The sequence below is a fragment of the Vipera ursinii genome, assembly GCF_947247035.1.
Source record: "Vipera ursinii genome assembly, chromosome: 1".
Taxonomy (NCBI): Eukaryota; Metazoa; Chordata; class Lepidosauria; order Squamata; family Viperidae; genus Vipera; species Vipera ursinii.
The window spans coordinates 94,030,752-94,152,647 of NC_139512.1; the positions used below are offsets into that span (position 1 = coordinate 94,030,752).

General features: G+C 37.2%; 2 protein-coding genes across 2 annotated transcripts; one reads left to right on the plus strand and one right to left on the minus strand.

Annotated features, from left to right (window-relative positions):
* The first annotated feature begins 49,077 nt into the window (after nucleotides 1-49,077).
* On the plus strand, nucleotides 49,078-64,654 carry EIF3M (eukaryotic translation initiation factor 3 subunit M). Its single transcript, XM_083348372.1, has 11 exons — nucleotides 49,078-49,187; nucleotides 50,834-50,966; nucleotides 51,958-52,096; nucleotides 52,353-52,476; nucleotides 53,767-53,861; nucleotides 56,377-56,460; nucleotides 57,034-57,133; nucleotides 59,014-59,095; nucleotides 63,457-63,600; nucleotides 63,880-63,940; nucleotides 64,358-64,654. The coding sequence occupies exons 1-11, from the start codon at nucleotides 49,146-49,148 to the stop codon at nucleotides 64,476-64,478; spliced, it is 1,125 nt and encodes a 374-aa protein (XP_083204498.1). The 5' UTR covers nucleotides 49,078-49,145; the 3' UTR covers nucleotides 64,479-64,654.
* Nucleotides 64,655-65,212: 558 nt separating this feature from the next.
* Nucleotides 65,213-121,351, minus strand: CCDC73 (coiled-coil domain containing 73; the record flags this gene model as incomplete). The annotated part of the gene is made up of 14 exons (XM_083357652.1): nucleotides 65,213-65,458; nucleotides 69,286-69,416; nucleotides 70,742-71,653; nucleotides 73,071-73,245; nucleotides 81,809-81,919; nucleotides 83,543-83,647; nucleotides 84,606-84,665; nucleotides 85,046-85,171; nucleotides 88,732-88,875; nucleotides 92,203-92,241; nucleotides 98,078-98,152; nucleotides 110,750-110,821; nucleotides 111,616-111,687; nucleotides 121,220-121,351. The coding sequence occupies 14 exons, from the start codon at nucleotides 121,349-121,351 to the stop codon at nucleotides 65,213-65,215; spliced, it is 2,400 nt and encodes a 799-aa protein (XP_083213778.1).
* Between the last annotated feature and the right edge of the window lie 545 nt (nucleotides 121,352-121,896).

Sequence of the window (121,896 nt, forward strand, 5' to 3'; positions counted from 1 at the left end):
AATTGGAACAAAGCTTTCAGCATGGAATGTTACAATATACTCTCTATCGCTATCCCTTTTCCCTATCCTTTCTTTCCTTGTCCAAACAATAACCTGTGGATTTTCCATTAGGGTATTTCAGATGCAAGTGTCTAAAACCTGGAACAATTAAGTAACAAAATTTGCAAAGGAAAATCTCAGAAAAAAACTGAAGTAATAACCTGCTTTATTTGCATGGCCCCCGTCACATCTCTGCAGAGAAGATCTTTTATTATTAATTTTATTCCATCTTTTTTTTCATATACTACTCAAAATGGAACAAATTAATAGTCCTTCCTCCTATTCCCCCCCCCGAGTGCCACGTAGCAGAGTGAGCGCCTGTTACTCATCCCAGCTTCTGCCAACCTAGCAGTTCGAAAGCACGTAAAAATGCAAGTAGAAAAATAGGGACCACTACGGTGGAAGGTAACAGCGCTCCATGCGCCTTTGGCATCTAGTCATGCCAGCCACATGACCACAGAGATGTCCTCGGACAAGTGCTGGCTCTTTGGCTTTGAAACGGAGATGAGCACCGGCCCCTAGAATTGGAAACGACTAGCACGCATGTGCGGGGGAAACTTTACCTTTACTTTATATTAATTTTTACATCAAATTGGCTCTCCCACACTTCCACTTCTCCCCTGACTTTTACAAAGGGTAAGTATGTATTTTAGTTTTAAGATAACTGCCCACTTTGATGAATAAAGTAATTGTACCATCATCAAATTCGATTGCATTGGCATTTGGGTGTGTGTGTCATAAAGGTAAAGGTAAAGGTTCCCCCGCACATGCGTGCTAGTCGTTTCCGACTCTAGGGACCGGTGCTCATCTCCGTTTCAAAGCCAAAGAGCCAGCGCTTGTCCAAGGATGTCTCTGTGGTCATGTGGCCGGCATGACTGGACGCCAAAGGCTCACGGAACACTGTTACTTTCCCACAGTAGTGGTCCTTATTTTTCTACTTGCATTTTTACGTGCTTTCAAACTGCTAGGTTGGCAGAAGCTGGGACGAGTAACAGGCACTCACTCTGTTATGCGGCACTCAGGATTTGACCTGCCAAACTGTTGACCTTCTGATCGACAGGCTCAGCATCCTAACCCACTGAGCCACCGCGTACCTTAGGTGTGTGTCATATATAGGATTTATCCCGCATTATCTTCATAAAGGTTTTGTGAAATATGCTAGTTTGAGAGTGGTTTGCTCAAAGTACTGCTCAGTGGAATTAAGTTTTAAATAATTTGAACCCAGCAGCTAGATGGGAGCAGTAGGATCAAAGTGTTAGGAACTTTATTTGTTCAGGCTATTGTATTATTCAGTTATCAACATTTGCAGCAATGAATGTTTTGGTGTCACAAAGAGCGAAGTATCGAAGGACTAGCTTATCTAAAGATTGTGTCATTTTAAGACAATGCTGCTGCAAACTGAAAAGCTAGAAATAAAAATACAAAATATTGCAGATAATATAGATGGATAAGTCAGCATTATACCCATATCTCAACATCTAACTTATTTGGGCAGCTGCCATGTTCTTAACAGGGCCAATTGCTGTTTCTCTTCCTGAGCAAGGCTTGAACCAAGGCTGTTTCTGCTTCTCCCATGTCGTACAGGTCACACCCCACAGTCCCATCAAGGATGGAAATGGCTAGTTAGAGAAAACTTTGCTCAGGATTCCCTTAAGCCTGGTGCTAACTCTAGAAGTCAATTGCAACAGAGAACAAAATCCAGTTTCTCTGGAAAAAATTAAAGAGAATTGGAGAAGGTGGTGAAAACAGAAACCATACATGTAGCTGATAAGAGAATGGCTTCTTGCCAGCATATATGCAACAGGTAAAGAAGCTTTTGGGCTCAGATCAGCAAGCCAGACCATGCCCAAACTACCCCTCCCCCTTCCCATAGAAATACTTCATGTGTTAAAAATAATTCCCACAGCTGCTGTCAGGGCAGCTATTTAATTTTAAAACACCTGATATGCATATCCCATCTTATCAACATCTCTGGTTTAGACTCTCAGAATGCTGCCCTTTGTATGGCATAGACGTCAGTCCATAAATGAGTCTCCAGAATATAGGGATAAAGATGACGTTTGTACTTTGTGTTGTAATTTAAGCATGTAACTGTATTCAAAGAGGACAATTGTCCTAATGTGGATTGAAATCATGGTCCAGGGTCCATAATATAAACATGTAAGGCAATTAAATCCTAGTAGTGAACACAACAGACTAGTTGTACATCTGGCAATAGTGGCAATTCCACTGATCTTTGCAAGAGTAACACCAAATTCTAAGATGACAAACAAAAATTACAATCTTCTCTATTAAAAGCATAGGAAATGCACTGCAGAGGTGATGTTTACATTTTTTTAAAAAAAATGCATTTTGACATTTTTAAAATATTTGGCTGTTTCAAATTGATTCCAAGTGTAGCATCTATCTTTTAACAATCATGAGCTAGGACAGAAGATCTGCTACCAATTCCTCTTATCTTATATAGGAAAAGGCTTAATTCTTTAAGCCAAGAGTGTAAGATGGGGTCAGGAGGTCAACTTAATCTTACAAATAATCTTCGCAAACTGGAAGAAGATTCTCCAGGAAACTTATGTCCTGGTTTTAGGACAGTCATTTTAGTTAAAAGGCAGGATTAGAGTTATCAGGCAAGTGTTTTAAATTTTAAGAGATGGACTATTGATCATTATGGCCAGAATACTGGCTTGGATAAGCAGCACACAGGAAAGATTCCCAGTCCACCCTTTATGAAATAAAGTGACTGCACTTTTAGTTAAGAGCTTTTCTAGAGTACAAATTCCCTTTATCAATAAGATACGAATGATGGAAAAGGCATGTGCAATCTATAGAATGTACATAGTTTCATGAAATAATTGCTGTTTGCTCTGCAGTTTATAAGATTTGCTAAACTAGAGTAGAAAAGAAAAATCTGACATGATCTTTTAACTTAGGAACTGTATTTTATATACCCATATGCACATTAATACACTTTCAATAGAACACCACTAAAATTATTAAGTAAGAATGCATTAGCATTTATTAAATAAATGCTCAAAAGGCTAACGTCCATCAGCATAGATTCATTGAGTTATTTCTTCCGTGTCCATGCATGAACTCCAAGTTAGGGCATAAAAATTGTCACAAATTGTATTCTTTAATATATCTCACGCATCTAATAAAGTTGTCCTATCATGTCCCTTGATCCTGATTTGACTACTTTTTAAAGCGTTATTCTTGACATACCATCTAAAAGCCCAAAGCCCAAAAAGTTCTGTACTTCTCAAGTACACTTCACAATGCTAATTATGACGGCACAAAATTTCAGATTCAGGTTAAATTTCTAAACCATAGTTTGGAGCACAGCTGAACTGAATTGAATGATATAACATCTTTCCCGGAAATATTTTTCTGTAAAAAAAAAAAAAACCACCGAGATATGGGAGGCACATGCTTCATTCCTTTTCCTGTATATTCTCAACTTTCTGTAGATCAAGTCAAATGCATATTGCTCTAATATTAATATATTCTCTTTAATTTAAAATCTTTGGCCAACTCACATAGATAGCCACGAGACACTGTTTCCATAAACCTCCTTTCCAAGATTATTGGAGTACAAATTAGGTACTCATCAAGTTGTCTAAACACCCTTGTTGTACTTTACCATCATAGTTGTAGACATCATCATTATCATCATCACATCATCATCACATCATCATCATCATCATCTGAACAGCAGTTAAAGGAGGGGAGGGTCCTGATAAGAGAGTTGTTGAAGTTTAAAGAAAGAGTCCAAATGTTTTCTTCACTCTATTTTTTTCTTATAATGGAAAATACTTCAAATGGGGAAAATGGAATAGTTACCCACTGTTTTGTGATTAGTGTCTTTGCATCTATTCAGGAAATGCAACTTTTTGGCAGCCAGGGGTCACATTTTAAAATGGGGAGGAGAAAGCATGAGGTCCACTATGGATGATGTGATGTCAGAAAGCAGAAAGAACCGTGCTACCTATATGAATATAGTCACCATTTTCAGTTGTTTTAATGCAGGGAAGGTAGTTAGTATTATATTCACTGTAAGACCATATTATAGTTTTAGTGTATCAGAAAATTGTGCTCTTTGCCTCAGCAAATTAATAACACAATATACCAGGAGTGTCAAACTCAATTTCATTAAGGGCCGCACCAGCATTGCCATTGCCCTCAAGGGGCCGGGTGGGTATGGCTAGGGTGGGCGTGGCCTACTGGGTGGGCGTGGCTAGAGTGCGTATGGCCTACTGGGTGGGCATGGCCAGCTCTACATCGTTCGCATCAAGGGTGCCTATGGGGGGCTGGGCAGGAGTGGGGCAGATCTGAGAGTCTCTGGCAGAAGGAGGGTCTCTGGGCCAGGGCCAAGGCAGTGGGGGCCATTCCCTCACTGTTTCCAGGATGGCTTCGCGGGCCTCATGAAACCACTTTGCGAGCCGGATCCGGCCCCCGGGCCTTGTGTTTGACAATGCAATATACCATTCTTATTTTAGTATTTATGCTTCTAAATTTGAGAGGTAGATGGTAAGAATTTATATATAAAGTATATACTGTATTCTAAACACTAGATTTGGTGAGGAATTGTCCTAAAGGAATTGTGGTTAATTAAAAATTTGGGAAAAGTAAATATAAATTTAAATATTAAGGGAAAACTAAAACTGAGAAAAGCTTATAAGATTACTGACCGGCTAGATAGTAGATATAAAGAGAGAAAAAGAGGAAATATTAAATATGAAAATAAAAGAAATTTTGGTCATTAAACTTGAGATTTTTTATTTATTTTATTTTATTTTTATTCCATTTATATCCCGCCCTTCTCCGAAGACTCAGGGCGGCTTACAAGCTTAGCAGTAGCCTTCATTCTATCTATATGCCTGCTTATTAGGGCTTTCACACACACCCCAAGCGGCATTTTAGGAGACCTGAGAAAATATTACCTTATATTCTTAATTTGGTGATACAGATTGCGAGCACTTATATAAATAAGAGGTATACTTTAAACATTAGACTGTGCGGGAACTGTGATAGAAGCTGGGGTCATTTAAAACTTGGAAATGATAAAGATCAACATTAAATTTAAAATATCAATGGAAAATTAAAATTAAGAAAAACCTATTAGGTCATTGATTGTCTAAAACTTTGAATGTTAAATTAATTAAGATATACATAAATTGAATATTATTGGTGAATATTAGAAAGTTATTTTTTGCTTGATTGACAGAGTAAGAATTTTATTGGTTTGTGAAAGAGACACATACATACTAAGGGGGAAAGAGAGAGAATTAGTTACTGTTAAATTTTGAGATTGGTATGGATGATATTCAATTGTAATGGAATTATTGTACCCAGCCACCACGTTGCTTTTCCAATATGTGAGTGTAGTATGAGAAAATTAATTTAAAAAACTTACAAAAAAAAGAAAATTGTGATCTTTGATGGCTGTCCATCAACTTTCTATAGGAGGACTAGAGAAAGCTACAAGGATTGAACAACAGTTTGATGATACGAAACATACAGTGCTGATACAAAATGATGTGGAGTGAACACATTTTCAGCACAGTATTATTTCAAAACAAAATGCATAATTTTCATTACAAAACTAATTACTCCACATATTCATTGAATGTATATACAGTGAGATAAAGAAATAACATAAGGGACGCGGTGGCTCAGTGGGTTAGGACGCTGAGCTTGTTGATCAGAAGGTCGGCAGTTTGGCGGGTCGAATCCCGAGTGCCGTGTAACAGAGTGAGCGCCTGTTACTTGTCCCAGCTTCTGCCAACCTAGCAGTTCGAAAGCATGTAAAAATGCAAGTAGAAAAATAGGGACCACTACGGTGGGAAGGTAACAGTGTTCCATGCGCCTTTGGCGTCTAGTCATGCCGGCCACATGACCACAGAGATGTCCTCGGACAAGCGCTGGCTCTTCGGCTTTGAAACGGAGATGAGCACCGGCCCCTAGAGTTGGAAACGACTAGCACGCATGTGCGGGGGAAACTTTACCTTTACCTTTTAAAGAAATAACAAGAGTAAGATTCTTACTTAGAAAAGTAAACTTTTACTTTGCATTGTGCTAAAAAGTCAACACCTTTTTTTTCTTTTCCCTTGTACCTCACACCTTCTCTTCCCCTTTCCTTTTCCCTCCCTTAATCCCCTATTTCTATTTTATATTTTATATGTTAAATAAAAAAAGAAACTAAAAAAGTAAACTAAAGAAAAATGAAGATGTCTGCATTACTTAGACTGTCACAAACCTTTCCTAAATCATATTAAAGCAACATGTGTGGCTACTGGACCAAAACCAAATTTCCACTCAATTCATATCTATTGATCTTACGCTTTTCTCCCAATAAAATTATAGATATTTCTGACTGAGCATAAAATAATTGCATGTTATTAAAGAATTGGATGTTACTTCCCCACTAAGCCTTATTCTGATCTAGAAATAGTTTGGCACATGTATACTAGATGGCGAAGACAGAACTGAAATCCTATCGCTTGATTTTTATATCTGAAAGGTATCATATACAGGTAATCCTCAATTTACGACCACAATTGAGCTCAAACCCTCTTTCTGCTGCCAAATGAGACAGTTGTTAAGTGAACTTTTCCCATTTCACAACTTCTATTGTCATAGTTTTTAAACAAATCTGGTTTCACTGTGGTTGTTAAGTTAGTAACACAGTTGTTAAGTGAATCTGGTTTCCCCATTGACTTTGCCGGTCAGGAGATTATAACAAGGTGATCCCATGACCCTGGGACATTGCGACCATCATAAAAATATCCCAGATGCCAAGCGTCTGAATTTGGCCATGGGAAAGCTACAATGGTCACGTGAAAAAGGTCGTAAGTCAACTTTTTCCAGTGCCATTGTAATTTCAAATAGTCGCTTTAAGAGCTTGCTGGGCGTCAAGGATTACCTGTTGCAATTTAGCTGTCAGACATTAGAGTTGCTACCCTATCATTTTAAGAAACAAAACTTTTGAGAGTTTTTGAAAACTAGTTTTTCGTATAGCAGATAATTAACTAAGCTTTTGTAAAAATGCAAATATATGACCTTGTGATTAATACATGCAACACGGGAGCTCTGTAGGCAAATCGGAACTTTCTTCTAATTGAAAGCTTTAAATGTCTGAAATGAGTCTGCTACATCACAGCTATGTCATAGTGATGTTAGCTGTAACATAGCAGTGGCTTAGCCCAGGGGTAGGCAATCTTGGCTCTTTTATAACTTGTGGACTTCAACTCCCAGAATTCCTGAGCCAGCCATGCCTACCCCTGGCTTAGCCGTTAAAGACACTAAGTTGTCAGCTAGAAAGCTGACAGCCCAGTTCGAGACTTGAGTGCTGCGTGATGGGGTGAGCTCCCATTACTCGCCCCAGTTCCTAGAAATTTGAAAGGTACCATTTTGGTGGGAGGGTAATAGCATTCCATGCACCTTGGAATACAGTCATGTTGGCTACATGAACATTTAAGCATCTTTAGACAAAGCTGGCTCCCTTGACTAGATGAGCAGCACCCCCTAGAGTCGAACACAACTGAACAGGAGAAACCTTTACCTTTATGGAAGAGCTTCTTGATGCAGGTGAAGAAGGAGAGTGCAAAAGCTACCGGTTCTGCCGAAGTGTTGCGAACCGGCTGAATCCCACCCCTGGATTCAAGCCGTTCAAATGATTGCATACAACATATAAGAAATTCCAAAGCAGATAGAAAAGTAACTCTTCCCTCCCTACCACAGTTGCCCTGAACTTAGAATACCCTCTTTGTTTATGATTTATTTTTGCAAAGCAGTGAGGTTCTTTTTACTCTCTCTCTTTCTTGTTAACATGTTTTACTGCAACCATGCTGTTGATCACTGGGAGTCATAGCAACAAATGCTACAGTAGTAAAAAGGCATGCTGGGCTTAAAATATGATTAAACAGGTCATATATCTTCTTACCAAGGATACATTAGACAAAGATAGAGTAATTAAAATGGTCAAGAAGTACTTTATCAATATCATGTGAGATCTCTTTTCTTTCTTTCTCTCCCTCTCCCTGGAAGTCTACATACAATACTTTAGTTCGTAACCTTAACCTATTTATCAATATTTTATCTAGTTAATGTATTTATACAGTACAAATATGTATTGTTTCTCCATTATCCAGTTGATCTCAGGATTGGTTACAAATCCATGAAATAAGCAAGGTAAGTCAAATAAAGTAATGACTAAATTAATTTAAGTATACAATAATCATATAATAAGTGCTTAAAATACAAAAGGAACAGGAGAAGTTCTGGATGTTAAAACTCAAAAGCAAAAGTAGCAGTCAGCCTGTAGCACCTGTTCTCCATGGGAAAAAGAGCATTTAAGGCTGTGGTGCCACCACACAGAAGACCCCATACAATGTCTCTACATAATTCATCTCTTCCATTTGTGGGACATTAAAATAGCTTCACATTCTGCAAATCTGGAAGATATCCTAAATCTTTAAAAGCTCTGAATATTGTCCAGTCAGTGTAAACAATTTAGGTATGATGTCATGTGATCTCTGAAGAGTGTTCTGGATAACACCTTTTCTGGGGACTGCTGATGTCACCTGGATTACCTATCTAATTCTCTATCCTCTGAGCCAGCAACCTCAGTTGGATAATCTTGGGGATAAATTGGGATAATCTTGTTGGAGGTCAGCTCCAGTTTATTGGCCTTGATCCAACCCATGACAACAGTCAAATACAGACCCAAGTTTATAATAATAGATGAAGAGTTCCCTTTTGTTCTTTATGTTCTGTACAAGGCACTTTTAAAATCTACACATTTTCAAATATTTTTTCTCTTCTCTTTCCCCAAGTGAATACAAACATTTTAAAAAATACGAGCTTGACTATGAGGAATTGCCTCTTTGATGTTTGGAGAAATCCCAGTGTTAGAAAAGGAATCCTTTACACTTTTTCAAAATCATACGCTTCAACTTGGGTTTCCTGTTCCCCACCCCTCCCCCACTTTGACAAATCTTCCCAAAATTCTTTGATGGATAATCCCTTTTGCTGCAATGACATCTACTGGATGTCAAAAGTGATGAACAACAGATCCTCCTACTGCTTTGCTTAACCAGATCCATGAACAACTAAAAGCTCCAGAAGTAGTGTGTTCCTAAAGGCAGAACTCCAAGTGTATTAATGGAAGGTGGAGGGGGTATTGTAAGATTTGGAGGGGGAGTAGGCTACAAGCCAGAACTTTCTGGTTATTTAAATTCCAGTTATTTCTCTGAAGCAACTGCCTGTCTGTCACTTCTCTAATCTCAGGTAACAAATTTCCAACCTGACTGCAGAGAAACTAAGATTTTTTTAGACCGTACAATCAAAAGCACTATAACTAAGTCAATGTGCTTCTAGCTACTATTTTAGAATTATGTACATAATATAAACCAAAATTATTAAGTATACAAGAAATCTGCTAATCAAAACAATGAAATGCAGGAGAGATCTATTGAAAATATCACACTTAAATTGTGAAAAACCATACTTTAGTCCCATTGCTTTCTGCATGAAAAGAATCTAATCTATTGAAATTAATTTCATAAATACAAATGAGGGATATACAATGGGAGATATATATATGAGGGATATACGGTGATATATTTGCTATTCTTGCTAAATGAAATACAATGCTTCCCAAGTATTTGATACCTCAGTAGTATCCCATACATCCCCAAAAATGCTTCCCTTTCCTATGAACAAGTGAGATATTTCAGGATCAGAATTCATTCATTCATTCATTCATTTATGAAATTTCTACACCATCCATCTCACCCCTGTAAATCTAGAAATTTTAGCTTGCTTCAAATGAAAGCAATAGAGGCCTTTCAGTGGAAAGCACCTTTACAATATCTTCCTCATGTTCAGATACAGAAGCAAAGCATACATTCCTAGAGGTAGGTAGCATATCTTGGATTGGATTCCCAAAGATTTGGTGTGCTTCCCGTTCTTGCTAACTACAGGGAGGGGGGAAAAAGCACTTCTCTCCCCCCCCCACTCTCAATTTAGCATCCAGATTCCTGCCTCCCAGAGCAAATTACGCATTTTGTTAAAGTCATTAACTAGCTGGGTATATTTATTTTAAAAAAGAAAATACAAGTCCTTCAAATTGATTGTGGCACCAGAAGATGTGATGTTTAACCCTTCACTCTCTGCAATTTTTCTTGTCAAAATACCCTCTCACCTTATCTACAAATATGCTATGGGCCATATGATAGCAAGGAAGAAGAATGGTAGGAGAAATTAATCTGTCCTTTTTTATATATCATAATTCTGAGATGGACAGAGAAAGGGACAGCATCTGTTTTTTTTTAAAAGAGACCACAGATATCTTTACAATTAATATCACTAATGTAAGATAACTTACCAATCACATATAAATCTACAGGATACTAAATTGTTCCAAATGAAATTGCCTGTATAGGAAGCATTTATAGTGGTGAAAGAACATTAAGATGACCTACACCCACTTACTTTAAAATAAATTCAAGGATAAGATATAGACAGGACCGCATCAAATTCCCTGGATGTTGACAGACTATTTTATAGTGATTGACCCATTCCAAATAATCAGAAAAGGGCAAACTCATAAATGTATTTCATTTCACAAGCAACTGAGACCGAGAGTCGTAGGTTGTTGAAAGCTGAGCACAGGACAGATCAAGCACTAATGCATTTTAATCACCCTTTTCACCTCTTTATATAATAAGGCCTCAGGAATGACTGCACTATAGTTGTCTAACACTACAGATGCTGAAGTGATTTCCCTATACATCCTTGTCAGAGGAGCCTAATATACACCCTACATTTTCTTACAGAATTGCATCACTGCACATAGTCTGTTAAAGATGATTTGACTTGAACTGTTTCAAGGAGGATGAAACATATTCAATATGAAGGTGTAATTTAAGTGTGTCTAAGGGCACATACTAGGGAAAATAAATATGCCATTATCTTTATATGGAATTGGGTTGTTAAATCTGGGATATCCAATTGCTGATTTTTGGAAATTAAATTTTAAGATACCAAAAGGTGTGGGGCAACAATGCTGATCCTTAACCCTATGTCCTGGAATTATAGCCGAAATTCTCTGTCTTGGTGGCCTGCAAACTGCCCTTCCATTGGCAGTAAGGAAGGGTAGAATTCAGCTAAGAGTAGCAAACGTTTGCAAGTCAAAATCTGAGGTGCTTCAAAAAAGCTGCCAAAAAAGCCAACACAGTGCTAGGCTGCATTAACAGAGGGATAGAATCAAGATCAAGTGAAGTACTAATACCATTTTACAATGCTTTGGTAAGGCCACACCTGGAATACTGCATCCAGTTTTGGTCACCACGATGTAAAAAAGATGTCGAGACTCTAGAAAGGGTACAGAGAAGAGCAACAAAGATGATTAGGGGGCTGGAGGCTAAAACATATAGGGAACGGTTGCTGGAATTGGGTATGTGTAGTTTAACGAAGAGAAGGGTGAGGGGTGACATGATAGAAGTGTTCCAATATCTCAGGGGCTACCACAAAGAAGAGGAAGCCAAGCTATTCTCCAAAGCACCTGAAAGCAGGACAAGAAGCAACGGATGGAAACTAGTCAAGGAGAGAAGCAACCTAGAACTAAGGAGAAACTTCCTGACAGTTAGAACAACTAACCAGTGGAACAACCTGCCTCCAGAAGTGGTGAATGCTCCAACACTGGAAGTTTTTAAGAAGAGACTGGACAGCCATCTGTCTGAAATGGTATAGGGTTTCCTGCCTGAGCAGGGGGTTGGACTAGATGACCTCCAAGGTCCCTTCCAACTTATTATTATTATTATTATTATTATTATTATTATTATTATTATTATTATTATTATTATTATTATTATGGCAGCATTTTTGCCTTAATGGATTGCTTCCATCCTGCTGATTCAGTGGGAATATGTCATTCTGTCATGTTTATATGTTTGATTTGTTTATTTGTACCATGAATAACACAGCCCATTTCTTTTTGGCGTGTATTCTCTTACAAGAAGGCAAAATTATGTAACAGATTTTATATTTTCTGAAAACGACTCATCTTTTTAGGTGGAAAAACTGACTGTATATTTGGCATATTATGCAGAAATAGAAATGTTTGTAAAATCACTAACATTCATTCTAAACAATTATTTCAGCCCACCATCAATGACAATAAATACATTGATGTTAAAGTTACATTAAAAGGGCATTAAATTATACATTAGACCAAGTTAAGAAATGGATTATTTATATGCAGCATATAAATTATATTGATAAAAGGTATTCATTCATTCATTCATTCAATTTCTATAGCTGCCCATCTCAGTCAATCACTCTGGGCAGCTTACAATTTTAAAAAATATACTAAAAAAACTAAAAACATCCATATTAAATATACATAGGAGAAGATACTTGGTCAGTTAGCAATATAGCCAGGAAACAAGGTCCTTAACATGTTCAGCACCCTGGACATGGGAACAAAGCCAGGTTTTAGGGCCTTATGAAAGACTAACAGTGTTGGGGCCATTTTAATCTCCAAATGGAGGATGGTCCATAGAGCAGGGGCCACTGCAGAAAAAGCTTGTCTTCTGGTTCCCGCCAGCCAATACTCTTTGGCTGTTTTTGCTTTATTTATTGTTGGATTTGTTATAGCTGCCTTACTCCAAAAGACTCTGGGTATTATACCAGCTTTTACGTTTAATCATTTCATAGCCATCAGTCTTCCCCATGTCGGAGTGCCTGATTGCCTGGATAACAACAGTTATTAAGAGAAGCCTATAATGGAGCAAACAGTTTCCCCAAAGCAATGTTTGTGTGCCAGATATTACTGCAAGCACAATGAAGGCCTTGTTAAGAACTAGTAGTTAGGAGACAGTGCTTACACTTTCCTATGCTCATTTAGTATGTATTGGTTTTAACCTTCTAGTTTTGCCATTCAAGAGTTATATTATTTTTCCCCTCCTTAAGAGATAGGAAAAACAAGCCCCTCTCTTAAAATAGAGGAAAGGAATGGATATGTTACAAATGGAGACAGCATTTGGATATAAATAAAGCTGAACTTCCCAAAAATCTATCTTTAGATAGATCTTATTATATAACTAAGATTAATTTTATGCCTTGTTCCCACAAAAAACAGTTGACATGAAAAATAAGCATCTATCTGGATTAAACTGGACCGTAGTTTATACTGTGATTGGAATATATATGATATAATGTTTCTGCAAAAAGGTTTCTACATGTGGAAAGATAGGCCCTCACCTTCTGTTTGCTCTGCAGAGTATTTTTTTTTCCTAGAGGAGTATTCAATGGCAGGATTCTTCTCACTTCTGAAGTGATACAATCCAGATATCAGTAATAACTCTTTGTGAAAACTAGGAATTAAGATGTTGCTAAAGATTTAGTACACATTTGATGTTGTCATGTCCTACACATGTAAAATGGACACCCATTGATGTCTTTGCAAAAGGGCAGTAGTGATTCCCAGAGAAAGATTTACATTTAGATGTCCATCATCATGGTTGCTTGATACATAGGAGGTGGGTTGGCATGATCTGTAAACTCCTCATAAGTTCTAGTTCCGCTTAGCCATAAAAGCTGGCTGGGTGACCTTGGGTCAATCACTCTGTCTCAGCCCAACTCACCTCCCACCTTCCCCTATTGTGGGGAAAATAGGAGGAATTTGTGTTGCATATGTTCACCACCTTGAATTATTTGTAAAAATAATAAAGGCAGAATACAAATAATAAAAAGTCCTTTCAGGAAGATATTCAAAAGGATCCTCCTACTATGACCCTTTATTAAGAAAGTAGCATGTTAACAATAGTTTATTTTAAAATAGCCAATCTATATGGATTGTTAAGATAGAACTTTGCATATAAATAAGACCTATTTAATTTGCACTTCTCTCTACCTTTTGCCACAGCTAATTATACTTCTGTTGTAAGGCAGAACAGCACTAGACATCAGAACTAGAGATGCCCATGACAAAGAGTGTTAGGGAGCTGCAAATTATATAGGCTTTCTTTGTAACTTTCTCATCTAATATGGCAGAGGCAAAATTTGCAGAATAGAATTTAAAAAATCAAGGAGAAAACCCTAATGGGACAGTCCTCAACAATCACAGTCATGGGAACTGGACAAGCTGGGAGATGACTTAATAACAGAGTATGCTCAGTTGCCCACAAATGCTTTCACAAATGCTGCCTGTTTATAGGGAAGAATTATGCCTGGAAATTCTAGACTGTATTTGCAAACTTCCCACACTTTCAAACAGAAACTTCCCCTCGGCCTTTGGCATCCTTGTTGTTCCCTTATCAGGAGGTAATGACACACTATAATTAGCTTGGACTCGTGTCTAACCTGGAAGAAAAAGAAAACCTATTGCAAGAAATATGCATCACCTTCCACAACATGGGTATGTTCAACTGTTGGTAAATATCACTTAGGTCATGGTATCTGCTCTTCCTCTCTGCTAAAAAGCCACTATTGGAATTCTAATTATACACTGTAGCTTGCTAGTGCCAGGAATTGAAAGCTTGACAAAATGTACGTTTTAAATTCACCGTTTTTGTTACTTATAGATTACCTGAACTGAATGCTTGCTCCTCCCGCAGAGGCTTCCTCCTTGGTTCCTTAAGCAGACCTGAAACTCAGAGGTGGGCAGCTTGGCATGCAGCTTTCTGTGCCATCAACTTGTTGCCATAACTAATAGAGCAGCTTCCAGTACTACTGATCTCCCGTTGTGCAGAAACTATGTCTTTATGGCTGATACCTGGCAGGGACCTTACTTGGACAAAGTAACAGGTAGATGTTGTTGTTAGCTGCGAAGTCGTGTCTGACCCATCGCGACCCTATGGACAACGTTCCTCCAGGCCTTCCTGACCTCTACCATCTTCTGGAGTCCATGTAAGCTCACGCCTACTGCTTCAGTGACTCCATCCAGCCACCTCATTCTCTGTCGTCCCCTTCTTCTCAGGTAGATGGACAGCTGGGATTGAACCTTCTACCTATCTCTATTTTATTTGGCCAATTGTGAGGCTTGGTATACATAGCACACTTCTTGCTTTGCAATTTTTTTTGGGGGGGAGGGGGGTGTTGTTTGTATCCCGCTTTTATTATTTTCACAAATAACCCAAGGTGGCAAATATATTCAACGCACTTTCTTCCTCCTATTTTCCCCACAACAAGAATCCTGTGAGATGAGTTGGGCTGAGAGAGAATGATTGGCCCAAAGTCACCCAGCCGGCTTTCAGGGCTAAGATGGGACTTGAACACACGAACTCCTCCTTTCTAGCCTGGTACCTTAACCAGAAAACATTTCTTGAACGTGTCACCTAAATGACATATATAAAGTACACAGCAGTACCAGTACAAGGAGACTGAACTTCTAAAGAAGAGAAAAAGAAAACAGAGATGCATTTGTATGGACTGGTATCATTCAGTACAAAAATCAGATTCTGGATAGAAGAAGTAGAAGCGGGGAGCACAGATAGAAAAACTGAGTATATGGCTCTTATATGTTTGTAATGCCTTCCTGAATTACTGTTCTAGAATGTGAAAAGTGACATAGAAACCGGCCATCTTGATTCTGTCATCTATCCTCTCTTCAGGCAAATTTGTAAAAGTAATAAAGGAAAACATACCCATAACAACCTGAACATCCGGAATAATATTGGCAAATGTTTCCAGATCTTTAAAAATCATCTGATGGTAACATGATTTGTAATTTTATTTTTCTAACACTGCTTTGAAACCTCACATTAAATCTTCATTCTCAGGCTCAACTACTTAAGGACAAGTCCTATGAGTTTGCATAAGCTCACAAGAAAAATGAATAATCCTGACACAATTATGCTCATCTTTTCACAGAGCTAGACACAATTGAACAAGCAGAAATTCTAAAACTAAATTGCTCAGTTAATAATAATAATAATAATAATAATAATAATAATAATAATAATAATAATAATAATAATAATAATAATAATAACCTTTATTGTCAAAGTACAACATGTGTACATTGAGATTAGCTGAGCCTCCCCCCGTGCTCTCTCCCCCCAACACACAGTGACAACAAACCCTCCATCCCACCACACTATGTGAACCAACTACACCACACACCGGCCTCCCAAGTCAATTCTGCATAAGATTACGTCCCATTTAAAAGCCTAACAGCCCACGGATAAAAGCTATTTTTCAGCCTGTTGGTACAGCTGGCTATATTCCTATATCTCCTACCGGATGGTAGGAGAGTAAAGAGATACCGTCCAGGGTGTGAGTCATCCCTGAGAATCTTCCTCACTCTTCCAAGGCAACGAGCCCTGGTGATGTCATCCAGTGGTGTCAGGGAACAGCCCACAATGTCTTGTGCTGTGCTCACTACCCTCTGTAATACTTTCCTGTCCGCGGCTGTCAGACCAGCATACCAAACCACAATACCATACGAGAGGACGCTCTCTATAGTAGACCGGTAAAAGAGGGTCATTAGCTGTTCTTCTACCCTGTTCTTCCGCAAGACCCTAAGAAAGTGAAGCCTCTGTTGGGCCTTTCTAGCCACCTGAGTTGTGTTAACTTTCCAGGTCAGATCTTCGCAGAGGTAGACTCCCAGAAATTTAAAGGAGGAAACTCTCTCTACACAGTCCTCCCCGATGTAAAGTGGGGCAGGTTCCTCCTTTTTTCTCCAGAAGTCTAACACCATCTCTTTCATCTTGCCGATGTTTAGGTGCAAGTTGTTGTTACTACACCATATGGATAGTTTTTGTACCTCCGCCCTATATGCTGTCTCATCTCCACCTGTAATAAGACCCACCACAGTTGTATCATCTGCGAACTTGATTATTGCAGTGGATGGGTCAGATGATACACAATCATAAGTGTATAAAGAGTACAGGTAGGGGCTAAGCACACAGCCCTGTGGCGTGCCGGTGCAAAGCTTCAGGGGGGTGGACAAAGCAGACCCGACCCTCACTGTTTGTAACCGATCCCTAAGAAAGTCTTGAATCCAATCACAGATGGCGGGGGAGAATTTCAAGTCAGTCAGCTTCATGGATGTATTGATCATAAAATAGAAAGAGCAAGTATATTTAAATCCCTATCATTTCCCAAGCGCTTCCCAAGCATTTCCCAAGAGGTTCCAGTTATTATAGTAGAAATCAAAATAACACAACCCATATTAAAAAAAGGAATGGTGAAAGAAGAGGAAAACAAAGATGATTTCTTCGTATGCCTAGCAGAAACATAAGTTCTCCTGAATAGTAATGAAGATGAAAGATATACCATCAGCATTAACCAAATTTATAGGTTCTCCATCACTTTGTGTCATCATTCCTGACTTTACAGAAATAGGAATCATGATGGTAATATAGCAATAGCACTTAGACTTATATACCACTTCATTGTGCTTTACAATCAACTCTTAAGTGTTTTATAGAGTTAGCCTATTGCCCCCCAAAATCTGGGTCTTCATTGTGCTGACCTCGGAAGGATGGAAGGCTGAGTTAACCTTGAACCGATCAGAATCAAACTGCTGGCATTTGGTAGAATTAGCCTGTTATATTGCATTCTAACCATTGTGCCACCACAGGTCTCTAATAAATAAGATACATAGATAAGAGTACTCAAAATCACTTGATATGTCACATCGTTTGGATGGTTTTCATGAAAGTTCTTTTTCACTGGGATTAACATTTATTTCAAGCTTCCAAGGTCCATCTAAAGATTCTGGTATTTCAATTTCTTCTAATGGATGTTGGCAATCATAAAGAACGCAAAAATTTAAGATATGCCCTGTTGGATCTGACCACAGGTCCATCGAGCAGAATAACAGAATTGGAAGGGACCTTGGAAGTCTTCTAGTCGGGAAAAGGGCGGTATATAAATCGAAACAAATAAATAAATAAATAACCCTCTGCTCACTATACCATTTTAGACAATGGTTGTCCAATTTCTTCTTAAAAACTTCAGTATTAGAGGACCCATAAGCTCTGGACGCAAGTCTTTCCACTGATTAATTGTTCTATTGGGAAATTTCTCCTTAGTTCTAGGTTGCTTCTCTCCTTGATTAGTTTCCATCCATTGCTTCTTGTCCTGCCTTCAGGTCTTTTGGAGAACAGCTTGACTCCCTCTTCTTTGTGGCAGTTCCTTAGATATTGAAACATTATTATCATGTCACCCCTAGTCCTTCTTTTCATTAAAATAGACATTCCCAATTCCTGCAATGTTTCTTCATATGTTATATATAGCCCAGCAGTCTGTTCTCACAGTAGCCAACCAACTGCACAGGAAAGCCACTAGCCTCCCAGCAGATGGACATCAGAGAGGGCCACGTCTGTTTTATTCTGCTTGCATTTTGTAATATTTTAATGCAGAGTCCTATACAAGGAGCTGCCCTTGAAGCCCACCCAGAAGCTGAAACTGCTCTAGAATTCAGTGGTATTACATAGTATTGGGTGACCCTAGGTTCACCCACACTACACCCCTGTTGCATGAGCTGCACTGGCTCTCAATTTTCATCTGGGTGCAATTAACAGTGCTGATTATCACCATTAAAGCCCCTTTAGCCACAGGCTACTTTATTTGCAGGACTAAACTATCCTGAGATTATCTGCCTGTCCCACCTGATCATTTAGGATACTGTAGGGGAGGAGTGTGGTGGCTCACATGATTAGGATGCTGGGTTGGCAAACAGCAAGCCTGCATTTAAGACCTGATGCTGCTGCATGATGGGGTGAGCGGCTGTCATTCACTCTGTCTCCTGCCAACCTAGCAGTTTGTCAGCTTGTAATTGCAAGAACATAGATAGATACCACTTTGGTGGGCAGATTAACAGCGACATGAAAGGAACCCCCAAGCAGGCATCTCCTGTGCAACAGTGATGTCACCAGCTAATCCTTTCAATCCAGTAGCTTCAGACATGAGATAGGATAGGCACAGTCCAGATCCCTTCCTTGAAATATTGCCATCTAGTAGAATTTGGGAAGTATGTTCTTTCTGTGGCTGCCTCTCCCCCTGGAGGTCCAACAAGCCCCAGCCTTTTAGCCTTCCGTAAGGCCATGGAGACCTCCTTCTTTACTCAGGTGCAGGTAGTCCTTGACTTACAATCACAACTGAGCCAAAAATTTATGTTGCTAAGTGAGACATTTCTTAAGTGAATTTTGCTCCATTTTACGATTTTTTGGGCCACAGTTGTTAAATGAATCACTGCAGGTGTTAAGTTAGTAACATGGTTGTTAAGTGTATCTGGCTTCCCCATTGACTTTGCTTATCAGAAGGTCACAAATGGTGATTACATGACCCTGGGACACTGCAACCGTCATAAATATGAATTAGTTGCCAAGCGTTCAACTTTTCATCACATGACCCCGAGGAAGCCGCAACAGTCATAAGTGTGAAAAATGGTCATACATTACTTTTTTTCAAACAGTCACTAAATTAACTGTTGTAAGTCAAGGACTACCTATAATTGGGTTGTGTGATGGGAACCTGGGGGTGGCTTTTGAGGCATTCTAAGCAGTTGACTGAGGTGTCAGATTTTGAGTTTTTGATTGGCAGTATATACAGTCTTAGAGGGACGCGGTGGCTCAGGACGCTGAGCTTGTTGATCAGAATTTTGGCAGTTTGGCGGGTCGAATCCCGAGTGCCGCATAACAGAGTGAGCGCCTGTTACTTGTCCCAGCTTCTGCCAACCTAGCAGTTCGAAAACATGTAAAAATGCAAGTAGAAAAATAGGGACCACTGCAGTGGGAAGGTAACAGCGTTCCGTGCGCCTTTGGTGTCTAGTCATGCCGGCCACATGACCACGGAGACGTCCTCAGACAAACGCTGGCTCTTCGGCTTTGAAACGGAGATGAGCACCGGCCCCTAGAGTTGGAAACGACTAGCACGCATGTGCGGGGGAACCTTTACCTTTACCTTTACCTTATATACAGTCTTATGACTTTACAGTTTTACTGTTTTATTGTTGATATGAGCCAACCAGCCAAGTTAGGTAGCTTTTAAATACATACGGTGTAAGGTATTTTACAAAGGTATGAGCCGTAGAGGCACAGTGGTGAGAATGCAGTATTGCAGACTAATTCTGTCAACTACCAGCAGTTCGATTCTTACTGGCTCAAAGTTGACTAAGTCTTCCAACTTTTCAAGGTTGGTAAAATGAGGACTCAGATTGTTGGGGAAAATAAGCTGACTTTATAAACTGCTTAGAGAGGGCTATAAAGCACTGTGAAGTATATAAATCTAAGTGCTATCACTATTTTCAAAAGACTGACTATTTTTGGTGGGGGTTCTTAAAGCATTAAATGCAGTTCCTCTCCAAGCAATAGCAATGGAATGATGTTAATTACTACATGACCCTAAATCACAATTTGCCTATGATATCTACCAGAATGAGAAAAATAAATAGAATTGGGGGGAGGGAGAGATTAACACAATTATATCCAATAAAAGTATATTGCACATGGGAACACAAATACTTCATTATAATACCACCATGTCTTAAAACTACCTAATGGCCTTAAAATAATATAAAGTAACACCAACTTTGTATAACACATAATTAATCTGTGAACCTACAACTTTAGCAGAATGCGGGATGGATTAGAACTGCTATGTGAACATTATGAACACTTATGTCTTTACTCCAAAAGGTACATTATTTAGAAGGAACATAAATCCCCAGATGACATGGTCTAGTAAACCAATCATAAAACAGCAAGATTGGAATAGACAAAATATTCTAAGAGTAATCACCTTTAGATCTGTCTCTGACTTGGATGGTATTAGCCACTAGAGACAGCAGATATGAGACTAAAAATAGTTGGATTTGGTTTGACAATTCCTTTTAAGTATCAGATTGAGGATTATGTGTTAAAAAAAAACCTCTGATACTGAGTTTCCCTAGGTATCTTTTAATGTTACAAAATAATCTTCTGCTGGTAATGTGAACAAGTTTTCAGATTTTTAAAATGTTTATTATGCTTATTTGATTGCCTGTCATCTACCGATCTAAGTCACTGTGGCTGTGATATACTAAGAGTTTGATTTTTTGCTAAATTCTTGAAATTCACAGGCACAGACCAGACCATTAGAGAGGCTTAACTCTGCATGGAATAATCAGAACAGGGGAATACCGTATTTTACAAAGATTTAAACTATTTAAAGTTGGCAGACTAGATTCAAATTAAAATGTGAAACTTCTCAGATATATAATACTAGCAATATTTAATTCAAGACAATGCAATAAAGCTGTAACTTTTATTTACCCTTTTGTCCATACTGCCAAGCAAATCTTTATGTTTGGTAAGACAGTCAGTTTGTAATGCATAGTGCCCATTTGAAAATTGTTTATGTCTCTTTCCTGGATGTAAAGCTTCCCAGGGGCTTTGCTGGTGTCACTGAATATATTTCATAGCATGGTCATGGACAGCAAGCTTTTTAAATTACTATCCTAATCTTTGTAGCTACATAAAAGCCCAAGGAATTATTACTGGTTTAAAGCAGGAACTAGTGCAGAATTCATCTAATGCTAAGTCTATATGCTGAATTCTAATATATTGCATTTATTTGGTTCTCAGTGAGTATCACTGTTGATGCTTGACTGCTTGAAAAATCTTTTTTTTAAAGATTTTTTTTTAATTTTAATTCCATTTATATCCCGCCCTTCTCCGAAGACTCAGGGCGGCTTACAAGCTTAGCAGTAGCCTTCATTCTATTTATATGCCTGCTTATTAGGGCTTTCACACACACACCCCCAAGCGGCATTATTACAAAGTCAGCTTAATTGCCCCCAACAATCTGGGTCCTCATTTTACCTACCTCGGAAGGATGGAAGGCTGAGTCAACCTTGAGCCTGGTGGGATGCGAACCTGCACTAATTGCAGGTAGCTGTGTTACTTAAGGAGGCATTAGCCCACTGCTCCACCAAGGCTCAAGATAATATAAGTAAAAAAATAGAAATGTATAATCAACAATTCCAAGGAGGCTGATTGCATTTTCTTGAACATATGGAGGATCATAGAATGAGCTAAAGAAGATACAGTTTTATTCACAGTTCAAAGAAAAATACAGATTTTCCAGTTCTTTGGAAATCTCTACTAATATAAATTTGTCAGTTTTCAAATAATTGTTCTTCTCACATAAGGAACTCATATAAAACTTGCAGCAAACCAAGGTAGAAATCACAACTATAAAAAAATTTTTGAGGAATCTGAACAGATCCACAAAACCAACTCAAGACAGTAAGCACTGAAAAAGCCAAATAAACTCAGACAATTATTGGATTTACTAGAAACAGCAGAACTCAAAAAGAAGATAAAATGTTATAAAAATCATTTTAAGTATGTAAATAAACCAGGATTATTTTTTATCTTTCTGGTTTACTTGCATAGCAAATCAGAACAGAGAGGCAGAATGATGATAACAGAAGCAGAGAAATTGTTATACAAGCTTGGAAATAATAGAAGAATATGCAGATCTCAATAAATAATTATGTTCTAAATTTAAAATTGACATTTCTTTAATTTGTGAGTCATGAATGCATAAAAACAGACATTAAAGATTCAGAAATTAAATAATTCACTCAAGAACACAAATACTAAACAAACCAATAACAATTCAAGAGATAACTGTAAATAATTGTTATAAATGATTATTTGCATCCTGTTTTGATAAACAGTGCTTGACTGAAGCAATATGGATAATGAGTAAACACCGAATACCAAATAAATACTTAGACAGATGTCTTATTTTATAATAAAAATAATTCACTGACATCAGTTGCTGCAATTTGAAGAAGCCTGTGAACATTTGTCGTTATTTGCAATAGAACCACTGGGAATGTTTATTGGTACATTACATTTAAAAGAAAATTGTCTTTTGCTCACAGGTTTTTTATACCATGTACTGCTTCACAGAAGATCATAGAAATTCTCTTTAAACTAGTATTTTGCAACAGAGAACTGGGAACTTTTTTACAATTACTTTTAAAAATGTAATTCCTAGCAAGCAATCTTTTAATCCTTTGATCCTAAACTCTTCTGACTCAAAACCTAATTTCATAGCCTTATTTTCCTTCCTAATTGCATTATTTTTATAGATCTTGAGACATATATTTTTATGCTACTGATTCTGAGGGTTGAGTATACTACTAATATTTTTGTTTTAAACAATATTAAAATAGTAGGTCACAATAATTACATTGGGTAATATATAGCTATTGTTGGAAGAAAAATATGACTAAGCTTTTCTGGTACATATTGCCTAATTGGATTCATGCTTAATAAAGTAATAGTTGCAGAAATATCTGATCTATATCCTAAAAAACATTTCTTTGTGACTCTCACTTATGGATGTTTGCACCTTTATCCATCATTTTAATAGAATGTATTATCATTTCCAGGGCAGACCATTATAATACTACGACAGGTAGCATCTAACAAAGAAGCCCTTCTACTAATAAGATCGTTTTTTTAAAAAAAAAAGAACAGGAGAGAGATACATTGTTCTACCATCTCCACACCACTCCAATTTTTTTCCAGAGAAATGGGGAATCTTCCAGTGCACTTCTGAATGGGAAGGAGCAGGAGAGAGAGAGGCAAATTAATTGCCTGAACATACATCCAAATCACACAATATTGGATTTTGCCCCAGAGTTTTTCTATGTTGATACATGGCCAAGAGTAGAACACTTTTTAATTCAAAAGAAAAGAGAACAAAATAGCTGCATTAAAGATTTTCATGCTGTCTTATTAAGAGGATCTGGAACAGTTTTATGTTTGATATATGTTGAAGAAAGTTGCATCCAGAGCTCACATAGTATATCTCCAGGCAGAAACCAAATTTATATCAGGAGTATGGCATCTAGAGACTAAGAAAAGATGGTGGGTGGATTACACAGAGTATAAATGAGTATCACTGCCTCTGGACTCAATATAAAAGAGTTGCTGACATTCTTCTTAAAAAGAGCTGGCTGCATATCTTGCTAGCTGCCTCCATATGCTTTTCTGGGAGAGGAAATATTGGAATAATCCATGTAGTTGGATTTTATTTTATTTACACAGAGGAAATGTGAATATTCTATGAATAAGGAATGGCAATATTTAAAACTGTATGTATAAAGATAAGGAATGGCAATATTTAAAACTGTATGTATAAAGATAAAAAAAAGTTTTAATAGCAAACATTTATAAGGTATATATATAAGATCCACACATATATGGATCTTTGGTCATTCGGGTTTTTTCCCACGTAGAATTGAAGGTGTAAGAGCAACGTTTCAACTGAATCCCATCCATCATCCTCAGGCTGGTGGCTTCAGCTTCCTTCTTCTGGGAGAAGATTGTGTATATATATATATACACAATCACAAACTCTCTCTCTCTCTCTCTCTCTCTCTCTCACACACACACACACACACACTCACTCCAGTATTTCCACAGATGAGCGTGCAAAATTCTGGATTCTGTATAGATAAGATTGCCTACTTTACCTACAGGGAGAGAAAGAGAAAGTGAAGCTTCTAACTATCTTTTTTCAGCCCAAAGAGACAGGACTGTATTAAACCCCATAAGAATTCCTCAGAATTAAAGAAAAATCGTATGCCATTTACAGATGTAATTTTCTTTGTTGTAACAGATTCTAGGAGTGAAATTTGTTTTGATAAGAAGACCGTATAGTATATATGTAGAATCAATGACAGAAAAATAAAAGACCAGACAAGATTAAAAAGTGTTATTTTTGCTTCTACAGTATATTAGTCTGTTAGAGCAGGGGGAAAAAAGCCATGTTTAGTATAACTGGCAGTTACTTTGGAAAAATGGAAGATCTTGCTCAGATGGCGGCGCCTGGAATGGCTGCGGCTGCATTGGCTCTTGAAGGCGAATAGTTTTGGGAGGGATAGTAAGGACTATAGGCCACATGATCAGGAAGATTTTCATGTGTTTGAGCAACATGGTGGAACTAAGGTAACATACAGTATGACATATGACCGACAATCTTTGCTGGCCTGGCGAGTTTCTAGTTGTTTTGGAACTGTTGGTGAGACCGTTAAAAGTCGTTGGCGCTGTTTGAATTTGTTCTACCAGCAGCAAGATCTGACTGCTGGCCTAGTGATGGATTCTATTGCAAATCAGGGCTGTTTCCAGAGGAGGCAGAGGAGGAGAGGACTTGGAGCTTATGGAGCGAAGGAACTGGATGAGGCTGCCGGCAGGCCCAGAGGAAGAGAGAGAGGCTTTGGGAGGAGTTGGTGGCGGCGGCAGCGTGCTCCAGGGGCGAAAAGAAGCAAGGCCTCTTTAAGGAAAAGAAGAGTCAGGATCAGAAAAAGGAAAGAAGGCGAGGTTGTCAGAATACAAGCGAATTTGAGGGCTAATCCACATGGAGGCCCATTTCCATCTGTCCTGATTGCCATCGTTCACTCCCTAGAGCAGACATGTCAAACACAAGGCCCGGGGGCCAGATCCGGCCCGTGAAGTGGTTTCATGCGGCCCGTGCTGTGGTTCCATGCTGTCCCACTCCTGCCCAGGCCCCCATAGGCACCCTTGATGCGAACGATGTAGAGCTGGCCACGCCTACCCAGTAAGCCATACGCACTCTAGCCACGCCCACCCAGTAGGCCACGCCCACCCAGCCCCCTGAGGGCAACTGCAATGCTGATGCGGCCCTCAATGAAATTGAGTTTGACACCCCTGCCCTAGAGACTAAAATGAACAATGTGAAATTTGAGTGGGCCACGAACAAGGAGTATACTGTATATCGGAGGTGGTGACCCTTTGAGAGCTGTATGCAACGAAATTTCATTTTGATGTATGCCGATTGGTGTACATTCAAAGTGACAATAAAGTTATCATCATCATCTGCAAAATTGGAATTTAAAGCTAAGTGGACCCTCATAGAACAAAAATAGCGGTAGTTAACATAGCAGATATAGGGAAATGATGAACTTATCTTGATCCCTCCATGAAAAGGGTACCCTATGCTGACTGATCTTCAGTACAGGCTGTAAGAGTGAAATATGCCCACAAGATAATCACATCCTTACAGAAATTGAAAACGTATGTGAAAGTGCTGGTGGTCTTGAAAAGACAAAGCAAAAAATAACTCCAAACCATTTCTTGATTCAGTGCCATCATTCATGTCTTTCATTTGAAAAATCAAGAATTAGAAGAACAAAGATTAATGCTTTTTTTAATAAAAGGACATTTTATGAAATAGCGAAATGCAGCATATTTCTACCTGATAAATGCAAAGACCTGCAAACTTTGAACCTAACTTTGTCTTTATTTCTCTTGACCTTGTTAAACAATGATTTATTTTTGGTTAAGGCCTGGAGTTTGCAAGAGGTAAAAAATGTAGAGATTTTTTAAAATTCTAATAAAAAACAGTAAACCAGAGTAGTTGATATTATAAATGTTAGGAAGCATTTATTGTTTTCTGTGGTCATCCTAGAGGCAATATTTGATCTGTAATTTGTTCTTTTTTAAAATAATAAACACAGCATATTAGAATCCACTTACAATCTTTGTAAGAAATACATTCTTATGCTAAATGACTTTAGTTGGAAAAATTTAAAGCTTATATTTTAGGCAGCATTGCACTCAAAATATTTTTTATAACAGGAAGATCAAGTCATAGTTTAGCACTTTACAAAGCTATTGGGCCATTGATATTTTTATTGTACTAATTTATTTCTGTAAACACATAAAAATAGCTCCAGTTTCTCAGAAAAACAAAAACTCCACTACAGTGCATCCAAATGGTATTGATTGTAAGGGCTCTTTAAAAAAGAAATCAGTTCAAAACTTTGTTTTACTCTTCATGCACATTTCTCTTAATAGTCACGGGTTTTTCCTAAGAGTAACACTTTTATAAGAATCTAATGCTTTTTTGTACAAGTAAAAATACACACTTTAATGTGTGAACACATTTTTGTGCATAATTTTTAATCAGAGGGCAATAATGAACTATGAAAATCATTAGCTAATTCCATTTCAGATTATGTAATGATTCAGGAAGTGTGAATCAGTGAAGTTCACTTTAAAATATGATTTTTCCCCCCTTCTCTTTAGATAAGAATGTTGCTTGGGCCACAGTTTTTTCAACAGTACATGACAAAATTTTTTTCCTTCTCCAATATATTTATTTCAGCAGTACTTTTTTTCTTTGTCTCCACCGCAAATTCACTCCAGAACATTTTTTCTAAATATTTTTTGTAGTGAGGGAGGGTCACTGCAAAGAGGGGGAGAGAAATGCATCCCTGGAGATGCATTCTATTGCAGAAGGTGCTATTGGATACCATCCAAGGTTTTATGTATTTTAACTGAAAGTTTTGCTGAAAGGTTATATATAACTGCTTTATACATGAATTGCTGAAATAAATAATACATTTCCTCTCTGTGGAAGCCAGTGTGTTAAAGACGATAGCACCTTCTGCATAAGATTAATGGCCAATAAGTATTATTACTGATCAGTGCAAAACTAATAACAATAATTTAGATCTCCAGGGATGCATTTCTCTCCCCCTCTTTGCAGTGACCCTCCCTCACTACAAAAAATTTAGATGATGCATTAAGAATGACTACATGGTCATAAGCGATCATGATCACTGATTTGCTTAATTTTTATAGCACTCTTCCTCCCAGAGTTGCCCAGTTTACAAGTTAGCAATAAAAAACAATCTTAAATACAGCTATCATAATAAAACAATCAATGCCTAAAATATTAAATGTAAAAATTGAAATGAAGTTCTTTTTTAAGAACAAATAGTAGGGTGGTCTAAATTGTAGTTATTTTACAAATACCTGGATACTGCTTTTTGGAAAAAGACAAAGCAAAATACTCCAAAATATAAGTATTCCATAATATTATACCAACCAGATTGCAAATAGTATAAAACTATTGATTATAATGGTTGCAGTAAAATCTTTGCAAACTGAAAGTCCTGACCAAAATGCCCGGATAATTGCTGGATGAGAGAGGAGGGGAATTCATCTCTTAGAGTTCCACCTACCACACTTTTCCATGATACAATACACTAGGAATTAAGGATGGGAAAACCATAGATATACCCATACATGTTCCATCACGCTAACCAGATATTCTATCCCAATCACATTTGGTTGGCTGGGACACTATAGTAATATTGTAAGTTGCCATAGTCTATCTGCAAATAGACAAGGACATGAATGACTATGTACAATGATGCAGGAATAACTGTGATTAGTACACTGTACCTCTTCCAGAAATTTTGTATTCTGATCACCTATGTAAACTTTCAGGTTTACATTGGTAGAGTGTAAAAAATCTCTAATTAAAATGGTTCAAGCCAGGTCCCTCAATGTATTTGGAGAGTTTCTCATTCTGTCTGCTGACAGTATTTTTGAAACCTTCTGTGGAACACAGAAACAGCCCAAGTAGTTGATACCACTGTTTTTAAGCCTTCCTGCAGAGGTAGATTAACTCCTGGCCACTATGGAGTTCAGAATGTTGATGCAGAAGAGTTGCCACCTGTAATGCAAAAGGAGTGAGCGTGCAGTGAGACTCATCTGAAATCCTCTTGCAGCAATAGAGGCAGCAGCAACTGTTTCCTCCACTTCCATTGTATTCGTATAGAAGAGATTGACATTGGGGTGGGGAGACTTTTTTATATGCCTTTACCAAGATATTAGAGGGAAGATGGGGAAGACAGAACATTTCACAAGGATGTAATCTTGATAAATGCTTGTCCTGTTTCTTTGGATTCTTCTCAGCTTGTAGATATCAAGAACATGGACAGGTTTTGTGGAGAGATGAAACTTAGCACCTGTTTCCTTGACCCTCCTGGCTTATTAAGGAAGTGATCAAAGTCTTCCTGTGTGCGAACTGTACCCTCTGTTATGAGAAGGAAGTTATACAATCTCTGTTGAAGAGCACCTTCCCCTCAAACTTTCCATAGTTGGAAAAAGTAACCGAAAAAGGTTTGCAGCTTGAGATGAATCTTAATAATACTGATTATATAAAGGTAAAGGTTCCCCCGCACATGTGTGCTAGTCGTTTCCGACTCTAGGGGCCGGTGCTCATCTTCGTTTCAAAGCCGAAGAGCCAGCGCTTGTCCGAGGACGTCTCCGTGGTCATGTGGCCGGCATGACTAGACGCCAAAGGCACACGGAACGCTGTTACCTTCCCACCGCAGTGGTCCCTATTTTTCTACTTGCATTTTTACGTGCTTTCGAACTGCTAGGTTGGCAGAAGCTGGGACGAGTAACAGGCGCTCACTCTGTTACGCGGCACTCGGGATTCGACCTTTTGGCTGAGATATGAAACTGAGACAGCTTTAATCCCCAGCTTTATAAAGTTTTTTTTAAATCACCACCATCAACTTAAATTCTGTTTCGTAAGGCACAAGAAAGTGGATGGGGATGTCTGTGTTCAGCTTTGATAGTTCCCTTTAACTTCTAAGCAGCTTTCAATACTGTCAGTTATGGAATTTTTATAGACATTGGGATACATTGGTAAAGGCACCAGTTTGTAGTCCTTTCTGTGAAACCATAAACAAAAGATGGCGTAACATTATTATTGCTCAATACTTGGCCATTGACCTATCATGTCCCATTTTGCCCTGCAGCTCTAGGTGAAACTGTTGATGGATTTTGGAGTAAGATATCACTCCAGGGAAGCAATCAATAAACTTGATTCAGAAATGGACATGATGAGTGGGGTCGCAATGGGTCGAACACGACTTCGCAACTAACAACAACAACAACAACAAAGTATATGGGCAAATGCTCACAATTGTGATTGTGCCTTATGATAATCCATAGGTCTTGCAACAGCATTCCAGTAAAGTCCTCAATTCTAATTATTTACTTTATGCATTGTACAATATTTCACATATTTTTCTCAATATTATCAAGCACACTAGTGTTTTTTTTTTACTATCATCATCTAGTCATACCAATATAAGTTTCTGCATCTTGGAAATTAATTCAAGAAAGCAGTCAGTTTTCATACCACCCATGGATCTGAATGGTTGTTTTTGCAATATCTAGTGCTGTGTCTCTTGTCTCTTCCCATTGCTCTTTAGGTCCGTGTGTGTGTGTGTGTGTGTGTGTGTGTGTGTGTGTGTGTGTGCCAAATCTGTTTCTGATATTGTTCCTATTATTCTGATAATTTTGGCTGGCACACTTCTCTTAAATTTCTTAAATCTAACCCTAGGTTTGATAGGAATAATTCATTTACTGTTCTATAATTTGCATTTGGAAGTGTTTTCACTATCTGGATTGCACTTTTATGCTCTTATTATGTAGCCAATTTGATTCTGATGTTATTCAGGTACAGAGTTTGCATTTATGTTGCTTGAAGCAGGTGTTGGGAATGAACAATTTGTTTCTTCACAAAATTCAATTTTAATTATTTATTTATATTTTTATATATTTATTAACTTTTGCCTTATTGAATTTTAAATGGCTCTTTCTTATGCAGTCGATTTCTCTTCTTTTCCTTTTCTCTGATAAATGTCAAGTGTTTTTTTTTATATACTTCCCTCCAATCAATCTAGACAAGAAGCAGTTGATCCAAAAAAATAAGTATCTTGTAGGGCTTCCAATGACTATTTTTTTAAATGAGAAAACTATGTATAGGCAATCTAACGTCCCAACACCCTGCTCTATTGTCTCTCTTGTAAAGATGGGGCAATATGCATTCATTAATTGTTTTGGTTAAAATTTTTGTGGTTAAAATTTTTATCAGTCTTACATTTTTCTTGTTTCATGCTTCTCACAGCTGATGTTCCAGCCCAGCCACCATGTCAATATAATAATTTCTTGGGAGGGAATAAGAAAAACTAGCTGAATTTAAAGCCAGATGAAGCAGAGTTGGTACTGGTTAATAGGAAACAGCCCAAGGACTGAGGCTCTGCCTGTTAGAGCAAGGTCACACTTCTCCTTAAAGAGTAAGCCTGCAGATCCTCATGTACCATCCGATTCAGAGGGGGTGGCAGGAAATGTTTTCATACAATCAAGGCTAGTATACCAGGTACAATGGTTACAGAGTCAGATCTGGAAATGGTCAACTTGGTTTACATAGCCTCTTTACTGTTGCAACACTATAGAAATATCACCCACTTTATAGGACTATTGTGCTTAATCTGTGTGAAGTGTGTTGAACATTCAGTAATACTGTTACGACTTTCCAATGCACTGAAATTTGTCTTTCACAAAACCACCGAGTGCCCCATCTATTTATACCACTTTTTTACATTGTTACACATTATTTTTACATACGCATTGTATCTTATGTATCTTATGATTCATGATGATTGTATTATCATTATGATCATGATTTATCACTTGTTGCTTCTAGTACACTGAGAGATTCTGCACCTGAGACAAATTCCTGGGTGTCCAATCACACTTGGCCAATAAAGAATTCTATTCTATTCTATTCTATTCTATTCTATTCTATTCTATTCTATTCTATTCTATTCTATTCTATTCTATTCTATTCTATTCTATTCTATTCTATTCTATTCTAATTCTATTCTATTCTATTGTTCTGTCCTATCCTATCTTATCCTATCCTATCCTATCCTATCCTATCCTATCCTATCCTATCCTATCCTATCCTATCCTATCCTATCTTATCCTATCCTATCCTATCCTAAATTTTAGGTTCATTTCTTCTTTTGAATATCATGATCTGTAATTTCTGTTCAGAGGTTTGCAGCCAGGAAAAAAAAGTATATTTGAAGCAGCCTCTGGGTGTCCGCCACATTTTCCTGAAATAAATGGCAACCTCTGACAGCATCCAACAGCTAACTTTTAAGTATCGAGGGCTGCATGGCTTTCAAGTTGCTCATAGTTCAACCGCACTTCTCTTCTCCTCTTCCCCTCCCTCTGTTCTTGGCTGCAATCTTCATGTGTCGTCTTCTACCCTGCTGATTTGGCTCAGCCCTTCCCATTTCCTAACTGGCCTTCATCCCACTTCCCTCCCACTTTTTTCCTGTAATACCCCATCTAGCAATCAATTTCATTTCTCCTTCTCATAACAAACTTTTGTCCTTACAGCCTTACTATCTCTTTCTCCTCCAACTTTCCCTTGATGTTTAATTTAGTACCTTTTCAAAATGGTTAAAAAGAACAATCCCCACCTGTATTGTAATTTTAGTGAAAGCACCCACGAGTATGTGGATAAAGCCCTGTCTCTTGTTTGGCCTATCGTTCTTGGTTTAAAAAGAGTTTAGAGAGCTCTTGTCTTCTTTACTTATTGTGTGGTGGCCAGGCACATTTCTGGCACTTCATGGCTAATAAATAAGATTAGTTTACGCAGACAGCTTGAATGAGATCCAAGTGCTGCGCTGCACAAATAGAAATTTCTTCCAAATAGAAGTTAGTTAAATAAAGCTGTGTAAATCTCTTCTCCATCCTATTTTTTTCTTTCTCTTCTTGGCAGAAACCAACAGCTTTGGTTTTGGCATAGCAAAATATAGGAGTTAAAGTTCTGATATAGAAAACTGTTTATAAAGTAAGGCATTTGGTGTTAAAATATCTTATCTCCCAGTGCATAGGTGTTTCTCTTAGAACCCACACTATTTCTTTTTTGTTATGATTAGCAAAATATTTGGAAATATTAGACTCTATATGGCCTACTTTTTACTTTATGTATTCTTAATAATTAGACTTTTTTCTAATTATTATCTAAAAATCCTAATCCTAACTAATACAATTCAGAAAATAAAATATATTAATATATTAAGTTACTTTTAGTTATAACACATTGTATTAATATATTAACTTATTAAATGCAATTAATAATATAGTTTAATTTAATTCAACCTTAGGATGGATGACAATCCACAAATATATTCAGTAAAATAATAAAATATAATGACCTAAACAGTTTTTTGAAAGGACAAGACATCAATAGCAATAAAATGTATTTCCTAAGCTTATCAAACCTAACAGGGATTATTTTTTATTTTTTATTTATTTTAATTCCATTTATATCCCGCCCTTCTCCGAAGACTCAGGGCGGCTTACAAGCTTACAAGATTATCAAAAACCTTGAAAATTATTCAGTAACGGTGCAGTTTCTTATAAATTGTGTTATATGCTATTCAAAAACATGGCAGACAGCAACCTTTGTACCACATGCCCTAGTTGCAGCTTCTGAATCACCTTCAATTCATATAAAGCAGTGGTTCTCAACCTTGGCAACTTTAAGACTTGTGGACTTCATCCCAGAATTCTGGGAGTTGAAGTCCACACATCTTAATATCACCAAGGTTGGAGACCCCTGATCTAAAGCATCTGCAAGAATCTTCTCAAGAGGTCACCAAGGCATGGACTATTGAAGTCAACAACAAAGCTACATATCTATTCCTTGTGGCTTGGCAGGTCAGATGGGGGGGGGGACAGGGAACTGGGCTGTGCAAGCTGTGACCAGCGCCCACATATATGCGCACACATCTGACTTACACATGCACACAATTGTGCAAGTGTGCCAGCCCATCGCTCACTGAGCCCAGTTCTGAATAGCCACAGCCCAGTAGTGGGCCGTGGCCCAAGGGATGGGGACTTGAACCCACCCAGATTCAACGTCTTATTCAATTCCTATATTCATGAACCACCAATCCACATCTCCATTTTCTTAGTGTTCAGTTCATGAGAGAATCCAAACACCACTTCAACAATACTGTATTTGTACCATCTCACCTGACTCTGATGACAGTAAGATATAGAACTGAGCCTCACGATACCCAATCCCAAACCTTAGATAAATTTTTCTTCAAGGCTACATATTCATAAGCAAACAAAAATTACAGAATAAACCTTTATGGGTCCCTCAACCTATCAGCAATGGGGTCAAACAGAAATTCCCTAGTGCCACCACCTGAAGCTAATAACCCTGCAGATAAAAGTGGATCCACAAGAACAGTGCCCGATAGTCTGGTCATGATCACTCAATGGGATATCACAGTTGATGGTGTGAAGAGCCACAAAGAGATACTAAAATAATCAGAAAAATCAATTCATTTAATATTAGGATATTTCTAGCACCCAGGTCTCAAGTATTTAAAATGTCCGTGGAATACAGACAAATTACCCTGCATATTTACACATTATAAAATGTACATTTATATGCATAAGGTAGGTTTTCATTCCACTACTGATCCTGAAATCATGTCCATGGACCAACCCTAATTATTCACTATGATGTCTGCAAAGAGATATTGTTTACTTACATTTAGAGTCCTACAGAATGGCCTGAATCAATAACTGTGAATGAAATATTAAGTGAAGAACCAACAGTGTTTCTGTAGAACTAGGAATAGATGTGCATATTATATTTTTAAATTTTTATTTGCTCTATAGGACTAAGTCATAGATCCTTGATTTTTCTAGAAAAGTTATAGAATTGGATGTTAAGTCTCACTCTTCCTACTTCAGTGTGTTCATGACAATATTTTTCTTCTAGAATCAGTTTTGATCTGTAATAATATTTTGAAAACTCTTATTTATGGAGACTTTGGGTAGAGAACTCTTCTTTTGTAGCAGACTAGCACCATCTTATGGTATGTCTAGAACATTTTTCTTTTTAATTTTCTAAAACTAATTTGCAAATTCCTGTATTAATATTTGGGCAACTTTGTACCATAATTATTTCCTTTCACATTGAAAGCCTGTAATTTAAATAAGTGGAATTTTAAAATACCTTTTTTATATTTATTCAGTAACAAAGTTTGGTTTTGTTCATCCTGAGTGATATACATTTCTGCCTGGGGAGATGATAGAGGAATGGCTAAATTCTCAAGTCACTGCACCTTTATGCTATATCACAAAGAAGTGGCATAATAGAAATTATCTCAACTTCTGAATTTTGATGAGGTTTAATTGCCAAAAAGGTAGCCCAGTATATTTTTAATTTTTTTTAATTTTAATTCCATTTATATCCCGCCCTTCTCTGAAAACTCAGGGCGGCTTACAAGCTTAGCAGTAGCCTTCATTCTATGTATATGCTTGCAGGCTCTTATGAGACATGTTTCTTTCATACAACAGTTAGAGGCTAGATGACAAGATGTGCCCTCCAGAGGATAGAAAGTGGTAGCAACAAATACTAGGCTGCTATCTCAAACTAGAAGATAGCAGAAAAGCATGAAAACTGAGGAATTTCTGGGAAAGGATCCTTGGGAAATCTATTATGCAGGCTTAGCAGCTTCCTATTATTAAATATTTATATACCATTCAGTAACCTTTTTTTCTAGAATGGCTCACAGCAAAATTAAAGAATAAGAATATTAAATATACCATGCCCAAAATTAAAACAATGCACCAACATAATTTGGTGCATTTAGGCGCAATATATTTTTCCTGAAAATTTTCCATCTTAAAGATGGTACAAATTTTATTTGCTTTATTATTGTTCTGTTTTACTATGACCATAGGTTGTAGCCCCATCTCAGACACAAAGCTACGGTAGCTGGTTGATTTGGGGTCAGTCGCTCACTCTCAGCCCTAGGGAGAAGGAGGCACTGTTAAACCACTTCCAAAAAATCTTGCCAAGAAAACTCAGCATGTGTCAAAAACTGACTCGAAGGCACATAAGCAAATAAATTCCAATCAATAAACTATACAGTCACCATTCTTGCTTGCAAAACTATAGATGAAAAATTTGTAAAGGGTTGAATTCATCCTCATTGGACTTAACAACACATTTGTCACTAAACTAAAATGGCCTGATAAGCATCAACATTAACGTAACACATTTTTAATATGTTTCACATATATATTGGATTAGATACAGAAAGAAAAGCCTTTCTGGAGATCTTCCAAACCTCCAGAAGATGTTAGGGAGGAAAGAAAACAATAGATAGCTTCCTTTTACTTCTACCTGCAGGGGCATGGGTAGAATTCATCTCATCTAATTAGTTATCTAGGTCCAGTCCAGGGGTAGGCAACCTGGGCTCTTTTATGACTCATGGACTTCAACTCCCAGAATTCCTGAGCCAGCTTGCCTATCCCTGGTCTAGTCCTAGTAACTCCCTCTTCCTTTTTTTCCCCCTTCTGTTCAATCATGTCTGATTCTCAGAGGCTGCCCAGCAAATCCCTGCAGTTTTCTTGACGAGGTTTTTAATTAACTAATTTCTATAGCCATCCATCTCAAGCAAGTGATTTTGGGTTGCAAATTAGGTTTTTTTAGAAGTGGTTTGCCATTGCCTTCTTCCTAAGGCTGACAGAAACTGACTGGCCCAAGATCACCTAGTTGGCTATGTACCTAAGGCAGGACTAGAACTCACAGTCCTCTGGTTCCTTAATCACTGTATCAAACTGGGTCTCATTAACTTCCCTAAAGCTGAGTAAATATTTCTCTGTTAAATAAAAATATGAGTTGAGGTTCATTTGATTGGCCCCAAGCGGCATTATTACAAAGTCAGCTTATTGCCCCCAACAATCTGGGTCTTCATTTTACCTACCTCGGAAGGATGGAAGGCTGAGTTAACCTTGAGCCTTGTGGGATGCGAACCTGCACTAATTGCAGGCAGCTGGTGTTACTTAAGGAGGCATTATCCCACTGCTCCACCAAGGCCCTTTAATAATGATCATAAATGATATTTTCAGTGTTATAAGGCATACTTTTAGGGATTGTTTGGACTTTTCCATTCTTATCTATGTGCATCTTTTAGAAACAAATTGATTTAATCACATATCTCTAGAAAGCAGTTCTTTATACTTTTTGTTCCAATTATTATGAATTTCCAAGTCAATTGGATTTCCTAAATCTTTAGTACATATTCATAGAAAATTCTACATATTCTGCATTAAGTACTGCATGCACATATTTTACTGGGAATGCAAGCTATGAAAATTTCCTATTGTTTGTCTTCACAATAAATAGTAATTTATTCAATTATTTATTTAATACAAAATTGTTCCCAGTGTAATGTAGTATAATCATCACTTGTGTTAGTATATATCACAGGTCGGCTCTTTCAGCCGTCTCCTGCAGCTCCCAGTCCTCTGCCATGTGCAGTCCCAAAAAAAAAAGTGGGACTAAAAAAGTTCAACCAATCAATTCAAATATGCAGGGTAAGTGCATATCTCGCCTTGGCTCCACTCTTCAGTTAAACCCTGTTCTGCGCATGCGCGCATGTACGTGCATGCACACACATTTTTTTGTGGCTCCCAGTTTTTCCTTTTGTGAGGGAACCGCTTCCGAGTGGCTCTTTCACTGTTTCAGGTTGCTGACCCCTGGTATATATCAAAGAAGATGCTATTTCCTATGTGGAAGTTTTGATCATATGTACAGATCATATCACATACATATGTGTGTAGTTATGTAATACATATACCCACTCATTGTCCATACATAACAGGAGCCAGTGAGGGTAGAGGCAGTGATGGGATTCCGCTTCTAGAAGTCCATTCTGGGCCTGGGCAACAAAAACATAGCTACCAGTTCTGCCGAACTGGTGTGAACTGGCTGAATCCCACCACTGGGTAGAGGTCATACTGCTTGGCTAGATTCTATTTCTCTTTGAGGCTAGGAGTCAACTGGGTGGTTTTAGGCCCATTGCTTTCTCTCACTCATAAACTGGGATGTCAAGAGGCATCTATTTACCAGCCCACATTTGACCAGCATGGTAGATTATAATCCATGACCTTCAGTGTAGAAACCTTTATCCTGCAGTGGATTGTTTTGGGTTGACATCCATAATACATACACACACAGAGAGAGAATATGTGGCTCATAAGAAGAGAGTAGCAATATCTTTTTTACATATACTTTCATGTGATCATAGTTGAAAATATTAAGCTGCCTACAGTTACATGTTTTTTGTAAGCCATTCCATTATTCTTGGTCATAATCTTCAATGGCTTGAAAAGCAATTGCTTTGCAAAACACACAGGAAGTCTGATTTTAATTTGCTGTCTACATCTACATTCTCATATTCTTTTTATAGATTATTTGAAGTTATCGCTAAAATCTTCCTTCACTCAAACATAAGTGAAAGTTTTATCTTCCTTTGTATATCGCAAAAATAATTTATTACTAAGGAAACAAAACCTTTTGTCTCGGAATATATTTCTTTAAGACAGCCGTGGAATTTCAGAGCAAGCAAAAAACTGCCAGGATCTGGGCAGCAATCAACTGTTTTTAATAGGAACTTTTTAGACTTTTAATAAGTTCTCCTGACATAATTTATGAGGAGAGGTTTTGAAGTGAAGAGGCATTGCTTGGCAAGTGTCCTTCCTCTAATCTCAGGAAATTTAAATAAAAGAGAGCTCATTTCCTCCAATTTGAGATTTCTGCCACACAGGAAAAAAGTTAAGAAAAACACCTGCTACATAAAGCTACAAAACAGTATATTCATAGTCTCAGCAAAATATATTTGAGGGGGGAAAAACTAGAGGACACAAAGCTCCTGGGACAACCAATCATGTTAATGTCCTTATTATTACTAATATTTAACAGTAGACATTTACCTGTACAGTACAGTAATTTAATGCAGAAAGAAGATTATGGTCTGGTGTGCCAGTTTGCTTATATTTTCATGAAAATGTTCATTTTAGAATGTCATGACATATTAGAAACAAAAAAGATACCTAACGATGACCTAAGTATTTTACTTTCTATTAAATTGCTGAGACCACGTTTAGGGGTATCCATCTCTCAAATTGATAACTATAGAATGTACGCCTTCTAGCAGCTCACAAGAAGCAATGTGCCCACCTAGTTGACTTTGACTGAAGCAGGGTTGATCTGGATAGCAGTTAGATAAGAAATATCAGGGCCATAGGAGTCCTTGTTTTCCTGCAGACGGTTCATTACCCAAACTAGGTAACAGGATTAATGCTAGTAAGGAGTGGGTGTTTGCTCTCAGTTTATATTATAGTGGCTTGCCCTGTCACTATTGGTGGGAAGTGGTGTTGGAAGTTCTTTGGTTGGGCTGTTTAGTGTCAGTTTGTCTGGCAATTCCTTGATTGGGGTATTTACTTCTTGAATCTATGCTTATCTGGGCATAGTTGTCTTCCGGGTGAGATTCAAGGTACTGGTAATGGTGTTTAAGGCCCTACATGGCATGGGTCCAGAGTACCTTAGGGAGCACCTGCTGCCGGCATCAACTTCCCTCCGCCCTGTGCGCTCCCACAGAGAGGGCCTCCTCAGGGTGCCACCGGTCAGAGAATGTCGATTGGTGGCCCCCAGGGGGAGGTCCTTCTCTGTGGGCGCCCCGGAGCTATGGAATCGGTTGCCGGTTGAGCTCCGGATGGCGCCCGACCTTCGCTCCTTCCGTCGCAATCTAAAAACATACTTGTTCGAAGAAGCCGGCCTGGCCTGATGGGGGATTGGTGGGTTTTTATGGTCATTTTTAATATATGTATTTACTGTTTTTATTTTATTTTATTTTATTTTATTTTATTTTATTTTAATTCCATTTCTATCCCGCCCTTCTCCGAAGACTCAGGGCGGCTTACAAGCTTAGCAGTAACCTTCATTCTATGTATATGCCTGCTTATTAGGGCTTTCATACACCCCCAAGCGGCATTATTACAAAGTCAGCTTAATTGCCCCCAACAATCTGGGTCCTCATTTTATCTACCTCAGAAGGATGGAAGGCTGAGTCAACCTTGAGCCTGGTGGGATGCGAACCTGCACTAATTGCAGGCAGCTGGTGTTACTTAAGGAGGCATTAGCCCACTGCTCCACCAAGGCTCTTATGTTTAATTTTCTTTTAACTTTTGTATTTTTGTATTTTTTATATATCTGCCCTGTTCACCGCCCTGAGTCCTTCGGGAGAAGGGCGGTATATAAATAAAATTATTATTATTATTATTATTATTATTATTATTATTATTATTATTATTATTATTATTATTATTATTATTATTATTATTTATTATTATTATTATTATTATTATTATTATTGATTGCTGATTAACTCCAAGATTAACATTAGACCAACAATCAAGAAGTAAACAATACCCCAATCAAGGAACTGCCAAACAAACTAACAGTAAACAACCCAGCTAAAGAACCTCCAAGACCACTTCCACCAACACTGACAAGACAAAATATTAGAACATAACTGAGAACTGCAACTGAAAGCAAACCCTACTCCTTACTAGCAGTGATGATGTTACTTAGCTGGGGTATGAAAGGTCTGCAAGAAAACAAGCAAGCAAAGAGAGCACCAAGGACCCTTCATTACAAATATTCTCCCTTATTGATGCCATGGTTCTAGGTTCGAATGGAAAGGTCTCAGAAGTGAAAAAGCACCTCCATATTGTTAAGAAAAATAAATGGACATGCCCAGGAAATCAGCATGAGTAAAGCTTAATTTGAAGACAACTTGACTTCTGTAATGCAAACTGAGTTTCCCAGACAAGGTGCTATGATTAAGAACAGCCACATCTTGGAAAGAGATGCTTCCCATTGGTTCTTCTCACTCGGATCACACTGAACTTGAATTGTTGGAAGTTTGCAGGAACTTTCAGGGTCTCAATGGCTAGTAACTCTCATGCACCATACAATAGGTACCAATTTTGTGAAAGATAAAGCCTTCTGTCCAAACTCGGCTGAATCAAGGCTCTAATGTTCAATACCACCACCAGGTGACATTAACTCAGTCTACAGTCGCTAAGTAGTTTCACTGCTGATTTTCCTGTCTCAATAAGTGCTTCGCTTATAAAATCACTCCAAACGGTATATGATCTATATTCATTTGGAAGGGAAATCTTAAAATACTGGTTCTCTTTCCCTGCCCCCTTTGTTCATTTAGCTGATGTATGACAGCATGAAGCTTTAGGATACCAGCTAAAAGCATGCAGATATATTGTTAAAATCCCTCAAATAGTAATCAGCTGTTTGTGTCTCTGTGGGCAAAAGCTCTGCAACACACAAATCTTGCAGGTATATTCCTGTGGTTTCTAACACTCTGGCTATCCACCTCATGCGCTGTTGACCTTTTCTAAAGAAAGAAGAAATAGGGGTGACATGATAGCAGTATTCCAGTATTTGAGGGGCTGCCACAAAGAAGAGGGTGTCAAGCTATTCTCCAAAGCACCAGAGGCCAAGACAAGAAACAATGGTTGGAAACTAATCAAGGAGAGAAGCAAATCTGGGATTAAGGAGAAACTTCCTAACAGTGAGGACAATTAACCAGTAGAACAGCTTGCCTTCAGAAATTGTGGGCACTCCATCACTGGAGGTTTTTAAGAAGAGAATAGACCAGGGGTAGGCAACCACGGCTCTTTTATGACTCATGGACTTCAACTCCCAGAATTCCTGAGTCAGCTATGCTGACTCAGGAATTCTGGGAGTTGAAGTCCATGAGTCATAAAAGAGCCGAGGTTGCCTACCCCTGGACTAGACAATCACTTGTCTGAAATGGTATAGGCTTTCCTGCTCGAGTAGGGGGCTGGACTAGAAGATCTCCAAGGTCCCTTCCAGCTCTATTCTATTCTATTCCTCTACCTGTTGTCCACCTTGCCCAACATTATCTTTTCCAGTCCCTATGCGGTGTTCTGATTGAAAATTTTTGTTTCCTGATGCTTGTTTCCAGTGTGCGTTCAGGCTTGATTTTCCCTCGTATAAAAACAGCACGTGATGCCCTCCCCCTGAAAGAGAGAAGGGAAAGAGGGAAAGACAGCTTTGGTCTGCTTAAAATGTGGGGGAGAGGGATAACATGGGCAGGGGAGAAATGTGTGCTGAGTGCTTAAAAATAATCCTCCCCTGCAATCTAGAGCTTGTATAATTATAAAATGCTTCATTTTGGAACCTGAATGCCTTGAAGAAGGAAAAAAAAAGACAGTCTTTACCCCTTCTGAATCAATTTCACCTGCCCCTCCCTGCCACCATCATCGAAAAGACTGTTTCCACTAGACTTTGATTCCATATCGAAGCCTAGATGAAGAATCTAGTTTAGTTTAGAGGAGAACATCTAACATGGACATTGTTAAGCTTCAGAGACTGCAGAGGAGAGAATTCCAAAGGAAAATGGTTCTTTGGGGATAAATTTGGACCCCAGATGTTGCTAGCCAGACAAAACAAATTATATCTGAATGAGTTCCTTGCACAATGACCAAGGCAATTTATTTTTAATATGTTTGTTGTAGAAATGTTTTGAAGAGGGAAAAATAGGATTAGGGTTATTTTTTTATTTTGCCCACCACAAATGTTCAAAATTTAAAACTCAGTTGTACCTCAGTGCAAGAACAATACCCACAGTGACCAAAGATTGAATTTTAAAGGAGTAAAATTAGAGCTTAGTAAAATAGCATTTTAAGTCATAAATGAAGATTCTTTTGAATGTTCATAAAATTAAAATAAAATGCAATCTGCTGGCCTAATGACATAAAAAATATAATTGTTTTGATTTTCATTACATCTCGATTTATTGTTTTAAATTTCAGTAGAACATATCTTTTAATGATACTGAATAATGAGGCTTACAAACATAAAATACATAATAAAATTAATAATATAGTGTCGAAAGAAAAGTCTTCATCATGGTTCAGTCCAAGCTGGGAGAATAAACATGGCGACCACTTTAGGAAGAAGGTTGCAGTTTATTGAAGAGGAGAGCCAGACAGAACGATGGCTCTGGTAGAAAAGAGAAAAAGGGAATGGGTTTTTATACCCTCTTGAGCCTTTTGTTTGGAGTTGTTTCCTGTTCCTGTTTGAGGCTATTTCCTGTGTCCTGTATTCTGACCTGAGTCTGGCTGTGCCCTTTGGCATCTGTGGGTTAATCCTATTATGTCCTGTCTTAGAGTTTGGATGGGGTATGTAGATTTTAGGTGTCTTTGTCTTCTTAATCTTCTAGCTGGGGGCCTCCATCTGCATTTCTATAGAATTGGTTTCTGCTTGGGGGAGGGAGACCTGGGGCTATTAAGAAAAACTGGGCATGCTTTCTGCCTCTTTAAAATCCTTTAGGGAAATATATTTTTCTGCCCTTTTAGTATTTTCTTCTTTGGGGGGCTGACTTCCCACAATAGGAAACCAGGCTCATTGCATATGGCTATTATCCATTTTCTTGTCAAAACATGTTTATCTACTGTGAAGCTCAGTCTGTGTATGACAGCATTCTGTCTTTAAACTTAACCAAAAGAAGAATGAAAGAAGCCTGACCAGGCAGAGATTGGACAATGAATATGTTAGCATTATCTCCAGTATAATAGTTAGAGACTGGATTCAAGGCCCTTTAGGTGCACTATTCCTTCCCCAGTTTATATTCTCCAATTTTCAGGGGAGGGCTGTTTTCAGCAGCCGCATTCCATCATAAAAGACTTCCTGATTCATTCAACCTTGTTAGCATCAGTAGAGTCTGACAACTTATCAAGTTATTGCATTCCACTGTAGGACTGCTTGGCTGCTTGGGAAAAGTTATTGTAAGGTCATGAACTCCACATATTGCTCTTTTTACATAAGGTTTTTCTCCATTCTGAAACTTAAAACCCATTCACCCTATTGATGTTAAATAAATGATAAATAACACTATTTGAATAAAATAGGCAAGTGCTTCTTTAACAAGGAAATATTTTGCATAGAACAGAGGCAGTAGAATCCCTACACAAACAAGCAGAAGTCTGTTCATACAACAAAGCATTTCTGGCGCCCCTCCTCTCTCCTTACCAAGGTTCTACTCATTCCCCAAATATGTGTCTTAAGGGTTAAAGGTGTTTTTAGAATGGTGTATGATAAGGTCAGCAGAGTTAATGTGGCAGGAATGAAGAAAAGAATTGGTAAGAGCTGTTCAGTGTAAGAATGTGCTTCTCCTGATGAAAATGTCTCTAAAACCAAGCAAATTATACTGCTGAAATAGAAGGCACTAAGGATAAAAGTGCATTTTTAGGCATGTGGGGCCTACATAAAAGGGTTTATTGACGCTTCTTTGAAAGAATATGATTTCTTCCTGGGGTTCTTCTGAAGCTAGGTAAATTTATTCTTAGGATTACCTTGTTAACAAAAGTTTTAAATTAAGTAAATGCATGGATCTTCATAAAATAATTTACAAAATGATCTGACAGTCATTCTTTAGCATACATATACTTTTCTCCATAATGTCCTCATTGAACTGCTATGCAATACTTAAACAAACCAATTTGTTCTCCATATTATGTTTTTGGTTACATTCTGAACCAAAGGAACTCATGGAAAGAAATTTTCTTATGATTTGAAAACTCCATTAGTTTCATTTTTTTACCCTGCTTGTAGCTTTGATCCCCTTAGTCTGTCCAGTCTTGAGCAGAATCTCAAAGCAAATAACCCTATTGTGCATTGTAAATCTTGCAATGATCTACAAATCCAAGCACCAAATTTCTTCTATTACTACTTGATTTCCCACCATAACATTTTCTTATGTGTGCTTTCCACATTGGTACACCTGTTTCCAAAGTATAAGCTTATTTTCTTCTTAATCCATCTTGGTGATCAAGAAAAATGTGTCTCACTTTTGCTAAATCTATGAAAGACTTCAAAATTCTGCTCAGATTAAATTTAAAAAAATACATAGTTGACACGTAAATAACAGGTGATCCGCTTCCATGAGGAAGAGATGATGGAAACATTATTGACCTGCTGTTTATCCTCTTGTCTGTGAAGATTCTCAGTCATCCAACTCATGGTTGTCCAAAGGTGCTTTTTTTTAAAAGGCAACTGGACTTTTGTTTTTTCAAGGAAAAAAACAAAGTCCAGTTGCCTTTTTGTGAAAAGCACCTTTTGGATGCTTATCCTCTTCATAACATCTCAATTTTTTTACACGGCTCTGGAAGAACAATGATTGTATTTTTTTTCTTTGTCTTTCTCTGATATACAACCCATTTATAGTCAAAGCTGGTCACTATCACCATGTTTGCACACCTTCAGGATTTACTACTGTCATTGTAGAGTCCCCTGTTTAAAGGAAGGGTAAGAAAGGGGGAGACTACTAAGGACCATTTCTTTGAAACCCAGTATGGAACTTGTTCTCTCTACCTAAGGCCAAAGTAAGCAAAGCATACAGCACAATGAAGGACAAGAGGGAACATCATGTTCGTAAAAATAATAAAAGCTAGAGTAACAGACATGACTGGGTTCCACTGAAATCAGTGCATGATACAAACATACTATAAATAAAGCAAATAACAACTCCTGAAAGGAAATTAACTGGAGCATATATTTCTCTTGCTTGATAACAGTAATTATGTTCTGAGAGTGCTGCCAGCTGCAAATATGTAAGCATTAGGTGGCAAGAATATCTAGTGCTTGGTGTTTATTTATTTTTAGGTTTTGATGTTAGAATCACTGGCCTGTAGTAACTTAAATATAAATTAAGAATTCATGACGACAGATTAATCCATAAAAGCTGCTATTTTGTGACATGAATTAGGACCAAACAAAGTCATTGAAGTGAATTTTTGTTGTGATATAATTCTGTGAAACAATTTATTTGACTCATAGCATGGGCTCTAAAATCCAAATGCAGGTATGGTGATTTATATTAATGTAATACCCTGATGCTTCTCTTTTCCACTATAGTCCAAGGAGCATGAAAGAAATGATTATGAAATGAATCAATGCTGATTGCCCAGTGCCTTTAGGTTTCCTAATTCTATTTTAATGCCTTGTAGGAAGGTTTATGTATATGCTTTGTTGTTTTTTTTAAGTAAGTTGCCACTTTGCAAGCCAATGGTTTTATAGATCAGGCAAGGAATATTCCAAGAAACTATAGCCAGATATATAGTCAGGTACAACTATTTAGCCAACTTGTAGATTTATTCCTATCACATTATAATGGTATTGCCCTCTCTAATAATTTCTACGTTTCTTTTGAATTCCCTCATCATCACCCTTTTCCAGAAGCATAAATATGTGGCTGTTTCTCAACATTATTCTCAGATGTGCCAAATCATTCTGAGACTTTTTTGTTTTTTTTTTGTTTCATAAAAGAAAGATGCAATATGAGAGGGTAATTTCCACATCTTTGTCTTCATCTTTGCTGTTACTAAAACAGCATAAATTTTCCCCACTTAATCATTTAAAACCTTTTTTCAGCCACCCTTATGTGGCTTGGTGGCTCACAAACAACAATAAAAGCATAAAAATGAACACAAATTTTTATGGTAAATTCATGTTTTATAAGTACAGTTATTGCACTACAACTATTGGGTAATAATTGACATTATTTAAGACTGCTTAAAATTTTAAATTATTAATAATTCAATACATATGCAATATCACCTCCATTTTCTTCCAAAACACAGTAAACAGAATGGAAATTATAACAAAATATGGGGAAATTAAGGAAAAACAGCAGACGGGTTTTGCACTAGATTCCTTCATATCCACTATGCAGAAGTTTAACCCTTTTACCCTTTCTCTGCCTGCTACTTACATGAAATGTCCATCCTCCACATAACCTTGTCCTCCAGAATCATTTATCTCAACTGCTATTCCTTTTTATGTTCTATAACAAGCAGTGTGCTGCAGCTGCCAAAAAAGCCAACACAGTGCTAGGCTGCATTAACAGAGGGATAGAATCAAGATCACATGAAGTACTAATACCCCTTTACAATGCCTTGGTAAGGCCACACCTGGAATACTGCATCCAGTTTTGGTCACCACGATGTAAAAAAGATGTTGAGACTCTAGAAAGGGTACAGAGAAGGGCAACAAAGGTGATTGGGGGACTGGAGGCTGAAACATAAAGGGAACGGTTGCTGGAATTGGGTCTGTCTAGTCTAAGGAAGAGAAGGACTAGGGGTGACATGATAGCAGTGTTCCAATATCCCATGAATTGCCACAAAGAAGAAGGAGGCAAGCTATTCTCCAAAGTGCCCGAAGGCAGGACAAGAAGCAACAGATGGAAACTGTTATGTATGCAGGCACCTGCACCCACTACATTACAGAAACTAATCAAGGAGAGAAGCAACCTAGAACTAAGGAGAAACTTCCTGACAGTTATAACAATTAACCAGTGGAACTACCTGTCTCCAGAAGCTGTGTATGCTCCAACACTGGAAGTTTTTAAGAAGAGACTGGCCAGCCATTTGTCTGATATGGTATAGAGTTTCCTGCCTGAGCAGGGGGTTGGATGACCTCCAAGGTCCCTTCCAACTTTACTATTATGATTATGAATTCTGTGCTTTAAAAAGGAAACAAAACTTCCCCTATTTACTCAAATTGTGTCATAGTGGGTTTTTAAAAAAATAAAAATAAAAATCCTAAGTACAAAAGATAGGGAGAAACCTTTTTATACAGTTCAAATATTGGATTTAGCATTATACCTTAATCAGAAAAGTCTTGTGGTTTACATATATATGAGATGTCCTTTTTAAAGACAATTTAATAGCTATATTTTAATTCATATTTAATTTTCTGTTACAGCAGTCATTGTTACTATTTTGTATCACTCCTTAAACATTAATAAATACATTTTGTTTATTATGACTGCTCTAAACAACTGGTAGAAAAAACCCAGTGTTATTACTTTATGCCTTAATTTGTCAAGAAAATTAAACATTAGAGCCTTCTCTGATATTCCCTAGTATGAGGACTCTTGCCTTACATCTTTATTTTCATTGGCCCTAACACTGGAAGAAAGAAGCAGGAAAGTTTCTTATTTTTCTTCCTTTTTCTTCCTTCTATTATATTACATGAAAAAGAATGAGTTTCAGGGCTGGAGCTCATACTTCAAAACAAGACCCAGATTTACACCTCACATTTTTCTATCTTTATTGTATTTAAATAGATCTTGCTTCCAGATAAGCACCCGTAAATAGGCAGAGAAAGCGTTAGCAAAAATGCTTGTGAAACTTTTTCTAAAATAGTATAGGGCAAAGCATCTTAATTTATGTCAAAGCATATGAACACGTCATCCCAAGGCTTTATAGTGCGATAACCTTCCATCTTTTAAAACTGTAACAACCTATAGATCCATCATCCAAATTTTGACTTTTTTTTTCCTCCAGCAATGGCTTGTTTTCAAACCGATTTAAAAACGGAGGCAAAAATACTTGTTATCACCATTAGCCGAATTGCCTAAAACACATGAAAAACATGGCGATGTTCTTCGATCAACGTATTTAGGCAGAAAGCACAAAAATTGCTTTCTGTACTGCGAGAGTATAAAGGCTTGCTTTAGCTAATGAAAAATCTGATGGGAAATTTTCGCTTATTCATTCACGAACCTGAGAACAGGGCTTGCGGTTTTTGAACCTGTGTAACATCTTTCATCCGCAGAGAAAAGAAAAAAAAAATGGGCGAGTGCAACTCTCCGAGCCACAATGCTTTTTAATGTTTTAAACCAAGGCTTTGTTTCCCATCTCATCATAAAAAGCCCACTGCGTTCAAAAGCGTTTTTATTAGGGGCAAATAATTAATAATAATAATAATAATAATAATAATAATAATAATAATAATAATAATAATAATAAATAATAATAATAATAATAATAATAATAATAATAATAAATAATTTAATTTAATTTATTGAATTTATATACCGCCCTTTCCTGAAGGACTCAGGGCGGTTTACAGGGTATAATTTTTAAAACATTAATACAAAAATTAAGACCAATTTAAAAAAGATTAAACTAAGTCCCTGCAACATGTAAAACCCCAGTTAAAACCCCAATTAAAACTAATAATAATAATATATAATATATATTATATATAATATAATAATATAATATAATATATTATATATTTATTTATTTTATTTTATTTTAATTCCATTTATATCCCGCCCTTCTCCGAAGACTCAGGGCGGCTTACAAGCTTAGCAGTAGCCTTCATTCTATGTATATGCCTGCTTGTTATTAATATATAATATAATAATATTATTAATAATAATAATAATCAGTCCCTGCCACTCTGAGACGGTGAAGGCGCGCGTCCCGCTTCCTTTACCGAAACGCCGGAGAAACCGAGAGAACGGCTCGGGCGCACCCCGTGACCAGAACGGCACCCTTCGGGCGAGCGAAACTACCGAAAAGAGACTGAAAGCGTCGGAGAAGGCCGGCTGAAGGCGGAACCTCGCTGAGGAACGCCGATTGGAGGACAGCTATGTCCCGGAAACGGAAATGACATCCTAGAACGGCGCGGCCTTTTCCGCTCGGAGCGTGCGATAGAGGCGAAGGCGTTGGGCTGTCGTGGCCATGAGCGTGCCGGCTTTTATCGATATCACGGAGGAAGATCAGGTCGGGATCCAGGCAGTTGCTTTCTGTCCTGATGTGGCCGGGTGCCTTGCGTTTTTCATATTCCCCCCCTCCCCTCCCCTCGTTGCCCCAGACCTTAGGAATGAATGTCTATGGCAGGGATAGGCAACCTTGGCTCTTTTATGACTCGTGGACTTCAACTCCCAGAATTCCTGAGCCGGCATGGCTGGCTCAGGAATTCTTGGGAGTTGAAGTCCACGAGTCATAAAAGAGCCAAGGTTGCCTACCCCTGGTCTATGGAGACTCTCGGTCATCCAGGTCAGAGTTTGTCCCAAAGGTGCTTTTTTTTCCCAACAGGCAACTGGACTTGCTTTGTTTTTCCTTGAAGGCGTTTCGCTTCTCATCCAAGAAGCTTCTTCAATTCTGACAGAATGGGGAGAATGGAAGGATTTCTATTCCTTGCAGCGATCTGGTCGTTAGCACTCTGATGGTGATGACATGGACGTTTCCCCCCTATTCCTTGGCAGTCATAATGGAAGTGATTTTTTTCCCCTTGGGAAAAAAAAACACCTTTGGAACTTATAGGAACGAACGTAAGACAGGACCGCAGCTCCGGCTTGTGTGACAGGCAGGCAGGGATATTTTGCTGATAAATTTGCAACAGGACGGGTCTACCTGCCGACCTACCCCGCTGGAGGATAACCGGTTAAGACAGGGGTAGGCAACCTCGGCTCTTTGATGACTCATGGACTTCAACTCCCAGAATTCCTGAGTCAGCTATGCTGACTCAGGAATTCTGGGAGTTGAAGTCCATGAGTCATCAAAGAGCCGAGGTTGCCTACCCCTGGGTTAAGAGATCCTTTTCTCCTGGGTCTTCTTGTCCCTCCCCTTCTTGCTTCGCACCCAGCTGCCTTGTAAAATGAAATCAATTACTCTTGCAGCTATTATATCCTAAATAATAGTCATATACTATTTCATATGCCCAATGTAATGTGATACAGCTTTTAAAAAGCTAAATATCAAACAACTCAGCTGTGTAGTTTAAAATAGACAAATGGAAAATTCCCATGAAACCATTGTGTGTTTATATAGGTATATAGATTTGTGCATGGTGCCAACAGCATTACTTTTTTTATATATGAAACCATGACCAACTGATCAGTTTGTTGTCCAGCCATGTTAACTTTAATTGATCATTTTGATAGACTATTTCAATTCTTAATAGTATGAACTTAATCCCATTTATATCCCATTTATATCCCGCCCTTCTCCGAAGACTCAGGGCGGCTTACAATCTAAAGCACAAATCAATGTGCTTAGCAATAGCCTTCATTCTATGTATATGCCTGCTTATTAGGGCTTTCGCGCCCCCCCCAGCGGCATTTTTTACAAAGTCAGCTTATTGCCCCCAACAATCTGGGTCCTCATTTTACCTACCTCTGAAGGATGGAAGGCTGAGTCAACCTTAAGCCTGGTGGGACTCGAACCTGCACTAATTGCAGGCAGCTGGTGTTACTTAAGGGGGCATTAGCCCACTGCTCCACCAAGGCTCTTAAGTTCTACTTACACTATTCTATGTATTATAACAAAATTATATTTTATATTAATCAAGTGATGATTAAAATTGTTAAGTTTTCTAAAGCTGCTGAGCATGCTCAGTTTTCACAGGCAATGTTCTTCTTTAAAAGGCTGCAGAACTTAGAGCTTATCTAAAATCCAAGGGAGCGGAGATCTCTGAAGAGAATTCAGAAGGTGGACTTCATATTGATTTAGCTCAGATTATTGAAGCATGTGATGTGTGCCTAAAAGAAGATGACAAAGGTTTGTACAATACAGATGCTTTGGTAAATGTTTCAGAAATGAAAGAAATAGAAATGATGTAAAGACCAGGAACGCTAGAAATTAATTGTATTTTCCATATAGTTTTTACCCTAGTTCAGACATAAATGAACTTAACTCATTGGTGGATAACTTACAGTGGGAATTGAATAGAAGCTGAACCACATTGATATATTTTCGCATATCATGAGTAAGGGTTATCCTTTACACGAGGGGGGAGAGGTGCATGGAGATTGAGAACTGCATTACATTTACAGGCAGAATTACGTTTGGGAGAGACTTTCTGGACTATTTGGAAGTTTAAGGGGTTGGTGTTGTTATAGTTCAGTTACAGTTCTGATACTGGAAGAGCACTTCTTGAATAATGGTGCTGACAAACTTGTTCTTTTCTCTAATCAATATCAGAAGTTAACAATTCATAAACTAATGTGACTAGCCTATACTGGCCAAGCCACCTAAATTATATATGAGGCTGTCAGATTTAGGTGAGGCTATTAAGTTTAAAAGGGACACGGTGGCTCAGTGGGTTAGGACGCTGAGCTTGTCGATCAGAAGATCAGCAGTTTGGCGGGTCGAATCCCGAGTGCTGCATAGCAGAGTGAGCACCTGTTACACGTCCCAGCTTCTGCCAACCTAGCAGTTCGAAAGCACGTAAAAATGCAAGTAGAAAAATAGGGACCACTACGGTGGGAAGGTAACAGCGTTCCGTGCGCCTTTGGCGTCTAGTCATGCCAGCCACATGACCACGGAGACGTCCTCGGACAAACGCTGGCTCTTTGGCTTTGAAACGGAGATGAGCACCGGCCCCTAGAGTTGGAAACGACTAGCACGCATGTGCAGGGGAACCTTTACCTTTACCTTATTAAGTGTATTTGCCTATTCTAGTGACAAAGATGAATCAATACTCCCAAGCTACATATCTGCAGGACAAGGAGTCTTTTTTAATTAATGTAAACTTTTGTTTTCCATATAGATGTCGAAAGTGTGATGAACAGTGTAGTATCTTTACTTCTTATTCTGGAACCTGATAAACAAGAGGCTTTGATTGAAAGTTTGTGTGAGAAACTAGTCAAATTTCGGGAAGGTGAACGGCCCTCACTCAGGCTTCAGCTGTAAGTGTCTTGTTTTGGAGAGAATAGTATGTCTTTCATTATATACAGAACAATTATCTCTGTAAAAGAAATCTCTTAAGTCTTCTAAGACTACAAAGCTTTTTCATATTTCTGCATATGAGTAGCAAAATGGGAATAATATATAAGGGTCAAGAAAAAAATCTTGAGTATCACAGAATTCAGTGTAATGGTATAAAATGCTTGCTTTTAGTACACTTACAAATTTGGTGAACATGGATTCTCCATTATTGTTTAGATTGAGTAACCTCTTCCATGGGATGGATAAAAATACCCCTGCAAGGTATACAGTCTACTGCAGCCTTCTTAAAGTAGCTTCCACCTGTGGTGCTATACAGTACATTCCAACTGAACTGGAACAGGTAAGCAATTAGACAGGAGGTGAGGGCATATTAACAAATACAAAATTACCAATTAAAATAGAGTTCCTAAAATTATTCTTTAAAAAGCATTAATTTGGATCCGGAGATGATTCTTCTCAGGAACAGGATCGTATGCTGGGAGAACTGTTTAGGCAGCCCATCTTCCTGAAGATGGAGCTAAATAACATTTTTATTAACTTCACCATCTTCCAGTGTTCCACTGATGCTTTTAAAACACATTCCAGAGGATTAATGGAGTCTGAAACACTGTGGCAGTTGGAGACTAGAATAGGGTTGCTATATTTTTTACCGTTGGGTCATATGCCTTTCATGGGTAGAAATAAATCCAATCTACTTCTTTGGTACTATTTTGGATCCAGACATTTCTCAACTGGAGTTTGGTTTTCTACTTTCAAATAAATTATGTGTTGTAATATTACTATTTCTAGAAGAGTAAGTATAAAATTCTACAGGTCCTCTCTTAATGGCCATGTGTTCAGCAACTGTTCGAAGGTATGGCTGCACTGAACAAAGGGTACTTAGTCCTCTTAGTTGTGACTATCATAGCATCCTCATGATCATGCGATCGCTGTTTGGGCAATTGGCTTGCAGCATGCCATAGTCACATGATCATTTGTGACTCTCACTGCCAAACAAAATCAATGGAGAAGCTGGGTCAGAGGTTGCAAATGGCAATCACATCCCCATGGGATGTTGCAACCATGCAGGATTCCTCTAACAGTGGCAACTGGGTCTGCTTGAACCTCTATCATAAGTCATATATCATCACACCTTATTACTGTCGCTTAATGATGGATTTCCTGTCCCCAGTTATCATTGGTAAGCAAGGACTACATAGAAACCAGCTAACATGTGGTATCCCAGACTGACATTTTTATACCTTATTTTAGAAATGTTTTCATTTGAAAAACCAGGCTATCGAAGGGTCCCCAACCTATGGTCCCCCCCATTTGTCCTAGCGCCTGCGGCCCCATTTGACCATACGAGCACAAACGTGAATGCCAGCGCAGGGCAGGTGTCTGCAGCCTGTTTGCACATGCGCTGCTAGCCTGGGCAGTTTGTGTGGCCTGTTTGCGCATGTGCAAACGGGGCTGCTAGTCCTGCGCCAGTGCGTGTGGCTTTATGTGTGCACGCGCGTACACACACCAGTTTTGAAGCTGCTCTCCTTTCTTCTGGTCCTTGAGCCTGGAAAGGTTGGAGACCTCTGGGCTATTGGATAATGTTGCTCAACAGTCAAAACGTACTTTTTATCTTAAATATTTTATACAGGTTCGAAAATGGATTTCAGATTGGAATCTTAACACGGAGAAAAAACATACCCTTCTTAGATTGCTTTATGATGTTTTAGTGGACTGCAAGAAGAGGTAAGAAAAACTGCATCTATCAATTTTTAAAATATGTGTTGAATCAACAGTTAAATATATGTAGAAAAAGCCTCTTAAACAATTTATTTATTTTATTTTATTTATTTATTTTAATTCCATTTATATCCCGCCCTTCTCCGAAGACTCAGGGCGGCTTACAATTTACCTTTGTCATGAGTAATTCAGTTCCTGTTGAATTCATTGAGTCTATAATTCATATGTTTTATTGCATTTGGGATATCTTGGGACTTCTTCCATTTTGAACTAAACTCTTTTTTTAAAAATTCCATTTATATCCCGCCCTTCTCAGGGCGGCTTACAAGCTTAGCAGTAGCCTTCATTCTATGTATATGCCTGCTTATTAGGGCTTTCACACACACCCCAAGTGGCATTATTACAAAGTCAGCTTAATTGCCCCCAACAGTCTGGGTCCTCATTTTACCTACCTCGGAAGGATGGAAGGCTGAGTCAACCTTGAGCCTGGTGGGATGCCAACCTGCACTAATTGCAGGCAGCTGGTGTTACTTAAGGAGGCATTAGCCCACTGCTCCACCAAGGCTCTTCTGGGAAGTGCTAAATCCCTCCCAGAATGGCATGGTGTAGGAAAATATTCAGCAGGACACAGAGAGGAAATGGAATGTCTGGGTCATTGTTCTGGTAAAGGAGTTTTTTGCCTAGTCGTAGGATTGACTCCAAACTACTTCAACTTTATTTAAAGAGATTGAGCCAATCTGAATATTCAGGAAATGTGGTTGTTAAAAACAGATGGGTAGGATTGAGGGGCAGATAACAGAATAGTTGAAAGTAATTTTATTACTAACGATGAATTTAAAAGTTAAATTGCAAGCTATTAGGCTTTCAGGATTAGAATGAATGGTAATTTCCACATACCATCTATGGGTTAGAGAAGAAGAAAATTTCCTCATTTTGGCCTTGGTCTATTTTTTATTTTTCTAAAGAAAAAGTCTCTTCTCCTTCAGCAAGAGAAGGCAGAGAAATCCCTTGATGGATTTGATTTTTGACTTTCTTGTTAGATGATTGATACGTTAAATATTCTTTGATTCCCCATTCCTAAAGTGATACTGGAGTTATTTGTGCTAAATTGATGGAAACGCAGTAGTCATCGTGTTATACCTAGTGATCATCCTTTTCTGTTGATGTTTTTTTTTGTATTTACACGATAGTAATGCTAATGGTTTTCTTTTTCTCACTGTGAAAATAAATTTACAATAAATTTAGACAACATAAGTTCCGTTCATGTTCTTTTGCAAAAAAAACTAATGAGCCTTTTCTTCAAAGCAAATTTGATGGTAATAGTGATTGATTGTTACAAGATCTGAAATTAGATTCTTGAGAATATAGTAAGTCTCTAGAGATATTAAAATATCAAACTAAAACAGCAATTCAACATGGTGGAAGCAGATTTCCCTTCTATAACATACTCTAGGGGCACACAGGGAAATTCATTCTGGATTTTCGGATGTTTTCCCTTGTCGAGTTTAGTGGATGCATCGAAGGATGGAAGGATGGATAATAAATTTTGACCTTGAATGATTATTTTAACATTTCTACCTTGGATCTCCCTCTGCCGCCACCCACCCACCCACCCCCAAAAAACCCAGAACAAGGTAATTTAGGAACATGGTTGTTGGCCTTGCAGTCTCAGCCAATCAAATATAAATTAAAGTTCAATCGAATTATATTGGTAAATTTGTGAAGGTTTAGCATTAAACCTTTGGCCCAAGTGATCACTCAAAGTACATTTTAACATATGAGAAGTTTGACTGTGTAGAATTCTTCCAAAGGTTGCAGTATCACACTGCACTGCCGGTCTTATGAACAACCTCTTGACATTTTGAGGAACGGCACCTGGCACTGCATTGCCCCTGAAGTCGTATGGACCTGATAATGTTGTGGTATTATAAAGGCTTAAAGGCCTAGACATTTCAGTAGACCATGGGGGGGTAGTTTCTTATAATACTCTATAAATATTCTGTATTATTTTTCTGACTCATTGCATGATTTTCTCTGATGTGAATGTTTAGTTATTTGATTGTCACATATTATTACTTTCCCTCCCTTTTCTTAGATTGATGTTTTAACTTTAGTTAAGGAACACTGTACACAGTTTCAGGCTGTTCACCTTGAGTTTTATCTTTTCTGCCCTTCCAAAAAGGAATCGAAAAGATTTTAGACAAACCTTAGCATTTACTTTGCTTCTTATTGATTATATACAGGTGTGGTTTAGCATTTTCTATCCACGAGGGCTTCCTATAAACAGCCAATTTTCCTTCCATCAGCTTAAGATTACTATATAATTACTGTATAAAATTAACTATGAAAATACATTTTAAGAAGAAAATTGAGACCAAAAAACTACACCGTGCTTTTTTATCCTTATGTTCCACATGAAAGTTGTAACTTTCCATGCACTTTACATTAGAATAATAACTTCATAATTTTATATATAACTTTATGAAATGGTTTTCAAAAGAAGTGTTATTTTTTTCGGCAGTGACACTGCAGCAAAAATCATGGTAGAATTGCTGGGAAGTTACACAGAAGATAATGCATCTCAGGCTAGAGTTGATGCTCACAGGTAATGTAAATATGGGGTTTTTTTTCATGGAGGATTTTGTTGAGTATTGTCAGTATCCATGGCAAAAAAAGGCAGCAAGTAACTTTACTTCCTCTGTTTCTTTGTAAAGCTGAATTTAATATATGGCAAAAAGAGATGCACCTAAAACATTTTATGAATTTTAATAATGTAGATTTCAACCATTTAGAAAGTAGGCAATAGGAAATATTTTTTTACAAGGATATGTTATATAATCTTCCAAAACATGGAAGAGGATTTCAGTTGGAGTACACATCTGTCATAGAGGTGAATTCATTTCTTGACTAATGCTGTTGAGTTTCTTGCAAAAGAAAGCTAAAATAAAACTCAAGATCTGTCTATTCAGATGCTTTGTACGGAGAAAAGATTATTTTCTTCAGAGAAAAATATTTTTTCAGAGAAAGCGTTATTTTTCTTCACTGTTCCCTATTTTTTTTTCTTTCAAGTTGTATTGTTAGAAAGATTTTAATTGTGAATTATTACAGAAATAATAGTAAGATAAAGTAATCCAATGGTAGAATAAAATTGCATATGTCCATTTTGCTTTTTGCTTAGGTGCATTGTCCGTGCACTAAAGGATCCAAATACCTTTCTTTTTGATCATCTTCTTGCTTTAAAGCCAGTCAAATTTTTGGAAGGAGAACTTATCCATGATGTAAGTATTATTAAAAAATATAAAACTGGTATAATACAACATGAGATATTCTAGCTAAGTTATTTCAGTGATTTATGTCCACTTGTTATGAATTCTGTCAGTTTTTGATGTTTGTATTAAACTACATCCCAGTGTACTGTAAACAAGCAAGAATGTTATGAATGCTTCTTATTGTTTTCAACTTCTCAAACATTTCAGATATTATGGTTAATGTAAATAATGCTTAGCTTCAAATAGTCCAATTTTAAGATACTGAAGAAAGTAACTTGCTTAAATTGATTGTAGATAAGTATAACCAACGTTGTTTAAACAAGGGAAACTCCACTTAATGAAAGAGAAAACTGAACCCAGGAAGGAAAGGGGATGTAATAATCTAACCACGGTTTATTTCTGCTCATGCATGTGATGCTAAATCTCAGCAGGAAAATCTGAGCCCTATATACTTGTATTTTTATTTTATATTTTTTTTATTTATGGGACTTATATGGCTACCTATCTTACACAATAACGCTCGTGACTCAAAGCAATCCATAAAATGTAGTTAAAAATAAAGATACCCTTCCCTTCAGGTGCCAGACTAAACAGTCTCACAGCTCAACCCCTTATCCTAGCCCAGGGGTAGGCAACCACGGCTCTTTTATGACTCATGGACTTCAACTCCCAGAATTCCTGAGTCAGCTATGAGTCAGAATTCCAGGAATTCTGGAAGTTGAAGTCCATGAGTCATAAAAGAGCCGAGGTTGCCTACCCCTGTCCTAGCCCAATACTCAGGGGGGGGGGGGGGAATGAGCCAGATGGTCATAACCCTCCAGAAGATTAAAAGGATAGAGATCCTTCTGATTCCCAGTGGGAGGCTCTTTCAAAGGACTGGAGTGACCACAGGGAAGACTTATGGTTTTTAGTGTACTTAATTAAATAATCAATTCCACCCCCCACCCCACCCAAAAAAAAATCCCAGCAAAAAACTGCCTCTTTGGTCACCTCAGTACATAACCACCATGATGCCTATAACGATGTTAAAAGTATTGCTTTTGTTTGTGTGTGTTTGTATGTGAATAGGTGTTGGGGGAATGGACAATTTTGATGGTCTCAGGAAGCAACCTCTGTTTTTTTTTAACCTCTCAACCTTTCAGACCTTGTATCTAGGATTATACAGTTTTTGAACTTGGAAGTTCATATAAGTGAATCAATTTTAATTACAACTGCATAGTTGTATGCAGTTTTTGTTACTGTGGTCCATTAAATCAAATGTGACTTCATGAATAAGTTCTTGATGTTATTTTTAACATTTTTGGGAGTGTTTTTGCAATACTACTTAGGGTTGTGAGAAAGTACCTGAGCTAAAATTACTCAGCTAGCTTTTATGCCTAAGGCAGGAAGTCTCCTGGCTTCTAATTGAGCACCTTTAATTATGCCACCCAATATATGAGGCTATCTTGCATCAACTCAGAGAGTGGATCATTTTGCCTGCTATCATTAATGCTAAACAGTAAGAGATTGACACTGCCACGTTGAACACATGCTGGCATTTTCTGCATAAAGCACAGGATTGCTTTACAATGCACCAAATCATTGCACTAACCCCTGATTTAGTAATGTCCTTCAGTCATAGTGGCCATGTAAAATTAGTGAATTAGGTGTTGAGAAAATCAAAGTGTGCTAATGTTTGTGTCCAAAGAATATTGTTTGGAGCTATTGGATTAAATAAACTTTAGTTGGGTTCATTAAGGCAATTTTTGTGCCTTTCTGAAGCCCCCAAAAGATCCAGGGAGCCACACATTATCCATACTTCTGAACGAAATGTTTGTGAAATGCCTCTTAAATTAAATTTGGTTTTATTTTCAAATGTACTAGACTTATTGAGAATTTCTTTTTTGTAGCTTTTGACCATTTTTGTAAGTGCCAAGTTAGCATCCTATGTCCGTTTTTATCAAAACAACAAGGACTTCATTGACTCTCTTGGTAAGAATTTTGTTATCATCCTCCTTTTACTTGCTTCTTAAATCTGTTGTTATTATGAAGTTAACCTATCCCAACTTATTCAGGAAAGAGCGTTAAGAATGGGATACTTCCCTTTATTCTGCAGTAGGCTGCAATAACTTCTGTTTGCAGAGGAATTGTTTCACCTCTGTTTTCATCAGTAAGACCTATGACCAAGCTATCTCCCTGTAACCGTGTATATTACAGCTAAATAGCAAGATAAGACTTGCATCACTGAATATACTACTTTTAGCTTCCTCAAAGGTGAGATTTACCTTTATTTCTTATTTTTCAATTGCAGAATGTCCAAAAGTGTATCAAAATGAAAATCTGGCGTAACGATTGCTTACTTGGTATTCTCCTTGTATATCAAATGTTAGAATTGGGATTTCAATTTTTGTATATCTATGCCACATATTGCAATAATAAACTATACTAAAAACCCCTAAAATATTAGTTGGGATCATTCAAGGTAAACAGGCATATAAGGAAATGAACCTGCCTTTATATAGACTATAGATAATTTGAAAACTTTGGAAAGGAATTCAAATTACATGTCCTAGATCAAAGGTTCCCAAATTCATGGCCTTCAAATATATTTAGTGTACAGTTACAGCACTTTAAAATCCAGGCATTGTTCTTCAGAAGTGATCAGGTTTAGGACAGTTATTATTCACAGTGGTTGGAATTGGTTCCCCCCTCCCAAATGTTCATTGTTACTAAGAATTTCTTTTAACATAGTCTTGGAGTTTAGTGCTGGTTACAGGCCGTCCTACCCTGTCTTTTGTGTGCAAACATTGTTTAAGAAACCATTAAGGTAGTAAAGTACAGTAAAATTAAATACTTGTAAGTGTTCTTATGCAAGCTTAAGCTTTTTCGAATGTATTAAAACCTATCAAACCACATTCTATCACAGTTAATATGTTTCATAGGATGAAGCTTTGTGATGGAATGTTAATGTCAGCACCCTCTTTATTTATACACCATGGAAAGAAAAGGAGTAGTAATTAACACTTTGACACTCCCCCATTGGTGTGTAATTGACTGTTTCAAAGGAGCACTGGTTCATAAGTAATTGCATGCATGAAAATTACTTTTTCTGTATTGCAGCATTTTAGGACAAGGGTCAGCGACAAAGCAAAAATTGTTCAGTGATGCATTCTTTTATATTACTGCATTACAATTTAGGGATACTAGTATTGAATAAATATTTTCATAAAATCAGGGTTTAATAGGGTTTTAGTCTCTAGAATACAATTTGTTTCCAGTGGATGAAAAAATGTAGTTCTAAAGCAGTTAATGAATACAACAGAATTTTTTAAATAATTGTGTACTATATCCACTTGAAGCCATTTGGTTAGATCCACACATTTGCCCTTCAATAGTGTTGTTGACTTGGAGGAGACAAAGTAGAATAGTGACTTTTGCAAACCTATCCTGGCTATGGTCCATTTTTCTCCAAAAGTTTGCGATCTGCAGAAGCACTAAAGATGGCAGTGAGGGCTCAGGTAGAGAAGAGGTTGGCCAAATGTAATATCATTTCCTTCCTATATTAAAAGAAGCCTCTGCTAAATCTGTTCAGTAGACCAAGCTGAGATAAGTATATTAAGCTTATATAATAAGCTTAGCTTATTTATTTATACACTAAACTGAACCAGTTACCTTCATACATTAGTAACAAATAGACTGCATATGCTCTTTTGAAATATTTAGATACAGGGAATTGGACAGAATGCATCTGATACCTCTTTTCTTGTCAATTCATTTGTTATTAATTCACCTGGTATGTGAAGAATTCCATAAAGGATTAAGATACTTTTAATATTTCTAAGCTTAAAATTATTTTTTCTCCTCTTTTACTTGCTCCTCTCCCCTTGTTTCAAAATTATTAACAAGCCACATGAAGCTATAAAATCTGTTCAGGAAAGGCTCCCACAGGTGGCACCTGTTTGTTACAATGCATTGCCTTATTAATGTTGACAGGTTAGGCCAACAGTTGTATTATCTTGTGTCAACTGTGAATCACCCTAACATGTTCACATTTGAATCTCATCATACAGACAAGAGGCAACCTTTTTACTTTTAAAGGGGTAATTAATGCTTCATTTGCATTTGTTAATTAGAGTTTATGCACAACTAATTGATTTTTGGTGCTTGTAGATTTCTATTAAGCCCAGTTAACTGTAGTTTCTGAATCACCCTGTTTGGTTGAGTTATGATGATCACATTTTTGTTGAATCTGTGCCAGATAAATAGTCTGCATCATAATTATTGCTAATTAATGCAGCATTGGGTCTGGTAGCAATGTGCTTACTGCTCTTATATTAATATAACAATGTTATTAATTCAGATATAAATATTTGTTGTGCATTTGGATTTGCTTTGGCAATTTCTAAAATATAATTGTATGTATTGTTACAATAGTTTTATTCAGTTGCAAATTGATAGGGGGAAAATGACATATAAAAGTTATATCCAACTATAACTTTCAAATAGTGGAATGGCTTTCCTGTACAATTCTGTATACGAGACAAATTGGTTTCATATTTGGGAGGCCTGGAAAGGAAGATCTAGTACACAAGCAGGTCTTCTTTGATGCTGGATGAGGCATAGAAATGTACTTACTGTATACTGGATATTTCATGTATTAATTCATAAATCAAATATAAGTTCTCTCAATGCTTAGTAATACACACACACACACACACACACACACACGCGTGTGTGTGTATAATCAGCAAAACACTTTCCTCTCTCATGTAACACTAGCATAAGAAAACAGTGACATTAACTCTCCTTTTTATAACTCATACCACATTTTAACTGTGTAGATTTCTTTCTTTCTTTGGCATGCCCGTTGCAAAGCAATTTTCTAGCTTCTTTACCGTATGTATTGCAGTAGCATGGTCACTGCTTTTTTAAATATCTCCCATCTCTGATCCAATTTCATTTTCTACCCTAATGCAATTTCTTTGCAATACTTTGTAAGTACTAGTTTTTCATCTCTGTACACTGCCCTGAGTCCTCCGGGAGAAGGGCGGTAAAATAAACAAACAAACAAACAAACAAACAAATAAATAAATAAATAAAAATATCGGCACTCCCATTTTTGTTTTGCTTTCTTCCTTATTTTCCCTATTCAAATCTTTTCTCATTTCATTTTTTTGTAAGATTGTTATCTTTCAGTAATTTAATTAGATCTAATCAATGAGTAATATTTTCATAGCATAAAAATAACCCTGGTAAGGGATATTTATGTAGCAGTTCTCAAGGCTACTTTAGACAAGAAAAAACAATAGGCGATCCTATTTTTCCAAACGTTCCTTGAGAGTTTTCTTTGCATGCCCTATATTTTGAGGGTGAAGAGGAACTAAAGAGCCTCTTGTTGTGGGTGAAGAAGGAGAGTGCAAAAGTTGCCTTAAAACTTAACATTAAGAAAACCAAGATCATGGTATCCGGCCCTCTCAATTCCTGGCAAATAGATGGGGAAGAAATGGAGGTAGTGACAGATTTTATTTTCCTGGGCTCCAAGAACACCGTAGATGGGGACTGTAGCCACGAAATTAAAAGACGCTTGCTCCTTGGGAGGAAAGCCATGGCAAATCTAGACAGCACACTAAAAAGCAGAGACATCACCCTGTCAACAAAAGTGCGTATAGTCAAGGCTATGGTCTTCCCAGTTGCAATGTATGGCTGTGAAAGTTGGACCATAAGAAAGCCTGAGTGCCAAAGAATTGAGGCCTTTGAAATATGGCGCTGGAGAAGACTCCTACGAGTCCCTTGGACTGCAAGGTGATCAAACCGGTCAGTCCTAGAGATCAACCCTGACTGCTCTTTAGAAGGCCAGATCCTGAAGTTGAAACTCAAATACTTTGGCCACCTAATGAGAAGGAAGGACTCACTGGAGAAGAGCCTAATGCTGGGAAAGATTGAGGGCAATAGAAGAAGGGGACGACAGAGAATGAGGTGGCTGGATGGAGTCACTGAAGCAGTAGGTATGAGCTTAAATGGACTCCAGAAGATGGTAGAGGACAGGAAAGCCTGGAAGAACATTGTCCATGGGGTCGCGATGGGTCGGACATGAGGGCCTACCAGTGGCAGGGTTGTATAAGCATTAAATTGGGACTCAAATTGGCAGAGGTGCTCACTGCATTAGAATTGCAAGAGCATTATAACAGTGTTAAAATAGTGCTTAGATTTTGTATGCATTGGTATGTTGGTACTGTGGTATTTCATGAATCTCTGCAATTTATGAAAAGAATAAAAACTGATTTTTTCCCTAAAGAAAATCATTTGTCAGAGTCTGCACGGAAGTTATTACATCTCAATATTCTCTAACGTAGGTCTGTTGCATGAACAGAACATGGCAAAAATGAGATTGCTTACCTTCATGGGAATGGCAGTAGAAAATAAGGAAATTTCATTTGACACCATGCAGCAGGAACTTCAGATAGGAGCTGATGATGTGGAAGCATTTGTTATTGATGGTAAGGTAATTTGTTAAAAGTAGTATAATTCACTTCTGTTGAACATTTATCAGTTGTATGAGCATGCCGAATATAGTTATGTATTTTATGGCAGAATGTATAGAAATAAAAAATATGCACATTGTATTTATTTTAAATAAATTATTGTATAAAATACTTCCTTGTAATAATCCTTCCTGGATTGAAATAAACACACATTGAAAGAATACAGAGTACTACAAGGATATTTTTATAATTTTAAAAGGAATTCATTATATCTCATTCTGTTTTGTTTTATAGCTGTGAAAACAAAGATGGTGCATTGCAAACTTGATCAAACCCAGAGAAAAGTAATGGTCACGTAAGTCCTTAGTCTTTTTCTGAACCCATATAATGCGATCCTGAGTATAGCACTTATACATATCTGCTTAATATTTTAACTAGAAGTAATATAATTCTTATCAGTTTCCTGTAGTTAAATAGTTGCTATTTATCATAATTTTATTAAAGTTCAGACTGAATGTGATTAGCTTATTTAATGAAAGAGTCCTATTTTCCAGCACATTTCATTTAATGGCCAAACAGTGGCAAGAATACTAATGAGTACTGTATGATGTTTTTTAACTGAAGGCTGCAGAATCCTAGAGTAGCTGATGCTCGCTAAGCAGAGTGAAAAGGTGTTTTTTTAAATCTAGATTTCTATCTTGTATTTTCTAAGTAGGTATGTATGAAAAGTGTAATATTTTTGTTATTTTATTATTTGTTTACATTTCTTTAGTCACAGCACACATCGGACCTTTGGAAAACAGCAGTGGCAGCAGTTATATGACACCCTGAACTTCTGGAAACAAAATTTAAATCAAGTGAAAAACAGTCTTCTTAGTTTGTCAGATACTTGATTCTTCATTGATTTATCTCATTGAAAATGGATGACAATAAACCATTTGGCTTAATTCTGTGGATTTCTTTATTGACGTACTAAACAACATTTGGATTTTAATGCATTACATTGTCTTGCAAATTTGTTTAAATGTAGCAGCAGAAGTAATAAAATCCATTTTTATAATCTTAATAATACTTACTGTGATGTATAATGGGAGACAAAAAAGTAGCAGGTTGACTTAATAAATAAATAAATCCGCTGGTGCTGTTATCTAGTCTGGTAATGAAACATTCCAGAACTAAATGAAAACAAGCTCAGAGAGCAAACCACTGCCAAAATCTAAAACCCGAGCTACAAGTATTTTCTATTATTTCAATAACTAATTTTTTTAAAATGATAATGTTCTGTAGCATCTAGAGGTTATTTCTAAGTTTGGAAAACTCCAAAGATACTGTATTAGGATTCTGAACTATGAACATAGAGATTAGCTTGAGAACTAATTTACATTTAGTGCACTCATTTTGATTGCACTCATTTCCCCCTAATGATTAGCAGTGAAAAAGAAAACTTTTAAAAGAAACAATGTACACATTTCTTCCAACAGTCAATCCCCACTTGGGGAATAGAGAAAAATTAAGAATTTTTGTGATTATCAGAGCAGTTCAACTTTTCTCATTTCACAAGAGGTTATTTTTAGCACTGAATGTAACAAAAGCATGAGAACAACCAAATACATGCATTTAGGAACAATTACATTTCCATTTTTCCTGATATAGCTGTTTTTTCCACATATTCATACTTTCTCTTTCTGGACTGGCAGAGCTTTTCTAAATACAATAAGTTTTCAGTTTTACTGATTTGGGTGTTCATGAATACATTTTGTGAATTCCCATCTTCAGTGCTATGTAAGCTCCCTTTTACAGTAGCTGTATTGACTTCAGAGAGCAGAAGTTGTATTGACTTCATTTGCGGCTGTGATAGAATCTCTGTTGTGGCCTAAAATGTAAGTATACAATATTAGAAATCCTTTTCTATGCCTGATTGCTCTACAGTGTATCTAAAGGACAGCCGTAAGTATTTTTATATATTAGGAAAAAATAAGCTAGAATTCTTGATACTTATTTGGGTGCATTATACTGTAATATAACTATACCTCAGACACGCCCCTGATGCAGTTTATAAAAGGTAATTAAACTGATTCTTCTATGTTTTGGTGATGTTTTTTCTGCATTACTAATATCATTATACTTATCCAAGTCACCTGTGTTGATTGCTGGTAACATCATAGAATCCATTTCAGATTTCATATGGTTATTGTTGGACCAGATTTTCAAACACTACCCTAGGTAAAGGTAAAGGTTCCCCCGCACATGCGTGCTAGTCGTTTCTGACTCTAGGGGCCGGTGCTTATCTCCGTTTCAAAGCTGAAGAGCCAGCGCTTGTCCAAGGACGTCTCCATGGTCATGTGGCCGGCATGACTAGACACCAAAGGCTGTTACCTTCCCACCGTAGTGGTCCCTATTTTCCTACTTGCATTTTTACGTACTTTCGAACTGCTAGGTTGGCAGAAGCTGGGACGAGTAACAGGCGCTCACTGTGACGCAGCACTCGGGATTCAACCCACCAAACTGCCAATTTTCTGATTGACAAGCTCAGCGTCCTAACCCACTGAGCCACCATGTCCCTTATAACACTACCCTATTTATAGTAATTTAAGATTATTGTGTCTGTCTTTATTCATATCAGAAACAGCTTCAAATTATAAACATAACATTCAACACTGAGCAAATAAGAAATGAATAAAATAGCACATACAGCACATGTAAGAATATGAAGGATTAAAACTAAAGGATATTTGTCCAGTACCAGCAACAGCATTTTCTCTCACCAGCATGAGGACTTTCTCTACCCACTAAGTTGTGTCATTGTGTCTGACATTGGACATTCTTACATAACTTTTCTTTGGGGTGTAGAATATAAAATGGATAAGCTGAAAAAGATGATACAGGTCATCTGGTGAAACCCTCCTGCTTAATACTGGAAACCACTGAATCATCTCCAAATGATAGCTACCCAAACCTTATTTAAAGCGTGGAGAAACCCCCAATGTTCCTGGCAGATTGTTTTACTGCTTAAAAGTTCTTGCCATCAAGAAAGTTCTACCAAATCTTGTAACTTCAGTATGAACATTTTCTTATTTCCCACAGAAAGAGTCATTGCTACCATCTGCAAAGGAAACCCTTTCAAATATCTGTAGATCGTGATCATGTCTCCCTGCAGTCTTTTCTCTAAACACGCCCAGCTCTTAACACAGGACTAGATTTCCAGACTCTAGATCATCCTGGTAGCTTTCCTCAGAACTTCCTTCAGCTTCTTCATGTCCCTTTCTAAAATGCAGTGCACAATGCTGGCCATCATGGTACTATTACTTTTATGATCCTTATGCAGTTTATTTCCTAATGTAGGCCAGGATGATACAAGTTTTGTATAGATCTTCACTGCTTATTCCTGTTCAGCTGATGATCCACTAGTACTCCTTGATTCTTCTCATACACTACCACCATGCTAGGTCTTCCCAATCCTCAATTATGGAAGAAGCAGGAACATACAAAGTTGAAGATTCTAGGAAATTCAGGAACCAATCTTGGGTGCGGCTGCAATACACAAGCCTGTTGAATTCACTTCGAATTGTAATTTTGTGGCGATATTTTTGCTCCTCTAACTCGCCTTAAAGGGTTGGTTAGAGTTTTGTGACTTTCTGCTACTATAATGGGAGGTGGGGGCGCCTTTGCATCCTACAGTAATGTAATAGCAATTAAAAGAGACTCAGGCTATACAAAAATGTAAGGAGGTCTGCATGAAAATTGCAGTTATATAACTGCATTGTGTTTTTTATATATAGTATTCTTCGAATACAAATGAGATTGAATTCATTTGCATGTTACAGTTTTCTTGCTGTGATTTTCTTTGGAGTTCTGATATACAGTATTCAAAATTACTTTTGGTTAAATGCAAGTATATAATTTTATATCTTTTTTTAAATCCCATTTATATCCTGCCCTTCTCCGAAGACTCAGGGCGGCTTACAATCTAAAGCACAATGTGCTTAGCAATAGCCTTCATTCTATGTATATATACCTGCTTATTAGGGCTTTCAGGGCCCCCAAGCGGCATTTTTACAAAGTCAGCTTATTGCCCCCAACAATCTGGGTCCTTTTTGATTTCCTGTTTTTGATTTATTTCAAGGGAGATAATTAACATAAATAGCAGTATGAAAAATGTTTTTAATTCAAACTCTCAAATGCTCAAAGCATTGTTTTGAGTTCAAACAAGTTCAAACTTTACCGTAAGTTTTCTGATGCTGTTTAATGTATTCTGAAACTTGAACCAGGACCAGGAGAATAACATGCCTCTGAGAGGGTAGAGCAATCTGATTTTAGTTTAAAATATTATGAAATTTGAAATAGTTGGTTAAGACATCAAAGTAAAAAGCAGAACAATATGAGTTCTGCTCCCACCTTTGCCATGAAAGTCAGCTGGATGACTTTGGGCCAGTCACATGTAAGTCCAACTCACCTCACAGGGTTGTTTGTGGGGGAAAAATAAGAGAAGGAAGGAGTATTGGATATGTTTGTTGCCTTGAGTTATTTGTAAAAATAAAGGGCCGTGTACAAACAAACTATAAATAGGAAACCCTCTTTAGTTGCTGCTAATTTACACAAATATTTATTTATTTTTATTACATGTATATCCCGCCCTTCTCCGAAGACTCAGGGCAGCTTACAAGCTTAGCAGTAGCCTTCATTCTATGTATATGTATATACCCTAGTAAGTTTTTTTTAATGTCAAATTCTTATGACTCCCTTAGTCTAAAACCCAGTCCATAGACCAGCATAATGTTGTTAGGTATTCCAGTTTGTGCCTATATCCTTAGCCACTATAAGCGGCTGCAAGCCTGCTTTCTCTCCTCTGGTCATTCAACTTGCCCTTCTTGGTCATTCTGGACCCATACAATGCCTGAGCTTTGCTTTCCACAGTGCTTCTTGGGTCTTAAGCATTGATTCCATGTAATCTGAAGCTGCATTCTCTTGAAAAAATTTAGACCTGTTTGTTAAATATGAGTTTAGTTTCTGTTCCGGCTATCTAGAAGTTTGATTTGAACCAGGTTCTGTTAGATATTTGAACTTAATATTATTATCAGGAAGTATATTGCACATTTTTGGCAAACAAGGTTTTTACGTGACCATCCTTTTTATTATATTATTTTACACAAGAATAGCATAGCTAATATCTGGGCAATGATCTTGGCACTATATTGATCTATGCCCCTTTCTTGTAAGAGGACTGCCCTTTCTGTTCCAACTCTAAAGAAAGCTGTTGCTTAAACAGAAGCCTGCATAACATACTCAGCATTACCTTCAGATTTAGCAATCAGACAATGAAAGTAGAAGAAAAAAAGAAAATAAAGTCAAAGTGTTGTAAGTTGTATTATATCTAATTCAGACTTACAAATTGCTTGTATCTGTAGTAATAATCAGAAAAATAAACAGAGATACTGTATTCGTATTTTTTTTACTTGAAAAATTTTTATGTAGACCTTGTCTTCAAATAAGCTGTCATCAATTTGATTTATATGCTGTGACTCTCCCCCCCCCCCCCGTTTTCTATCAACTTTAATTGTGAAAAATGTTGCCACATTTGCCCTCTTGATATTATTGTGGAGATCAAGTCAAGTCTTAAAGCATCAAGATGCATACAATTCTATACATAGCTCTGAAGTTAGCTCACCAAGGTCTGCTCTGCAATATTTTTAATTGACTTACGTGTTCTGTGGGGAAAAAAGGATCATAAAAACTGTTTGCTATTGCATTCCATTCTGCACTGGGATTTCTCTTGGGGATTGGATTAATAGTTCCGGTATTCAAAGAATCAGCAATTCTACTGCAAGCGGAAACTGATCAAGAAACAGGAAATAATAACAATTATGTTATTTTCATATAATTTTACTGTGCCAAAATTTTAAATTTACTGTATCTTTTTATTAAACTAAGAATAATACCTTTTGGCATTATAAGATATAAAAAAAGAAAACTAGTATCGAAACTTAGTTGTATACATCTTTTGCTCTCCTTGCTTAAAGAATTTAATATAAACTACATACGTGTTACTTGATTATCTATAGCAAAAAAAATCTATAATTTGTCAAGCAATACTATCCATGTTTATTCTGTTCCTCCCACATTCCAAATGTTTCTGGAGAAGGTAAGGGGAAATCCATTTAATAAATATCCAAAGAAAAACTCTGTTGGATATTATACCAAGACTTTATCAGTAAGTAGTAGCTTTAAAAAGAATTCAGACATTAACAGGCAGGTAGATACCACATTCAGACATTACTGAACTATACATTACTTCATAATTTTCTCCAGAAAACTTCCATCCATTTCTCTAGTTCTGTCTATTTAGCCAAGTATTATTTAGAGGTAATAAAGTAATACATAGAAAGAAGCGGGTGACAGCAAAAGAGGTGAATAAACCAAGTAGTAGAAGCCACAGAAATGTCTAGAAAGAATAGAATAATTCACAAAGAGAAAAAGCAAATTAGACCAATGGTCCCCAATCTTTTGGGCACCAGGGCCCAGTACCCTGGAGAGAGGTTTTGCGGTGGACTTGGAGTGGGCATGGTTTCGTATGCTGCCTGTGGGTGGGGCTTTGCTTGTTTGTGGGGACTGGTTTCTGACATGCCGTGGACCGGTGCCAGTCCACAGACTGAGGGTTTGGGACCCTGAACTAGGCAACAAAATTTTCCATCAAAGGATCTGCTGGATGCCATGAAAATAATGGTACCTTACAAGATCATCAGAGCTCATTCTCTTCTCTGAACCTAGAACATTACTAATTCTACAACATAGTCAAGTTAATCCATCTAATGTCCTTCATAGTGCTTTTACTAGCATACGGTCACACTCACTGAGTAAAAGACCATCAGTCTGGGCCTACCAATACCTTATCCAATTTTTCCAGGAAATCCTTTGCATCACAAAAGCCTTACATTAGACCACTGTCAAAAGTTCATAATCCCTTCCCCATTGTTCAGATAGGCAGTGTGTTCAACCTTTATGCACTCTGTTTGTTCTGCCTGCTTCTTTGTTTTGCAGCAAACCCCTCCCTTCTCTCCAAATTCTGGCACACATTGTTATGAATGGGTGTCAATGTATGACAGTTATTATTGTGGCTATATAATTTTAAATAACTATCAGCATTTAAATATTTTCTTACCTGGTGTTTCTTGTCTTACATCACTATGAATGTTTATAATCTTATCAATTTTTCTTGAGCTCTGAGCAGTTTTCATTTCTTGGGAGAGAGGCCTTTCCTTCAAAGAGACAGGCATTATTTGAATTTCCTCTTGACGTTTTCTTGATAAATTTAAGTATTCCGTTTTTTCTTCCACAACTGGAAGGTTAAAGGATAGCCTTCTGTTTCTGTTTATTAAATTTTCTGTTGTCTTCATGAGCAAAGAACACGATTGTTTTGTGCTTTCTTCCACTGTTATTTTCCTCATCATTGTATTCAATGATTGTTCTCTTTCTTTTTCTTCATTAAAAAATTCAGTAAATTGCTCACTGTTGTCTTTGGACATATGGAAGTTTATCTGTTTATCATCTTTGGCAACTTCACTAATTTTCACGTCTCCAGTTTCAGATTCATATATATCTTGAGAGTCCAGGAGCAAAACCTTTGTATTCACTTCTTTCAATTCGGAACTATAGTTATCAAAGTGTTTGTTAGGCATTTCATGTACACCTGTAGCTGAATTTTCAGTACTTAAAGCTCTTCCCAGAAGTTTATTATTAATGTTTTCATTAATATGAATATTTATACCTATATTCTTACTGGCAGATACATTATGTTTTGGTGATGTTTTTTCTGCATTACTAATAATATCATTGTACTTATCCAAGTCACCTGCGTTGATCGCTGGTAACATTATAGAATCCATTTCAGATTTCATATGGTTATTTGCAGTTTTCTCACAAGTCATTTTAATTTGTTCTTTAGGCTCTTCACTAATTCCTTTATTTGCTGAGTAATCTTCCTCATGGATTGTATTGTTAATATTTTCAGTCCTCTCAGAAATGTCTTCATTTGCAACACCAGCACCCAGATGATCAATAGAATGTCCCAATTCTATAGTGGGATTAAAACAATCTAAGTTCAACACTTTAAAAAAAAGTCTTAGGTTCTTCTACTAGCAACATCATAGAATAAAAATTGTCCCAAGAGAATTATTTCTGCCTTTGCCTGCTTTTTATCAAGTAGGGTTGGGGGGGGGGGTTTCTCCTAGAACTGCCCTTTCTTCACAATTAGCACTCCATGATTATAGGTCAGTTCTGGTGTAATTAAATTGAACATATAAAGGGCTTTGCTTAAAACCATTTCCCTTTGGCTTTTCTTTTAAGTGATTACCCTCATTCATACAATTAACAACTCATTTTAAATCTGTTAAAATCTAGAATATATTATCAACAGTAAATTACTCAAAAATAAACTGCTTTTAAATATGTTTCACATAACACGGACACATGCAAAATGCTTTCCTAAAAAATAGTAGCAACTCCTAGTAGCAGAAACTGCAAAAGAGTATAAAATATTTTACAATTTATTAATGTATTTCTATTTCTATATATTTTGGTCATGCTTGGCTCCCGATGTACTAAGGTTTTCTATCATCCAGAGAGAAAACTCACCCTGGAAAGCCATAATGTTTAAGATAGAATATAAAAGCAGGAATAATGTCACTCTATCTCTGTATCCTTTGCTTTTTCCAGAGGCAAGCAGTTTGAAGCATGGATATTCTCAGGAGCTTGTTTTTTTCATCAGAACGACAAAAACAGCATTGTACTGCAAGCTTTACCCATATTGTATGTGCATGTGAAATGATTCCGAGCTGTAATGTGTCTTTACTCTCCCCCAAAGAAACCCCCTCTCCTTCAGTTGTTATTTTGCAGGACCATACTTCTGTGTCATGGTATCTGGGCCAATTTGTTGGTGATCACCTATAAAGGCCTATAAGGCTTGGGACTTTATTACTTCAATACATTCCAAGGATGGCCATCCTTGCAAAAGATAGTTGCCCCATAAGCTGACCAATGCTTTCTCTATATTACAAATTAAGTAATTGAAAAATTACCTTTCAGCTATCACTCTACTTCCTCGTTATTGTTTTTTTTATCAGTTAAAAACAACATACAAGAAGATGGGAAAGTATTCTACTACCTTTACTACAGATAAGTGGAAGGCAGAGTCAAAGTGCTGTGGGCCAAGACAAGGCAAGTATTCTTAGCAACAAAAATCGGCCTGTTTTATACCTAGCTTCAATATATTACTCACAGCTTTTCCACCTCTATGTCAACTGAGCTGGATGTTAATCAGATGCAGAAACACATAAACCTATGAGAACAAGTGACATTGTTCAGATGTGGAGGGGTGGTTCAATGTTGGTGTTTCTGTTGGCATTGCAGAAAGGAGGAGTAACTTTCTTCACATCTTTTTACCATATTGACTGATGATCGACAACGTATGTTTTAATTATGAATATTTATACCTTCAAAATATTCTGAATCCTTTTCCCCTGTGTTTATACCAGTGTCTATCTCCAGGTTATTGTTTCCTCCATTTTCTTTTTGTTCATGTTCATTAAAGTATTCCATTGTAGTCTGTGTACACTTATCATCTTTTTGGTCTTTAAGGATTTGATTTTCATTAGGCATGTTTTTTACCTGGAGCAAAAAAAAATAGTTTTATTTTTGAAGATATCAAATTGAGAGACATACGATTTCCTTTGTAATAATTTTTAGCATTGAATTTACAAATGGAACAAAATAGTTCTAGAGTTCAAAAAAAATCCTATTCCAAATACCCCAAAGATGCTTTTTCCAAAAGGTAACTGGTCTTTCTTGTTTTTTGTTTGAAAACATTTCACTTCTTATCCAAGAAGTTTCTTAAGTTCTAACTGATTGGAGGGGAATAGAAGGATTTATGTTCTTTGCAGTTATCTAGTCGTTAGCATTCTGAGAGTCAGTTGTTAGCTCTCTGAGTGTCATTGAGGCCACTTGGGAGTTTGTCTGTATTCTCAGGGTTACCTGAATCAGAGAGTACACAGGGATGGAACCCTCCTGGAGTTGCTGAAAGGACTGCATTGTAAACAGGAGACAGGTGATGTCATAACACTTCCTCTCTGTTGGACTGTTCAGTTTTAACATAGATGGCAACTTTGACACCTGTTTCAAACCAATGGTCCTGTCTGTCCAGATTGTGAATTTTGCTGTCTTCCTAAAAGAATGGCCCTTTTCTTTCAGATGCAGATGGACAGCATGGCCTGGATAACTGAGAATCTCCACAGACATTCTATTCCAAATAGGAATGGTATTACTCCTTTACACCCAGGCATACATTCCAACATATATACTAATAAACATGATGCAAGGGAAACAAATAGCAAGCAGTCAGGTATGCATTTAGATATACATTACCTGACCCTGCATAAATAGCAGAAAGCCCACTAAAATGTTTTCCCTCGGTTTATTTGAAATCTTTTAAGTGTGCTTTCCATGTTCAGTTAAAAATTAAATTAGGCATATTACAGATTTTTATTACATAGAAGATAGTGAACTGAAAAATCTAATTCCCTTAATTTGACATGAAGCAGGAGGAAAGTAATGGATTAATAATAATAATTATGGGGAGAAGAGATATTTTTTTAGTCACTTTAAGGGAAGAAGCCAAATAGAATTTGCACTTTTTGTTCCTCAACATTGTAAAAATCATAGAAAGATCTTTATAACTCTGTAAGATTTTAAGTATTAAGTTTTACACTGTTAATTTTTATTGATTTCATAACAAATATTGTGAAAGACATAAGACACAGTTAAAATACAGTTGGAAATCATAAAATATATGGAAATCAGTGATGGAAATTTTTGGATCTTACAGAAATACATAAAAACCGCCCTGAGTCCTCAGGGAAAGGGCGGTATATAAATGCAACTAAATAAAAATAAATAAATAAAATACAGGTAGTCCTCGACTTACAACAGTTCATTTAGTAATCGTTCAAAGCTACAACTGCACTGGGGAAAAGTGACTTATGACCATTTTTTAGACTTATGACCACTGTAGCATCCCCATGGTCGCATGACTTACATTCGGTTGCTTGACAACACAATAATGACGGTTGCAGAGGCCCAGAGTCATGCCTTCTCATAAGCAAATTCAATGGGGAAACCAGATTCAGTTATTAATTTAACTGCAGTGATTCGCTTAACAATTGTGGCAAGAAAAGTCATAAAACTCACTTAACCACATAAATTTTGGGCTCAGTTGTGCTTGTAAGCTGAGGACTACCTGTATAGTATCTTAAAAATAAAGGTTTCCCCTGTCCAGTCATTTCTGCCTCTGAGAAGCAGTGCTCATCTATATTTCTTAGCCGAGAGAGCCAGACTTGTCAGAAGACTTTTCTGTGGTCATGTGGCCACCATGACTATACACTGAGGCACACAGAATGCTGTTACCTTCCCACCGAAGTGATACCTATTTGTTGTTGTTAGCTGCAAAGTCGTATCCGACCCATCGCGACCCTATGGACAACATTCCTCCAGGCCTTCCTGTCCTCTACCATCTTCTGGAGTTCATTTAAGCTCACGCCTACTGCTTCAGTGACTCCATCCAGCCACCTCATTCTCTGTCGTCCCCTTCTTCTATTGCCCTCGATCTTTCCCAGCATTAGGTTCTTCACAGTGAGTCCTTCCTTCTCATTAGGTGGCCAAAGTATTTGAGTTTTAGCTTCAGGATCTGGCCTTCTAAAGAACAGTCAGGGTTGATCTCCTCTAGGACTGACCGGTTTGATCGACTTACAGTCCAAGGGACTCGCAGGAGTCTTCTCCAGCACCATAGCTGAAAGGCCTCAATTCTTTGGCGCTCAGCCTTTCTTATGGTCCAACTTTCACTGCCATACATTGCAACTGGGGAGACCATAGCCTTGACTATACACACTTTTGTTGACAGGGTGCTTTTTAGTGTGCTGTCTAGATTTGCCATTGCTTTCCTCCCGAGGAGCAAGCGTCTTTTAATTTCTTGGCTACAGTTCCCATCTGCAGTGATCTTGGAGCCCAGGAAAATAAAATCTGTCACTACCTCCATTTCTTCCCCATCTATTTGCCAGGATACCTATTTATCTACTTGCATTTGCGTGCTTTCGAACTGCTAGGTGGGCAGGAACTGTGGAGCTCACCCTGTTGCACGGCCCTCTGGTCTTGCACCGGGTTGTTAGCTTTCCAGCTGACAAGCTCTACATCTTTAGCCGCTGAGCCACCGTGCCCACCCCGCCCCACATAGTGTCCCACTGTAGCAAAAATAATATTCCTTTGCACTTTGGAGGGCTTCAATGGAACATTTAAATGAATTATAATATAATTTGTAAATTTTGATTGTTTTCAAATAAAAATAAACTTCAGTTATATTGAAACCAAGAGCGTTCTAAATTCATGGCACATATGGTACTACTAGCCATATTATAGGATGTCATAGCAATCTGCACAATATTTTTAATATTTTTGTATCCGAGGAAAATTTTTCAGAAAACAATTGTGAAATTATCATTAGGATTGTGCCTGGTAAAAAATATAATTCAGCACAAGCACTGCACCTCTCTGCTGTTAATTAAAGCAACCCCTCTTCACCAGCCTGGAAAAAAAGTTTCTGCTTTAACATTTGTATTATCTTTAATGAGTTGACTCCTTAAAACAGCTAAACCTTTTCTAGCATTCTACAAAAGTCTGGAAAAACACCATCTGCTTAAGGAACAAGACCAAAGCACTTCTTCCAAAAAATTTCTAAACCTTGCACAACCCAACTAATCACACAGGAAATGTTACTGGGTGATTACTATAGATGAATTTATTAAGTAACTGTGGGGAATGTATTAAGTAGTGTTGTAGAATATAGACTATTGTTTACTATACTTTGCTACTCTTATTGATACGTCTTCTTTTGTTCACGAAATAGTCAAAATAACTTTATTGGCAGTTACTGTGTTTATCTTTATGTCTAGCATATTAAAAACTTACTTTTTCAAATTTAGTGATAACTAGAATTATCCCCTTCATGGATTACTGCCTTGTCGTGGCGAAGGGGCTTGCGTAATTCAATGAAGCTATGAGCTATGCCGTGCAGGGCCACCCAAGACGGACAGGTCATAGCTGAGAGTTCTGACAAAACGTGATCCACTGGAGAAGGAAATGGCAACCCACTCCAGTATCTTTGCCATGAAAACCCTATGGACAGTACCAAAAGGCAAAACGATATGATGCTGGAAGATGAGCCCCTCAGGTCGGAAGGCGTCCAATATGCTACTGGGGAAGAGCAGAGGGCTAGTACTAGTAGCGCCAGAAAGAATGAAGCGACTGGGCCAAAGCCGAAAGGACGCTCAGCTGTGGATGTGTCTGGTGGTGAAAGGAAAGTCCAATGCTGTAAAGATTTTTTCTCCATAGGAACCTGGAATGTAAGATCCATGAATCAAGGAAAGCTGGACGTGGTCAAACAAGAGATGTCAAGACTGAACATCGACATCTTAGGTATTAGCGAACTAAAATGGACAGGAATGGGTGAATTTAATTCAGATGACCATCAGGTATACTACTGCGGGCAAGAATCCCTCAGAAGAAATGGAGTAGCCTTCATAGTCAATAAAAGAGTAGGAAAATCAATACTGGGATACAATCCTCAAAATGACAGAATGATCTCAGTTCGAATCCAAGGGAAACCATTCAATATCACAGTAGTCCAAGTCTATGCCCCAACCACCAGTGCTGAAGAGGATGAAATTGACCGGTTCTATGAAGCCCTACAGCACCTTATAGAAGTAACACCAAAAAATGATGTCCTTATCATCATGGGGGATTGGAATGCTAAAGTAGGAAGCCAAAAGATAACTGGAATAACAGGCAAGTTTGGCCTTGGAGTACAAAATGAAGCAGGGCACAGGCTGATAGAATTTTGTCAAGTGAATACAATGGTCATAGCAAACACTCTTTTCCAACAACCCAAGAGACGGCTCTACACATGGACATCACCAGACGGTCAACACAGAAATCAGATTGACTATATGCTCTGCAGCCAAAGATGGAGAAGCTCTATACAGTCGGTAAAAACAAGACCAGGAGCTGACTGTGGCTCAGACCATGAGCTTCTCCTTGCAAAGTTTAGGCTTAAACTGAAGAAAGTAGGGAAAAGCACTAGGCCACTCAGGTATGAATTAAATCATATCCCTGTTGAATATACAGTAGAGGTGACAAATAGATTTAAGGAATTAGATCTGATAGACAGAGTGCCTGAAGAACTATGGACAGAGGTTCGCGACATTGTACAACAGGTAGCAACCAAAACCATCCCAAAGAAAAAGAAATGCAAGAAAGCAAAATGGCTGTCTAAGGAAGCTTTGCAAATAGCTGAGGAAAGGAAGAAAGCGAAAGGCAAGGGAGAAAAACATAGATATGCCCAATTGAATGCAGAATTCCAGAGAATATCTAGAAGAGATAAGAATGCCTTCTTAAATGAACAGTGCAAAGAAATAGAAGAAAACAATAGAATAGGGAGGACCAGAGATCTTTTCAAGAAAATTGAAGAGATGAAGGGAACATTCCATGCAAAAATGGGCATGATAAAGGACCAAAATGGCAGGGACCTAACAGAGGCAGAAGAGATTAAGAAGAGGTGGCAAAATTACACAGAAGAACTATACAAGAATGAGCTTAACGTCCCTGATAATCACAATGAGGTGGTCACTGACCTCGAGCCAGACATCCTAGAATGTGAAGTGAAGTGGGCCTTAGAAAAGCTGAGCAACAACAAAGCTAGTGGAGGTGACAGTATTCCAGCTGAGCTATTCAAAATCTTAAAAGACAGTGCAGTAAAAGTGCTACACTCAATTTGCCAGCAAATTTGGAAAACTCAACAGTGGCCACAGGATTGGAAAAGATCAGTTTACATTCCAATTCCAAAGAAAGGCAGTGCCAAAGAATGTTCAAACTATCGCACCATTGCACTCATTTCTCATGCTAGTAAAGTCATGCTTAAAATCCTACAAGCTAGACTTCAGCAGTATGTGGATCGAGAACTACCAGAAGTACAGGCAGGATTTCGAAGAGGCAGAGGAACTAGAGATCAAATTGCCAACATACGCTGGATCATGGAGAAAGCTAGGGAGTTCCAGAAAAACATCTACTTCTGCTTCATTGACTATGCTAAAGCCTTTGATTGTGTGGATCATAACAAACTGTGGCAAGTTCTTAAAGAGATGGGAGTACCAGACCATCTTATTTGTCTCTTGAGAAACCTATATGCGGGTCAAGAAGCAACAGTGAGAACTGGACACGGAACCACTGATTGGTTCAAAATTGGGAAAGGAGTCCGGCAAGGCTGTATACTGTCGCCCTGCCTATTTAACTTATAAGCAGAGCACATCATGAGAAAGGCAGGGCTAGATGAATCAAAAGTTGGAATTAAGATTGCTGGAAGAAATATCAACAACCTAAGATATGCAGATGATACCACTCTAATGGCAGAAAGTGAAGAAGAACTAAAGAGCCTCTTGTTGCGGGTGAAGAAGGAGAGTGCAAAAGTTGGGTTGAAACTTAACATTAAGAAAACCAAGATCATGGCATCTGGCCCTCTCAATTCCTGGCAAATAGATGGGGAAGAAATGGAGGTAGTGACAGATTTTGTTTTCCTGGGCTCCAAGATCACTGCAGATGGGGACTGTAGCCAAGAAATTAAAAGACGCTTGCTCCTGGGAAGGAAAGCCATGGCAAATCTAGACAGCACACTAAAAAGCAGAGACATCACCCTGTCGACAAAAGTGCGTATAGTCAAGGCTATGGTCTTCCCAGTTGCAATGTATGGCAGTGAAAGTTGGACCATAAGAAAGGCTGAGCGCCAAAGAATTGAGGCCTTTGAACTGTGGTGCTGGAGAAGACTCCTGCGAGTCCCTTGGACTGCAAGGCGATCAAACCGGTCAGTCCTAGAGGAGATCAATCCTGACTGCTCTTTAGAAGGCCAGATCTTGAAGCTAAAACTCAAATACTTTGGCCACCTAATGAGAAAGAAGGATTCACTGGAGAAGAGCCTAATGCTGGGAAAGATCGAGGGCAATAGAAGAAGGGGACGACAGAGAATGAGGTGGCTGGATGGAGTCACTGAAGCAGTAGGCGTGAGCTTAAATGGACTCCAGAAGATGGTGGAAGACAGGAAGGCCTGGAGGAACGTTGTCCATAGGGTCGCGATGAGTCGGACACGACTTCGCAGCTAACAACAAAGAATTATTTGCTTTGTAAGAGTATACAAAATAATGTTACCTAGAACAGATTTACACAATCTGAAGAGAAACCAGATTTATTTTATTTTATAGTTGTCAATATATTATTGCACCCATTACTCTCTGTCAATCCTGATTGTAATTGCTGTCTTTTATTTCCCTTTTTATTATTTTCTGTTGCCTAGTCATTGACTGAATAAATAAATTTTAAAAAATTCTCAAAGTATTATTTGGAAGTTTTTAGTGTACCAACTGGATGGATCTTTTAAAGGGAAATATTTTTTATCCTATTCTCTTATCGAGAAGCTGACTGACTTGAAATTCTCCCCCGCTATCTGCGATTGGATTCAAGATTTTCTTAGGGATCGGGTACAAACAGTGAGGGTCGGGTCTGCTTTGTCCACCCCCCTGAAGCTTTGCACCGGCACGCCACAGGGCTGTGTGCTTAGCCCCTACCTGTACTCTTTATACACTTATGATTGTGTATCATCTGACCCATCCACTGAGATAATCAAGTTTGCAGATGATACAACTGTGGTGGGTCTTATTACAGGTGGGGATGAGACAGCATATAGGGCGGAGGTACAAAAACTATCCATATGGCGTAGTAACAACAATTTGCACCTAAACATCGGCAAGACGAAAGAGATGGTGTTAGACTTCCGGAGAAAAAAGGAGGAACCTGCCCCACTTTACATCGGGGAAGACTGTGTAGAGAGAGTTTCCTCCTTTAAATTTCTGGGAGTCTACCTCTGTGAAGATCTGACCTGGAAAGTTAACACAACCCAGGTGGCTAGAAAGGCCCAACAGAGGCTTCACTTTCTTAGGGTCTTGTGGAAGAACAGGGTAGAACAACAGCTAATGACCCTCTTTTACCGGTCTACTATAGAGAGCGTCCTCTCGTATGGTATTGTGGTTTGGTATGCTGATCTGACAGCCGCGGATAGGAAAGTATTACAGAGGGTAGTGAGCACAGCACAAGACATTGTGGGCTGTTCCCTGACACCACTGGATGACATCGCCAGGGCTCGCTGCCTTGGAAGAGTGAGGAAGATTCTCAGGGATGACTCACACCCTGGACGGTATCTCTTTACTCTCCTACCATCCGGTAAGAGATATAGGAATATAGCCAGCCGTACCAACAGGCTGAAAAATAGTTTTTATCTGTGGGCTGTTAGGCTTTTAAATGGGACATAATCTTATGCAGAATTGACTTGGGAGGCCGGTGTGTGGTGTAGTTGGTTCACATAGTGTGGTGGGATGGAGGGTTTGTTGTCACTGTGTGTTGGGGGGAGAGAGCACGGGGGGAGGCTCAGCTAATCTCAATGTACACATGTGTTGTGATTCAGGGCCAGCCTGTGGGTCCGGCAGCCGGCTCGGATGTCTCGGATGACTCAGACGAGGGGGAGGAGGAGGGTGTGGAAGACGAACTGGCTGATGATGGCTTGGAGGCTTCGCAGAGCCCCCAGCCAGGGCCCTCTTCTCAGCTGCGCGAGCCCGATAGTGCGGAGGATGATGACCCACAGCTGGCCCTGTTCAAGGACGCCCGACGCAGGAGGCAGTCAAGCAGGAACAAGCAGAGAAAGGCTGTGGGACTCCTCGGAAGGAGGCACAGGGAGGCCACGCCCTGAACTCTAAATAAAAGGAGTGTTTGGGGAAGGGCTGGTTGCTGAAAGCAACTGTTCCGTTTGAGGATCAAAGTTCCGGTTTCTTGTTTCATGTTCTGTTGTTTTGCTTGTGAATTAAACTTGGCAGACGCTTTCCAGCCTCAGACGCTCTCCAGTTTGTACAGGGGTTTGCCTTTCTGCAAGGCCGGTAGCAGGCTGGTTCAGAACAACATGTTGTACTTTGACAATAAAGGTTTATTTATTATTATTTTTGTCATCTTCTCCTAGGCTCCTGAGGTTTTTGGAACATTTTGGTTAGTACTTAGTAACTCTGTTAATACAGTAGTATTTGATTAATAAACCAACCTCATTTTTCCAAGTTGCTTGTACTGTCTTATATTCATTCAGAAGACTAGCTAACTTTTGTTCATTTTCCTTTGCATTCTCCCTTTGCATCTCATTATCTCTTTCAAGGATCTGCAATAAAATTAATTATCCAAAAAGTAATCAATACCACTTTAATGAATTTTGATATGTTTTATGTTGCTTAGACCTTTTCTTATAACATGCAGAAAGTACCATACAGATCAGTGATAATGTGCTATCACAACAATAATTTTCATAAATAGGAAAAAGCATATAGTTTAGCTAACCCAAAATAGGTTATAAAAATAGCTATAAAGGGGTATAAGAATATTTGTCATTATTCAGTTTCACTGCATAAGTTTTAATGCACTGAGAAATATAAAATACAGACCTAAGAAATATGAAATGTAGCACATTCCCAACCATGGTTTATGAATATAAACACCATAATAAAAGCAGAATATACTTTTATTAATATTTTATTAAACAAATCAAATCTGAATTTCTTTTATTAATGTTGTATATTACTTAGATTTAAAATGTAATTATTTTAAGGATTGTGAAAAACAACACAACAGCTATTTACTGAGTTATTTTTGTTTTGTTTATTCTCATTTGATTTTCCATTTAGTCCAATGAAGTAGGAAAAATATCTAAAAATAATCATATTTATTTGTTCAATTACTTAACATAATATAGCAACAAAAATGTATTCTGAAGTAGAAGAATTTTCAGTTGGTGTTCTTTTAAACTCATAACTTTGCATGATCATTGAATGAGGGGTCAGTAAGAGAGGACTACGTGAAAAGGTTTTTTTTCGCAATTCACTATTTATATCCTATTAGAAATATATAATATTATTAATTTTATCTATCAAGCATATTGAAGAAACATATCAGAATATTTATAAATGTGAACTGTAAATGTCTACTATACATAGTGAGAGTTTTATTGGGGGGATGAGAAAATATCTCATAAACTACATAAGCACTGACACGAACTAAGTAAATGTTCCATGTGAAACATATTTTTAAGCTTGAATTTCAGGAAGGGTTATTTCAATGAATGCTTCCGGAATGTGGCATAAAGTCAAAATATAATTTACGTTACAGGTAGTCCCTGACTTATGACCACAACTGAGTCCCAAATTTATGTTGCTAAATGAAACATTTTTAAAGTGAATTTTGCCCCATTTTATGACCTTTCCCTGCCACAGTTAAGTGAATCACTGCAGTCGTTAAGCTAGCAACACGGTTGTTAAGTGAATGTGGCTTCCCCACTGACTTTGCTTGTCAGAAGGTTGCGAAAGGTGATCACATGACCCTGGGATACTGCATCAGTTGCATCAGTTGCATCTGAATTTTGATCACACATCCATGGGGATGCTACAACTGCCATAAGTGGGGAAAATGGTCATAAGTTATTTTTTTCAATGGCATTGTAACTTTGAACAGTCACTTGTAAGCTGAGGACTACTTGTACTAGAGGAAATGTACTTGGGGAAATCTTAGAACAGTTTTGGAGGATACATGGTAGACTTCAGATGGATAAAAAATTGACTCCCTCCTATTTCTGTTGACAAAAGCCATTCCATCAAGGGACAAACTCATTGTAGACTATCTGATGTAACTTTTGCAAAGCATCCTATAATCCTCATTTTAGAATATTTCATTTTAATTGTTTAGAATGAATTGTGGGTCGTTGGTATACATTCATATAGAGTCAACATTTTACCTGATACTCTTCTCTTAGTTTATTCAACTCCACCTCAGTTCTGTTATTTCTTTCAGTCTGTCTGCAGAGGAGTTGTTGCATATGTTGTAGAGAAGCCATAATCTCCTTGTTTAATAAAAAGAAAAGAAAAGGTGTAATACTTCAGATTATAGGATTACTCTGTAAAGTTGCCTATGATGGAATCATTAAATGCATTTGTGAGGATATATATATATATATATATATATATACACACACACACACACACACACACACACATACACGTATGTATGTGTGTGTGTGTGTATAATGTTGACATCTTAAATTTTAATATATATTTTTAAGACATGCATCCATTCTATTTGTGCCAATTGTTAAATAGGAGTTTATAATCTCATAAGAGATTATGAACATGTTTATGAACATGTTTCATAAGAACATGTTGCTTACCTGTAACAGGTTCTTCAAGTGGCTAGCTGTACATTCACCTGTATTGATATTGTGCCTGCATAAAGCTATTGCCTGGGAGCCCTGCATGGCTTCCACTATCCTCATTTTTCTAAAATTCTAAAATTAGTGTGCAATTAATACAGAAAGAGTGGACTATATGAATATATATTAATGACCCATAATCATAGATAGGCATTCTTCTTCATCGTAGTCTCTGTGCATCACACATATAGATAATTAGCAAATTTATTTAAAAGATTAAGGAAGTGGTTGTATTATGTCAACACAGAGAAAAAAATCATTCAAAAGATGCACTGTCTGGGCTTGAATACATATGATATAATAGCTGGGAAAATGTGTGACCAAAACTGTGTGGATGCAGAAAAACAGTGTGTGACCCCAATTAAGACAGATCAGAGGAATAGCATACAACAGTGATTTAATTCATTTGTACCCAAAAATATCACACACACACATTTATCTATATTTAGACAAAAACACATGCAGACTAGTCTTTAGCCCCTTCGTGTTCTGCTGTAAAGAGAGGAAATAATTCAATCCCTGTGACAATTAATTCCACAATATGGGCCTCATAATTGGGAAAGCAGAATTGATAACTTATGTGAAACATAACCTGTTTCTCTTCTTTAAGTCTTGCAATTTCTTCAGTGATTTTTCCATTTAAATCTACTTCCTATAAATAAAACAAGCACATTGAAATCAATTCCACTGGTCCCTCTAGTTGATTTTGTTACACCATAAGCACAGATCCTTATATTGAAAAGAGGAGTCAAATGGTGGCCAAACAATAGAAAACAATATAAGGGGAACTTAATGCCATTATTATACCATAATGTTTACTACTCAATAATATACTTATTTTAATATACAAGAAATGTAACAAGAACTTAAAATGTCACACTGTGTAGGACGTACAAAGCAAAATTATTTAACATTCAGTGAGCAAGTCATAAATACATTACTTAAAGCTGCCTAAAATATAAAATTTAAAGTCGCTTTTAAAAATAAGCATATCCTCTTTTTTCTAAATTAATAAGAAATATTGGAAAATACCAATGAATTTTTTTGCTGTAGTATTTGTAGCTCTAGCTCCTTTGCTTTCAGACTGAGATCTTCTTCCACTTTATACTGATAGGTAACCTTGGATTTTATCACATCTGATGTAACTTTCTTTAGTTCCTTAATAAATAAATATTAATTAGAAATTCATGTATTCAAACTGGATGAAAAGTTAGACTTAAATTAGTGCTTTTCTAAAATGACCAGCAGCAAGTTGGATCAACCCTCTTACAACAGCGATGGATGCACTATTGGAAAACTTGAAAGACCAGGTTCGGGAAAGATCATCATGGAGAAAATCTATTGTAGTGATCTACTGCCTGGGATCATGAAAATTTGATAGCTACTTGATCAGTCAAACAGAAAGTCCAAGCACATTATTGGCATTAATAGAAGTTTGGAGAACTAGTTTGATCTACAGCAGGGGTAGACAACCTTGGCTCTTTTATGACTCGTGGACTTCAACTCCCAGAATTCCCATGCTAGCCATGGCAGGAAGCAGCTAGGTGACTTTAAATGACTTTCAGTCATTCTCTCTCGACAGTGGCCCACTATTTTTGAAAAAGCTTGCCAAGAAAACTGAAGGGATTCATCCAGAAGTCAAAACTAACTCAAAGCCAATAATAAAAATAAAAGTAAATTGGGAAGGACTAGATAGGTGTATAAAAATGCCAAATCCAGTCTAAGCATCTGGCTGATTCTGCAATAAACTATCGTCATCATTATCATCATCATCATCGAAACAATGACATCATTTCAGGAGTGATATCTATGATTAAATATATTCCTTCTACATTCAACCATATGCTGTCTACATTATTCTTTTTCGATTGAACACTACTAGAAATACTGCTGGGAAATGCTAAACAGTTTCCTCTATACTGTACAGTATTGCTGTATTGCTAAAAGATCTGCCAGAACTTCCTGATCTAAATGGAGCAAATCAAAGAAGAAAAACGATCAACAATCTAATGATTTAGTTCACGCTGAGATTTCTAACAATGAAAAAATGGATATAATTTATATTAGTAATCCATATAAATTATTGTTGAACTCATAAGGATTAAAGATGCAATGCCTAGTCCAATTTACCTGAAATACTTCAAAAGATTTTATTTTTAAAATGCAAAAATGCATTAAAACATGGTATTCTTTGCACTTCCTTTTACCTTATTCCTTTCCTTTTCTACCTAGGTTATTCACAGCAGCTAATGCAGCAAATAAAGAGTACATGCTTTGAGCTTATTAAATTACAAAGTATAGATCTCAGAGTCATAAATATTCCATCTTTCCATACCTCTTCCCTTTTCTTTTTGTATGGGGTAGCCTGTTTAATATCTCTCTCTCCTTGAGCGTTCTGACGTTTACTTAGACAAATAGCAAAGGTTATGAATGCTATTTGTAGATAACATCAGGAATTCTTCATAATGGCATAGCACTGAACCAAGTATTCATATGGTGGTAGTTTTATCTAGGAGGAACTAAGTTTGGACTGTTTAACTTTTCTTCATAAAAATGGAATTCCCCTTATCACAGTCCAAAAGTTTAACTGTTCTGGACAAAATCATAAAACGGTGGAAAAATAGAAATAAATATTCCAGTTGCTGAACTTTATGGATATCCGGTTATATAAATACAGCTACTTTTTAAGGAAAATTTATTTCAGTCATAGTCTGACAGAAGGTGATGTTACAAAGAAAAACTATTTCTAAGCCATGGTTCTCTTCAAATGCTGATGCTGAAGTGCGCACAATGGAGCCAGAATTTTATTTTATTTTTTTAAATGCTACTGCGCTTGCTGAACAAGCATTGCCAAAATGCTGGACTTGCTGACATGATATTTCCTTTTTCTGTTTAGAAGACATGTATAAAGGTTTTGTGGTGGCTTATCCTCCTTTGCTCTAAAGGATAGTGCAGGGGTAGGCAACCTCGGCTCTTTTATGACTCATGGACTTCAACTCCCAGAATTCCTGAGCCAGCATAGCTATGCTGACTCAGGAATTCTGGGAGTTGAAGTCCATGAGTCATAAAAGAGCCGAGGTTGCCTACCGCTGGGATAGTGCTTTACATGGCATCTTTTACTCCCAGAAGGTGATAGGCCTCTCTCCATTAACTAAGAAGCAGGAAGAAAGAGTGAATGCTAAATCAAATATCTTTGGAGAAGAAATTCTTTGCCAAAAAAACCTGCAGGGACTTGAACGGAAGGTACAGATACAGGTACAGGTATATGCGAGGGTGAAGGTTCGTTCTCTGAGCTTATGAGTTGGTTTCCAAACCTTTCGTTACCAGGCTAGATAACATCTTCAGTGGAGTTTAGGGAATGTCAGTGTCAGTGTTCTTCTGTTTATAAGGGCTTCAGGTATGGGTGTGTCAAGTGAGCCCAGAAGACCCTCACTCAACACACCCACACCTGAAGCCCTTATAAACAGAAGAACACTGACAATGACATCCCCTAAACTCCACTGAAGATGTTGCCTAGCCTAGTAACAAAATGTTCAGAAACCAACCCACAAGCTTGGAGAACAAGAGATATATAACTGGTTCTATGTCTTTCTGTAACACAGGCCATGTACAGCAGCATTGGTAGCAGGAGGTCACATCCACCAACTTTTGACCTTTCTGTTGTGGTTCACTGGCTGCACTACAAAAAGCAATGGCAAGAGCCAAGACAAACATTAAATCTGACTACATCTAGGTTGTATTTGATTGTAATGAAGATTAAGTAGAATTAATATGTTCCCTACAAATATATTTCGCCATTCCCCTCTTTAAATTTTTTTTAAAAAAATAATTGATAAATTTAAGTGTTTCATCCAAGGTTTTCTGTAGCTGCATGAAGTTCTGAGGCTAAAGTATATATACCACTGTTACAAAATGAAAGTGTTATTTTTTATAAATTTAAATAAAATTTATAAATTTTTATAAATTTAAATGTTACCAAGACTCATCATGGCCTACAACATAATAAAATATATTCCATTATATAGCAAATATTGAAGGTACAGTAATCAGCAAAAAACAATAATTATAAAAACACAATGTCTCATCAAATCCTATACTCCAGTAAGAGTATTCAGGTGATAGAACACAGTATTCTACTCTAAGCCTTAAGACCAAAAAAAAAAGTAGTACTGGTAGCTATTTCATCCTAGACGCAAAGCAAAAGATTATTTATAGCATCAGATACAGAAAAACAGTAGGCACTGTCTTCCTAGAGATTACTGTTTATAAAAATTGAGCTGGCAGACAAATCTAGATAACCTGCAATAAATTATTGGAGCTGATTATTTTAACAGGGTTCCCAATTGTTCAGATTATATGTCAACCTGTGTTTGGATGCCTTAAACTCACCTGGGATAAAACAAACTGCATTCATACCTACCTTTTTTAGATTATTTATCTCCGACTCTTGTGTTGTATTAATTGCTGACAAATTCTTATTGAATTGAACTGCTTCCACAACTTATATAAGGGGTTGGGTAGGAAATAAAAAAAATAACATTAAAATATCATCTTCATTGTGTTATTTCACATATTCTACAAAGTGAGCTCATTCTAGAAAATGTGTTTGCGAACTTTTTTTCTGACAAAGTTAAAGTTGCTTTTGAAAAGTTAGAAGCAGTCTCCTTTATTACGATTACTAAGCTGTGTTTTATTAAATTGTGTCCAGAATGTATTACATATTTACCATTTTTCTCTAATTTCCCATGAGCACCTTTTATTATTTCAAATTGATTCATTATAACTGCATGGCATTTTTCAAATTCATTCAGTCTTTTCTGGTAATCTTCCTTTGATGAATTGTACAATTGCATCTTGTGCTCCTGCAAAAACAAGGAAAATTCTTTGAACTATTATATGATGCAATGTCCATAAAACAATAATTCTAAATCCAGTTACTCTAATGTTAGCCTCATTTAAAAGTAAGCTTTCTTTCAAATAAACAAGATTTTATCTGTAATAATCCAGAGTCATTGGTAGTCAGGCTTTATATAAATTAATAATAAAAAATAATACTAAATAGTGACCAAATTAGTAGACCAGAGAAACACTGCGACATAGTATACCTGGATTTCAGTAAGGCATTCAACAAAATAGACCACAATCTACTGCTTGGTGAGCTAGAAAAAGGTGGAATAGACAACATCACCACCAAATGGATTTGTAGCTGGCTGACAAACTGTACCCAACGAGTAGTCCTCAGTGGTACTACATCCGCTTGGAGAGGAGTAAGCAATGGGGTACCACAAGACTCCGTCTTAGGCCCAGTAGTCTTCAATATCTTCATCAATGACTTAGATGAGAGAATAGAAGGGGAACTCATCAAATTTGCAGATGACACTAAACTGGCAGGAATAGCCAACACCCCAGAAGACAAGCTCAGGACCCAAAAAATTAGGATTTATTTCATCAGTTCTTTCTTTTCTCAATTCAGTTCTCGTTCTCTTCTAATTCCAACCTGAGCATTCCAGGATTTTACCTGACTTCCTTTCTCTTTCTATAATGGAGGAAAAGCATACTATACTGCAGGGGTCCCCAATCCCCAGTCCATGGACCAGTATTGGGCCACAGAATGCCAGCAACCAGCCTGCACAAACAAGCAAAGCCCCTTCTGTGGGATGCAGGCAGCACACAAAACCACACACTCTCCGGTCTACGGAAAAACCTTTCTCCGTGGAACCGGTCCCTGATTGGGGACCTCTGGTTGGGGACCTCTGCTATACAGGCTCTTCGTTGTTGATAGCCTTAGGTAACTTAGGTAACTTAGGCCTTTCTCTCACCATATCATTTTTAAAATACATTATTTCTGCTATACAAAGCTAACCACTTTCCAACACTCTGTATTCTGTATTCCAATCACCAGCTAATAGTACTAAAGGTACATTTAACGTATTATGTCATTTGCCATGAAATTCTTCATTGTCTGATATTAGAATCGTACATTCTTGACTTATCATCATGAAAGGATTTGCTGATTACATATAGACTAGATTATATATTTTGCTTCCTAAGAATAATTCACAGGTCACATGTTATTTTTGAAATTAGGTTGTATTAGTATAGTAAGGTTAATTATTCAATAAAGTTATGGTCAAAACAACCTTAAAAACATTTCCTTGCATATATTGTTCTATTATTTTCCTGCTTCTCAGCTACTCCTGCTTATCTTTTGTTCTTGTGCTTAAAATAGCAGTTCCTGCCCTAGTCACAACAAAATGAGGAATAGGCATGGCTGGAATGTTGCATCCACTTGCATGTACTCTACAAGTGAAAAAATAATTCAACTTAAATTTGTATAATTGTTGTATTTAGCTCACTTTGGATTTTTAAATGCATTACCCTGTGAAACAAACTTGATGCTTATTAAATATGAAAGCTGTAGTATTAAATTTATATTTATTGTCTCATTTACATATAAATTTACATTTAATTAAATTTACATGTAAGTATTAATTTAGTAGACCACTCCTGCAGCAAGATCAATTGCAATCTGTTTTACTAAGAAGTTTTCTGCTTGTTTTTACTTCTGATTGAAATTGGATGAAATGTTTATGATAGCCATTTATGAAATATTTCCTACCATAGTTGAGAAGAATAAATTCAGTTTTTTTTCATGGACATTAATAATTTATTGGAATTTCAACAAAAATGGACTAATTTCTCTATACTTTAATAGGCAATTGTAATGAAAAAATTATATATAATATAGTTATAAAAACTGGGAGGGGGGGAATCCAGAAATACAACATTTAATATAAAATTTCTCGTGTTTATAGCAAGTCTTCACACATGAAATGTGTTTTTTGCTCTTTATACCAGGAAAGCAAAAAACAGACTTGATCAGTAAGGGAGTTATTAGCATACTCCAAAGGCCATCTTTATGCTTTACTATACATCTGATTGTATCAGAACGGTGTCCTGCCAACAGGTTTGTTTTCTATAGGTATTTAAATAGCATAGTGAAAATTCTCTTCATCATTAAAGTATGATTTCAAACCATTACTAGCCAAAGCACTTGTATGATTCTAAATGTATTTTGTAAATATCAGATTTTATCCTCTTTACTCATATATTATTACATCTTTATTCACATATCAAGAAATTATCAAATAACTTCCAAATCCACTTTATATCTGATACATTAAAAGTAAAAATAAAATAAAGCATCATTTGTAAAATTAAGAATTAAAATGTATAACAGCCACATCTTTGTGTGTGGATAATAGAACACAACTTAAATAAAGAATCTAACTTAAAAGTGAATTAGGACAAACACATTTTACATTGCCTTTGATCTTTAACTTGTAGCCTTATCTCTCAGGTCAAAGGACATATTATTCAATTTCACCATATTTTGTGTAAAATCACTGTAGCGTTGAAGATGACTTTCTGTACAAATGTCATGGTACTTAAGGCTAAACTGGACTCTAGTTTTGTGCTTCTTAATTAAAATAACAGTTTATAATGGTCTGACAATATTATCTTTGTTCTTTCCAGTTGAGCAGCAGCAGAATTTTCACAGCTTTTAGTCAACCAAGCTTAGCAGGGTTTCAAAAGCTCTCTTTAAATTCAAACATGATTCAGAGTGGACTGGCACTCCAAGACTCTTATTTTCCTGCATAATAGTGGAAGAAGAGAAAGCACTATAGTATTTTATATTCCTTTTTTAAAAATCAAAATTCAAATAAAATGCAAGTCTCGTATGCATATTTTAATCATAAATACTATCTTACAAATAGAAAATAAGATTCAGGAAGACGTGCCACTTTAATTCATGTAGCTTTTGCTAATAAAAATAAATTATTTTATAAAGAAAGATGGCAAAGGAGAATGCACAAATGAGAATTTCACAAGAACAAAAATAATCAAATAATTTTAGAAATATTAGCATTCAATAAAAAACTACTTGAGTTGTCTACCAACCAATGTCAGTGATGTATCTATAATCTAAATGTTGCCAGAGTTCTTAATTAGAATTACTTCACATAAAATACAAAATGTTTGGCATACAGTTCAGCTTTCATGACCAGAGGAAGAGTTATGCTTGCAAAATAATGCCTATTCATGAGCATAATGATCTCACATAAATAGAATTTCTATTTATTAAACAAGAGATTAATATTCCATTTTTTCCTTAGAGCAATACTTACCATATCATTAACCTTCTTTTGCAACATGTATTTTGAAATCTGTTATAATAAAAACAGTTTTTTTCAATATTTTAGTATAATTATGTTAATGCATTTAATATCAGTTAACAATTATTTGTCATTATATTATTTTAAGGAAATGATTACAAATTTAATATTTTAAGGGTTTTTAAAGGCTATTATGTATAACCAAGTCTTCTCTTTTGTGAGTAAAAAAATTATCAATGACAAAACAAGTCCATCATAAATGCAGAACACATGACAGAATTTTCAGAAGTTTAAAAAGTCAACATAGTGAGATGGGCAGCAAACAAATGTGATAAATAAATAATTTTTCTCACCTTTCATATTTTATGCATATCGATGAACTAAAAACAATAATTTATACAATGTTTTGAAAAATATCAAACATGAAAATTGCATTCAAGAATCTTATGGTTTTCCATGCATTAACTTTCTTGATTGGAATAAACATCTACTTTGGACGTTTTCAGTTGTATAACACTAAAATACTAGGTTAATTTATGGCACTGCAGATACTGCTGCATTCAAATTTCTGTCAGTCCCAGTCAGCATGGCAACCACACAGATTATAATATTTGTTCTCTAACTATATCTGGGTATTCAGAAAAGTTTTTACCAATCCCTTGCCAAGTCTTCTGAGCAAATTCAGCAGCCATAAGGTAAGAGAACAATACCTGGCTACACAACAGTGAATAATGATTAATAATGAGTAGACAATTTTTGATTTGTAGAATTTGCAAAACAAATCTCTCCAGGACAAGGATTACAACTAGTTCTTGTTAACTTAAAGTATCTATAAACAATCTAAAACAAGAAGAAAGCAGGAGTGTGCCAGTTACAAACTTGGAATCATAGGAAAATAAATGGATAGGATAAGATAGAATGGGATGGGATGGGATGGGATGGGATGGGATGGGATGGGATGGGATAGGATAGGATAGGATAGGATAGGATAGGATAGGATAGGATAGGATAGGATAGAAGATGGACATATGGATGACCAACTTTTTCCATTTTTGCATTAAAAAAGGGCACACCGTTAGTGCTATCAAGCGTAAATTGTGATATGCAGCTGCTATATAAGCAGAAATTTTACAAACCAATACCTCTACAAACAATATGTTCAAAGAAAGCTAAAGCTAAACCCTTTCACCTGAATAAATGTCAGTTTATCAATAAAATAATAATCTATATTTTAAATATTTTTTACTCTTAAATTGCAAAATAAGATTTCTCTAGTTCATATGCTTAGAAATGAAGAACGAATAGTGTAAGAAGGGAACAATATGCACTGGAGCAGCAACTCCTTCCCTTGCTAGTAGGTGGGATTTAGTTAATACCAGTAACATGGGAAAATAACATGCAGGTTCTCAATGGCATTTGTAAAATCATCTGCTTATAGCTGCTGCTATCAGATGTGCATAACATCTGAATGTTTCTATTCTGAATGAAAGAAACCTGATAACTTTCCTGATCAGCTAAGAAAAGAAGTGATTCTGTATGTTTTCTGATATCCAGATTCTGTTCAATAGAATAGAATATGTGAACTGCTTTAATGCAACTGAGCTGGCTGAAATAACATTAGAAGTTTTCACTCCAAAGCCTTTGTTATAATCAGTTTAAATAAGATTCCATCACTAGATGATTTTTTTTAAGTTTATCTAAGTTAAGAAAAGCAAGGGAGCATTTATTACTTTAAAACTATGTAACATGCTCACCCAACCATGGAGTACACTATATATCACTTCTGCTGTGTCATGAATTGAGCAGGGCATAACAAATCCTTTCAGCCTTTTGCACAGAAGGTCAACAATGTGAAGGAATTTGCTTTTACAATAATCTCAGCATTAACTGGATTATTAAATAAACAAAGAATGACATCAAAATAACCTAGCTATTTATAAAGTTAATGGGAAACAGTAATCAGTACAGAATTAATGACAGATAACATTTTCCCATTGTGGCAGAGTAAAAAGAAAAGGCATAAATAAATATTGCTTAAAGGATACGATTTTACTAAAATATCCTATTTTCATGTTAGGGTGTGGCTTTGGGTATAAATATTTAATAGTTAAAAAATTACTGTGGTTTCATATAGTTCCAAAAGATGTTTCAGAATTCCTTTTTACTGTTCTGCTTGACATATTTTATTTTTCTTAAATTTTAAAACAGAAGAAGCACATCCAGGTAATAATTTCTATAAAGTAGACACTTTAATCTAAATTTAATTATTCTAGCATGAACGTTTTGGGAGGAAAGAAAAGTCTCTCTGTGAAGTTTTATTTTTGTTGGCAAGAAGAAAATGATTTACTTCAGGATTAAGTTCCAGATACAGCTGAAATTATACTGCAATTCACAAATTGTAATAATGCTTCTATGTCTACTTCAAAAGTAAAAACAGCAAGATGTCCACATAAGTCCATAAGAGATGACGTCTAAAATTCTGTATATAGAACTGCAGTAGAACAGTTCCCATTTTACCAAGAAGATTGAAAATCCACAAAAAGTAAGTCTTTTTGGTTATTGTTCTTGCTGTTGTTAGGAATCCACAATCTTCATGTTCTCAGAATCATTTCTTATTGGTCCAGAACATTATTTGAATGAATAAAGAAATAGTACTTAAAATGGAAATGTTGCAGATCTTGTCCAGCATAGTATTGTTTCTTTTTTTATTTAAGAGTTTTACAAAAACAAAATTTTACAATATATCCCCAAATCCCTCCCACCCCAAACCCACCCACTTCCCCCCCCTTCCCAGAGCTAAATACAGGATTATAGTTACAATAATCATATTCTAAATAAAAATTATGCATAATATACAATTAACCAAATTCATAATGCGCTTTAACTCTCTTTTAACATAACTACCAACAACGTACCAATAACAATATCCCACTAAAATCTACTCATACGCTAAATGGTACTTTTTAGTCCCATATTTGTTTTGAATATAATTTATCCATCTCCTTGTTGTACATTGTTTCTTAAAAGTTGCTAAAATTATACCTGTTCTACTTCACTGCCTTGTTGAGAAACAGCCCTTCATTTTTGTAAATCTATCTCTAAGCTAGGAGTTCTCAAAATTTGAAGACTTAAGTCTCTCTAAGTATTACATGGATTTGTGAGCTCCATCTCATGAATAAAACACATGAATTCACCGGAATTAGGGTAGGGCATGAAATAAATATAATATTTCCTAAAGCTTCCATCATACTTTGATTTAATTTTACTTTTAACAGTCACAATAAATTAGCTATCTTTAGCTTTTTCTCTTACTAGTTTGATTAGCTGTTTAAAATGATCACAATAATCTGTATTCTAAGCAGTTTAGGTAGAATGAGTTGAAGATTCTTTCCCATAATGGACTCCTAAAAGAAACTCCATGTTTTAATCTCACCAAATCCGTAGATCTCAGAGGAATATGATCTGGGACTATGAGAAGAATCTATGCTTGATTTTATCTGGCTTGAAAAAAGTTCTACAACATTTGTCACATCAATCAGGTTTATGATTCAGTTGAAAAGAGTCCAAACATGATCAGACTTACATGATTGCTTCTGATCACAACCTATAGAAATATTTCTAAATTGAAGACATTGCCTTTGTCCATTCAGAATCAGTTAATATGTTTTTGTATTGAGAGATATTTAGAGATGTTCTGCTCTTAGAGTTTCAGACTGGGAAACTTTCCACCACAGAAAAAAACGTGCTTCTATGAAGACCATTAGAAATCTCAACTTGTACTTCTGGCTTTCCCAAATATGAATCAAGTGCTTTAATTTACACTATGTATATTTTGTCTTAAATTTACTGTTGTACAGATTTGTATTCTTTCTCAAACGTAAAAAATAGTGAAAAGACAAAAGATAGAAAGATCTTATTGATGCACTGAAGTTAACTGAGGCTTCTTTAGCTACATGGTTCTACTCTAGGCAGAACTACTTGACCATACATATATCCTCTACATGTATCCTGGGGCATATGGCCTTGGCATGACTATAGTTCTGCTGGTGTGAATTAGCATAGATGGGGAATAAAAGGTGAAAATAGCTCAGTTTTATCCTTGAAAAATAGCTCTACCATCACAAAAATTGATGGGCTGACTTGGCTTCTTGCCAGGGGTGGTGTGGGAAGATTCTGAGACAGACGTCCCATTGGTCCAGCTTGTTAGATGGTTGTTAAGAACTAGAATTCTGGGGTGACATCCACCTGCTCAGTTGCTGCCAGTCTAGATAAAAATTAGAAAGAAAAGGAGAAGAGAGAAAAAGTCTATGGCATGGAGCGAACAAAGTGGCTGGAGAGAAAAGTGGAGAGAAAAGTTAAGTGTGCAGAGCAATTGTCAGTTTCTGGTCAAGAAGGGAGAAGAAAAGTCCAGGGAGGTTGAGAAGACCATAAGGGTTAGAGTTCCACCCAAGACCCTAGAAGGGAAGGAGGAGATAAGTGGTCAGTGGCAAAGCCCTGATCTCTGGAGGGCAGAGCTCTGAGAGTTCTTCCTCCAGTGGAGAAGCAGAAGCAGTGGGTGTTTAGCTAAACAGATCCAGAAGAAAGTCAAATTGTGTTGAGCACACTGCAGTAAATTCAGCCCATTCCTCTCCCCCCTCCCTCTCTCTCTCTCTCTCTCTCTCTCCCTCCCTCCCTCCCCCCCTCTCTCTCTTTAGCCCAGAGGGAATTGGAGTGAAAGGAGAAGGAAAACATAACAGCTAGTAGGACAGTTGAAGGGAGATATAGTTGTCAATTGCTTCACTGTAAACAAGTAAACAGAGTAAACAAGCAAAAAAAAACAGCTGTTTTTTCCCTGTGTCCATTACCACCAGTGTAGATCAAAATATACCTACAGTTCAAAAAGAAATCCATCATACCGTGATACATTGAGCCAACAATGTACAGGAAACCATGTGCTATGTATCACTCATGACAGAAGAAGTTGTGCGCCTGATTCTGACCAAGTCGTGTGTATGAACTTTGCTTTCTTTGAGAAGAGAAAGAATTATGTTATGTTCAAAGTTTATTAGAACAAGCTCTAGTGTGACAGGGATATATCACAAAACATCACCCTTTCCAACTTGATGGTGGAGAATGGATGGGATCCTATGACTCTTCAAAGTGAGAGAAAATCACATTTCGAGAGGTAAGCAGTTTTTAGACTTGACCCATTAGAACACTCTCTTGAAGAATCTTCATTTAGTGATAAATTAATTGTTCTTGAAAGAAGTAGCAATACCATATGTCCCAGTATGAAAAAAATAAAATCTCTGATACTAGAAATAAGAAGATTCTTGTTTTTCAATGTTGACAGAAAATTTACAGTCACAATAAACCATGATTACATTTTCAAAATCTGTAAAATATATGTTAACACATTTATTGTTATATATTGCAGCATTTATTATATGTATTTGTGTACATTGTATCTGTTTTGGGGAGGACTATCGGGTTACTATCTCTCATTCTAATCAATTACAGTATATACATTTGTTGCAGTTTATAGAAGTTGACCATAGCAGAAGTAGCCAAAATTAAAGTCTCCATGAAAGTTATGACATAACAAAAATGACATTTGAACATTTTGTAGTGATTGACAATGCAAAGAGGATTTCTTATTTTTTCTTTGAATAAATATGTTGTTCTCCTCATCCCTTTACAGAACAAATCTTTTCAGTCTAATACAGAAAAAACATGTGGAAAAAAACTAAATCTACTAATGGGCTGAGTGGGAAAAGAGTAGTGATTCACATTATATTTTTTTCATTTAATTGATAAAATCAGATTATTTACTTCACCCAGCATGAATGGGCTTCACTGTTGTATCTATAAAAACAGGACTTAACTAAATAGTTCAGTGTTAATGTACCTGTAAGTTTTTAAATGTTTCTTTCAATCCTTCCACTTCTCTTTCTTTTGATTCCACAGCAAGCAGGTGTTTTCCCTTCAAAGAAACATTTCTTATGTCATACACTTCTTGAATTACTCTTCTAAAATATTTCTGTCATTATGGATAAATAATAATAGACTGAATGTATATGTGCACATTGATTTTGTGACTACACACATAATTGAGAAAGGCTAGCTCCCAAGGAATTCAATATGGGATAACTAATTAAATATGCAAAAGAACATCATAATGTAAAGTCTGTAACTTACATACTACACAAATATGTAAAGACACAATTTGAATTGTGATGTCACATGTGCCATTTTTCTATCATTGTAGCCCACTATAGATGCCTATGTTTCTTTGTGTTACTGAATGGGATTTCCTGTTGTGCTGATTTAAAGGCTAGAAATTCCAAGGATGCTGAGAATGATACTCACTGAAAAATATATCTCGCTCTCTATTCTTTTTTTTTTATTGAAAAGTTTTAAAATACAGTTTTCCTTTAAAAAACCCCCGTTCCCCCTCCCTCCTCCCCCCTACCTCCCCCCCTCACCCTCTCCCTCCCCCCCCTCCCTCCCCCCCTCCCCCCCTCCCCCCCGACTTCCCAGAGCTAAATACAAGGTATATATATATAAAAAAGCAATCATAAACAACCATATACTAAAAACTATAAATTCTAAAATCCATCACTCTCTAGCTTATATAGGATAAAACAAGCCTTAGCAATATGAAATATATATAAAAAACTAAAATAGAAAAAGAAAAAAAAAACGAAAGAAGACTTATTCGAATGCTACATAAAACTTCTTAACCCTATACTTGTTCTGGATAAAGTCAATCCATTTTCTCCATTCCATAATATAGCGTTCTTGCGAATGATCTTTCAAATAGGCCGAAATCTTCGCCATCTCTGCCAGGTCGGAAACCTTTAAAGTCCACTCTTCTATAGTCGGCAGTTCCTCTTTTTTCCAGTACTGACCTATCAAAAGTCTTGCTGCCGTAATTAAATTCAACATCAACTTAGTGTCCACAACTGTAGCACCTGTAATTATTCCCAACAAAAAAAGTTGCGGACAAAACTTTATCCTCTGTTTAAAAATCTTCTGCATATTCCACCAGACTTTTATCCAAAAAGCCTTGACCTTTTTACAAGTCCACCATATGTGAAAATATGTTGCGTCTTCATCACCGTACCTCCAACATTTAGGCTGATAATTCGGATACATACTTGCAAGCTTTTTAGGATCTAAATGCCATCTATAAAACATTTTGTAAAAGTTCTCTCTTAAATTTTGAGCTTGAGTAAATTTTACATTCCTCACCCAAATCTTTTCCCACATGTCCATTGTAATAACTTCCGGAATGTTTTGGGCCCATTTTATCATACAATCCTTAACAAGCTCTGTTTCTGAGTCAATTTCTATCAATGCAAGATATATCCGTTTGATATGTGCTGGTCCCTGATTTCTAATTTGCTTTATCAAATTTTCATCAATCATTGCAAATCCATTTTTCTGGTCTTCTTTCCACCTGGCCCGTAACTGAATATATTGAAACCAAGTTTGAACAACCTTCTCTTCTCGCAAGAGGCTATATGATTTCAAACACCAAACATTCCTTTCCAAGCTTAAAATTTCCTTGTAGGTAGTCACATCATGTTTGAAACCAGCATGTATATTTTCTATTGCGTGTTTTGGAGTTGCCCACAATGGTATCTTGCTGCTTAACTTATGTCTATACTTCTTCCAAACTCTCAGCAATGCCTGCCTTAAAATATGCATCCTAAACACAGTATCTACCTTCTTATCATACAACAAATATGCATGCCAGCCAAACAACAAATCATGGCCCTCAAGATTTAATAACCTCGGTTGCGTCAAATTAATCCAATCGCTTATTCCTACTAATGCAGCAGCTTCATAATATAATTTGAAATTAGGCAATTTAAGGCCACCTCTCTCACGAGTATCCTGCATAATCTTAAGTTTAACTCGTGGCTTTTTCCCTGCCCAAACAAATTTATTGATACCACTCTGCCATTCCTCCAAATTAGAATCTTTCTTAAGAATCGGTATCATTTGAAATAAAAATAAAAATTTGGGCAGGACATTCATTTTCACTGCTGCAATCCGTCCCAACAAAGACAATTGCAATTTTTCCCAACTCTCCAATTCTTTTTGAATTTTCCCCCATAATTTTTCATAATTATTTTTATATAGCTTTGTATTGGAGGGCGACAAAATCACCCCCAAATATTTAACCCTTTTAACAATCTCAAATCCAGTTAATCCTTCTAAGAGGGCCTTCTGTGAAACTGTCATATTTCTAGCCAAAATTTTAGTTTTCTGTGTATTTACTTTAAATCCAGAAACCTTCCCATATTGTGTTATTATCTCCATCAGGTCCACAACAGAGTTCTCTGGCTGGGTCACTGTAACAACCAGATCATCTGCAAATGCTCTCAATCTATAGTCCTGATCTCCAACTTGTATCCCCTTAATTTTTTGCAAATTCCGAATCTTAACCAATAATATCTCTAATGTTAACACAAATAACAAGGGCGATAGCGGGCACCCTTGCCTTGTGTCCTTCTCAATATTACATGCTGCTGTCAAGCTATTGTTAACTATAATTCGGGCAGTTTGTTTTTGATATAATGCCCTAATCGGTTGTAAAATTTTTTCCCCAAAATCCATTTTGTCTAAAACTTTCAACAAAAATTGCCAATTCAATTGATCAAAGGCCTTTTCAGCATCTAAAAAGATTAGCGCTGCAGAGATCTGGTTGTGCCTTTCCAAAAACTCTAACACATCAACTATATGTCTCACATTGTTTTTCATTTGCCTACCACTAATAAACCCCGTTTGATCCCCATGAATCACCTGTTGCAGAACCCTCATCAATCTATTAGCCAAAACCTTAGCAAATATCTTATAATCTGTATTTAAAAGCGATATCGGTCTGTAGTTTTTAACTTGAGTAGCATCCTGGTCTTCCTTCGGGATCAAAGAAATAAAAGCTGTTCTCCAAGACGGTGGCACCTTTCCCCCCCTCTGGATTGTCTGGAACAGTTCCTTTAACGGTTTTATCATCTCTAATTGTAAATTTTTATAATAGGCCGCAGTCAAGCCATCCGTGCCTGGTGCTTTATCCATCTTCAGTTCCTTAATTGCTGTAAAAATTTCTTCTTCTGTAATCAGTTGGTTAATCCCCTCTTTTTGTACTTGCGTAAGAACCGGGATGCTAGCATTCTCCAAGTATATATCAATATCTTTTGCATTAATTTCCTCTTTGGTATATAATTTCGAATAAAAATCCACAAAAGCATCCTTAATAAGATTCTGTTGAAACACAACCCTTCCTTTATACTCAATCTTATCTATATTAGAGGCCCTTTGTTTTTTCCTCAGTCTATAAGCTAACCATCTGCCTGGTTTATTAGCGTTGCAAAAAGTATTATGCCTAGCAAACCGCAGATTGGTCGCCACTTGATCAGCCATTAATTTATCAAATTGTCCTCTTAGCAGTCTAATAGCCTCCTTAGTCTTCACATCCTCTGTGTTCAAAATCAAAGCCTTTTCTTTTTCCTTTATTTCATTCTCCAGTTCTTTCCTTCTAGTTTCCACTGCACGTCTATGTCTATTATTCATATATATCAACACCCCTCTCATATAGGCCTTGCTAGCATCCCAAACCATATCCATAGAGGTACCCTTATTCATATTAATCTCAAAGAAATCCTTCATCCGCTGTTTGCATTCTTCCACATTTCTCTGATTTCTAAACAAATTCTCATTTACGCGCCACGAGCGCCTATCTCTTTTCTCCTTATCAATCTCCAACCAAACTGGACTGTGGTCAGAGATAGTTCTTGCACAAATCTTCACCTTTTTAGTTCTCAAAAAAAAATCATGTCAACAAAATAAAATCAATCCTCGAAAAAGATTGGTGTCTGTCAGAATAAAAAGTATAATCCTTCTCCCGCAAGTGTCTCTCACGCCAAATATCTCGCAATTCCAGGTCCTCCTTCATTTCAAAAAAAGATTTAGGCAATCTAGCATGACTTGGAATGCGCTTAAAAGCTCCAGCCTTATCCAACTGCACATCCAAAACACCATTCCAATCCCCCATAAAAATAAAAGATTTATAATCCAACTGGGTAAGCTTTGTGTGAAGTAAGCTAAAAAAGTCAGCTTGTTGTTGGTTAGGTGCGTATAATCCAACTAAAAGCGTCTTTTTACCTTCTAACAACAGCTCAATCATAACATATCTTCCATTCTTATCTGCTTCAATTAAGTCTGCTGTTAAAGCACTTTTAACATAAACAACCACTCCATTTTTCTTATTCTCTGCAGAAGCAACAAATTGCGTACCCAGTCTCGAGTTCAGTAAATGCTTTTGATCCAAAACTCTAATATGCGTTTGTTGCAGACATATAACATCTATCTTAAATTGTTTTAAATATTGAAAAACTTTCTTCCTCTTCTGCGGTGAATTTAGTCCATTAACATTCCAGGTTAGAAATTTAGTTGCCATGCATATCCTCCAAAAGCTCTTGGACCACAGCTTTGATAGGACTAACTTCTTTAGGCTGTGCTCCTCCCACAGCTTGGCTATAAGTATGTTGTGAAGAATCTGAAGACTTTTGCTGATCTTGTTCTTTTATTTTCTTTGCTCGTTTTAAAGCAGCACGCGTTACTCTTTGCTCTCTAGGATCATCCAAAGAAATTGTAGCTTGATCTCCTCCAGCACCATCTTCCTCTGTTTCATCCTCTTGATATTCTCCTTCTCCAGATCCCTTTACAGCTTCCAGAAGTGTTAATGGGGTTGCTTTTAAGACATTATTGTAGAAATCACGCGCTTGCTTCACAGTAATCAGCCGATACCTTTTACCTTCATGCATCACCATCAGCCCCTCTGGAATCTCCCATCTGAACCTTATATCTCTTTGCTTAAGCTCATGCACGAGAAATGTATAATCCTTCCTTGCCCTTAGTATCCTTGGAGGAATTTCTTTTAAAACCAAGACTTCTTGTTCAGCAATCACAACTTTAGCATCATAGGCAGCTTGTATAACTTGATCTCTAATTTCTCTTTTTGCAAAATAAACCACCACATCTCTAGGCAACTTTCTCTGTCTGGCAATCCATGAATTCACCCGAAACACTTTATCCATAGCTGCTCTTATTTCAGATGCTAGCTGGTTCAATACCACTTCGAGAGCCTCAGAGATCAGTTGCTTTAAATCTTCTTTAATATTCTCTTTTAAACCTCTAATTCTGACAGCAAACTGCATCTGGTAAAATTGGGCAAGGCTTAACTCCCTTTCCATTTTGTCTCTTGCATTTTCATTCTCCCGTGCTTTTACTTCTAATATAGCATTCCTTTGAGCCAAATCATCCATTTTTTCATCTAATTCTTCCACACATTCCGCCACTTTATGCACTGAAGACAAAATGTCTACCTTCATCACGCTGAACTTCTGTTCCATCCTCTCTTCCATTCTCTCCTCCAATTTCTCCAATTTCTCCTCCATCTGTGCAAATTTATCAGCAATTGATTGATTAATTGATTCCAAAAGTACCTGGGCATGTTTATCCAGAGCATCTCGCAAATCCTTCGATGTCAGCGCTTCAGGAGGGTGCAACGCCTGTAATGATGATTGTTGCACCGGCGAGGATCCACCACTCCGAAGAGTTTTAGAGGGAGGTTTCGCCGCCATCTTTTAGTCCTCAATTATGACGCACTTTCACTTAAAGTTTAAAAAAGTCCAACAAGCTCGAGAGTATAGTAAAATAATCCTCTTCACCTTTTCCTCTTGTACCGCTCTGCCTGCTCCTTTAAACCATAGTCCTTTCTTCAGGCAGGGATGGTTCGCAGACGCCTGGCTCTGCTCCAAGAAGTTCGGAGCAGAGACGCCGGCCAGCTGGGAGCAACCCAGGCTTCGGGGGAGTTCAATCCTGCAGCCGCCCAAGCTCCAAGCTCAGGCGGCCCCGGAGAACTCTACCCCTACCTGGGGCCTCACCCCCTCCTCTTCTCCCGAGGAGGGGGCTTCAATTTCGCCCGAACAGCTGATCGGCGCTGTTTCGGGCGAAAAAACAAACAGCTGAGCCGCGGGCAGCCCGGGAAGGCTGTCTTCGGCGCCGCGCCGCCACCAGAAGTCCCTATTCTTTTATTTGAAATTGTTATAAAATACTTCACAGATTCTGTCTTAATATGTAAGGAAATTATTTCCCCAATTTTATTTTATTTTTTGTTTTGCAAAATCTGATATTTTTACTTTTCATATATGGCACTTTAAGTTTAAATAGCACAATATGCAGTCAGCTTCTGAATTACATTCATACGTTCTACTATTTTACAGTAACTTGCCAATTGCAAAACTCAGCTTCAACACTTCTATAAAGTAATTACATATACACTTCATTAATCCAAATATTGCATAATTATTTCTTTCAACCAGATTTTGATTGAAATCTAGAATGGCTTATTTATTAATATCAATTTACTTATTTAGCTTCCCATCTCACCGATCAATTTTTATTGTATGTATCATGCTATGTTAAAAGATCCATTTGCAGTTTACAATGTAGATTTTTTAAAAAAAGATCCTAGACCATAAATAACACAAAATCATTTTTAAAAAGATTATAATGGTAATCCAGATTCATTGAAGCATTTGATGTACCCTTAGGAATATAGTTGATGTTTCCTTCCAAAAGCATACATATTAACATTTGGGAAGCTATGTTGAAAGACCATCAACTTATAAATTATTATACAAATTGCTATTAGAATGTAAGAAATGAGCCTGGGCCAGTATTTTCCATACAAAGCCCTTAAATACTCAACCACTAACTGAACATCCATTAATTGAACAAGTAAATTATATAAGTGTTCATATTACCTTTTCTTCTTCCATAGCAATCACTTTTGCTTGAAACTTGTGTCAAGAAGAAAAATAAACAGTATGTTGAAACAATATTAAACAATTTAGCCAAACCAGCCAAATCATTTTTATTTAGTTAATAATAAAATATTACACTGTAAGCTTCCAGAAAAATGCATTAATTTGCACTGCAAAGAAACTTGCTTTCCCAAATGGGAGTAGACACCTCATTGAAAACTCTGCAAGAAAAAACTCCTCAATAACTGCATCAGATATGAATAAATGTTGTTATTTCAAAATTGCTATCTGTGGAAGAATACAAAACTTTACTACTTGTACAAAATTATATATGTCTATTAATTACATTTATATCCTACTTTTTTGCAACAGGAGCTCAGAGGAGTATACATAACATTTTCTCCTCCTATGTGGGCTTCTATGGCTGAGGGTAAATTAGGATCCCGGTCTCCACACAAGTCTAACAGTTTAACCACTACTTCAGCTGGTTCTCAAGGAATGGAATAGAGAGACAGGAAATAGTTTTGCATCTAATAAAACAAGCTTCCAATTACAATTAATGATTTTATCAGATTATTATCAGATTATTATTATCAGATTATTTATTATTATTATTATTATTATTATTATTATTATTATTATTATTATTATTATTATTATCAACAGGTGCTAAAGCAATAAATTATAGGACTATTCCAATATTCAGTTCTTTCTGTTTAATCCTTTTCCTTAGCAGGAATGTTAAAACAATGTTTTGTAAATCTATAAGATCTTATTTAGAAAATTGTAGATTTTAAGTGGTTCTGCCTTTGCTACCATATCTACGCTTCTCCCCAGTTGTATTTTCTATGACATTGGTGCCATTTGATTATAAAACTGAAAAGTCTGATTTTATTAACTAGAAGTTAACAACTTCATTTTTTTTCAACTTCCTACAGGAAGAAAAAAAAAGCAATTTCCCCTTTCAAATGTAAAGATTCTGTCTTGAAATTTTGAAGATTTTAAACTAAATCTTTATTACAATAATAGACTAGCATAATTTCTAAATTATTAATATCCACATACTTTATTTTAATTTCATGACAGTTAAATTGTATATCATAAATCATTTTTAAGAATCTCCTAAAATTATAAATACTGCTTTTTCCAGGGGAGTTAAAAACTTACTAAACCTCATTAACTGATTGGACACCACCACGTCCACATTCAGATCCACCAAATCATGTTATAATTGTTTGTTGATATCTAGTGAGAGGGAGACAATAGGACATGTAAATATTTGGTTTGTTAGCTAGAGATTTGGATTTAGCCCCTATCTTCATTACTAAAAGCCAACATAGGTTTGCCAAAAACAGATCATGCCAGACAAATCTTATTGCATTCTTTGACCAAATGCAAAATTAATGGACAAGAGCAATGCTGTCGATATAATTTACTTGGACTTCAGCAAGGCATTTGATAAAGTAGATCACAACCTACTACTTGATAAGATAGAAAAATGTGGGTTAGACAGCATCACCACCAGAAGAATTTGTAGATGGCTGAACAGCTGTACTCAGTGCGTGGTCCTCGGTGGAACTGCATCTTCATGGAGGGAAGTGTATAGTGGGGTGCCCCAGGGCTCTGTTATGGGCCCAGTGCTCTTCAACATCTTCATCAACAATTTGGGCAAGGGGATATATGGGAACTCATTAAATTTGCAGACGACACCAAGGAAACAAATAGGGCAGCATAGAAAAGTAAGTGCCCTCCTAACCATACCAAAGCACTCCGAGTTTCTTGATGATGTCCATCTTCCTGTATCAGTTAATGGTGACCTAACCCTAACCCTAAGTGGAATTTTCCTCCAATGGGATTTTCCCATGTTTTTTTACCAGGAGGCATAGATAGGGCAGCCTAGAAAAGTAAGTGCCCACCAAACCAAACCCAAGAACTCTGAGTTTGTTGGCAATGTCCATTTTGCTCTATGAGTTCATGGTGACCTAACCCTAACCCTAAGTGGAATTTTCCTCCAATGGGATTTTCCCATGTATTTTACCAGGAAACATAGTAGGGCAACCTAGAAAAGTAAGTGCCCTCCTAACCATACCCAAGCACTCTGAGTTTGTTGGCGATGTCCATTTTGCTCTATGAGTTCATGGTGACCTAATCTTAACCCTAAAAGTGGAATTTTCCTGCAATGGGATTTTCCCATGTATTTTACCAGGAAACATAGACAGGGTAGCCTAGAAAAGTAAGTGCTGTCCTAACCATACCAAAGCACTCTGAGTTTCTTGATGATGTCCATCTTCCTGTATCAGTTAATGGTGACCTAACCCTAACCTTAATTGTAATTTTCCTCCAAAGTGATTTTCCCATGTATTTTACCAGGAAACATAGGTAGGGCAACCAAGAAAAGGAAGTGCCCTCCTAACCATACACAAGCACTCCAGGTTTTTTGGCAATGTCCATTTTGCTCTATGAGTTCATAGTGACCTAACCCTAACCCTAAGGGGAATGTTCCTCCAATGCGATTTTCCCATGTATTTTACCAGGAAACATAGATAGGGCAGCCTAAAATAGTAAGTGCCCTCCTAACCATAAACAAACACTCCGGATTTGTTGGCAATGTCCATTTTGCTCTATGAGTTAATGATGACCTAACCCAAACCCTAAGTGGAATTTTTCTGCAATGGGATTTTCCCATGTATTTTACCAGGAAACATAGGTAGGGCAACCTAGAAAAGTAAGTGTCCTCCTAACCATACCGAAGCACTTCAAGTTTGTTGGCAATTTCCATTTTGCTCAATCAGTTCATGGTGACCTAACCCTAACCCTAAGTGGAATTTTCCTGCAATGTGATTTTCCCATGTATTTTACCAAGAAGCATTGATAGAGCAGCCTAGAAAAGTAAGTGCCCAGCAAACCAAAACCAAGCACTCCAAGTTTGTTAGTGATGTCCATTTTGCTCTATGAGTTCATGGTGACCTAACCCTAACCCTAAGTGGAATTTTCCTCCAGTGGGATTTTCCCATGTATTTTACCAAGAAACATAGATAGGTGTTCTGTCCCCTCCCATTGAGTAGCCGTAAAGAGGCTCAAAAGCCCAGCAGAAGCCAAACGCAGGCTGAACACACAGAAGCTGGTCCCCTCACAGCCAATTCTTTCCCAGTGTTTATCACACAGCACCTCTGTAATTACCGGGCAATGCTCCAAGGTCTTGGCAGTCGGCCAGCAGCTCCAAAGCCCGGATGCAGGCAGACACGTTACAAATCTCAAAACACCAACAAATTGTTCACCACACCTTTCCTGCGCAGCCACACCCCTTTTATACTCTGTAGGGTGTGGCCCTACGTCTCCCGGCCACACCTCTTGGGGTGTTGCAATAGTTGCTGCTGCTGTTGACGACGTATCCTAAGTCTTTCTCTTGCATCCAATAGGAGCTCCTCCTCGCTGCTGCCGGCCTTTGCTTGCTGTTCTGTTTCCTCCTCTGTTTGGCTGGGGTCCATAGGCACATCAGCCACAGTCAGTTCTTGCTGACTCACCAGGGGAGTCGGCCCCTCCGGCACATTGCTCGTGTCAGCTTCCTCCTCCTCCACATCCTCCTCTGAGTCAGCATGTGAAGATAAAGCACCCTCCGGGGCCGGGGTCACAACAATAGGGCAGCCTAGAAACGTAAGTGGCCTCCTAACCATACCCAAGCCCCTAACCCTGACCCTAAGTCCATGGTGGTGAACCTAGGCATCGCGTGCCACAGGTGGGCATGCGCGCCTTTGCTCCAGTTCTAGGCCTTCAGCTTGCTTTTATAAAACCTTTTCGCTTTAGGCCTCCACTGCCGTATACAAAAAAAAATGTTCAATCAATCAATTTCAACTTCTCACGGGAGAAAAAAAGATCTCACAAAGTTGGAATTATTTGATTGAACTTTTTAGTCTCACCCAGTCTGCCGTTACCACTGCAACCACACCCACCCAGTGGGCATTCCCTCCTTGCACCCGATGACACATAGGTGAGTTTTGAGTCGCAGTTTGGGCACTCGGTCTCTAAAATGTTTGCCCTGATTGTTGTAGACTGTTCTGATGCTAATGTGTGAGATCTCCAATCTATGTGTATACGTAACTTTTATTTTAATACATTACTGTAATGCTAAACAATAAAATAAAAATTACAGTAATGTTTTCAAAAATATTGAGAGAAAGTTTTAAAGTCATGGCACATTGAATCTGCTCAGTATGTTCAGCAGTGTACTTCTGAATGAATAGAAGCTTTCTCCAAAACATGACTCCTGAAATCCTCAGAGGCTTACTATGACCCATTTACTCAGTGCTTTGCTAATGTAATCTCTTGGCCAACTATTACAGGATTGCATTATCTTCTTATGTTGTTATAGACAATTGTAATCTGACAACAGGGACGCGGTGGCTCAGTGGGTTAGGACGCTGAGCTTGTCGATCAGAAGGTCGGCAGTTTGGCGGGTCGAATCCCGAGTGCCACGTAACAGAGTGAGCGCCTGATACTTGTCCCAGCTTCTGCCAACCTAGCAGTTCGAAAGCACGTAAAAATGCAAGTAGAAAAATAGGGACCACTACGGTGGGAAGGTAACAGCGTTCCGTGCGCCTTTGGCGTCTAGTCATGCCGGCCACATGACCACGGAGACGTCCTCGGACAAGCGCTGGCTCTTTGGCTTTGAAACGGAGATGAGCACCGGCCCCTAGAGTCGGAAACGACTAGCACGCATGTGCGGGGGAACCTTTACCTTTACCTAATCTGACAACATTAACAAACTGCTTGGAGGAGTGAGCCTTGTTGCTTGCTCTTTAGACCATTGTTCATCCTAGCTTTTGCAACAGGTTAGAATTTGATTGGGTCTCTATATCTTTGAGATCTCTCCTTTATAGTGAAAGTCCTCACAAGTCTAAAGGTGGCAGTGATGAAGCATCATTTGAAGAAGACAAATTTTGTCACACAAGTCTGGATGATTACTATTTAGTCTCAAACCTACGTTCCTTGGACAAGGTGTTAGAATCTGAGATAGCCTTTTAATTCCAAGTAATATTGGATAGTCTTAACTATTTAGATACACTCTGATCACAATTTAAACTTGATTATAAGATGGATATGATCCTGATTGACCCGATGTATGATTTATATTGGGGAACAAATGGGAGAAGGGTATGCTGTAAGCTCTTCTGGATCTCTTAGTAACTTTTGATATTACTGAGCATGAAATCAACTGCAAGATTCTTCAACCTTCTAATCTGAGTCCAGCACAGGAAGCAATATATCCTTCCTAATGGAATGGTCTTAAGTATTGATACTAGGAGCATCTGTTTTACCACATTGCCATTAACCTATGGAACTCCATTCCCTACACTTTTCAACATATTTATTCATTTGTAAAATTTATTGGCCATTCATCTTACCTTATATACATAAAGTTGATTTGGGCTGAAATAGTATTAATATAAAATACCGGTATAACTCTTGATTTGTTACTGAATGGTTTCTTTGCTATGGATGAGAGTATACAAGCTGACATTTAATTTATAGAAAACAAGCTACTCCAGACAGAAGCTGACATTTGATCTTGCAAATACTAGCTTTTTGCTTTCTTTCCAACAGTTCAATATAACTCATTCCCAGTAAAGTGTGGATTGTAGCCAAAATCTTGTGAATTCATATGGCAATATTACTTTCCACATAAGGCTAAAATTAATCTGTTCAGAAGTATAATAATTATTGTTGAGGAAAAAGTATCTTACTTGTTTTTTTAAAGTTGTAATGGCTTCTGCATGCTGCTGCTTTAATGCTTCTTTCTCATGCTGAACAGCTTCCTATTTGTTGACAATAAATTAAAATCTGATATATGAAGCTGACCTTTAAGTGCATTTTTAAAAGTTTCATCAATTATGATATTTATTTATTTATTCAGAGAATTTAAACGGCTGCCCGCTCACTTTTGGTGATTCTATGCAGCTTACAAAAAATAAAAAAAATCCAATATAAAAAGAGTAAAAACATTAACCTATCACTATCACCATATCACTAATACATTAATATTTAATTTTCATACAATTTAATCTTAGTTGATAATGATTCAAAAAAAGACAAAAAATAATGGCTTAAGTATGTCGTACAAGATAAAAAAAATCACAATTACTTTCTAATCAAGGTGTAAAGAGATAGGTTTATTTGTGTGACAAAACAGGCATGTATTTTCTATAAATGAAAGGGAAGCAACAGTATAATACGATAATCTTCCAATAAGTATGAAACAATTTATATTTTTTCTTTTCAGTTCCTATATAAGTTTTGTTTTGCAAAAGTAATTAGATTATTAAAAGTAGTAGCAATCTTGATTCTTGGACTATATTCAGAATTTTCTGAATTAGATGAAAGTTAAAAAAAAAGCCATTTGAATAGTTTCTTCAGGTTTAGGTTTGCCAGATTCTAAAAGTAAAGTTTTAAACACATGTAACAGCTTTAGGATTCAATTGATTATGATATCCACTAAATTTAACCCTAACATTGAGTCTTTAGGGGAAGTATATTAAAAGATTCAGATATCAGTTTTCCTTTATTCTTAAACTTCAGTGATAATACCAAAAATTATCACAAAGTCACTAACCTTCTGCCATACAAGGTCCTGTTTTTCTGCAACATGTCTGCTAATTTGTTCCTCATAAAGATTTTCCGAATCCTAATTTCAAAATAAAAACAAAATCAATGTTGTAATATACTCCTGATAAGCTTTATTAAAATATTTTTAAAGGATTAATAACATGATTGAATTTGGTTTAACAATTTACACTGAAAATTATTTCTTTATGTAAATGCATTTTCTTATTCTATCATCCTAAAAATCATGAAAGTTATATTTATGCAAATGAGAATATATTTCAGACCATGGTGAAATTTTTTGATTAAAACAGTCTATGGCTGGGTTTGACATCTTCCGCTCAACATAACATCTGCAAACGAACTTATGGAAACTTGTTCACCTAATCTTTGTAGGACATGAAATGGAGGGAGATTACTAGTCCATGAAGTTCTTTTTTTAGACCCTGCATGCATTTTCACAGCATTTCTTTATTCAGGACAATCTTAGGAGGACAAAGGGGATAATATATATGAAAAGTATACATCAAGCCCTTCCCACAGCAAGACAAAAGGTGTAGTTCATATGATATTTATATAGTCAGCCTCTTCCATAGTCTGAAAGCAAACTTTTGTTTTCCTTCTGTCACATCTTCACTGGTGGAGGGCAACTTTATTTTTAATTCACTGTAGGTCTTTGAAATAACATCCTTGCAAAAGTTAACCCTCAATATTACAAATAAGTGAACTTTTTAAAGAAAAGTCCATGGGTTTTCAATATCTATTCATCTTCAGCTTCCTATTTGCTATGCCCATAGATGAGCTCTTAAATAAGACTGCTTCTCGTGGATCTGATAAATCTACCCACATGTTATGTATTAGGCTTAAAGAGCACCTTTAAGCAGTTACTGAACAGATAGTACCAGGTGGCGCTGAACCGAAACTGTTGTGGCCGGTGTCAGTTTTCGGCGGGAAACTGAGGTTCAAACTGATTGGTTGGTAGCGTACCTGGCCAGGTATATAAAGGGTACAGGTACCCCTATTCCCCCAGTACAGTTACTCCTGCGAATAAAGAGTGCTATGCTGTACTCATCTGCCTGGCGTCCTTCCTGCGATCCAGAACCCACTACACAATACACAAGTCCTGAAATGTTCACATATTTTATCAACTGACAAGCATTCCCACCAATGCTTCAGTAAGAACACAGGAAGCTGGCCTGGCATTGTCTCTTTAAAAAAGTCTTTCTTTTGTAATATAATTGTATTCAAAATGTTTAAAGAAAGAGTCTTTCCCAGATCTAGTTTTTATGTGCCATAACAAAAATGCAGGAATCTGCATTGTGGTTACTAGTCTAATAATTCATATACTATCTGACAGGTGGCAAGTACTGTTGTGTTTTCTTCAAATATTTAAAATGACCCAAAGCACCCCTGAGAGTTTCGTGTACTATATACACACACAAAACTCACAGAGGTGCATTGGGACATTTTAAATATTTGGAAACTGCAGGAGTAGTCTGATACTTTGCATGTATGTCAGTCTCCTGATGAACAGAAGATGGAAGGTAGAAAACCTTTGTCAATTTCTCCCACAATTCCATTGGGGGAACTAATGAACCATCAAACCAACATTTCACTTAAAGGACTTGAAACTCAAGTCTAGATGACAGGTGGAATGAAGCCAAACCATATAAAAAACCCAAAGCAAAACAAAGAAGTGGTGCAGTGGTTTAAATTACCGTATTTTCTGGCGTATAAGACGACTGGGCGTATAAGACGACTGGGCGTATAAGATGACCCCCCAACTTTTGAGATGATTTTCAAGATTTTTCGTCTTATACGCCGGAAAATCAGCGAGCCCGGGAAGGCATGCCCTCCCCTCTCACTGTGGAGGAAGCAGGGCAGGCTGGCGTCTGGCGGGAGCCGGCAGGGCAGTCCTGCGCACACACGCGCTCCCCTGGCTGTTAAGGAGCACTCCTTAGCAGCCGGAGAGTGCGCGCGTGTGCAGGACTGCCCTGCTGGCTCCCGCCCGACGCTCTTCCCTCTTGAGGCAGTATCGCTCCCCGGCTCCTAAGGAGTCCTTGGGGATGCTGCCTCAAGAGGGAAGAGTGTCGGGCGGGAGCCGGCAGGGCAGTCCTGCACACGCACGCACTCCCCGGCTGCTAAGGAGTGCTCCTTAACGGTCGGGGAGCACGCGCGTGCGCAGGACTGCCCTGCCGGCTCCCGCCATACGCCAGCCTGCCCTGCTTCCTCCACAGTGAGAGGGGAAGGCGTGCCTTCCCGGGCTCGCTGATTTTCCGGCGTATAAAACGACTGGGCATATAAGACGACCCCCCAACTTTTGAGATGATTTTCATGGGTTAAAAAGTCGTCTTATACGCCGGAAAATACGGTACTGTACATTGCATCTCAGTGAATAATAAACACTGTTTAATCTCAACCAGAACACCAACACTGTTAATTCATAAAAATACAAAACATCCAAAGCTTCTTCCAAGCTGGCCTATGGATTCCAGAAATTCCACACAATTTCTTGCATGATGTTGTCCTTATCTACAGGTGTTTTGACCTTTCTCTATAGCTTAAGCTAAACATTTTTTCTGGAATTTAAATATGCATCAGGCATTAGAAGCTATAAATTATTACAAGATGATCTTTTGCACAGCACCATAAATCACCACAGTAAAATTAAATGTATATCATTAAACTGTTAATAATCAGATATTTGAATAGAAATTGACAGTCATCATTTTTTTGCAATTATCTATATATTTGGATTAAACTTGTTTCAGTAAAGGAAATTGGAATCTTGGAGCTTTAAAACAGGAAATGAAAGGGAAGTAATATTGTCTTATCTGAGAGAAAAAAATCAGTAATTACATAAAAGGTATCTCAAAAAGCTAAATTAAAAAAACACTAATCTTGAAGTAAAAATGAAAGGCTTCTTTAAAATCACCAGTATTATTTGTTTGCCTGCTTGCTTGTTTTTATTGTAAATACAACACTTTGAATTTCTTTTGCCTTGAAACAAACAGTTCTGTTGCTCTTTAACAAGAAAAATTTCTTCTATCTAGGAGAAAAATGTATATCATTTTAAGATGATAACAAGCAGTATAAAATCTTTACAAGTGTTGCTGTTTTATTAGCTGCCTTAGGACTACAAGGATTTAAGTGTTTTTTTTACAAAAACAGCACCATAACAATAAAAGAGGAGTCATTTGATGGTTTATTTACTCTCTATAACCTTTAGAAAGTGTCAAGCCTTTTGTAAAATGCTTGCTTCAGGCTGTAGTTTTACAAGAAAAGCAGTGTATTGTCCAAACCCCCTGATTTTTTGACCCTGAACAGATTTAGGAATACTGTACAGCTGGCTCATATCCAAGTAGCCTAAACTAGGTACTTTTACTATCTTTTTCAAAATCATAATCCACCTCCTACAAAATTGCTATATCTATTTCTTTTTGTTACCCAACTGAACAGTTTCAAGACTTATAGATTCATAGCCTGTTTAAGGTACCCTACATAAAATAGTTCCTCAAGTAACACTTGTCCAAATTTAGTGAAAATTTCAAAGTTTAACACCCACTATAGTATGTCTTAAGAGAAGAAAAGTAGGTTCCTTCTTTGGCCCATGTATACCAACCAGTACAGGGTGAAAAAGAAAGAAAATATTAAACAATCAATGTGGTCAGTGATTAACATAGTTAGTGAATCTCATTTTCTACACGTTACTTATATTATATTTGATGTTTTATTGGTATCGTAGCAAATAATAAGTGCTTTTGCTCTGAGAAATGCTAAAGGGGAACAGTGTCACTACAATAAGGAGAAAGAAATATTTGGGCTAGCTCATGATTTTTGTGTACTTTTGCAGTACCCTGGGCAGTAAATCCTAAAGTTGTAACACTTCTGGTAATACTTTACTAGGGGCCTACCAGTCTTCCTGTCCTACCTGATTTTCTTAAAAGATTATTTTAATTACAGCAAGAATGGCAAGACAACATGCCACAATGCAAAGCATGAACCTCATGCGCAATGACTATGTCCAACAATACCTTTCAGCCCCGCATAAACCGAAGCTTAGAAAATGAAAGGATGGGCATCTTCAAATTAGGGGGGTCTATCTACTCAGTCAGTTGCCATTTGGAGTACATTGTCTCTCTGACATTCTAAACCAGGGGTGTCAAACTCAATTTCATTGGGGGCCGGATCAGCATTGTGGTTGCCCTCAGGGTATGGCCTGGATGGGCGTGGCCTACTGGGTGGGCATGGCTAGAGTGCGTGTGGCCTACTGGGTAGGCATGGCCAGCTCTACATTGTTCGCATCAAGGGTGCCTATGGGGGCCTGGGCAGGAGTGGGACAAATCTGAGGGTCTCTGGCAGAAGGAGGGTCTCTGGGCCAGGGCCAAGGCAGTGGGGGCCGTTCCCTCACTGTTTCTAGGATGGCTTCACGGGCCGCATGAAACCACTTTGCGGGCCGGATCTGGCCCCTGGGCCTTGTGTTTGACATGTCTGTTCTAAACTGAGCCTGCTAACTTCTTGAGCATTACCTTGGTGTCATTAACTTTAAGAATATCATACACTTCTAGGAAAGTGTAATAAACATTACTATAATTCACAAATGAAGACAAATATACATGTCCCAGGATAAAGTTGCAAGAAAATCTGGGTCAGTCACCAGAACTAGAGGTTTACAAGCTTTCAGACTCATGCTTGAGCCCATCCTCAGGGAACTTCTCTCTACCAAACTGTGTGCTTTGTGTAGTATTTATGTGGTGCCTGATTGGGTGTGGCTGCTTATTGGTTGTTTGGGTGTTGATGGCCAGCTATTAAGTCATTAGCTATTGTTTCCTTGTGCTACCAAGCTCCTAAGTACTTGATAAACTGGTGGAAAATCAGCAGTCATGTTGACTGACAAAGGGCCCATTTCCTAGGCTTCAATTATATCCCTGGCTATCTTTGAACCTGCTCGGACAACAATCTTAGTAGCTGTGCAATTGAGTGTGTCCTTGTTCATTGCAATGTGATGCTACCAATGAGCTTGGATCTCCTCATCTGACCGTTTGCTTCTGTTCTTGCAATCTGGTGATTAGCTTCCTCCCCCATCTGTCCTACATAGTCACAGAGGCAATGCATGTAGGGAATCAAGTAGATTACCTTATGGAAGCAGTAGAACGCCGCTTCTGAGATCTACAATTGGGCATTGCATGCCACCCAGAGGCTACCATACAAGGACAAATAATGCATTGCAAAGATTGCAAAGATTGGAGGTGGGAGATACTTCTAATATAATCTACTGAATAGATTTCATGGATATCTGAAAATCATGAAAGCTTAGGCTCTTCAATTTGATTAATTTAATTTAATTTGATAATTTGGAAGCATTGGAGAGAATTATTATTTCTTATTAACTCATAATTAGGAAGTGGCTTAATCTCATGACAAATTAATCACAAATCTACAAACTACTTAAACTTCATGGGCAACTCACTAGAAATAATTTATCTTTGGATGTTGACCAGAAGAAGACTTTGTTAAATTATAAGGACCAATGGATTCAGCAAATCTCCTTGTTGGCTGATTTTAAAATTAAGATAATAGTACATAAACAGAGCAAGAGGCAATTCCTCTCAGAAATCTACCCCTTTTATTGTTACATTTCTGAGGTCTACTACTATAGATCATCTTTTCAACTTTTATGACAAGTTGTTGAATTAAATTAGCATGGGTATTATGATTTATCAAGATATTATTTTACAGCACTTGATTTTGTGCTTAGCAATTCTCTCTCTGTCTCTGTCTCTGTCTCTCTCTCTCTCTCTCTCTCTCTTGAAATCAAAACATTTTTTTTATTTTATTTTTTATTTTTATTACATTTATATCCCGCCCTTCTCCGAAGACTCAGGGCACTGTAGAATGCTTGAAAGGTCTATGGTTATCTGGTGAATAACAGTTCCCCTGTCCTTCTTTCCTTCCTTCCTTCTTTCCTCCCTCCCTTCTTTATCTCTTTATTTCTTTCTTTTTCTTTCTTTCTTCCTCTCTTTTCTTTCTTTCTCTCTTTTTCTTTCTTTCTTTCTCTTTCTTTCTCTTTTTCTCTTTCTTTCTCTTCCTTCCTTCCTTCCTTCCATTACTTCCTTCCTTTCTAGCTACTTGCCTCTATCTCTATCCCTAGGGTCAAAGGAGGTAAGTGAGGCTTAGCAGTAACTTAAATAAAGCTGGAGATCAAACATGGAAGGAGTTTCTATTCTTTTCCTATTTTCTTTGTACCATTAGCCCAGTTAAGATGGATGCTTCCTTTTTTGTTTTACTTTTTGTATTTAGTTTTATTTCTTTCAACTTAAATTATATTCACCATTTAAATATTTTCTTTTTATGGATTTGATATTCCATAAGATTATTATAACACATAATGGTTCTCTAATTGGGAAACTGACCTTCAGAAATACTTTTCCTACATCGAGGCCTGGTAATTAAAATGGTCAGTTGAAATGTAAATGGAGTTCAATCAAAAAGAAAAAAAGAAAAATTTGCAACAAGTTCAAAAAAATTACAAGAAGACATATTTCTGTGCAAGAAATATATTCTACCCTGTTTTCAAGGCCTAGGAGCTGGATTGGATATTGAATATCAATTTGTAATTGAGAATAATTATTAAATGATGTTAACGATGACTACCTATAATTCAAACAATATTAGATGGCATCCAAAAGGGTTTCATCATTAGAAATATACAGTACATTTTCACTGAAAAGCCCTATGTAATATTAGTCTACAGATACAGAATGTTTTGTATGTTAAAATGGTAACATTTACATATGTGCACAGGAAATGAATCATCTGCAGTTCATTTCTGTTTTTTTTATATAGAACATTTAAAAATCAGCAATGTGGTAAAAGAAATGCAGATTGATGTAGTGGAGCTTCACTGTGACATCAATTTGAAGCAAAAGTGCATAAATGTCATAATTCTAGGTTTCTACCAGTTTCTTTCCTGAGATAGATTCTGTAAGTTATTCAGTAGCTCTACAAGAATATTAGCAATTTTTGAAGACCAGTATATATGTCAACAGTTTTTCTCATCTATGAAAATTAACAAATCCTTGTTGAGGTCAAGGCTGACTGATGAACAACAGCAAGTAAATTGGTTTCAACTCAAGACATTAAACTAAATAATAGTTTAATGAAAGACTGCCAGATAAGAAGCCAGAATCATAGTGAAAAAGTAATTATCCTTTTTTAATATAGTAATTAATTAAAGATTATAATTTCAAGATTATAATTAATTAAGAATAGAAGATACAGAAAAGAAATGAGAAAAAGAGAAAAAGAGAAAGAGAAAAGAAAGAGAAAATAAGAATATAGTAAAAAGAAACATGTAAAGAAAAATTACTTCTCCCTTTATCCCAATAAGTAATTTTAGTAACTTATCACCTCTAAAGTAAAATAAATCTTTTCTTCTCATATCCCATCTCTTATCTATAAACAATTCTATAAGACCTTATAATTTATGTCCCAATGTCTGCAAAAGTCAACTAATGATTATCAGAGATAACAACATATCTATTTTAATATTGATCAAGTAAAACAAATTTATATTCTCTCCTTTTACTTCTAACAATCTTGATGTTTAGTCCCTTCTAATAATGCCCTATAGGGACGCGGTGGCTCAGTGGGTTAGGACGCTGAGCTTGTCGATCAGAAGGTCGGCAGTTTGGTGGGTCGAATCCCGAGTGCCGCGTAACAGAGTGAGCGCCTGTTACTCGTCCCAGCTTCTGCCAACCTAGCAGTTCGAAAGCACATAAAAATGCAAGTAGAAAAATAGGGACCACTACGGTGGGAAGGTAACAGCGTTCCGTGCGCCTTTGGCGTCTAGTCATGCCAGCCACATGACCACAGAGTCGTCCTCGGATAAGCGCTGGCTCTTCGGCTTTGAAACGGAGATGAGCACCGGCCCCTAGAGTTGGAAACGACTAGCACGCATGTGCGGGGGAACCTTTACCTTTACCTTAATAATGCCCTAGATTTTAATTTCTTTTTTCTTTCTTTTTTTTCTTTATCCCTTTTCACAAAATTCTTCAAAGCTTTAATTTACCAAAGCTCTTTGGTAAATCCAATGTAGGAAAATTATTCAGATCACACTCTTGGTTTATTATTTGCATATCCTTGTAATTAATAAGACATCAATCAGTTACTTTTGTATGTCTAGTATAAGAACATTTGCCATGTCATTCTTGTAGCCTACTTTGTAAATCCGCTTTTGAATCAGTCTAAATCATGTCCGATAATACTTGTTCATCTTCTGTAGCATCTTTTAAATCGGTCTATCTATAAAGGCAGACATTCTTGAAAGTAACTTCTGGACCCATTGTTCAAAAATATCCTTCAATATGTCCAATGTTGAAATATTTTGCTTCATTTTTAGTAAGTCAAATTTGAGCATCTCTCTTCTTTAATTGTAATGTTTAGTTCCTACTAACTCCCTCTAGGTACAATTTTTAAAGTCTTACAGCAGGGTGTCAAACTCGCAACGTCGTGTGACATGTCACGGTGTTTCGTGACTTTTTTGCCATTGCCGGTAATGAGGTGGGCAAGCTTTCACTATGATGCATCCGGCCTGTGGGCCAGCAGTTTGACACCCCTGTCTTAACAGTATCTTATTTTTTTAAAGAGTTTAGAACAAAAGCATTTTAAATTAGGAAGGAGTCTTATAATTCATTCAAAAATATTATTTCAAATTTATCTGGACCCTGCTTGTAACCTTCTAAATTTAAAGGTTTCATCACCTTTTTCCTGTATATTCCAGGGGGGAAAAAATCAATTAATCAATTTTAAGTCCTGCTTAAAGTGAAATATATTCAAGCAAAAACAAATAAGTTGCCATTTGAACAACCATGACCTGGATGACCGAAAAACATCTATGTTCTTCTTAATCAGGCATGGTATAGTTACTACAATAGGAATTTTAACTTTAAATTGTTATAAGTGCCACATGAAAGCTAGTTATATTATCTGATACAATTTTAGCTGAATAAATTTACATTTAACAGCATACATTAGTACTGTTTATTTTCTTTATTATTGACTCATTGCAAATTTTTGTTTCTATATATGAAAAATCTGTAGTGTAGTAGCCTTCTGGCTATGGAAGGGACAACTTGCCACAACCAACTCGCTGCAGCCAACTCGCTATGGCCAACTTGCTGTGGAACAACTCACCACAGCTAACTCACCATGGGATAACTATTAGTGTAATTCTTGTCCTACGGTGAATTGTCCTGTGGTGAATTATCCGTGGCAAGTTGAGCATGGCAAGTTGGCTATGGCAAGTTAGCTGTGGCAAATTGTCATAGACCCTCCTGGCTGATAAACTACTTCTCATGTGGCACTTGCAACAACTTAAGCTTGAAACTCCTATTGTAGTACTATATACCATGTCTGAATATGAAGAACATAGAAGACAACTGGAAACACCTTTCTGCCAGTGACAACTTTGGTTTGGGTTTCAATAGTTTGAGATGGTTAGGAATGGAGTTATTTTAGCTTGTTTTAATAAATCTTATTTCATCTTCTTGATTTTACTGCATCAACACTTGAAAATAATTCAAAAATTAAACATAAATAATCAGTGCACCTACCCTTCTCATACGCAGTTCTTCTACTGCCTCCAGAAATGTTGTTTTGAAATCTAGTAACTGAATAGAAAGCAATGCTTCTGAGGAGTTTTGCAAGGAATATGCTGCTATTTCTTTATCTAAATCTTCATCCATTTAACCTATGGAATCTAAAAAGAAGTTTTTAATTACTTAATGTAATATTGATATTATTAGGGACAATGTTTGACCAAGTACCCCACTCCTGGATTAGTTGGTGCAGAAAGATTAAAGGCAGAGAAAAAGGGAAGCTCTTGCTTTCCCTTGATTTCAAACTGTGAATGACGTTAGCTAATGTGCCCAGGTTTATGCCTGTAATTCATATCAAAGAGTGCATTTGTCTTTGAATGCTGAGGCTTCTCATATAAAAGTGGCCAGAGCCAGGAAAAAAAGCATATATTCGAGTGAAATATATGTGAAACAAAAGTGGAAACAGATCCAGCATGAGCCCAAAAGCTTGGAATAATAAACCATTAGTCCTGGTGATCGACTCAAGATTGGATTCTGCATACACAAAACAGTTCAACCTTCATCAGCATAGATGTCAAATTAATGAGACTTCAAGCACATATATTTAGAAGTTGTTTTCATGTCTCAGATTTTAACAGAACAGAATATTTAACAGAATAACAGAGTTGGAAGGGACTTTGGAGGTCTTCTAG

Excerpts from the sequence above, each read along its gene's own strand:
- EIF3M (XM_083348372.1), top strand. The coding sequence starts at position 49,146 with ATGAGCGTGCCGGCTTTTATCGATATCACGGAGGAAGATCAG. Across the intron at positions 52,477-53,766 it reads TTCCAACTGAACTGGAACAG|GTTCGAAAATGGATTTCAGA; the intron begins GTAAGCAATTAG and ends TATTTTATACAG. Across the intron at positions 63,601-63,879 it reads GGAAGCATTTGTTATTGATG|CTGTGAAAACAAAGATGGTG; the intron begins GTAAGGTAATTT and ends TTTGTTTTATAG.